Genomic DNA, 130,535 nt, shown 5'->3' on the forward strand with positions numbered 1-130,535 from the left:
GCAGGTGTAAAGGTGATGACCTTGGTATATATTGCGATTAATGGCGACAGTAAATTGGTTTTAGATGAATGTTATAAGGTAAACTTTATTTATTTCAGTGTGCTAGTTCCTACTCTACTAGGTTAAAAAAAAAAAACAACAACATAAAAACATTTTAAAATTAAGTTCATTAAAGCTTTTTATTGCTTAGTGGCAATGGAAACAATGGAGGCAAAACTTCAAATAAAAACAGGGCCTGTGGGTATTGTCGTATCACTAAAAGAAATAACCAAACTCTCTGCCCAAACTGGAATATAAAGACATCACCTCTGCTCCTGGTGTATTTAATAAAGTAATGAAAGTGTGCAGGTGTGAAATTAGCTAAGCCTAACATACTTTTCAGGCAGTGGAATGAATAACTCAGTTAAACAAATCAAAGATAGTAACCACTAGTAAGTGATTACAGAGACTGGCAATACGGAGGCAAGCTACTCACATTAAATCATAGCTGCCGAGACTCACCAGTTAGGTACACATTTGTATTCAGATGCAGTGATTACTGCAGTTTGACTGGAGCAGGAAGTGGAAGAGAAACGAGGATTAAAGCCCAGGAGTATAGCTCAAGGCCAGTCAGCCAGGAAGATGGGTAGAACAATGTGCAAGTACCAGTCCTGGTCAGAAGGCCGGACAAACCAATTCCCCACACACGAAACCAGGCCAAAAATGGTTCAACATGAGGAATGAATCACCAGGGGCTGTTGAATGAGCACTCTGGTATCCATGTGTGGGGCACTGAGTCCTAGATTTTGCTGTTGTCAGTCCAGACAATGCTCAGGTTAATCTAGCTAGTCTTAGAGTCTTGTGTCATTGCTCTGTCGACTACTAGCTGGTGCTTTGATGCTCTGACCTTGTTTCTCAGTTTGATTATAATGTCTGAGAGGCTTGTAATTAGAAAATGTTGAAGTCTTTTTGAAAAACTAATAAAATTCAAGTCATAAAAAAAGAAAATGTTGAAGTCTTGTGGGTATCCATAATGATCAGGATTGTCCTTGCCTGTGTTAGCCACTCTGGGTGGGTGCCAGGTGCTAGCAGCACATTTATTTGTGCCACCTTATGTTGTGCTGTTAGCTGCTTCAGCCACTACGAGTGCATCATGTCACATCCTGGTGCTATCCAGCTTTACATGCTCCCAACTTGTTGTTGGATGTCTGCCTTTGAGTATGTTCATCAACAGCTTGGTCGTAGTGGTGTGTGTTGCCTCTTTTCTTGTCCATTGGATCTTCTAGTATTGCTCAGCCTCAGCCCTGGGCGGATCCGTTGTCATGCAGCTGTTCCCCTGCTGCTGGGAGTACACACTGGATGGGTCTTTGGAGAACAGCTACACTGGTATATCTCCTCAGGCAAGCCCAGAGCTGAATCAGTCAGGCAGTCTCTGGAGCCTCACATATGGATAGCTTGTTGTACTTATTATCATCCAAAACTATCTCTTATGAGACCCATGTGCACCTTTATTAGCAAACTAACGTCCTTCTGGGAACTGTTGATCTTGGCTATCAACACTCTTCCCCATGACAGGTGCTCTCTACATGATGTAATATCCTGCTGCATGTTGTCATATCCTGTTGCAGTGGTGTTTTCCACTTACACTTACAAAATAAAGCCCGCTGTAGCACAGGCAACATTTTCAGTACTTACACTGTGTATTTTAGGAAATAAAGTTGCACAGAATGAAAAATAGAAATGAACTGCTTGTTTTGGTCTATTACCACCTTTATGACAAATTCTTGTGTAGGTTATACACATAAGCATTAGATTGAGAACCAAAAAGCTAAAATCAAATTCAAACTGGGGTTCCTTTTCCGTAATAAGGCCTCCTTTACTTACTCTGCCAAAAACACTCTTGCGAAGATGACCATCCTCCCCATGGTTGACTACGGCGATGTCATCTATAAAATGGCCCTTAAATGTGCCCTTAACAGGCTTGATGTTCATCACTCAGCCGACTGTCTTGCTGCTAGTACACCTTTTTCCACCCACCATTGTGACCTTTACAAACTGGTGGGTTGGCCTGCCCTTTACACCAGGTGACTCCAGCACTGGCTTCTACTCATCCACAAGACCCTATCAAGGAAGACATCTCAATACCTCTCCAACTTCCTACACCCCTCTCATAACAACTACCACCTGAGGTCCAGTGATCTCATAACACTCTGTCCCCAAGGTTCGCACTGTCTTTGGCCAGTATTCCTTTCGCTTTTCTGCAGGAATTGCTTGGAATTCCCTTGTCATCTCTTTCATCACTTTACATGTTTAAGCAGAAAATGTAGCAGACCCTAGCTGACCACTGCACATGCTGCCTGTTTTCACTGAATTGCCAGCATTAATCTAGGCTATTATTAACCTTTGTTGAAATAGTTGTGTGTGTTTTTTTGTATACGTATTGTTTATCCCAAGAGCAAGCCCTACAGCGACAGTGGCAAAAAATAAACTCCCTTTAAACTTGAAGAAACCTTGAGCAGAACCCAGCACATATGGGGGGGGGGGGGACCCATCTGCTGCTGGCCAACTGAGTTGAGAGGGACAGAACACTGGGAGGGGGTGATGGAGGGGGAAGGAGAGGGACAGGAGAAGAGGAGGGTAGGGGGCAAGGAAACATGTAACACACATGGGCATACATGCATGATCTGAGTAACATAGATGATACATACAGTAGTACAAGCCAATATTGAAACTGATTCATACATTTACTGTTATGGTGTAAGGCTTTATCATTAAAAAATACTACATATATAGCTGGTAGTAAGATTCAAACAGTGTGTACAGGAGCATATCAAGTATTGTAAGGGCGATGCAGAGTAGACTGGTGAAAATTGGCAGCTGGAAGCAGTGGACTGGAGGAAAGACAGCAGCAGCATCCCACAGTGGACATGATGGAGACTAAGCCACAGATCGAAGCATTCAGCTCTGGGCCCAGGGACACTTGGAGAAAGGACACAGGGGGAAACAGAGTGAATGCAATGCAATAATGGAATATATAGTAAATACACAAGTAAAAAGAGAAAGGTTCAGTGCAACTTTAAGAGAGATCCCCTAGCAGCCTAGCCTATAGCAGCATAACTAGGGGCCAGCAGCTGGTGCTGAGTGGTCCAAAGAGATAACCCAGCTCTGCCCCAGTAGGATCTTCTCCCTGGACGTTTAGCTACTACTCAGTTTTTGGCTGCTGTTATTGATGATGCTTTGTCTTTTAGGTTGATAAACTTTTGGCGGATTGTATTAGTAGAGTTAATTAGCAGTGCTTGTAATTGTGTCATGTGAGAAGTTTTCAGACAGATGTTCCTCCACTGCAGCAGTGCCTGGAGCGCTGACAGCTGAACCTCAGCCAGCAGAGCACCGCCAGCTGACACGTGGGGTGATTTAAATGTTCCTCCTCTTTTTTCATTCGGACTTTCATTGCTGCATGTGCCGACTTTATGAACGAGTTCCTATTTAACCTAGTTATACTTTACAGGTTGCTGTGCATGCCCATCAACTCCCAGCTGACCGAGCGGTGCAGATAGTCTGGGTGTGACCGGAGCCTGAGCCAGGCTCCGAGGCGGCGCTCGGGCAGTGCGACGGTGACATTAACACGGACGGACGACGGACAGGCGGACAGACGTGCTGCTCTGCGTCCTCACCGAGGCAAGTACACACTTTAGTGCAACGATGACAGCTTTGATGTGTAGCTACGTGTCCTGAGTAGTTTTCAGTAAGATGACGGAGTTCTCTCCGGAGTTCAGCTCCCAGCCTTTCCTCGGTATAAATCTGTGATGCTGTGTCAGTGTGGGCCGTCACGATACACCATCAGGGTTCCTTGTTCACTTTCCTTATCAGCATGGAGGCTTCTCTGAATGTCAGACCGTCTTTTAAAGCTGAAAATTCCCCTTACAAGTAATTCCTGCTAAACTGCATGTAACACTAGTGAGTCATCACGTTAAGTCATTCTTAAGCAGGCAGGAGACAATGTCAAGTCATTTCTGATGGATATCCTGAATGACATGATGTTTAAAATGTTTCTTTCAAGTATGCTGAGTAAAATGAGGTAAAAAGGGACTTTTCTAAACAAATAGTCTTGGAGCTTAAAGAAGGTCTCCGAGTAGCTGAGTTAATCACAGTCACAAATATCATTATGATGTGTGAATGGGTGAATGTGATGTATCATGTAAAGCGCTTTGGATAAAAGCGCTATATAAATACAACCATTTACCAGTGGCGGCTGGTGGTGAAATTTGTTGGGTGGGCTAACAATGCATAATACCGATTAAATGGTTAACACAGCTGCAAAAGCAACATCACCTATAATACACACGGTTACATCAATTACAGGTACACTATACTTTTTTAGTGCTCTACATCAACGCTGTCTCTCACTCACTCACTCTCTCACTCTCTCTAACACACACACACCACTACAAAACGTGTTCCAACTGCAACGACTGCCCACAGATAGCCTGCTGCAACTGTCTTATTACAACTGTTTGGCGACATGTAGTGCAAAACATGCCTTCAGCACAACAGATGACCTCAGCAAAAACAAGGTGTCACAGTCCTTTAACAGGTCAACATGGGCCTACCTTATTTGAAAACAAGCACACATCGACGGCCGATGTGATCCCAGTCTCTTAACTTCCAGCTTTTCCTCCAAAGACATTGAGGAAAATGGACATGAAAGCAAATAATCCACCTCGTTCATGCTAACGCCCGCCATAGCTTAACCTTTTCTCGCTGCGTCAAAGGCCTGTGGGCTGACCGAAGTTAGCCCAAATGATCAGTAAATCACGGGGGTGGGACATGACACCTGTCAATCACTTACAAGAACGAAATGAATGAAAGCCGCCGCTGTGTTAACTCGCTGCTATTGGTCAAAAGTCAGTGGCCTGTGGGGTGCCTAAAGTTAGCCCAAATGATCAGTAAATCACGGAGGCGGGACATGACACCTGTCAATCACTTACAAGAACGAAATGAATGAAAGCGGACTGTATCTGCTGGGGCTGTAAAAAAAATAAGCCCATTTAGAGATATTCTGTTTTTCTTTTGACTGATTGGTGCTGTTGCTACCTTTTTTTCACCTAAACTTAAAACAATCTGTTGTAAGTTATTTGAAAAATAATTTTCTCGTCTTTTTTGTGTTTGCTTGGGAGGGCTTAGCCCTGTTAGCCCATTTATACCAGCCATCCCTGCCATTTACCATTTTATTTTATTTTATTATGTGCTTGCAGCTTTCATAAATGTTTCTGTAAGTTGGTGGCCTCTTAGAAAAAAGAACGGAAAATACCCCCCTTACTTCTCATATTTACAGTGTCCTCGACATGATTCAGAGTGGCTTGACTGCTACTCATGTGTTTCCTGTAATAGGCATCATTATGTTGTACAACTTAACACTGAATGTTGTGGAAAGTTTCACTGGCTGTGTGTCACCAGTACCCATTTCAATGCAAGCTTTCTTAAAAAGTTCAAACTGACTCCTAAGAAGACTTTAAAAGATGGTAGTCACCAACTGTGAGAGGTTCTTCAGTACAAATCAAATTAACTGCCTTTTCTCTGAGCTTCAGTTTGAAAATGTAGCGGATGTGCAGTCTGCTGAGCTTTTTGTGGACTATTACCGCTTTGCTGACCCATATGGCTTTTTGTTAGGGGCTTGGAATGAGAGGTTTTAGTGCTTTTTAGGCTGGGTGCTTTCTATGTTGCACTTGCATGTCTGATTTGAAACTGAAATTACACATCTGTCTACAGAATGAATGGCATTATCTTTCTGCAGTCCATCTGTGTTTCTGCTAGGGGAAGTTGGGAACCCTACATAGCATTTAGCAGGGAGAAAAGCCATCAGCTGTTTGTTGTGTGGACCAGGGCTGAGAGAATACAGAGGGAGGTGCTAGCAACAGCTCTGAGTCCTCTCACCGCTCCTGGCACCACACTGTGGCAAGCCTGTTTCTGAATTTATAGGGATGAAATCTGTTTCTGATGAAAAAATGAGGTGTACATGTATACAAAAAATGTAATCAATGTGTTGCATTGATTTAGCATGTTCTTATGGTGTGTAGAACAATTCTAGGTCCGTTCTTTCAGCTGTAGTCTGGCTGTGTCAAATTCTCTTGGGCGCAAGTAAAAACAAATATTAAAACATCACTTAAACTGAAGTAGACTCACAGCAATAATCTCAAGTAAAAATTACAGGCTTTATTGCTTTAATCAGTCTAGAATTATAAAGCAATGCAAAGGCTTGTCAAATTTCTTGTAGTTAACAGGAAAATAATGTTAAGCAAAGAAGACTGAAGTTCCCTCCTGAGAATTTTTATCCCTCATTTCTCTGCTTTTCAGAGAAGAGGAAAGGATTTAGATTGTCTCTAAAAACTCTCAGCCTAATTAAACTCTTTCACTATCTGCACTCTGACCTGCATAGGGTCTGCAAATGATGACTGAGTAAGTAGAGATTTTGTCCTTGTTGATCTGTTATCTGGATAAATAAATATAAATAAAGTTTAATGTTTCTCTTCTGATAAGATTAGTTTAGTTTAGTTTATTCAGTCAGTCATAACAACACCCCCCAAATATTATACACAGTATTGACATTCCTCTCAAGATTACAAAATCAGAATCATGTGTTGAATAATGACTGAAAAGGCATAGGCAGAAGCAGAATGCTTATGAGAGCCTATCCTATATTGTCAACTTTTTAGGCTACCAACGTCCAGAAAAACAAAGAAACAACAACAGATAATTAATTGCACCTATAGGCTTCAAAAATAGCTTTACAAATCATTTTCTTAAAAAAACAAAAAAGAATGAACAACAGATGATTAATCACACTTATAAGCTTCAAAAATAGCTTTACAAATCATTTTCTTAAAAACCAAAAAAGAATGACATGTTTTTAAATTAATGTTGGCATCATTCCAGAATTGAACTCCAATAATGGAGACACATCTCCTTTTCATACCTTTTGTAGCTTTTTGTACAGTAAATTTGCAAACACCTCTGAGATTATACGGACTCTCCTGAATTGAAAAGAAACTCTGTATTGAGTCAGGGAGCATTTTTAATTTTGCTCTGAACATAATTTGCATTATTTTATAATAAAACAAATCATGAAATTTCATAACATAAGAATTTTAAAAAAGTGGCTCCATGTGGGCATAATAATCAGCCTTATTAATAATACGTAAGAAAAAAAAAATAAATAAAAAAAAAATAAAAAATAATACGTATTGCTCGTTTTTGCAGTTTTATTATTGAATTTATGGTAGTTTTAAAGGTAGATCCCCACAATTCCACACAATAAGATATATAGGGAACAATCAATGAGTAGTAAATCAAATGCAAGGCCTTGGAATTCAATACATTTTTGGATTTATACAGGATTGCAAGTGATTTTGAAATTTTCCCTTTAATGTATTCAACATGTTGCTTCCATGTTAGCTTTTGATCAATGACAACCCCAAGGAATTTAGTCTCAGAAACTCTTTCAATGTCAACATTACAGTCACTTTCATTTTGATTCCCAAAAACCATAAATTTTGTTTTCTTAATGTTTATAGATAATTTATTGACATCAAACCAAGTCTTGAGATTTTCCAGCTCCATTTCTACACAACACAAAAGTTCCTCTAAATTCTTACCAGAGCAAAACAAATTGGTATCATCTGCAAATATTACATATCTAAAAAAAATCTGTTACATTGCAGATGTCGTTGATATAAAGAATGAACAGTAATGGACCAATAACTGATCCTTGTGGTACACCACATGTAATCTTTCCAAGTGCTGACACAGTATCATTAATTTGTACACACTGGTGTCTATTACCTAAATAACTTTCCAGCCAAGAATGAACAACCCCTCGCATTCCATACATCTCTAATTTTTTCAATAACTGTCTGTGATCTATGGTGTCAAAAGCCTTCTGCAGGTCAATATACAGACCAATAGAACACTCACCATTTTCATTTGCAGTTGATATTTCTTCTACCATTTGCATTACTGCAAAAGCGGTAGTTCTACTTTCTCTAAATCCGTATTGATTTTCACTTAATAATTTATTTTTATGAATGAACAAATTTAATTGTTTCACAAACAATTTCTCTAAAATTTTAGAAAATTGTGGCAAAAGTGATATTGGTCTGTAATTTTCCATACAGTGTTTATGTCCATTTTTATGAATTGGGATCACCATTGCTAACTTCATGTTGTTAGGAAAAATTCCTTTTTGAAAAGACAGATTACAAACATAAGTCAAGGGTCTGACAATATAATCAATAACATCTTTAATAATTACTGTATCGATGGAATGTATGTCAAGTGATCTCTTATTTTTTAATTTTCTTACAATTTCAATAATATCAGTTTCATGTACCCCACTTAGGAACATAGAACTAACATTAGTGTTGATCAAATTTTTAAACATATATTTATTGTCATCGGATACAGTAATCTGTTTTGCCAAAGAAGCTCCAATATCTACAAAGTAGTCATTGAAGTCCTCAACAATATTTTTTTAAATCATCCACATTGATAAAAAAAATCTGGAAGTTCTGAATTATTACTTCTATTCTGAATAATATAATTGATTACCTTCCAGGTTTTTTGTATGTTGTTTTTACTGTCCTCCAGCATTTTACTATAGTATTCCTTTTTTGAGTCCTAATAATAGTAATTAGTTTGTTCTCATAGTGCTTATATTTTTCCTCACTATCGCTAGTTCTCTGCTGTAAAAAGTTTTTGTACAGTTGATTTTTCTTATTACATGCCTTTTGCAGACCTCTTGTAATCCATGTTTTACCTTCATATTGATCTTTCACCCTACACATTTTTATAGGACAATGCTTATTATATAATTTTTAAAAAAACAGACAAAAATGCATTATATGCTAGATCTGGATCATCAACATAAACCTCGTCCCAGTTATAATTCCTAAGATCCATCTTTAAGGCTTCAATTCTTTCTGGTGTTTTCAATCTCCTTAATTTGCAGGGACGTTTATTTTTATCAACTGAACATTTAGTAATTAAATTATGCACAACTACAAAAACAGGAAGGTGATCACTGACATCACTTATAAGTAAACCACTTGTTACTTGTTGATTTGTATTCGTAAAAATATTGTCTATACACACGTGGACAAAATTGTTGGTACCCCTCAGTTAAAGAAGGAAAAACCCACAATTCTCACTGAAATCACTTGAAACTCACAAAAGTAACAATAAATAAAAATTTATTGAAAATTAAATAATCAAAAACAGCCATTACTTTTGAATTGTTGATTAACATAATTATTTAAAAAACAAACTAATGAAACAGGCCTGGACAAAAATGATGGTACCTCTATAAAAGATTGAAAACTATTTGACCAGAGTGACATGATTAACTCAGGTGTGTCATTTAATTGACATCACAGGTGTTTCCAAACTCATAATCAGTCAGTCTGCCTATTTAAAGGGAGACAAGTAGTCACCCTGCTGTTTGGTGAAAAGGTGTGTACCACACTGAACATGGACAACAGAAAGCAAAGGAGAGAATTGTCCCAGGACATCCGAAAAAAATTATAGACAAACATCTTAAAGGTAAAGGCTATAAGACCATCTCTAAACAGCTTGAAGTTCCTGTGACAACAGTGGCTCATATTATTCAGAAGTTCAAGACCCACGGGACAGTAGCCAACCTCCCTGGACGTGGCCGCAAGAGGAAAATTGATGACAAATTGAAGAGACGGATCGTTCGAATTGTATCCAAAGAGCCCAGAGCAACCTCCAAAGAAATTAAAGGTGAACTCCAAGGCCAAGGTACATCAGTGTCAGATCGCACCATTCGTCGTTGTTTGAGCCAAAGTGGACTTCATGGGAGACGACCAAGGAGGACACCACTGCTGAAAAAAACTCATAAAAAAGCCAGACTGGAATTTGCAAAAATGCATGTTGACAAGCCACAAAGCTTCTGGGAGAATGTCCTTTGGACAGATGAGACCAAACTGGAGCTTTTTGGTAAGGCACATCAACTCTATGTTCATAGACTCAAAAAGCAAGCATACGAAGAAAAGAACACTGTCCCTACGGTGAAACATGGAGGAGGCTCAGTAATGTTTTGGGGCTGCTTTGCTGCATCTGGCACAGGGTGTCTTGAAAGTGTGCAAGGTACGATGAAATCTGAAGACTATCAAGGCATTCTGGAGAGAAATGTGCTGCCTAGTGTCAGAAAGCTTGGTCTCAGTCGCAGGTCATGGGTCTTCCAACAGGACAACGATCCAAAACACACAGCCAAAAACACCCAAGAATGGCTGAGAGAAAAGCGTTGGACTATTCTAAAGTGGCCTTCTATGAGCCCAGATCTGAATCCCATTGAACATATGTGGAAGGAGCTGAAACATGCCATTTGGAGAAGACACCCATCAAACCTGAGACAACTGGAGCTGTTTGCTCATGAGGAGTGGGCCGAAATACCTGTTGACAGCTGCAGAACGCTCATTGACAAATACAGAAATCGTTTAATTGCAGTGATTGCCTCAAAAGGTTGTGCAACAAAATATTAAGTTATGGGTACCATCATTTTTGTCCAGCCCTATTTCATTAGTTTGTTTTTTTAAATAATTATGTTAATCAACAATTCAAAAGTGATGGCTGATTTTGATTATTTAATTTTCAATAAATTTACTTTTGTGAGTTTCAAGTGATTTCAGTGAGAATTGTGGGTTTTTCCTTCTTTAACTGAGGGGTACCAACAATTTTGTCCACGTGTGTAAGTGTTGCACTGTCTTTGGTTATTCGACTCGGTTTGTCAATTAGGGGCCAGATACCTAAACTGAACATTGTGTTGCAAAATTCTGTTGTCATTTTATGTTCATTCCATTTCATTAAATCAATATTAAAATCACCACAAACAAAAACTTGTTTCTTATCACATACCTTACCTAAAATGTCAACCATGAAATTAACAAAGGAATCAATACAAGAGCCAGGTGTCCTATATATGCAACTCACAATAATACTTTTCAGATTAGTGGAATGAATTTCAATTGTCAAACTCTCCATGATATCATCCACAACTGTACTGTCAACCACTCTACACTGAAAATCTTTCTGTACAAAAAAAGCCACTCCACCACCCCTTTTATTTTGCGGTTTACACTAAAATGATTATATCCCTGTAGTATGAAATTGGAGCCCTTTTCATTTGTCAGCCAGGTTTCACTGATAGCAATGACTTGAAAACTATGTTTTAATGATTGCACATTTTCTTTAATTTGATCAAAATTTGCATAAAGGCTTCGACTATTAAAGTGTATAATTGAAAATCCATTCAGACTGAGTTCATTAAACTGATTTTCCATATAATATTTGGACCCGAAGTTCCAATCTTTATAAAAATTTGCATCTGGATCAATACCATTTTCAAAGCTAAGTAATTTATATTCAGCTAACTGCAAAAAACTGTGTGACTCTTCATATATTCTATTGAAGCAGGGCTCAGCTAAATAGTTTTTCATTCTCATAAAAATTCTCATACTTCTGTTCTAAAGGAATAGATATATTTTTGTCTGTCATATCCATAACTTAAAAAAAAGTAAATGTCAACAAAACAACAAAACAAAGTCACAAGATTATACAATGAGCTTGTATAATACAATTGTTCTCTTACCATCATAGAGCACAGGATATAACTCAAAAATAAAAAAGCAGCAAATTCTATTTTCATACTGCAAACTTGGCGCTAACTCTTTATCTTCATTCCAATGAACCAAACAAACATTTCCTATCCTCATTGAGTGTGCCATTTGCTAACCAAGCTGTATACATTATCACTTGTATTGTTCAAGGTCTCTCAAATTCCTCACTGCAATCACCTTTGCCTGCTCTGGTGGTCCATTTAACTTGATAAATGTTTTCCCATTCCGCATCCATGTTGCTTGAATTTTATTTTGTTTTCTAAGCATACGGCTATGTCTAGCTATTTCAGCATTTTTCTTTGTCAAATGTTCATTTATGTACACCCCTGTGCCCTTTAATTTTTTTTGCCTGTCGTAGTAAATTAAACTTATACTTTCTGTTGGTAAGCTGAACAACAACGGCTGATTTGGCATTTTTATCCTTACGTGGAAGGCTGTGGCAGGCTGAAATGTTCTCACTATCTAGATCAATGTTCTTGCTGCTCAAAAAATTAACAACTTTTGTCTCTAATGTGAGTAGTTCTTCAGGTGGTGCATCCTCACGTCGCTGGCTATAGCCCTGGCATAGCTGCAATGCCTGGTATCCAGCCCAGTAATGGTCAGATCATTTCCCCTGGAGTACTGTTCCAAGTCATCAATCCTTTCTTCAAGCAGTTGGATCTTCTGGTCTTTAAGTTTGATTGTGGCCTTCAGCTCACGGACTTCTTCCACTAGGCCCATCAGACTGGCTTGCTGCTTAACCACTTATCTCATACATAACATGCTCCAGGGCAGATCACTAGTGCAAGTTACCATATTGATATTATCTATTATCTAATAAGAAGGGACTATCATCACAATCCTGAAAACCAAGAGTTAAACCTAAAATTACCTAGATTATTTCAAATCCTGCTTTGTAGTACAGGCAACAGGGAACTGTTACATGTAAACACTTCACTGAGATTTCTGATCATTCTTTGTTTCTACAAAACATAGTGGCTGAAATGGTGAGAAATCAAAGCACAACCGCACACAGATGATCATGAAATATTTCTCTAATCTCTTGGATATGATCAAAACAGGACTGCAAACATTAGTGCACACTTAAACACTCTGTGACTCTCTGCAAATTCATTTTAATAATACACCATATAATGAAATACATAACATTGTGTTAACTCAGAGGGTGCCAGATGATCCTTTTAAGTGGAAAAGACTGCTTTTGAGTCCGTTAGAGTTGGGCCGATGGATGATGTCGTTGTCTATCACCCCTGGCTGACAGTCACATCGCTGAGCACAGCATTGACAGGACATCATTAACCTGCTATGTATAACTTTGCTCAGGAAATCCTTAATAAACAAAAAAAAACAAACAAAAAAAACACCCTAGCAGTCCGGTTGTGATAGCTACACGTGTCATGGCCCTCCCTCTCCTGCTCTGTCCTCTGCTTGATTAGAAGCGGCTGTGCAGGAGCACGGCTGGCTTCAATCTACAATCAGCAGTGGATAAAAGCCTGGCTCTGCCAAATGCTCCTCGCTGGGTCATTGCCTGCGGTTCCCCGTCATGTGCATGCCTCTGCTGGAACTCTGTCTCTCTCCCCTGGCCCTTGGATTTCCTCACCTGCTCTGTCTCTCCCTGCTTCCCCCTGGAACCCCCCGTCTGCTCGTCTCCCCCCTCCGCTCCGCACTCCAGCCGTCTGCTCTGGTTCTGCCAGCCCCGCCGTCTCTGCCACAGCTCCGCCACCGGCTCTCCTCAGCCCCATCCCCGCCTCGTCTCCCGATTCCCCTGGACTATTACGTGAGTCACCTTTCCCATTAGTTTATTTACCCCCATCATGGCCATCTGGTCCGTCGCCCTTAGTTTAGTTTAGCCCCCGTTCTGTTTGTTTCTCGTGTCTCCCTTATGGAGTGTTTTCAGTTTCTTTAAAGACATTAAATCCGTTGTTCTGTACCTGCCTGTCTGTGTGTCTGCTTCATGGGTTCTGTCAAGTAAGATGCAGATGTTGAGGTCTCAGAGAGGACTCAGGCTCATTATGGCCCTAAGGTAACAAAGGTTTTGAAGCAGACAAATAAAGGAACATTATAAGTTAACCATATGATTATGCTTGCTGAAATATATATACATTTTTAAAGTGTTGATTTGATTAAAGTAATGATTCAGATGATTTATTATGTTCAGATTGAGAAGAATGATTTAAGAAGGGATTCTGTGTGAAGTAATCCTTGTTTAGGCTCTGTGTGTGTGTACAGGCCTCATAGGCTTTGTGTGTCCAGGCCTTAAGAAAGCAGAAGTGCAGAAAACAACAATCACCATGACTCGGCAGCCACAATGACATTGCAGCCTCCTCGGAAAAAAAGGGGAAGTTTGGGAAAAACCCAAGAGGGCTGGCTGAAATGTGTGGGTGTTAAAAAGAATGTGGACACTGTATTTGCTGTAAAACACATGATTCTATGCAACTGTTGTGTGTGTAACAGGAAAAAGGTTGTGTGTTAAACCTATGAGTCAAGGATATGGGCGTACCAAAAGGTAGAATTGTGTGTGGAACGGTGTATGTGTTAGTAGAAGTGGAGAGAGAGTATAAAAATAGGAGCACAGAGACATTATATGGGAGATGTTCGCCGGAGCTGCAAGAAGAGCTGCAAAGGGAACTTGGCCGGAGTTCTGAAGAATCTTCACCTTCCTCTATTGCCCTAGAGACGGGAAGACTACGCGGGACTTAGGCTCCAGAGATCACTGAGGACATCGTTGGAAGCAAAGTCTTTTTCTGACTTTGTTCAACAAGCAAAGACCACACTCTGCCAAACGGAGAGTCCTAAGAGGTTCTGCAGTTATCCAGAAGAAACCAATAGAGGGGAGAACTGACTACACCCGAAGAGGCAAAGGAGGCAACAGCACTGGGCTGTTCCCCCTCCCCGGGGCTGGGAGACCCAGTGACCCACTACAGCCTGAACAGACGAGGGTTTTCCATCACCACCATACCACAGAGAAGACAGCTGGGGCGTAAGCACTAACGTTCCAGCCGATTCCAGAGATAACTGCCAGACCACGATTGGCTTACAGGATTCCTCCGCTCCCCCCTGCCGAGGGATAAGATCCTTTTGTCCACAAAGAAGACATTGTAATGAGTCCTCTGGACAACTGAGGACTCCTCCCAGACGCAAGTCAAGACCGAGTGATATGGTAGTGGCCACGCTGTTCGCTCTCTCCTAAATTTAATAATTAGAGAAGATTGTCAGGTACGCTCAATTTAGTTACTTTAGTATCATTTTTAATCAGAAATAATTAATTGTTTTAATCATGAATTGATGCTGTGCCCTTGCTAAACTTGCTTAATAAAACGCTTTATTGCATTTAAAGAGAAGCCTAATGAAATTATTATAAACCACTAAAAATCTGCATAGTGGTAAAAAGTTAAGTTGATTGTGTGCATTCAATCCAATGGTTCTTAAAGGTTACTTAGTCCAAAGTGAGAGTGTTTAAACATTACCCCTGAGGTTAGTTATTTCCAAACCTCTAAAACAAACCCAGGAATAGCACCAAGTGCATGCAAGTCCTTAGAGAGAAGCTGACCGATAACGAATGTGAATGATAGATCAATTCTACTACTTAGAAAGGCTGCTTGGTGGGATAGCATTTATCAGATAAGAGGGGTGAGACATTCGGAAGCAAGGCAGTCAGAACCTGGGCGAGTGTCTCTCGACTCCAGCTTAATTTATTCTGCTGAAACCTCTTAGGTGGAATACTAATAGGCAGATAGAATCTAACCCTTTAAACGGAGAGCTGGACCAAATTTAACCTGAGGTAAAGGTTAAAAAAGGCTAGACTGGCGAACAGTTCTAACACTCCACGCCGTGACAGAATGAGCCAGCCACCCAAGAACCCAGCAGACACAGTTCAGCGCAGAACCCGTTTAGCTTTTTTTGCCACAGTAAGCTCCAACTCAGATTCCCTGAGGTCCCACCCCCAGTTACCATGTTTGTTAGTGGCTGGGACTCTCCTTTCAGGGGGACCTGACTAGCGATAAAAACACCTCCTAAGAGACGACGAGGTTCCCAGAATGGAAGAGGTCCCCAGTCATCCCCTGTTGGCATAAGGTCTAGTGAGCTGTGTTCTCTCTTACTGGACAAAGCCCTCGGATTGGGCAGTGACCTCACTAGTTGGCCCCTGTCTTCCGTTACCCCACAGGACTCTGTTCAGATTAGGGAATACAACGACCTTCTGAATTCCCTTGCCCGTCTTTATGGGTTATGGAAGGGGGCGACAAATCTCCCCCAAAAGAAGGACTATTATTCGCTGGCATACAGTGAAATTGCCCAGAAGCCTTGGCTCATCCGCTCTCTGCCTGACTTTGTTTTTGAGTTTGTAGATCCCTCTCTGACCCGTCTGACACTTCCTGAATTTTTTTACGCAGCCTGTTAGCCACCCTGTTGCTAGTCCACCAGTTGGTTCCCTGCTCGCTCCTGGGCTAGCTGGCTCATCGGTCTCTAGCGTTCCGGCCAGCAACCAACCTGAGTTGGTCCCCCAGCCTTCTGTAGAGCCACCCGCAAAGAAACCTGGTCACCAAAGGCACGGCGCCAGGAAGCGCCGTGGCTCCCCGGTTCCTGCCCTGGAGGAGCCCTGTGCCACCTCACCTGCAGTGCTGGAGGGGCCCTGTGTCACCTCGCCTGCAGTGTTGGAGGGGCCTTGTGTTGCCTCAGTTCCCGAGTGGGTCGATGCCGCCTCACTCCCTCCGGCTGAGGAGGGGCCCCGTGCCGCCTCACTCCCTCCGGCTGAGGAGGGGCCCCATGCCGCCTCACTCCCTCCGGCTGAGGAGAGGTCCTGTGCTGCCGCCCCGTCTTCTGTTCCTGTGGGGCCCATCGCCCCGTCTTCTGTTCCTGTGGGGCCCATCGCCCCGTCTTCTGTTCCTGTGGGCCCTGCAGCGTTGAGGCTCCCAGCCTCCCCTGCAGCTTCAAGGATGCAAAAGCCTTTCCCTGCAGCTTTTTTTTAAGAACATATATTTATTAGTTTTTCTGTTTAACATTCGCATGCAAATACATATTATAACTACACCCATTTTCACCAGCCGTAGAACAACTTCCCCTCGACACAAAACATATCAGGAAAAAAAAAACATATAACAATAATAAACAAGAGGAATGGTACAGCTAGATTGTATGTGATAGGGAATCAGATGGGCCTGGGCCCCATCATCTGCAATATAGTCCAGAAAGGGGTCCCAGATATGGAAGAACTCAAAAGGTTTGTCCTTGAGCCAAAAGCTTATAGCTTCTAAAGGGATGAGCTCCATAACACTCCGAGTCCATTGCATCACTGTAGGGGCTGCATCTGAAATCCACTGAAGGAGGACACATCTCCTAGCACTGAATAAAAGCACCTTGAGCAGTTTCAGCGAAGCAGGGCTGAGGTTAAGAGCTGCAGATTGTATGCCAAGAATGCATAGAGCAGGATCAATGTCTAAACTTTGCTCAAAAACATTATTGATTTCATTACATATCTTAACCCAGAAATCATTGATTACAGGGCCATCAAAAATACAGTGAAAATATGTACCATCAGCAGTCTTACATTTAACACAGTATTTTGAGAGTGAGGGGTTAAACCTGTGCCGCTTTGCTGGAGTCATTTGAAGTCTGTGTATAATCCTAAATTGCTGTTCCCTAGCTTTGTTAGTGAATAAACAACCTGTAGAACACAACCACACCTTCTTCGAATCATCATCCATGATAGGTTTCCCAAAATCAGCTTCCCACAGAGATTGGACCCTGGCTGTACAGTCATTGTCAGAGAGTGATAAGGCACAGTAGAACCTCGTGATAAGTCTCCTGGGGACGGGATTCTCAATAACCCTTTCCACAGCCGAAAGAGAGAACCCCCCGGGATACAACCTAGTAATGGAGGTAATGAAACTACGCATTTGCAAGTACCTGAAAAAGTTATTTTGAGGGAGATTATGAGCAGTTCAAAAGACATGATATTGCCATCCAGTATTAAATCGCCCACAGTCCGTATCCCTCCTTCATTCCATAGAAAGAAGGTATAGTCTGTAAACCCAGGTGGAAAATCAGGATTTAAGTAGAGAGGTGTGAGAAGTGAGACCTGGCCTTCCTGGTTTTCTAATTTCCTAGTCAGTCTCCATACTTTCAAGGTGTTTTGCAATATGAGATTACCCTTTACCTTATTACTGACCCAATTTTTAGAGGCATATAAAATGTTACGAAGAGGAATAGGGGACACCGAGTTGGCCTCCAGGCTAAGCCAGGTAGATTCTGGGTCCTCCCTAAACCAATGCCACAGGTAACTAGACAGACAGGCAATTTGATAACGTTTGATGTCAGGCACAGCCATCCCCCCTTCCTCGAGTGGGCGTTGCAGTACAGTAAGCTTCAGCCTAGCCCGCTTATTTCTCCATAGAAAAGAAGATAAGAAGCTATTTATCATTGTAATTGACTTTCTGGTTAACCCGTTGCGGTTCAGCGGCCCACGGGCAGGCCGTTTTGATATCTGCATAAGCATTTTTCAAAATAGAACGACACTGCCAACTCGATGATAGAAACATTATACACCGATGGAAAGCTTAGATTCTCATGAATCCGCTAGTATAAACCACTTTCAGATGTGATTACCACAGCGGGTAATATAAACACATTTGTCCGACAAATAACGAATATCCATCCATCCGTTCTCTATACACGGCTTTAACGTACACAGCATGACTCACATTTGCGGGTTCATTATTACACACAGATGAAAATATTCTACAAAAAACGGCCATAATCCAACCTTGGACATCCAGACGAAACAAGCCAGTAAAATATTTTGTCCAAAACATGTCTTGAAGTCGGTATATAATCCACGAATAGGTCGTTTTAGAGGAAATGCACCTCGCGATGCGTGTCCAATATTCCCTGTATTTCTCATCATATTTTTATTTACAAATAAAATGTTAGCGATTTTTTGGTACTGAAAATGGCTGGAATTGACTGTACCTTATATGGCTACAAGAAACGGGATCATTTGGAAGGGGTATAGGAGCCGTGGTAGTATATTCATCTTAAAAAGATTCACCCTTCCCAGGAGAGACAGTGGAAGAGCTGTCCAGCGAGCTAGGTCTTCTTTAATCTTGCGAATTAGGGGTATAAAATTAGCTTTGTACAGGCCATCAAGGGAGGGGGTAATATGTAAACCTAGATACACAAAACCTGATGGGGACCATTGAAAAGGGGCAGAGCAGGTTGGGGATAAAGACGCACTAAGGGTCAGAGGCATTGTCACGATTTCAGGAATCTGGACCCGAGCAGAGAGCCACACGACCAGAGCTGGGTGAATGAAACAGTTTTTATTGTAGGATGAATGATTTATGGAGATGGGTGAGTTACAGACAGCGGGCGGCAGATGAAGGAGGGAAGCCAGTGGGGAGACAGGAGGGGGAAAGAAGTTGGGGGGGAAAGAAGTGGGCTGAATGGGTTCCGGTGGTGTCCCAGGGTGACAGAGCAGGTGAGAGCCCGGACAGCTGGAGTCTGGGCAGGAGAGAGATAAAAAGACGTTAAAACCTCCAGATTTGCAACGTACCTTTTTGGTGGCTAGAAAGTACTGACTGGTAAGTCAAGTTCGACGATCTGGCAGGGAGTGGATGGTTCAGCCGGTCTTTATTGAGGCAGGTGTAATTCTGGCAATCAGTTTCAGCTGTCCGGGTCTCATGATGAAGCTAATCACCTGAGTGGTAGCAGCTGAGAGGCCACACTCACTCAGGTGAAGTGCTGAGGAGGGAGAGCAGAGGGAGAGGGAGAGGAGAACACGAGAGGGAGAGAAAAAGGAGGGAGACGCAAAGGAGAGAAAAAGAAGGAGAAAAACAGGAGGGAGACCGATAGGATATTTGGGATGTCAGGTGAGGGTGAGGAGAAGATCCTGAGAGGCATGGCCTCAGACTTCGTGTAATTAATCTTGTATCCTGAAAATTGGCCAAAGGAGCTAATTATATTGACCACTCTCACAATGGAGGCCACAGGATTACTGAGATAAAGCAAAACATCATCCACGTAAAGCGAAATCTTGTGCTGCACAGGACCCACCACTATTCCCGTCACCAATGGGTCTTTTCTAATGACCTCTGCCAAGGGCTCTATGGCTAGAGCGAAAAGAAGGGGTGAGGCCGGACAGCCCTGCCTAGTCCCTTGCCCCACTGTGAATGCAGGAGACTTTATGCCATTAGTAATAACCGATGCACGGGGGGCAGCATATAAGAGAGATATCCATTTGATAAAATTATTGCCGAGATTGAATTTAGGTAGGACCCCCAGCAGGTATGGCCATTCGACCCTATCAAAGGTCTTATCTGCATCGAGGGAGACCACCAGTGATTCGGACTTTGAATTACGGCCACATTGAACAAGATTCAGGAGCCTCCTAACATTATTACATGAGTTGCGACCCAGTATGAACCCGGTCTGGTATACTGAGATAAGGTCAGGGAGAATGACTTCCAGCCTTTTAGCCAATATTTTTGCAATTAATTTCCAGTCTACATCTAGCAGGGCAATTGGTCTGTAGGAGGTGCAATCATCAGCCGGTTTGCCTTTTTTCAAAATCAGTGAGATGTTTGCCTCCATCATAGTGCCGGGCAGAGTCCCTGATTCAAAAGAATGGGATAACATATTAAATAGGGGATCAACCAGCAGGTCTTGAAATGTCTTATAAAATTCAGGGGTCAGACCGTCTGGCCCAGGAGCTTTATTATTCTGTAGGTCCCTAATAGCATCTGTGATTTTCTTGCGAGTAATTGGTCTGTTCAACAGCTTTGTCTGAGCATCTGAGGCCTGAGGTAGATTAATAGATGAGAAAAACTGATGCATCAGAGTCCCAGAGTTACTGTCTGTCTCTGAAGTGTACAGCTGCTCATAAAATTTAAGAAATGAATTGCTAATGTCTTTGATGTTATGAACTCTGTTACCCGACCCGTCTTTTATGACAGGAATGGCCTGAGAGGCACTTCTTGCCTTAACCAGGTTTACCAAATATTTACTTGGCTTATTTCCAAATTCATACATCCTGTTTTTAGCAAACAGAATAGTTTTTTGGGCCTTGGTGGATAGGAGAGTATCCAGGGCTGCAGTAATTGCATCAATTCTATGTCCCAGGACCTCTGAGGGGTTAATGTTAAATTCCCCTTGAAGCCTCTTTAATTGCTCTTAGAGTACCTGTTGTTCAGCCCTCTGTTTTTTCTTCAAATTTGCTGAAAAGGATATGGTAAAACCTCGGATTACAGCCTTAGCTGTCTCCCAAAGCAAACTAGGACACACATCTGGGGTACTATTTTCCATGATAAAATACTTGAACTGTTCTGTAAGATACACTCTGAAATCAGGGTTTTTAAGAAGATGGTTTGCAAATCTCCACTGCCCTTTTGGTTGTTGAACATTGCTGTACAAGACCAAAAATATAGGTGCGTGATCACTAATTATAATATTACCTATCGAGCAAGAGAGCACCCTTTGCAAAGCATGTTCAGGTGTAAAAAAAATAATCAGTTCTAGTAGATGAGTTGTGGACCCTGGAATAAAATGTATATTGCTTATCAGAGTGGTGGAGTGATCTCCATGTGTCAATAAAATGTATATCTTTGCAACAGCCAAGTAGGGTCTGGCTATGACCCAGGTTGAATTGTGCTGTTCTATGTGATTTATCCAGACGTGAATTAAGGCAACAGTTGAAATCACCAGCTATCACCGAGGAATCTACAATCCAATCTGAGAACAAGGAAAACACATCAGTGTAGAAATCAGTTGAGCGAATGGGAGGGGCATACACATTTAAATAGGAGACCATTTCCCCGAAAAGTGTCCCTTTAATCATAATATACCTACCTGATTTGTCTGCCCTAACTTCCACTCTTGTCAGTGGTAATGATTTGTGCACTACGATGGCCACGCCTCTACTTCTAGTAGTAAAAGAGGAGTAGTAGACCTGTCCCACCCAATCTCTTTTTAATTTTAGGTGCTCATTGTCATCTAAGTGAATTTCTTGGATCAGTGCTATTTGGACCCTTTCTTTTTTCAAATAATTAATAATTATCTTTCGTTTTATAGGACCCTGAATCCCGTGGACATTCCAAGAGCATAGTTTAATATTTGCTTTATCAGCCATATTCTAAAAAGGTATTTATGATAGTCTTACCCGAATACCCATTCACAGTATGCATGCTCAATGCATTAACCTCTTGACAAAAACGTAAGAGACATAAACAGACAGTGAGGGGGGCAAAAGCAACAACAAAAATATATATATATATAAAAAAAGGAAAAAAACATAAACTCCAAGCTTCCAAAACACCTCCCTGAACCTGGCGTCTAATGCTTACTACCCTGTGCATCCTAAACCTGCACTAAACCAGTACTCCATAAGTAACAATATATTCAGAAACATCTGAATTTCAACTAAACAACACAAAATGAGTGATATCCGAACTCACCGAACTCAAGTCCTATGAAATAGTGACGGACAAGGAGGGATAAGTTCACATATGAGCTCCTTATGTTTGTATCCTCAGGTCCATTTCAAAGTGTGTCCGGCAGTCATTCAAAGGAGACCACAAGCTGAAAAGCTTCTGCTGTCTATTCCGGGGCAATGGTTTCTGCGTTTCCGTGCCTCTTGTTGTCGAATGATACCTGCAGCCTAGCAGGGAACAGCAGGCCATATCTGACGTTGGCAGCCCGGAGCTTCAGTTTGATGTTATTGAAGGAGGCTCTCTTTTTGCCGACTTCAGCCGTGAAATCCGGGAAGATGTGCTCCCTATTTCCGCGGAAGGTAAGCGGACCTTTCTCTTTTGACAGTCGTAGGATGCGCTGTATATTTCTGTAGTGGTGGACCCTCATGATCATGGGTCTAGGGGGCCCGGTCGTACCGCCAGGGTTTGAAGCAATACGATGTGCCCTGTCCTGCAGCTCTGGTCCATCCGATGCATCAATGCCCAGCGTCTCCACGAAAAACTCAGTCATGAAGGTCATGATTTGGGACCCCTCCATCCTTTCTGGGATGCCGAGCACTCAGAGATTCTGGCATCTCCTCCTCGACTCTATGTCTTCTGTTTTAGACACTAGCCGCTTGTTGCTAGCTTCTAATGCTACGCATTTAGCTTCAAGTGCAGTGATCCTATCGTCGTAGTTTTGCAGTGATGTTTCTACTTCGGTTAGACGCGTCCCAAAAGAGTCCACAGTAGTCTGCAGAGTATCCATTAATGTGCGTGACTCACTGCGAAACGTTTCTATGAGTTTGGCTATGGAGGGTTGTTGTGCCCCATTCTGATGCAAGTGATTCCTGATGACCTGGCCCTGGAGTTTACTCGTAAAAATGATGCAGGGCAAGAGTGGAAAGTTTCGGAGCTTGTTACCATGTAGCAATAAGGGATCAGGAAAAACATGGAACAGTGCTACTGCAAACTGTGAGAGCATGGATTGAAGGACCTGGAGGGAGGAAAATGGTGCGGTGCTTGATTGATGGTGGAAGTCAACGGAGTTTCATCCATGAGGGACATGTGAAGGCTCTGAAATTGCCAACACTGGAAAAAGAGAGATTAAAACTACACACATTTGGAAATCAGACACCAGTGATCAAGGAGTGCAATGTCATAAAAGTTGCTCTGGAAAATATCTGCAACAAACAGATTATCGAGATCAATGCTGTTCGGATACCACAAATATGCTCTGCTGTCATAAAGGTCCCTGGAAAAAGCATATAACAACAAACGGAAAAAAAGAGGTTGACATTAGCAGATGTCTCTGAGGGCAACAAAGATAACCCAGAACTGTCAATATTGATTGGAGCCGACTACTATTGGAAGATGGTGACTGGCAAAATCGAGAGACTTTCAGAAGCGCTGGTTGCTGTTGAAACTGTGCTCGGCTGGGCAGTTCAAGGACCAGTCTCAATGTCCAGCATGAACGAGGCTGCCTGCATGCACATTGGCATGAGTGAAGATACTGACATGCTGACAAAACAGCTGCGTGCGTTTTGGGAAGTAGAATCACTGGGCATCACTGGTAAAAGTGAGGAGACACCTTGTGACACAGAGGCCAAACAAAGCTTTGACAGGTCAGTCAAATACATTGATGGACTATACGAAGTGGAGTTGCCATGGTGACGAAATGCTCCAGAACTCCCAGACAACAAGAGAATCGCCCAGAAAAGGCTTGAATCCCTAAAAAGGAGACTGAACTCTGATGTAACGTTGTTCAAAAGATACGACGACGTAATAGAGGGCTATGTTCAGCAAGGCATATGTGAAGATGTTCAAGAGAGCAATGAGCCATCAGAAAACGAGAACAAGGTAACATATTATTTACCCCACCATGCTGTGATAAGAGAGGACAAGGTGATGACCAAGCTGAGAGTGGTGTTCGATGCCTCGTCACATGAAGATGGTTGCCCATCACTGAACAACTGCCTGCTTACTGGGCCAAATCTGAACCCTGACCTTCTGGACGTCCTGATCAGATTCAGACAGCATTCAATCACCTTTATGGGAGATATCGAAAAGGCTTTCCTGCAGATATCCTTGGCAGAAAGGGATAGAGATGTTGTAAGATTCATATGGCTTACAGGACCACCTGATGCAGAGAGCACAAGGCCACGCATAATGAGAATGACACGTGTAGTGTCATCAAGCCCATTTTTGCTTGCAGCCACAATCAGAAACCATCTCAAGAAATATGAAGTGACTCAACCACAGGCTGTGAACATTCTGAAGGACTCACTTTATGTGGATGACCTGATCGCCAGTGCAAGTAATGTGGAAGAGGCCTATGCACTGACAGCAGGTGCAAAGGAGATTCTGGCAGGAGCCAGCATGAACTTGTGTAAGTGGACCACAAACTCTTCAGAACTGAAAGCCAAATGGTCAAACAGTGACCTTGACTTCTCACAAGAAGCCAAAGCACACGGCTGTGTGCTCAAGGTACTTGGTCTGATCTGGAGACCAGAAACGGATGATTTCACCTTTGACCTTAAACACCTGATGGATATCCTAAAGGGAAAGGGAAAGGGAAACACCAAAAGAAGTGTTTTAAGATCCTCAGCAAGAATATTCAACCCAATAGGGTTCTTGACACCATTCACCATCAGAGTGAAATGTCTCTTTCAAGAAATGTGGTGCAGGGGGATCAGCTGGGACGAGGAGCTACCCAATGAACTCTCAGAAGCATGGCAGCAGTGGTGTAGGGAGCTACCTCAAATCCACCAAATCGTCATTCCAAGGTGGTATGGCACAGACATGCCTTTGGAGGAGCAGAGTCAAATTCTGCATGTCTTCACTGACGCAAGTGAGAAGGCCTACCCAGCAGTGGCCTATCTGCAAGGACAGACTGTGGATGGAGTGACTGTGACCAGGCTAGTAGCATCTAAATCAAGGGTGGCACCTATAAAGACTATAACTCTGCCACGCCTCGAGTTGATGGGGGCTGTAGTTGGAGCAAGAATGGGAAACACTCTGCTAAATGCTCTTCACCTGCAGCCAGGCCAGCTTCACATGTGGTCAGACTCTATGATAGTGATCCATTGGATTCACAGCTCAGCCCAAAAATGGAAGCAGTTTGTTGCCAATCGAGTCATGGAAATACAGGCACTGACAGAACCAGAATCAGGGTCACACTGCTGCGGAAAAATGAACCCAGCTGACCTCACTACCAGAGGTCAACCAGCTGTAGTGCTATTGCCTTATTAAACATTAATTTAATAAGTATGCACTCGTTATGAAATGGGGCACCACTCTACAAAGTAGAGAAATAAAATAACTGATAATGAATTAATTCAGTTGAACAGTCTAATATCTGAATGTCGAGAATCCTCGAAAAACATTGACCCCAGTCAACACATATAAACGCAAAAGAGACTGTAATTTTGGTTTAAATGAAAGATATTTATTGACTAAAACTAATAACAAAACAGTGATTAATACAGTAATAAGTATAATGGTGTTTGTGTGTGGGATAATAAGTGTGTGTGGGTGATAATAGGTGGGTGTGTGTGGGTGTAGGTGATAATAGGTGTGCGTGTGTGTATGTGTGTGTGTGTGTTAATTATTCAGATTTGCATTTCTAACTAGGATTATGGACTGAGTAATCAGACCGCTGAAGGTATGACGAGATAATTAATTATTTGGAAAATGAACGACTGATAAGTGACTAAACTGAGTTATTAAAAGGAAGATTTTGGAAGCTATTTAAGGAAGATTTCAAGCTATTTTGAGATGTCAACCCAATAATTCAGATCACACCAATGCGTTTGCTGGCTTACTTTGTTGGAGAATGGTTGCTCAGAGTTGCGGCTGGGACAGCGTGCCTTGAACGGACTTTAACTTCAACTTCTTGGTGGATCCCCGAGTCGTGAAGTCTGTCGCTATAGCAACGTCTTAGCATCCTGCCGTCTTGGAGCTGTTGAGCACCGTTAGGCTTCATTCGGGCCAGCTGGGTGGATCTCAGCAGATGGTGGAGAGAACGCAGGAACCGTTTGTCCTTCTCTGGGGTTGACTTGACCGAAAAATAGCTTGATAAACAAAAACAAAACCGCAGGCTCTTGGTCTGTCTCGGTTGATCGGCGGGTTTGGCTGGAGAACAGATGAATAAAGAGCCGCTAAAAAAAAACTGTCAGAGCCGTGAAACAGGATCGAATTAGTTCTTGATTAAAAATCGTCGTAAAATGTAAAAATGTGGCTCTATTTGTTCAGGTAGTGAGCGAAGATATCTATTCTTTGATTAAACGAAAAAAATTGATTAAAAAATCGCAGCTATAAGAGGCCTGCTCTGATGCTGGTGTAGACTTAGAATAAAGAAAAGAAGAAAGAAGGTGCCAAGAAAACAAAAGAATCGCTCGACGTAGTTTCTGGAAGCGAGTTAGGAAGAGGAGGTAAGAGCGTAAGAGGCGTAAGAGAGCATAGTAAGAGGGAGAGAAACGTAAAATGGCTGGTTTTAAGGATTTTCTCTGAGAAGGGGCGTGGAAGTGTCGGCTGAGGCGCGCATTCCTTTGAATCTGAGGGAACCTCCTTTGGACTCAGAGGGGAGAGATGAAACCGGATCAGATAAGGATTAAAAATATTAAAACGCGCAAAAAGAACGATCTGTTTACTCCTCCATGATCCTTACAATATATTTTAAACAATCAAAGATAAAATAAAACTGAATATACAAGCTAATCTAAGAATATGTGAGTTCTCGTTCCTATTTATATGTTCGTGTGCATTCTAATGGTTATTATATGTATCACAGTGAAGACATGGTAACATACGTTCATACAAGGCGGAATAAAACAGTTTTCCACATCTTTGAAACCTGAATAAAGCAAAGTTTTATGGTTAATACAGTGAAAACCTCGATAATGTCATGGCATTCCGACGTCAAAAGGTGGCAATGTTGAGCTGTGGAAGCAAAATGAATTAGAAAGACAATGACCCATGAGTTCCCTAACTTTTGATTTAAACCAGCTAGATAAACGGGAGTTGGTTCAAAATGCATGTTGACATCTCACTATCTTTTGTAAACACAGAATAACAAAATACATTTCTGAGACATGAGTTTTAGAAGTTCTGTGACTGGACAAAGGAGAAAGTCTCTGCTAGCCTCTCAGAGGTGAGAGCAGATCATTGGAATATTTATGACCCTGCTTATCTTGATGGCAGACAGGGAGAGGAGCAGAGATCCAGCTGAGAGGACACTTAGTTCATCAAAGCACTTTTCAGAGTTGCAAACAACAGTTCAGTTCCTTAAGAAGGTGTGAAAGTTCTGTCTCCAATTCCCAGTTCTCTGAAAAGTCTGCATGTGAGTTTAGAGATACACGAAAGCATATATGTCCCAATTTAATATAGAAATAGTGATAGTCTGCAAAAAGGGGTCTTCTTAAGCCATGTCAGAGGTCGTCATAAACATGAATCTAGGGTGTGCTGGTGGAAGGTACGGATCGCATTTGGGATAATACAGGGCTCTCTCTGGCCATAAAAAAGCACTTTGCGTGTTTTATTAGGTCTTTGAGAGAGAGAGTTTGTGGTTATCTGAGGAGGGGATCTCCTGTGGAATGTTTTGGCCACTTAAACCTGGAGGTCTCCCTACACACCCTTAAAACTGAGAGAGGAAGAGCTATGGTGGTCTGGACCTCCCTTCCTGAAATCAGGAGGACAGCCTACAGAACAGTCAGAGCCAACTGATGAAGAACTCTCGGATGAAAATGTCAGGACTGAGCTCAAGCTAAGTCATGTTCAGCTCAGTAACACTGAAGGCATGGCAAGAGAGCCATTACTGCAACTGGAGAAATACAGTAAATTACAAACTGTGCTGAGAGTTACAGCTTGGATCAAAAGGTTCAGCTACAACTGCCACACAAGGGAGAAGAAAAGAGGAGAGTTGACAGCAGAGGAGCTGTCAGAAGCCGAAAGATACTGGGTACGTGAAGTCCAAATCGATAGTTTTGGAAGAGAAGTAACAGAGTTAAACGCTGGAGGAGATGTGCACAAAGACTCAAAAATCATGGAATTTAAACCGTTCCTCGATGAGCATGGGCTAGTCTGTGTGGGAGGAAGGCTGCATCAGTCAGACCTGAGTTTCAGGGAGCAGCACCCATGGTTGTTGTCCTCAAATCACAGATTTGCAGAAATGATGATTAAATACAGCCATGAAAAGGTCATGCATTCAGGCATGAGAGACACTCTTGTACATCTGAGGGAAAAGTATTGGATTCCCCGTGCTAGACAGCTGGTGAAGAAATGCATTGGAGTCTGCATCGTTTGCAAGAGATTCAGGATTAAGGCTGCCCAACAAGTAACCGCGCCCCTGCCCAGAGACAGGATCACAGAGTCACCCCCCTTTGAAATCACAGGAGTTGATTTTGCAGGCCCTCTTTATGTGAAAGTGAGAAAGACTGTAGAGAAGGTCTATGTGGCATTATTCACATGTGCTGTGACTCGTGCTGCGCACCTCGAGCTGGTGGTTGGGAAAGGCTTGTTAGATCAGTCAAGACGTGTCTATAAAGGGTTATGGGGAGAGCCTCACTTGGTTTCGAGGAGTTAGCAACTCTTTTGTCAGAGGTGGAGGCAACCATCAATTCCAGACCAATCACCTTTGTGTATAATGACTCAAAAAACCTCAGCCTCTTACACCGGCTCATTTCCTGATAGGGAAAAGACTTTCTTCTTTGCCATCAAAGCCCTTTACTGCTGCAGGTCCCACAACCAATGCCAACAGGGAGGAGCTGACCCGAAGATGGAAGTACCGCCAACGACTTGTCGCCGAGTTTTGGAATCGGTGGAAGAAGGAATATTTGCTGGACTTAAAGTCTGCTCACACCCGTGCAACCCCGCGTCCTACCCCACTGAAGGAAGGAGACCTGGTTCTCATCGGAGAGGACAGGATGCCATGTTTGACATGGAGAACTGGACTCATAACAGAGCTGTTCCAAAGAAGAGATGGACTAGTAAGGTCCTGTGCTATGCGCACGCCAAACGGGACAACATTAAGAAGACCAGTTCAGTTACTGTATCCTTTTTAAGTTCACACGTGAACATTCTTCTTGGGGGGAGGATGTTGTATCTTTATTTCATCACTGATGTGAAGTTCCTGATATGTGGACAATGTGTCTTTATTAGTTAGAAGACAGGACAATGTATTGTAGGATGTTATTTGATTTACACCTGTACTTTGTACTTCATGGCGCTAGGGTGTGCTGTTTGCATGTTGAACATTGTTTTTACACAGACACCACTGAAGAAAAAAGGTGCCGGAAGTGCAAGTTTTCAATGCACGTTATGTTATGTTGTGGTTCAGACGAATGTGTTAGCCGAAAAAGTACGCCAGAAGAGGCTGTGATGAGTGGAATGATGTAATGCACCGTTCTTTAGTAAATAAGAAAGACTGAACGACCGTCTCCGCACATTTTATCCAAAGAGAAGCAGTTAAACATATCAGCCCCCATCAAAGCACAAAAACTGAAAACCTTCAGTGACCAGGCAAAGACAAAAAAGAAATCTGCCGCTGGCAAAGATGTGATTCTGCGTGCAGACAAAAAACTGTTCTCAAGACTACTCATTATTGGTCAGAGCAGAAAGATAGACCTGAGGGAAATTCTGTCCTACTCTTTGGGAACGGTTTCATATCCTTTATCCAATACTGATGGGTCCCAAGCTAAAACAGACAAATCAGCTCTGATGAATCTATTGGATAACAAAGGTGGAGACTGCTTAGTTCGAGAAGTTCCGTCGGATGGAGCTATTCTCATTGATGGCATGGCAGTCATTCAAGCCATTAGGTCCAGACCAGCTACCTTCGGAGAGTTAGCTGACAACGTACTACAGTACATGGTCAAGCTATGTCTGCAGCACAAGTGTACACGGATAGACTTTGTCGTTGACCAGTATCCAGCGATTAGTATTAAAAACCTTGAGCGTATGCAGAGCTGGGGGCGGTACACAGCAGATCCAAATCTATGGAAGAGATCAGAAAGCACCAACACAATGGAAAAAGTTTCTATCGGATGGAGCAAACAAAACAGCACTGGCAGAATTCCTCTATGTTGCATGGCGAGATGCTGACCTAACCATTTTGGGCAGGGACTTCAGCTTGTACATAGCACATGGAGAACTGTGTCACTGTGTGACTGTAAAGGAGGGTTCACAAACTGTCAGAGCTGTTCAAGAATTGACCTGTGATCATGAAGAATGCAACACTAGGGTGTTTTTACATGCACAGCATGCTGCACAAGAACATCAAACTGCAGTCATCAAAAGCCCTGATACTGACGTGGCAGTGATTGCTGTAAGTCTGCAGAAAGATTTACAGTGTAGATTGTATTTCTTCACTGGAGTAGGGAACAGAACAAGGATCGTTGGTGTCTCTAAAGTCTCAGCAGCTCTTGGCACCAGTGTGTGTTCAGCACTCATTGGCATCCATACATTTACAGGTTGTGACTCGACCAGTGCCTTTCATGGCAAAGGCAAAAAAAAAAAAAAAACATTTTCTGTTGCATGTCAAAAAGAAGAATACCTGACTGGGTTTGCAAAGCTGGGCAGCAGTTTTAAACTTGACCAACCTATCTTTAACACGCTGAGTAAATAAGTGTGCCACCTGTATGGCCAGTCATCGGCCAAAAATGTAAATGATGCAAGATACAAATCTTTCTGTATGGCCTCGTCAGCCTTGCCAGAATTCTCCATTCCCCCAACAAGTGATGCCCTGTACCAACAGGAGAGCAAACTACCAAGCAGCGATTATAAAACATTTTCTGACTGGTAAAATGTGTGCCCCTTCACCCATTGGCAATGGGTGGCACATTGAGGATGGGGAGTTGGCAGTGACATGGATGACTACAAATCCTCCCCCTGCAGCCCGATCTCACGAGGATTCGTGAAACTGTCACGTAAGTTTTAGTTTCGGTTTCGTGCGCACCAACACGATTTCCTCATGTTTTTCGTGCCGCTCACCACGAAATGCGCACCAATGTATTTTAAACGGCGGACTTTTCGTGCCACTCAGAACGTATTTCAAAAGAATGTGTATATTATATTTTTAATGTAAAACCGTGGCGAATCCAACGCTATATTTTGCATGACATCGTTCCTAAACATAACCCTAACCATAACCATAACCATAACCTAACCATAAGCCGGTGGTACACTTACCAATTTGCATAGGAATTTCAAGAATGTCCGGCGGCCGGCGGCCGCAAACGCAATCACACAAGCAGTATACGCCGATGGACAGCTTAGATCGTCATGAATCCGCCGGTATAAACCACTTTCAGATGTGATTACCACAGCGAAAAACATTTCGTGGTGAGCGGCACGAAAAACATGACGAAATCGTGTTGGTGCGCACGAAACCGAAACTAAAACTTACGTGACAGTTTCACGAATCCCCGTGAGACCGGGTTGCCCCCTGATAGTGTTTTGCAGGTAGTCCACTGTAGTTGCAAGACAACCAAATGTGAAACTGAAAGATGTTCTTGTATGTCTGCAAGACTGTCTTGTACAGATTTACGTCGGTGCCAAGCATGCGAGAATGTTTCAAAAGAAACAGAGGACAGAGCTGTATGGAATGAAGACTTTGATGAAAGTGATATTGATGAGTAATATACGCACCATGTCACCATGTACAGTTTTTCTTTTTCTTTCTTTCTTTCTTTTTTTTCTATACTTAAGTATGTGTATTAATCTATATTTTCATATTCAGAGACACTGTCGTATTTGAATAAATGTTTTATACCATACTTGTGAATGACTCTGACCTTTTTGTGCATTTATTTTTTTTGTCTTATTCCATTTTTTGCCATTATTCCGATTTAGGAGGGCGTGGTAGCAATTCGGTTGATTTTCAGCCATTTATGGCCATGGTGTGCATTTTTTATTTTATATCTTTCATTACACAGTAGGTTGTGATATTTTTAATGTATGACACATAAGCTTTTAGTTAAATTTACTATATATTTCATTGTGCTGGGTGCAAATCACTTAAGTTGAAGCATTTCCTTCAAGAAATTAGCTACATTTCTCATTCTGAATTCACCTATGTGTACACTAAGGCATCAATACTTGTTTCAAATGTTTGGTGGATGTGTTTATGACATTTGATAAATATTTGTGTTGCCAGAATTAACATAGCACTTAAAACAAGCTAAAACAGCAGCACCAGATTTTTGTTTTTTGGGTATTCTCATAAAGATACATTTCCGGCTGGTGACAAAGTTCGGACAAATATCCTGAGTAGAACTTTTAACCCAGAGTCTAGAAGGGTATTGTCTATGAAAAAATGCATTGAACACGTAGATCCAGCGTAGTGGAGCGAAATTCACTTTCTAGGCATTATCTGCTTCTCTAACATATATTAGTGTGTCTGTGTTTACAGTGTTTGCAAAATACCTGTCTACAGTCGAGCTTAATATCAGAATATTCTATTACTGTTAATCCCGCTATGAATATTAAAATACGCCGAACCATTTGTCCTGTATCATAGCTACATGTATGACGTTTGCAGCAAAAACAATAAAAATAAAAACACGTGAAAATCAGTTTAATATTCAGAGTTAAGATGGATTAAATGCGCTGTCAAACAGCGCTGAGTGGAGCGGGTGACCGGACCAAGAGGACGGCAGTATTTCTTGCTGTGCAGCACCCCGAGCGGCGTCTACTCTGTTGCGCGAGCAAAGCACATTGGGAAATGGGTACCAATAATAGCTAAATTAGAGTTAATATTCTAACCCTGTTATCCATTTTGTCCATTTTCCAATTGTGCACAAAATCGGAAATCGGAAAAAAGATTCGTTATCCGTTTTTTCATTTTGGGTCTGGAAACAAATATTGAAAAAAAAACGAGTCGCTATTTCGTTTTTTTGGTTTTGGTTTTATTTTGAAAAACGAATGAACGAATGATACACGGATTCAGTGTGCCCTGTCCTCTGGTCCTGTCACAGGTTGCTTGGTTACAGACGCTGCTGTGCACTGCTCCGCACATTTAAAAATGTCTACACCCGAAACTCCACCACGTCCAAAGAAGCAAAAACGTTTGTTAATTCCTCAGCCCCCCCACAGTCACAATGAAATCTGTTTTCTTAAAATGCCGACTACAAACCCATGTGTTTTTGGTCGGGTTTAAGTGATCTCGCCGGATCTTCTGCATCCACTCAGCTCGCACTGCAGCATCAACAGGGAATGTATGGAAACTTACTTCCTTGTTATGACATCACGAAACGGTACATGAAGGCACACAACAATGAAGTGCTGAAGATCCCACTCTCTGAAAGGCTAATCGTCTCCCTTGAATGCTAAAAACACTCATTGTAAAAATATATCTCTCTCTGATCGCTGTCTGCTCACTATCTCCCGCTCTCCTTCTCAAATAACCGGACGTTTTGACCGGAAGTATCCACGCACACCCTTCAGTTCGAACACCATTGTTGTGCAAGGAGCCTATTGCAGATATTTCCTGTCCAGCGAGATTATTTGGAACACTTTGTCATCCAGGGACGGCTGGTAAATATGGGCTAACAGGGCTAAGCCCTCCCAGGCCAACACAAAAAAGATGAGAAAATTATTTTTCAAATAACTTACAACAGATTATTTTAAGTTTAGGTGAAAACAAAGGTAGCAACAGCACCAATCAGTCAAAAGAAAAAACAGAATATCTCTAAATGGGCTTGTTTTTTACAGCCCCAGCAGATACAGTCCGCTTTCATTCATTTCGTTCTTGTAAGTGATTGACAGATGTCATGTCCCGCCCCCGTGATTTACTGATCATTTGGGCTAACTTCACTCAGCCCACAGGCCACTGACTTTTGACCAATAGCAGCGAGTTAACACAGCGGTGGCTTTCATTCATTTCGTTCTTGTAAGTGATTGACAGGTGTCATGTCCCGCCCCCGTGATTTACTGATCATTTGGGCTAACTTAGGCCTTTGAAGCAGCGAGAAAAGGTTAAGGTGGTATGGCGGGCATTAGCATGAACGAGGTGGATTATTTGCTTTCATGTCCATTTTCCTCAATGTCTTTGGAGGAAAAGCTGGAAGTTAAGAGACTGGGATCACATCGGCCGTCGATGTGAGCTTCTTTTCAAATAAGATAGGCCCATGTTGACCTGTTAAAGGACTGTGACACCTTGTTTTTGCTGAGGTCATCTGTTGTACTGAAGGTGTGTTTTGCACTACATGTCGCCAAACAGTTGTAATAAGACAGTTGCAGCAGGCTATCTGTGGGCAGTCGTTGCAGTTAGAACACATTTTGTAGTGGTGTGTGTGTGTGTGTGTGTGTGTGTGTGTGTGTGTGTGTGTGTGTGTGTGTGTGTGTGTGTGTGTATGTGTGTGTGTGTGTGAGTGAGAGAGTGAGTGAGTGAGAGAGAGTGTTGATGTAGAGCACTAAAAAAGTATAGTGTACCTGTAATTGATGTAACTGTGTGTGTCATAGGTGATGTTGCTTTTGCAGCTGTGTTAACCATTTAATCGGTATTATGCATTGTTAGCCCACCCAACAAATTTCACCACCAGCCGCCACTGTTCATTACCGTTACAAAATATAAATCTCTTTGAAAGGCAGGTCTGTTTATAATTCCACATCCTTGAGCCAAGGTTATAATCGTTAACGAAAACTAACGAAATAACGAAAACTAGAAATGAAAAAACATTTTCGTTAACTGAAATAAAATAAAAACTAAGCTTTTTTAGTAAATGATAACTAACTGAAACTGTAACAGAGTCCTTACAAAACTAACTAAAAGTAACTAAAATTATAAAGAAATTGTCTTTAGTTTTCGTATTTGTGAACTGACAGCAGGAGACAACAGCACGTCACGTGACGTGTCTGTGTCTCCGTGTTGCCGTCCGTCCATCCGGCCGCAGCCAGGCGGGTCTACGCCTACAATGACCTGTAGCATGGTAGCGAGAGTCGGGAGAAAGCGCCAAAGTCCTAAATTGGGATTATATTGAGTATGACTGTGTGTCAGATAAGAGCAAGTGTCTTGAGGTGGAACGTGGTGAAATATGCGGTGCATTTCTGAAAGGTAAATAAACCCAACTACTTAAAGTGCATTTAAAAAGTTCGCATAAGGAGGCTAACCTAGCTTACATTGAAGTGATGAGGGAGACACAGTCCAACTCCAGGCCAGGCAACGTCGTGCAGCCGGAGACCACATCTCAGAAAACACTTGTCCAGTGCTTCCAGCGGCGACCTGATAGCTGCTGGCCAGTAAACTCACAAGAACACCACAAGCGAGAGGACGCACTAGTGAATCTGTTCATTGAGACACGTATGTCTACGCAACTGTGTGAGCAGCCTGCCTTTAGAAAGTTCAGCAGCTCGCTCAAACTGAAATTTAAGACACCCCAAGCTGCAAGAGTAAATGGTCTTATTGGGGCTAAAATGGATATGGCTAAGAAGACATTTAAAGAGATCATAAAGGAAGCAAGAAAGCTAACATTTTGTGTAGATGGCTGGAGCAAGCGAGGACTGACAGCATCTTTCATGGGTGTGTCAGCTTGTTTCTACCATCCAGCCGAAGGCAAAGTTCACCATGCACTGCTAAACCTGCACAGAATGGAGCACCCTCATACCGGGGAGGCCATTGCCCGCTGCATCGATCAGACTTTAGATGCATGGAATATAGGGGAAGACAAAGTGCTGCTTGTTGTGACAGATAACGGTGCCAACATAGTGAAGGCTGTGCGGATGCTTTGCAATAAAAGGCGACATGAAGACCATGGTGGTCCTCAGGCCCAACCAGGAGGTCCAGGAGATGAACAGGATGAACAGTGGATGGAGTCAGACTCAGAGGAAGAGTCAGATGAAGAGAATAGAGGCTTTGGTGAGTGCGCTTATATTGACATATATTTTATCAGTCTTAGTAATTTGCTTCTGTTATTTTGTAATTCAAATATATATTAAGCAGTGTTGTTGGCTTTATTTTGATATTTGCATGTTACCCTCTTCAATAGAAAAACAATGGAGAATGGAGAATGTATAGCCACTGTGTGTTCAGCTTGCACAGAGACAAATGCTTTTTACTCATTCAGCTTACATCAGTAGCCAATTTACTCAAAATTTTCATGCTGAGGTCACTGGAAACACCTGTTAAAATTAGGAATTATAGATTATATCAGTCTAGGTTCAAAAGTTTGCTTTTGACACCAATAGTCTGCATTTTCATGCCATGGTAATAACAATCATTATTAATAAGAATAATTAATTGTTATTATTGTAAAAACTTCATATCCAGTGTAATAATTGTATGGCGCACACAGTGAACAAATAAAATACAGTAAATTAAATATAGTAAAACAAGTAAACTTACAAAAATATAATCCCTTCTGTTGAACTAAGAGTGAGTACAGCCAAAGTCCTAACTCATGATTCAGTTTTTATTAAATCATATACACATCTCGAGTGCTTTGTAAAGACTGTTTGTTTTGTTGTTGTTTTTTTTATAAACTTCTTTTGTGAAGTATACTTTTAATGCTAAATCATCTGATTGCTGTTCTGTTTTATTCTTTGTTCTCTGTGTAAGACCTGGACCTGCCAAAAGATGGAGAGAACAAGTTCCAGAGTATGCCATGTTTGACCCACACCCTTCAACTCACAATGAAAGATGCCATGAAGCACCCAAGCGCTGATTCACTTATCGTGAAAGCAAGAAAGCTGGTATATGCAATAAGGAAGTCATCAGTGGCAAATGAAGAGTTGATCAAAAGATGTGACAAAACGCTGGTCCGGGACTGTAGCACACGCTGGAACAGCACCTATGACATGCTTAAAAGACTACTAGATGTCAGAGCTGAACTAAACCAACTACTTGAGGAGTTGGGCATGGACACACTTCTCGCAAGTGATTGGGCTAAGCTGGAGAACCTTATCAAGCCCTTTGAGCCGTTTGCCATTCACACGGACCAGCTTCAGAGTGACAGTCAGTCTCTCTCACAAGTATTGCCATGCCTGCTCAACCTTGAGGCACATCTACAGACTAGTCTGAGGAATCAGTTAGCCCAAGTGCTACTGAAGTCTTTGCGAGAACGTTTTGCTAGCATGCTTAGCCCTGACTCCACACAGTTTTATGCTACACCAGCAGGAGCCTGCTTAATGGATCCAGGGGTTTCACTGGTTCTTCAAACAGCAGATGCTGCACCACTGAAGAGGTCTGCACAGTCCTTTGTGCAGTATAACCCAGCTCCTTCTGCTGTGCATCATGTTGCCACTGCAGGGGCCAGTCAGATGGTACCAGGACCTTCTCCCACTGTTCTTCTTTAATACCGTTTCCTTGCTTACAGTATGGAGAGCAACATGTCACCTACAAATCGGCCTAATCTGACTGATAGAGTGCTAAATGAAATAGAGAAGTATCTCACTGACATCAAACAGGGTGTGTTTAATGAGACGCCATTGGAGTTCTGGAGATCCAGAGTGGCTGTCTATCCAAAACTTGCCGCTGTGGCATTGGCTCTCATTAGTGCTCCTGCATCACAAGCCTTTGTGGAGCGCATCTTCTCGGTGTGCGGATTGCTGTCATCTGGCCTAAGAAACAGAACAACTACATCTCTGGAGCAACGTGTTTTCCTCAAGATCAACAAGAAGTTGTTGCTTGACTGAATTACACTTGTCTCTCTGCTTCTTCCCCACCAACGTGCACAAAGAATGGTTCACTCTTTCACAACGCGAGGACTCCTTTGTTTATATTGGACACAAGGCTATGGAAGTTAGCACAAAAAAATAAAGCGCATTAGCTTCCAGTGAATGTGCACTTTAGGGGTCGTATTTAATTGTTGTATACTTAATTTTTTTGTTGTTGTATTGTTGCTCAAGTCTGTAACCTGTGTAGATAGTTTAAATGTGTGCCCATATCTGAATTTTAGGTACTGTTGGTGTTGGTGTATTCAAGTCAACACATTTTCTTACATAGTATTTGTTCTTGAGTTCTCATTAACCAGTACTTTTTTCTATCTTTTTTTTATGTCACCCCTGAAGAATAGTCCATTTTACAAAAAAATAAAATGAATACTAATACTAATAAAAACTAAACTGAAACTAAGCAGTATGTAAGAAATAAATACTAAATGAAACGAGCAAACATGGATAAAAAACTAATTAAAACTAAACTGAAATTGGAGACGTGAAGTCAAAACGAAATAAAAATAAAAACTAATGAAAAATTAAAAACTGTTATAACCTTGCCTTGAGCTCATGTCTGTGACAGACTGAAAATTTTCACAAACAAGTTTCAGCATGACATGCCAGTGTTAATCTTGAAATGCATGAAGGCTGTCTGTGCTGTCTGTTATCAGTCAGGGCAACCGCGAGTTTTAAGTGACGTCATGGTTCAAAATAACAACGATGACGCATAGTTTAGTTCACATTTTACTTGGGAGACATCCAACGTCTGCATCGAGGTGCAACTAGGCATGTGTATGGGACTGACCATCAAGGTGGATCTTTCTTCAGGAATTTCCCTGACAGTCTACAATGTCACAGAAAATACTACAGAGAAGCTTTTATATAGAGTCTCTTTGTGATAGCTATGTGGTACAGAGACTTTTGGCTCATTTTCAGCTCTGTGAGTCATCCTGGTTTCTCATTTTGGAAAATCAAGTCTGTCAGTTTAACTGTGAGAGACTATCATTACAAAATCCTGGTGTACATTTCCATTCCTGAATCTGATTATGAGATGGGGTTGTTTTTATTACAGGATAGTCTTCAGTATACTGATGGGACCTACCGGAGAATCTTCAGATGTTTTCAACAGCATCGGGATTTACTGATAGTTGTTGATGCATCCACTGGCACAAATTTTAAAAAATGTAATAGTTAACATGGCATGCTTCATTTACAGTGTTTGATATGTGTCTGGGGCAAGGTTGTAACAGTTATGAATTTTTCATTAGTTATTATTTTTATTTCGTTTTGACTTCACGTCTCCAATTTCAGTTTAGTTTTAATTAGTGTTTTATCCATTGTTTGCTGGTTTCGTTTAATTTTTATTTCTTACATACTGCTTAGTTTCAGTTTAGTTTTAGTTTAGTATTAGTAAGCTGACTCGGGCGAAGGCAGGGGGACACCCTGGACAGGTCGCCAGTCTGTCACAGGGCCACATATACAGACAAACAATCACACTCACATTCACACATATGGGCAATTTAGAGTTATCAATTAACCTCAGCATATTTTTGGACTGTGGGAGGAAGCCGGAGTACCCGGAGAAAACCCACGCATGCACAGGGAGAACATGCAAACTCCATGCAGAAAGATCCCAGGCCCACCCCGGGATTTGAACTGGGGATTTTCTTGCTGCAAGGTGAAAGTGCTAACCACTATGGCACTGTACAGCCCCACCATCAAACAGCATTGCAAAAGGTTGTGATCACACAGGAGGCTTTTGTTTCCCTGTCAAATGCAAAGTGAAGCAGCGAGCGTCGCTGGAGAAGAACAGCGAGAAATGCTCAAAAGTGCAAGGAGCGTTGCATCATGCTTGTTGCTATGGAGCTGCCCAATAGCATTGCTGGGTAACTTACAAAATGACTTAATGTTGTGATGTGGTTGCAGATGCTGCAAAGGAAGATGACATAGGGAGCACAGGCAGCAGGCTCAGCTTTGACTCAGCATCAGCTCTGGTTTATAAGAAATAATTACCAAAAATTATGATTAAAACAAAGTATAAAAGTAGCATGAATATCACTAGTTAAAGAGGAACGGAATTAAATTTGACATGTTAACTTGGACTTTCTGGTGTGTTTAAATGTCACATATACAGTTTGTAAAATCTTGACATCAAATTAAGACTTAATTAATCTTATAATTGTTTAAATCATAATGAGAACTTAAACAATTTAAGACAAAAATCCAGTATAGTCACTTTTTCAGGTTCTCAATTAGTTGCTTTACTTGGTCTGGTATTTCTTCAATCTGATTAAGTATTGTGCAGTTCAGGATTTTGTTTGGACAAAAAGATGTCACTCTGGACTCCATTCATGACAAAATAATTAGGTCGTCATGAAAACATTCCATAGATTGATCTTTCAATTCAATTGACAGCCAGAATACTAAAAAACAGTAATTTAAGGCATAAAATATGTCGTTTGACATTTTTAAAAAGGCTCAGCAATTTCCCACACCAGCTGCCCACTGTAGTTTTTGAGATAATGCATTTGCAGAAACTATTTCCAGCTGCTAGTTGGTCCACATTTGATGCTCTCATGAGTTGTTCAGGCGAGTCAAAATAAACAGTGTGTGTTCATGGTTATAAAAGGACACATGACCCAGTGCAGCAGTGTGATTCATTGATTTGTTTTAAATTGTTTTTGACATCAATGGAGCTCTGTGGTCCAGAGGAAGGATTCTCTGTCAGGCTTTGATACAGTCATGTTAGTGGAAGCTTTCAGTGCTGGTTTTTTTGTTAAGAATGAAAAATATTTAGCATATTACCTTAATGAGCTGAGTAGAATTCTTGTTCATACAGCATTTTTCAGCAAACAAAGCAACTTCCATGTGAGAGGGTTTTGAGTGAAGAGTGTTTGCATTTTACATTTGTCCCAATGTTGTCCATTTGTGTCTTTCTGTTTCTGTCTAATATACTTGTTAATATAGCATTGTTTTGCATTTTCTGTTTGTTTCTCCATTTACTGTAGTAAATACAGAGATGGCTGCACGTCTAAAATGTGTTTTATTGACGAGATGTGGTAGTCGGAGCATGAGCATTATGCCATTAACCAGAGTACAGCCCATGAAGCTTTTATCCCTTTGTGTTGGTCTCCATAGTTACCCTGTTAAAGACTCAACTGACAGTCAGCTGTCTTTTGTGTTTGTCACTGGCCTCTCTGGCCTCCACTCACTCTTTGATTTCTTTTTGCCAGAGCTTTGTAAACCTCCTCTGCGTTGACAGTGTAGCATCAGGTGACTGCAGCAGTCACATGTTTGGGATCTGTCTGTCTTTCTGTATCCCAGATGGAGATGTCAGTGACTGCAGGTGGCCCGGGGATGTCTGCTCACCACCAGCGCTCAGTAAAGAGGAGGAGGTGGGGAGGCCTGAGGCAGCAGTGGAAACTTCTGGGCTTGTTTGAGATCGATCAGGAGCATGAATTCTACAGCCTGACCTGTATGATGAAGGAGGGCTTGGCTGCAGCCATCCAAAGCACCATTGACAACGCACCAACAGTGAGTGGGCTTCAGCAGAGGCAACATTTCAGTCACCTTCATCTGTGCACGTACACAACATTTACAAAACCGTTCAAAAGTTTGGGTTCACTCAGACAGTTTCATGTTTTCCTTGAAAACTCGCTCTTATTTTTGTGCTAACATAATTGCACAATAGTTTTCTAGTCATAAATTAACCTTTCAACACCATTAGCTAATACAATGTAGCATTAGAATACAGGAGTGATGGTTGCTGAAAATGGGCCTCTGTACCCCTATGTAGATGCTTCATTAAAAATCAGCCATTTCCTGCTAGAATAGTCATTTACCACATAAAAAATGTTTAGACTGTATTCCTGATTCATTCATCTTCATTGAAAACAATGCTTTTCTTTCAAAAATAAGTACATTTCTAAATTACCTCAAACTTTGGAACGGTAGTGTAACAACCTACTCTGTATTCTTATGGATGTATTTGAGTTTAAAAGCATATAGGCTGTAAGGTGTGGTTCATTAATATTAGGGAGGCTCTCCATAGGCGTTGTTACAACACATAACAGTGTAACTGCCCAAGAGCTGATGCGATGACATGTGTTAACTGTCACGCCCCCTCCTGTGCCAGCGCTCCAGCTCGTCTGATTAGGAACAGCTGGGGAGAAGCACAGCTGAGCGCAATGACCAATCAGCTCGGTATAAAGCCTGGCGCTTCCCTCATTTCCCTGCTGCATCATTGCCACATGCCTCCTGCATCATGTCCATGCCTGATACATGCTGCACCCCGCCGCGAGCACACTGGTCTCTGGATTAATGGATCACCTCGTCTGCCACCCCCGCTACATGCTGCATCCCGTCATGCGCACTCCGTTGTCTGGACTCTGTTCTCTGTGAATTACCTTGCCGGCTCCGTCCTCCCTCTTCACCTCGGAATCCCTCGCCCACTCTGCACCCCTCCTCCGTCTACTCCCAGTCTGCCTGCTGCTCGGTCCTCACTACGTCTCCGCCGCCATCTTCCTCAGCTCTGCTCTCCACCTGGTCTACCGATTCCCCTCCCGGACACATTGTGAGTTTCTCCTCTCCCTGTTAATTTAGCGTAGCCTTCATCACAGCCCTAGGCCGTCACCTTTAGTTTAGTTTAGTTCTGCCCCCCTTCCTGATTTTATCCCCTGTTCCTCCCTTATGGAGTGATTTTAAGTTAATATTCAAATTATTGTTTAATTCACCCTGCCTGTCTGTTTCGCCTGCTGCTTGGGTTCACACCGACCTCACATGACAGAATGATGCAGCCACCCCAGAACCCAGCAGGCACCCCGACCAGCACCCTGAGCTCTCCCCTGGAGATTTTTTTCTCCAGCGTGGAAAACAGCATCTATTTTAATACCGTTAGCGACTTATGGTGGAAATGGAAGGAAGACCCAAAAAATATTACTGTCACCTTGGGTCGCAGAGTAGCAGCCCAGCGACCCTGGTTAATTGGCCACCTGCCGGTTGAAATTAAGCAGTTTTTGGAGACTCCTCTACCATACCTGACCGTCCCTAGCTCTATATTTCACCATCCCTGTTCTGTGACCACCAGTCCGCCTGCCTCTGGGCGAGCCGGCCCTTCGGGCGCTAGCATACCACCCAGCTGCCAACCAGATATTGGTTCCCCGCTAGCCACAGCACCACCTGCAGAGGAGCCTGGTTGCCGAAGGTGAAACGCCAGGAGGCGCCGTGGCTCTCCGGTTCCAGGTCTGGAGGGGCCCTGCGCCTCCTCAACTCCTGAGCAGGGCGAGACCACTGCTGCCCCCGTGTTAGGAGGACCTAGTGTCGTCCCCTCACTTCCTGAGGCACTGAGAGCAGCCTCTGCAGTCACAGAGAGGCTGGCGGCCGCTTTATCCCGGCTTGGGGAGTCCGAGGCCGTCTCACCTGCCCATGAGGCGCATAACGCCGCCATCTCGGGTTTGGAGGGGCTCAAGGCTGCCTATGCAACCCACGGGGAGTCTATAGCCACCTTTGTAGATCTCAGGGCGTTCACTTCATTCCTGGAGGCTCTAAACAATTCTTCTGCTGTCCTGGAGGGGCTCGACACCGCCTCACCCCCACGAGCTGAGGAGAGGCCCCGTGCCGCCTCACTCCCACCGGCTGAGGAGAGGCCCCGTGCCGCCTCACTCCCACCGGTTCCTGTGGGGCCCATTGCCCCGTCTTTGGTTCTTGTGGGGCCCATCGCCCCGTCTTCTGTCCCTGTGGGGCCCATCGCCCCGTCTTCTGTCCCTGTGGGGCCCATCGCCCCGTCTCCGGCCCTTGCGGGCCCTTGCGGGCCCTGCAGCCTTGAAGAGGCGTAAAGCCTCCCCGGGGCCCTCTGAGAGGCGTAAGCCCCCCCCCCGGCACCCTCCGAAAGGCGTAAAGTCTCCCCGGCGCCCTTAAAGGAGCTAAAAGCTCCCACTGCTGCCTTAAAGGAGCAAGAGGCTCCCCCTGTCCCCCTGCAGTGTCTAAGGAGCAAAAAGCTTCCCCTGCAGTGTCTAAGGAGCAAAAAGCTTCCCCTGCAGCGTCTAAGGAGCCAAAGGCTCCCAATCTCGGCCTTAAAGGAGCTAGAAGCTCCCACCTCGGCCTTAAAGGAGCAAGAGGCTCCGCCTGTCACCCTGCAGTGTCTAAGGAGCAAAAAGCTTCCCCTGCAGCGTCTAAGGAGCAAAAAGCTTTCCCCGAGACCTGGAGGGAGCTAAAAGCTCCATCTGCAGTCTTAAGAAGGCGTTCCCCCTCCTCTGCAGCCTTAAGGAGGCCTCCTCTACTGTCTTAAGGTGGCGTCCCCTCTGCAGCCTTAAGGAGGCGACCCGCCTCCTCTGCAGGCTTAAAAGGTTTCCCGCCTCATCTGCAGCCTTAAGGAGGCGTCCCGCCTTCCCTGCAGGCTTAAAGAGGTTTCCCGCCTCCTCCGTGTCCTTGTTGAGGTGTCCCGCCTCCTCCGAGTCTTTGTCAAGGTGTCCCGCCTCCCCCGAGTCCTTGCCGAGGCGTCCCGCCTCCCCTGCAGCTTTGAGGCAAACTGCCTCCCCCGCACCCTTGAAGAGGCGTAGCCCCTCCTCGGCAGCCTTGAGGAGGCGTAGCGTCTCCTCCCAAGCCCTGAAGAGGCATAACGCCTCCCCTGAGACCTTGAAGAGGCGTAGCAACTCCTCGGCAGCCTTAAGGGGGCATAGCTCCTTTTCGGCAGCCTTGAGGGGGCATAGCTCCTCCTCGGCCGCCTTGAGGGGGCATAGCACCTCCTCCCAATGCCTGAAGAGACTCAGTTCCACCCCAACACCAAGTGGTCCCCCTGCTGTGGCCACTCTAACACCCTGTGGTTCCCCTGCAGCAGTAGTCTCCCCTGTCCTGTCCCCAGTCCCAAATCCAGTCCCGCGCCCCGAACGGTCCCCAGCCCTCGGTTTATTTCAGTCCTCAGTTTTTTGTTTTGTTCAGTCCCCAGTCTCTTCCCCCGAAGAATCCCCAGTTCCAGTCCCGTCCCCCAAGGGGTTCTTCGTCCCTTATCCAGTTCTGCCTCCTGCCCTGTCCCCTGAGGGGTCCCCAATCCCAAGTCCAGTTCTGTCTCCGCCGCCATCTCCCTCAGCTCTGCTCTCCACCTGGTCTACCGATTCCCCTCCCGGACACATTGTGAGTTTCCCCTCTCCCTGTTAATTTAGCGTAGCCTTCATCGCGGCCCAAGGCCGTCACCTTTAGTTTAGTTTAGTTTAGTTCTGCCCCCCTTCCTGATTTTATCCCCTGTTCCTCCCTTATGGATTTTATGTTAATATTCAAATTATTGTTTAATTCACCCTGCCAGTCTGTTTCGCCTGCTGCTTGGGTTCACACCACCCTCACATGACATTAACTTGCAACTGATGTGTGACTTCATAGAATACAATAGCAGTGGGTGTTTTGACATGAGCCCCTATGGGTCTGGGGGCCCCAGAGCAGCTATTGGGTTTGGACATTGTTCAGAGATAGTAAGTAAGGTGAAAGGGACAGGTAGACACTGGTGTTGTTAATCTGGCTTCTTGTCAGCAGCTGAAGTAGCAGCAGAACTGCACACCTCATATAGATGATTAACACCTTAATATACCACATGCTCCTTCCCCTTTGATTTTCCCTTACATAGCATTAGGATTTTTAAAATTATCTCATCCCTCACTGTGTGACAGTATCAGTGTCACGGCTCCTCCCTCTCCTGCTCGGCTCTCAGCAAGATTAGAGACAGCTGTGGTGGAGCGCAGCTGGCCGTAATCAGTAATCAGCCACAGCATAAAGCTCCGACGCTGGATCATTGCCTGCGATCTCTTGCCAAAGTCACACCCATCTGCTCGAGCTCTGCTCTCCACAGACCCCCGGAATCCCTCGACTGCTTCACCGCCCCCCTCAACGCTGGAATCCCTTGTCTGCTTCATCTCCCCCTTTGACCCCGGAACCTTTCCTCTGTTTCACCTTCACCTCTGCTCTGGATTACCCCTGCCTTCTCTGGTTCACTCAACCCCGTTCCCCCGGCTACATCGCCACCACCGGCTTCATCAGTTCAGCCTCTGCTTCGCCTCCCGATTCTCCCCCCGGACACTGTGAGTTATTCTTCCCCGTTAGTTTCAGTTTAGTTCCCACCTCGGCCGTCAGGTCCGCCCTCAGTTCTGTTTAATTTCTCGTTGCCTTCCACATGGGGTGTTTTGAGTTCTGTTATCTGAATACACATTAAAGTCCCATTTAATTCCACCTGCCTGTCTGTTCGCCTGCTGCATGGGTTCTCCTGCCTAGTTCCTTAACAATCAGCTTGTTCCAAACCTTTGTTAAATCTCCAGTATGTGATGATTACACTGAAAGGAACACTGCAACAACAGCTTTTCATAGAATGCAACCATTTTATTCTCTGATAACTGTTTTACATTTTTGCACCTTTCTTGTGTGTTTTTGAGAATGAACCATCACGTATTTTTGTAGAAATGTCCCAGACCTCTTTAGAACTACTTTAAATACATTTCACCATTCAATCTGACACATTTGGCATATTTGGAAACTTTGGACTCTTCGCTGGAATTTTGAATCGTATTTTTTTCTTTTGTTTTGTGGGTTTGAACAAAGTTCGGAAGAACAATTTTTCACAATGTGTCACAATACAGAGACATGATGCAGAAGTTATTGCATCATGTGGCTTTCACTCTTCAAAGATATCAGTAACATTCAATAAACATCCATAAATCTGCTTTGACAAAGACAATAGAAAATAATGCTTCTTAAACCTGTAGAAATTATAAGACAGAGCCTGAGAATCGCCTGATTTTTAAACATTCTGTGGTACAAAAAGAGTCCAGCAACAGTTTGTACCTCCATGGGTGCAAGCTGCACCGCAGTTGCTCATGGCTGTTTTGGCATTCTTTTATTGGTGCAGATTTGCCAAAAATCCAGTATAGGCATTAAACTTGGTACATGTAGTGACAACGGTAACAGCCGATAACAAGAAAGACATTTAGAGAGTGCAGTACTCTGCAAGGCTGCTCAGTCGTTGCATGATTTCCAACGAATAAGTTCCGACAAGTCCGCAACTTAGTTATAGTTACAGTGACGGCGTCCTCGTATCTCACAATGATAAAGAAATCTTTAACAAATTCATGGATCCAGACTATAAGGTGCATCACTACCAAAATGTAATCATTTGGTCATTGTGTCATCTCTGACCTTCAGACAAAGAGACGGACAGACAGACAAACAGACAGACGGGCAGACCGACAGACAGACAAACACACACTAATCGTCACATAACTCCACTGAGGCTCCGCTTCCTTGGTGGAGTTATAAGCTGTTCTTCAACACAGGAGCTTCTGGGCCTTTTTAGGGCAGCTGGAACCTTTGTGTGTGTGTTCTGACCACTGGAACTGCCCTTGTAGAACTTCTTTCAGGGTCATTTTTGGGGAGAAAAAAGTACCTACTCCAAGGAAGGTATATTGGAATTCAGAGAGGATACCAAGCTTAATTTTTCTGCTCTCTATGCCTCTCTATGTGTGGCCTTAACATCGCTATGAACTGCGGAAAATTCACCATATTGGCTCACTAACCTCTATTCTACCTTTGTTCTGTTTTCTACATGATTTTGAAACAAGAGTTTCATCCAGTATCTACTGTTTGTGGTTGTTTTAGTGGTCCCTCTCAACCCGCCCGGCCAGCAGGCTGATGGGTCCCCCCTATATATATAGAGCCGGGTTCTGCTCGAGGTTTCTTCCCTGTTAAAAGGGTGTTTTCCTTGCCACTGTCGCCTTTGGGCTTGCTCTGGGGGTCAGGCATATGGGTTCTGTAAAGCGTCTTGAGACGATTTGACTGTAATTGACGCTATATAAATAAAATTGAATTGAATTGAATTGAATTGAATTGAATCCTGGTTGAAACTGTTGGATCTTAAACTGCAATGGAAACAGAAAGGCTGGAAGGGCAGATTATGAGGCTGTTTCCGTAAATATTTGCACCACCTCACACAGAGCTCTTATAGTGAAAATCTGCCAAATGAATATGGCGAGATTATGGTTTTTGCTTACACTACCATTCAAAAGTTTGGGATCACTTAGAAATGTCCTCATTTTTGAAAGAAAAGCAGTTTTTTCAATGAAGATGACATTAAATGAATCAGAAATACAGACTAGACATTGTTAATGTGGTAAAGAGTTTCTCATAGGACCAGTTCTAGCTGGAAACAGCTGATTTTTAATGAAATATCTACATCGAGATACAGAGGAACATTTCCAGCAACCATCACTCTTGTGCTCTGATGCTACATTGTGTTAGCTAATGGTGTTGAAAGGCTAATTGATGATGAGAAAACCCTTGTGCAATTATGTTAGCACATTAATAAAAATGTGAGTTTTCATGGGAAACATGTAATTGGCTGGGTGACCCCAAACTTTTGAACCGTTGTGTACCTTCCCCAAATTGCAAGAAGGTGAATATGCCCAAGTGAAGGTTGGTTTTTTTATGTTGCATTAGTACGGCTCAGGGTGACACCCTCCTCTGTCCTTTGATAGGTATTTGTCCTGTGTTCAAAATTTGTGGACAGAAAACCAGAAAAAGACCTTTCTCATCTCAAGTGTCCATTTTGTCTCTCTGGTTGTGTTAGACCAGTTTGACAATGTTGCATAATAGTAAGTAGCATCATTGAGATAAAGTGCCTTCTTTGTCAGGTGTATATCCTCACTGGATGATCGAAAAACTGACAGGCAGTCATTTCCATCTTATTTTTTTGTAAACAGTTTCTACCAGTAAATGTGCTGCATCATGCTCAATGATAGGAGAGTTTACCAAGCATAGTCATCTTTATCTCCTCTGTGGTGCCATCCAGCACTCACGCATGCATATTCAATATGCACAGATATCTTTAGTTTGTGTTGTGAATGTTGTCAAAAACAAATTATTGTCATGATATTAAATATTGCGCGACAGCTGACATTTGAATTAAATGTCATGCTCTTTACTCAGGTGTCGAGTTGCAATACTAGAACTTTTTTTTTCGTTTTCAGAGCACCAACAAGTTGAGACACATTATAAAGAACAATCACGTATTGTTTCTACATCACTAGCTAAAATGTGTCAGATACAGTCATCAAATAGCAAAAGTCACTCTACAGTGGAGAATACAAGCTGAGGTGAATGGTGGCACAGAGCCTGCTGCTAACAACCTACAAATTACTGCACAGAGTTCAACAGGGCTCACAAGCTTACAACTGGTAGCTTCATAATCAGTTATATTGCAAGACACAATAAATACAAATATAGAAAGAAATTGCTCATAAAACTATGAAAATCTTAACTTGATGAACAATTTTTAACCCCTTAGTAATGATAGTAGTACTATCAAGTATCTACTAGTTGGCAGTATAGCCTTAAGTGTGTTATGAGTTGTTAACAGATGAACAAGAATGCATTGTTTTGAGCTGAGATTACGATGTTATCTGTTAAATAAAATAGCTTGCAGCTCATAGAAGTTGGCAGCACAAATGTTCATGCATTACGTCTTGAATAACAGAAGGCAGAACATTACATGGTACCAGGTCGCAGGTCGAGAAAGAAAAGAATCTGAAGCAGGATGGAGGCCATAAAGCCACCAACTCCACTGAAAATGACGGGTAATGTGGACGCTAACTGGCAGACCTTCAAGCAACAATTCCAGCTCTACCTAGCTGCCATAGGAGTGGATAGTCAAGCGGAAACAAGAAAAATAGCCCTTTTGCTAACCATCGCCGGAGCAGAGGCTATTGAAGTTTTCAACACGTTTGTATATGGTGCACCCGAGGATAAAGACAAGTTTGAGAAGGTCCTACAGAAATTTGACAAACACTGTCTTGCTAAGAAAAATGAAGCGTATGACAGATACGTGTTTCGTTCAAGGCTCCAACAGCCTGGTGAGTCATTTGATAATTTTCTCACCGATCTCAAAATAAAAGCTCAGTTCTGTAACTTTGGTGATCTCAAAAACCCAATGATAAGGGATCAGATTGTATTTGTGACTAATGAAAAGAACCTTAGAGAAAAGCTGTTGAGAGAAGCGGATCTCACATTGGAAAGTGCCAAGCTAATGAGATAGCAAAGCAACACGCGCTTACATTTAAAGCAGCACCATGTGAAGAAGAAAACGAGTCCGTGAAAGCAGTGGCAATGAAAGGAAAACCACGGTTCAGGTTCAAGCAAAAAGACAAAAGCGGAGACAATGATCAAACACAGTTGCAAAAAGTGTGGTGAAATGCACATGCCAAAACAATGCCCTGCATTTGGGAGAACATGTGCAAAGTGTAAAAAACAAAATCACTATGGGTCATTCCAGGTGAAATGACCAGATATTCCTTGGGGGTGTTGCTGCGCCATTTGCCCATTTGACACCCATTTGCAATGCATACATGTAATTATAACATACACATACAAATTACATGTACTAACTTGAATTCAGGGAGCTCTGTAGTAGTTCATGGTTGATTAATTTAAAAATACAACAATAATGTTGAATTTTACAGTATCAGTGCAGTGGGATTAAACATGTTAAATTTAATTGTACAATGTCATGTTACAAGCAAAAGAACCTATACCTAAGTTATAACTTGGGTATACCTAAGTTATACCATTACACTTTTTGGAAGGCAGTCACCTTTAACAACTAACATTTCAAAAAGAACAAAACATACATAATACTACCATTGAAATGACTACTAACACTTGTATCCCAATTTAAAGTAGTGAAAAGCAAAAAACGATTTTGACATTACCCATGCCATTTCGAGTAAGAATATCTCAGTAACTACAAATATAACCATGCTGCTTTTTTGTACAGTGATAGAAGACAGATGGAACTGTCTTGTAGAAAAATTTGGGGTCTCTGGTACCTGTCCCACACTGAGATTTTTGCCCCCCAAAATAGCCAATTTAAAATCTTGTCCAACTTTGGGAGCTCATATTTTCCAAACTGAGGTACCTAGAAAGCTCCAGTTTGCTAGGTTATCACACAAGTTTGTGTAGAATGGAACCCAGGGGTGTTATAACACTTCTGTGCAGTATTTCTAGTACTTTTAAGGTCCCAAACTCCACTCGTGAGTAGGTGTCTCTTAATTTTTTAGCATTTTTAGCAAGCCCCCATGGCCTGCAGAGTGTAGGGAAACACCTGGGGATGTTTGTGGGGCACTAGCTACATGCAGAGGCCTTGTTTACCAACTCACAGCTCTCTGGTATGTCTAGAGGCTGAGAAATAACCACTTAAAGATGCAAAAAACGCTGACGAGGCTTTTTACAGCCCAAATTCTGAAAATTTCAGACCCCCATAACTCAGAAACTATTTGAGCTACAGGCCTACAATTTTGCATAGAAAGTACTTTTGTGACTATCTAATGGCATACAAATTTAGGCCTAATTTGAAGATGGTGCGGCAACCACCATCTGGTGAAACCACATGGAATGACCCCTATGCAAAAATATGCCACACTAGGAAAAAAGTGCACACTGTGCAGGAAGGCATAGGTGACAGTGATGATTTAAGTGAGACATTTTTCATCAAAATGGTGTCTGGTGAGGAAAACTATAAGCAGCCCCAAAACACAAGAGACACAGAACAAGTTATAAGGACAGTAAAAGAAGACAAATGGACGGCACCTTTGATAGTTCCGACAACAATAACCTTGAAAATTGACACCGGAGCCTTAAGAACTGTGGGAAACAAAGTTCCTGGCACATTTGTGTCTGCTGGACCTGAAAGTCACCATCCTGGGTGCAGCCCCCGCTGCAGATGCAGATGGTGCTGAAGAAGACGCCAGGAAAAATGAAGAGGCGTACGCAGTTCTTATTCAGCTGTTTGATGGCAAAAGTTTATTTCTTGTAATGAGAGACGCCGACGATGATGGCAGGAAAGTGCTGCAGATCCTGCGCGATCATTCCGCAGGGAAGGGGAAGCCGCGCGTAATCAGTTTGTACATGGAGCTGGCTTCTCTCCAAAAAAGTGTGAATGAGAGCGTCACAGACTATATAATCCGTGCAGAGACTGCCATCACAGCGCTGCGTAATGCAGGAGAGACACTGAGTGACAGTTTGTTGACCGCAATGATTTTAAAAGGCCTGCCTGATGTGTTTAAACCATTCTCTGTTCACGTTACACAGAGTGATGAAACATTGACATTTGCTGAGTTTAACACTAAACTCAGGAGCTATGAATGTACAGAGATGTTTGGTGCTTCTAGCTCAGGAGAAGCCAGTGTGATGAAGGTGAAAGGAAGAGACTTTTGTAGCGCGAAACTCACCTGTTTCACCTGCAGGCTGAGGGGGCACAAAGCCTCTGAGTGCGCGTCAACTGGAGAGCCCAGGGAGCAGAGAATGTGGTGTAGCCTCTGTAAAAGCGCCATGCACAAGGACGCAAACAGTCGGCGGAGAAAGCGGGACAAGGTGAAGCAAGCGGTGGACCACACGTTCGCATTCAAGGTGCAGTTGGATGCCGCCGCCCCGGCCAGCGCAGTAAGGTTGAAGGGCCTCATGGTCGACTCTGGAGCGACGAAGCACATTATCACGGACATGGATAGGTTCGAGGAGTTTGACCCAAGCTTCCAGCCGCAAAGCCATATTCCTTAGTTGGCTGACGGAGAACGGGCAAGCGGGATTGCGCTGAAGAAGGGCACTGCCAAAGTGCACATGAGAGACAGTAAAGGCCGCGACGTGGTTCTGATGCTGAAGGAGGCGCTCTCCGTCCCATCATTTTCTCAAGATATCTTTTCCGTCAAAGCGGCAACAGCGCAAGGAGCGACTGTCATCTTCAAAGAGGGACAAAACCGACTCATCCATAAAAACAGTACAACTTTTGATATTAACACACAAGACAGACTGTTTTACTTAAGTACTCTGGAAAGTGAGACTGATCAATGTAGTCTGTGTTATGACGTTCAGACGTGGCATGAAATATTGGGTCACTGTAATTATGTGATGTGTTAAAGCTCTAAAGTGTCAAAGAAGGTATGAAAATCAAAGGGAAAGATGAGAAGTCCAATCTGAAATGTGAAGTGTGTATCAAAGGTAAATTTGCACAGAACAGAAATACAGAACCGGATGAAAAAGCTAAAGATGTTCTAGAGCTTGTTCATACAGACCTGGCTGGGCCGATAGAGTCAGCCGGTAAAGATGGTTTCAGATTTGCTTTTGCATTTTCAGATGATTATTCTGGAGCTATTTTCACATATTTCCTAAAAGCTAAGAGTGATACCGTTAAAGCCACAGAGAGATTCATTGCTGATGTTGCACCTTATGGAAAAATCAAATGCATAAGGTCGGATAATGGAACAGAGTTCACATCATCAGCATTTCAGTCACTACTCTGTCAAAATCCCTTCAGACATGAAACCTCAGCTCCTTGGTCGCCACATCAAAATGGAACAGCTGAAAGAGCATGGAGGACCTTGTTTGAAATGGCAAGATGTACGTATGTTGATAGAGAGCAAATTACCAAAACAGCTGTGGCCATATGCAGTACAGACTGCTGCTGTCAGAGCCTCCTCCTCCTCAGCCCCCACTTGACACCCCTCCTCCTGCTCCCCCTCTCTCTTTCTTCCCCTCGCTCTCCCTCTCCCTCTGCTGCTGGGCGGAGCAGTTCTCCACGGCTGACTCCGCTTAGCAATCAATCATCCACCGAATCCTGGGCAGCTGCGACTCGACACACCTGAACAATCACCACTGCAATAAAGACCGGTCTCACCTTCCATCCCCTGCCAGATCGTAAACTCTGCTCCTGCAGTCAGTTTAATATCTAGCTCCTCTGCACTTCTCTTTACCGTTTTGTGCTAATATACTAACCCTGTTTTCCTGCTTCTAGTTTGTCGATCCTGCTGCCCGGATTCCCCCCCAGTCCTGCCGGTTCCCCCCACCCTTCTCGGAATCCCCTCCTGGTACCGTGTTCCTGAAGACATCCTGCTGATCCCTCCTGACCTCCCGAAACACTCTGCTTCTCGCCCTCCCTGGAGCCGCTTCCTCCTGCCCGCTCTCCGCCGTCAACTCTCTCCCTCCCGGAAGTCCACCCAGCCGCTGATCCCTGGCACCGTCGCTCCTTCCCCGTCCCTGTCATTCACCCTCCCCTGGTTATTCCCTCAACCCCTCATCACTCCCTAGCACCCCTCACTCCTAGCTTTGTGTTCTCCTTAACACAATAAACCCGTTTTGTTCCAGTTCTGCCTCCTCTGCATGCTCTCTGCTCGGGTTCTCTCCCTCACACCCTAACAGTACGATCTGGCCTTCGAAAATGAACCCGGAGAGCACTCAGTGGGGGTCTGAACTATAACTGAAACAACTAATCGATTTAATCGATTAAAATTGATTATTAAAATAGTTGTCAACTATTTTGGTCATCGATTATTTAGTTAATAAGTCTATTTTTACCATAAGCGGCATGTTTCACGCATATTTTAAGCCAGCCTGTAATCACAGTGACCAGGTATGGCAGTAATGAGCCACTGTAGGCTTTACGCAACCAGAACTGCAGGAGAAGAAGCAAACAACTAATAGGTTGCCTTGCTTTAGGTCACGTGATGTTCACTCAGCATCATAGACTCATGCTTAGCGACTGTGTACTTACTGGGAAAGTCTGACAGGAGGTCAGACTTTCCCACATACTTCGGTGAGAAGCCAGTTTCCAAGGGAGAAAATGTGTTACAGTGGTGGAAGTCAAATGAGGTGAAATACCCCTTTTTGTCAACGTTAGCAAAGTCCTACCTCTGTATACCAAGCACTACTACTAGGGTTACCACCCGTCCCTTAAAATACGGAATCGTCCTTTATTTGACAATTAATTGTAGCGTCCCTTATTGATTCAATACGGGATGCAAATTGTTCCGTATTTTCATAAATGTCCCATACACGTCTGTCACACACGCATCAAAACTGCATAATAAACAAAATAAAACACAGGAAATATTAAGGGCAGCCAGTTTCATCTTCCTTAGACCTATGTAGTGAGGACCTGATGCGAGGTCCAGCGGATACACTTCTCTGTTTACCGGTCCTGTCACGGGTTTCCTGGTTACAGACACTGCTGCTCCCGCGTGTTTAAAAACATCTACACCCGAAATTCCACCACATCCAAAGAAGCAAAAACGTTTTCAAAAGCACAGACTGGAAGACTGGAGTCCCTGGCAATAGATACAGGGCAAACTGTGTTTTCTGTTGCTCATAGACTAGCTGAAGTAAGGCAGCATATCCGGAGACTAACATGTAAGAAACATGAGAACAGAGAGAACCCAACCAGCAGGTCACAGTTTATCATCATCTAATCATCTCCTGAAGTCCCTTTGGTAACAGACATCAGTACATGGTTGTGAATTTACCAGAGGATGATTATAGTCAGACTAATGTGGCCGTAGACTCTACAGTATTTTAGTGACTCAATAAATGCCTAAGTTGTTTAATAGTATTTTAAATGCTTTTTTAAAAAGAATATTGTTTATTTAATAGCCTATATGTGATCAATAAATGGCCTTTGCCTATCTAAAGAAAAACTCCCTTCACAGATTCAAACTTCCAGCATCAATAGCACATTAGATGTAGGTTGTCAAAACATAAACGATGCCTCTTTCCCATCGTTGTAAGGCAGATGATGTGCTACAAGCCCTGTTTTATCAAAAGAAGATGTCTTTCAAATTGCGGAAATAACGGTGTCTATGGAGGGAACAGGTACGGTCTGCAAATTGCAAAACCGCTGCAACAGCGAAGAGAGACACAAATATTCAGTAATCTCACTCTGATACACTGTACTGTTACCAGAATCACTGCAGCCTTCAACTGGCTCCAGTTGACACCAATGTTATTCCTGCAGCTTGAAAGACAGCTACTTTTGATAAAACTGGGCTTGTAGCACATTGTCTGCCTTACAACGATGGGAAAGAGGCATCGTTTATGTTTTAACAATGTATATCTACAGTAATTGAGACATACTAAAATCCAACTCTGTATAGGTTTTTGAAGAATTTAGGACATTGTAACATGGTTAAAAGCTCTTAAAATGTACGTTGAATGACATGGGCCCTTTATTAATATTTTACATTGGAAAATAAAGGCAAAACTAAAATGTAAGTGCATAAACCAATTTATCCAAAAAATAATCGACCAATTAATTGATTATCAAAATAATCGTTAGTTGCAGCCCTAGTCTGAACGTCCCTCCAAGCTGTAGCCAGCCAGGGGACACTACTAGAGCAGCATAGCCAAACCTTAAAAGAACTAACCGCATCAAATCAGAATATGATCAACCAACTAAATGCACTCACCGACCAGATGAATCAGGTCTCCGCAGCTCTTGCCCAACTCAACACTGCTCCTGCTCCCCTGGCCCCTCCACAACCAAATCCAGCTCCAGACACCAGAGTTATTAGTTCCGTGCCCCCCATTGCCCGAGAACCACATGTACCCACTCCTGAGCGTTATGGGGGGACCAGGGCACCTGCCGGGCCTTCTTAATGCAGGCATCCCTAGTTTTTGAGTTACAGCCACTCACCTACAGCACTGACAAAGCCCGCGTAGCGTTTATTTTAAGTCTCCTCACAGGAGCGACGTGTGACTGGGGATCGGCGGTCTGGATGGCCCAAAACCCCATCTGCAACTCTAACGTCGTTTTTGTGGAGGCGATGAAGAGGGTTTTCGACCACCCAGTCCGTAGACGTGAAGCCGGAAAGCGGCTCGGCTCCCTACACCAGGGAGGTCGGAGCGCTGCGGAGTACGCAGTAGAATTCCGGACCCTCGCGGCAGAGAGTGGCTGGAATGACGCCACCCTACAGGAGGCCTTCCAGCAGGGGTTAAATGAGAGGCTAAAGGATGAGTTGGCACCGTGAGACGAGCCTTCAGACCTGAGCGCCCCCATCAGGCTCGACAATCGCATCCGGGAACGCCACCGGGAAAAGGTGTTCCAAGTTCTCCAGTCCTCTCAGCCACATTCCCTGGTCCAGCCACACCCCTGCTTGCGCAGCCTCAGCCCAGGACCCAGTCCACTGGCTCAGCCACTTCCACCCCCCCGTCCTGTGCCCTCTGCTGTTTCTCCAGCTCTGCCAGAGGAGGAGCCGATGCAGCTTGGCCGGGCCCACCTTTCCGAGGAAGAAAAAGCACAACACCGCAAAAGGAACACCTGCCTCTACTAGAGGTGGGTCATTACGCGGCAGACTGGGAAAAGCCGCGGCTCACCAGTGACCGGGGGGGGGGTGTCCTTGTGAGCCAGACCACCATTTCCTCTCCCCTACTACAACTTCGGGTGGCGCCCACCTTAATGTGGGGAGACCAGCAGTACACTGTCTCTGCCCTTGTGGACTCGGGGGCAGAGGGGAGCTTTATTGACGAGTCCCTTGTTCGCCAGCTGAGGATCCCCACCGAGCCACTCCATCACCCGCTGTATGCCCACGCCCTAAACGGTCGACGGCTGGCTCAGGTCCGCCTCCAGACCGTACCCATCACCATCCATCTGTCAGGTAACCATTTGGAATCATTCCTTCTGCCTCCTCCAGAACCTGCATACACCACTAGTCCTAGACTATCCCTGGCTCCAGCTCCACAATCCCCATATAAACTGGAGCCAGGGAAAGATTCTGACATGGAGTACCAACTGCCATAAAACCTGCCTCCTTTCTGCCCCAGCCCCCGGTAATCCTGCTCCTGTTGCCTGGCCCGAGCCCCCTAACCTGTCTAACGTCTCCTCTGAGTACCATGACCTAGCGCAGGCCAGATGGGCCCTATTTTTCGACCGATTCAACTTATCCCTGTTATAGCGCCCTGGATCCAGAAACATAAAGCCAGACACCCTGTCACGCATCCATTCCAAAGAGGAAACCAACGAAACGCCGGAACCCATCCTGTCCTCCCGCTACCTGGCTAGCCTGACTTGGGGAATTGAATCCACCGTCCACCAGGCTTAGGAGACACGACCGGACCCAGGAGGTGGTCCCCAAGGCACTCTATTCATCCCAGATGCAGCACGATTGGACGTCCTCCAGTGGGCCCACTCCAGCCAGCTCTCCTGCCACCCAGGGGTCTCCAGGACGCTAGCGGTTCTGCGCCGGAGGTTTTGGTGGCCTTCCATGGACTGGGACACACGAAGGTTTATTGCAGCTTGCTCTGTCTGTGCCCAGAACAAGACCTCCACCCAATCCGGGCTGCTGAATCCCCTGCCTATCCCAAGATGACCCTGGTCCCACATCGTGTTGGAGTTTGTCACTGGGTTACCCTCGTGACAAGGAAACATGGTAATACTGACGGTAGTTAACCGCTTTTCTAAGGCAGCACATTTCATTCCCCTACCCAAGCTCCCTACCGCCAGAGAAACGGCAGACCTTCTGGTGGCCCATGTTTTTCAAACCCACGGCATCCCAGTGGACATTGTGTCAGACTGCGGTCCCCAGTTTACATCACAGGTATGGCGGGCATTCTGTTCCGCACTCGAGGCCAGGGTCAGTCTCTCATCGGGATTCCACCCCCAGAGCAACGGCCAGACAGAGTGGCTGAACCAAGAAATGGAGGCTGCTCTCCGGTGCATAACATCCAAGAATCCTTGCTCCTGGAGCTCCCAACTCCCCTGGGTGGAATATGCCCACAACACACTCCCCAAAGCCGATCAGGGAGTTCCATCAGGAACATCCAGGCCGTCTCCGTCGTGCACCAGGAGGCACCCGAATCCTAGGCAGCTGGGACTCGACACACCTGAACAATCACCACTGCAATAAAGACCGGTCTCACCTTCCATCCCCTGCCAGATCATAAACTCTGCTCCTGCAGTCAGTTTAATGCTCCTCTGCACTTCTCTTTACCATTTTGTGCTAATATACTAACCCTGTTTTCTTGCTTCAAGTTCGTAGATCCTGCTGCCCGGATTCCCCCCAGTCCTGCCGGTTCCCCCCACCCTTCTCGGAATCCCCTCCTGGTACCGTGTTCCTGAAGACATCCTGCTGATCCCTCCTGACCTCCCAAAACACTCTGCTTCTCGCCCCCCCTGGAGCCGCTTCCTCCTGCCCGCTCTCCGCCGCCAACTCTCTCCCTCCCGGAAGCCAACCCAGCCGCTGGTCCCTGGCACCGTCGCTCCTTCCCTGTCCCTGTCACTCACCCTCCCCTGGTTATTCCCTCAACCCCTCATCACTCCCTAGCACCCCTCACTCCTAGCTTTGTGTTCTCCTTAACACAATAAACCCGTTTTGTTCCAGTTCTGCCTCCTCTGCGTGCTCTCTGCTCGGGTTCTCTCCCTAACAGCTGCTATAGTCAGAAATAGGTGTTACAACTGAAGGCTTGAACAAACCCTCTATTACTTGTTAACTGGGAAGAAACCTGACATGTCCAAAATGAGAGCATTTGGCTCAGAATGTTTTGCATACAAATATGACAATAAAAAATTGGACACGTTGTGAAAAAGGAATCTTTGTTGGTTATGACAAAAACAGTCCTACATTTTTAGTGTTTTATCCAAACACTGGTAAAGCAATGAAAAACAGGCTTGTGAAGTTCGTGACAAAGAGAACAAATGAATGTGACACTCAGACAGATGAAGACATGTATGATATTTTTGAACACAGGAAAAGAGCTGAGATCCAGCCATCTAAACCAGATGTGACTAATGTGATCCCTCAAGAAGTGAAACTAGAGGTGTGTCAATCTAATACCAACTTACAAAGTAACGAGAGTAACCGTAGTGCTCCTTATCCAAAAAGAGAGAGGAAACCCCAACAGTATTATACTGATTGTGATTATGAAGTGAAATTTGAGGAAGACCAATCATTGACCAATATTGACTATTGCTATTGTTTGACTTGTGATGTTCCCCTGACACTGCAGGACGCTTTGAGCTCTTCCAAATCAGAGCAGTGGGCTAAAGCTATGGAGGAAGAGATTGACTCTCTGAAGGAGAATGATACCTGCATATTAACACCGTTACCTGAGGGCAAGCATGCAGTGGGGAGCAGATGGGTCTACGCAGTCAAAGAAAATCCAGTTGAGACAATTTACAAAGCAAAATATGTGGCAAAAGGTTATAGTCAAGTGGCTGGTATTGATTATAATGAAACTTTCTCACCTACGGCTGATATGACTTCTGTACGTGTACTAATGCAGCTTGCAGCTCAGTACGATTTAGAGCTACATCAGATGGATGTTAAAACATATTTAAATTTATATGGAGCAGCCTGAAGGGTTTGAGATGAAGTCGAAAACGGGAGAGAAATTGGTGTGTAAACTCAACAAGTCACTATATTGTCTGAAGCAGTCAGGACGAAACTGAAATAAGATGCTCCATGATTTCCTAATTGAAAATGGTTTTGTCCAGAATACAGCAGACTATTTTGTTTACAGTAAGCATTCAGAAGGTGAAAGCATCATATTGATCATTTGGGTTGATGACCTCGTTCTTGCAGCGAGTCATGGTCAAATACAAGTGTGAATGAAATGTTGAGTGCAAAATTCAAAATTAAAGATCTTGGGAAACTAAGGCATTTCCTTGGCATTGATTTTGCCCAGACATAAGGGGAATTAAAAATGAATCGAAAGAGATACATAACCAGAATTTTGTAAGATTTGAAATGACTCATTGCAAACCAAGAGTGACATAATGTGAAATGAAAATGAAATTTGACAGCGAGGGCGAATCTACTGATTCAAAGAAGTATCATGAAGTGATGTACCCTAGTCAATTGAGGAACAAGTGGGGGTGTTGTGATGTTGATCTATTTGTCCTCAATTGACCTACTTTTGGGTGTGGGCTCAATTTACATTAAATGGCTGCAACTCATTCACAAAAATTGTAGGATGCCGGCCAAGAGTAATATCGGCTGAGTGTGGTGTTTTTCCTCCATTTTACCGGCTACTCCAGCTCTTACACAAGGCATGGCTGCGTCAACAGTAATAGATAAATGAACAATCTCCAGTTATTTTAGCATTGGCTGGAAAGCAAAAACACATAAAAAAAATGTTTTTATTTAATTGTAAATAAAATCAGGCATCAAGGGGGTAAATATAAGGAATAGAATTAAACCTAGATCACTTTGTGATGGTGAAGAGTCCTTGACAAGAAGTCAAAACATGGCCATGCCTTGATTACAGGGAGCAGCCATCTTATGTTGTTGGAAATAGTAAGGTACCCTCATTAGGTAGCAACAACCTCAGTGTTTCATGTAACTGTGGATCTAATCAGATCTGCACCATTCTGGAGGAGTTCTGGAATGTTCTTCCACTTAGAGATGCTTCATTTCAGCGAGATTCTTAGGAGGTCTGGTGTGAATGTCTCTCTGAGGACTGCATCACTGCTGGGTGAAGGTCTGAGCTCTGACTCCAAAAAGTTCATTTCCTTAGTTTCATTTTGTTTTTGGAAAGCATTACAGTAGTGTAATTTTTCAGATTGTGTAAAGTACATTTTTGACGTGAGTCCTACAGTTTAAGCCAGAGTTGAAGATCACATTGGGACTAGGAAATATATACTGAATATTTTCATTTTGTTGTCAGTTTTTCAGAGCCATAAAACTTATAACTAAAATCTCTCTTTAGTCCTGTTTGGGCTGTAAACCTCAAATATATCTCAAGAGAATATTATCTAAACCAAGCACCAGCAAATGTACAAATAGCACAGTTGACCCCCTTCTGAACAAGGCCTTATGCGGCAGGGTGGCATACAGTGTCAACTGTGCTGCTGCTGACTGAACAGTCACAGTTGAACACAGCCATACACTGCTGCTTCACCCTAATCCCAGTCCAGCACACTCTGCTGCCTCAGCAGGTTGATGTATATCACCCCTCTGTCGTGTTTTTGGAACTAAATACAACACATGTATATACCTTTTGTATAGAACACTGTATTTTTGCATAGGACACGGACTTTAGAATTTAGTGTTTATATTGTATACATCACACTAACTGCCGGATGAAAAGGGTACAGTTGTTAATTGCCATTGAACATATGTTTTTAATTTTTTGTGTCAGTACAAGGATGTGCAAAAAGCAGTTGATACTGGTATTTTTTTCCCATTGCATCTACTATATTCTGCAAATCTAAATGACAAGAATATATGTAACTCAATACTAAACTTTGTTAGGAAATTATCCACCCCTCTTCACAAACGTTTATTCTTTTCCTGTTCTAGAATGAACTGTCAGATGATGATTTCACATTAGAGGTCACACAGATTCATAAGGTAGGTGCAAGAAAAAGCAGCACCCAAATGAACTTTTATGTCAAATGCTTCACCTTCTTATTTTGTTGCATATATGTGTGTGTGTGTGTCTTTGTGTAGGACTTTACAATGGAAACATTTGCTGGCCCAGTGTTTGCCAGCCTGCGTGGCTCTTTAGGAATGACAGAGCAGGAGTATCAGCAGTCGCTCTGCTCTGAAAACTGCTATCTCCAGTTCATCAGCAACTCCAAGAGCAAGGCTGACTTCTTCCTGACGTGAGTCAGGACACATCAGCAGTTGACTCACTCACTCACACTCACTGTTCCATTGTTTTTGTTAGAAATGAACCCCTTGACGCCTACTGTCGCAAAATCACATGTATCTATGTATCTATATTCTATGTGTAATAGATAAATGAACAATCTCCACTTATTTTACCATCAGCTGGAAAGCAAAAACACAGAAAAAAAAGTTTTTTTTATTTAATTGTAAATAAATTCAGGTGTCAAGGGGCTAAATTTCATAGGATTTACTGTTTGCCAAAGCTAAAGTGTTAAAATGTATTTCAATCCCTAACTGTCCCCTAATCCTGAAACGTCTCACCCAGGTTAAATGAAAAGTCACCTTATACATGCAGGACCACAGAGATGTAAGAAACCAGGACGATGCCATGCTATATATTAGACACTATTTATAGAATAGAAATAACAGCTTTTCATTGTAAAAAGGTCAAAGTCTGCATTACTTACGGTGTGTTTTTTAATTTCTAGAAATGACAAACGCTTCTTTTTGAAGACCCAAAACAAAAGGGAAATTAAATTCCTTCTGGCCAACCTGAAGATCTACATGGAGCATCTGAGGAAATACCCGCATTCACTGCTTGTCAAGTTCTTAGGTACTAAAAAAATGCACCATCCTCAAGGCATCAGTAGAAAGCTTCAGTAGAGGGTAGACTAACTGAAATGTCCACCTGTAATAATACTGACTAGTGCATCTTTATAGACAGGGTGTGTTAGTGTCATTTCTCATACTTTTGATTAAACACTGAGAGCTTGTTTAACATTATAGAAAAATGTTGCTGCAGGCTTAAATTATTTCTACTACATGTGAATCATAAACGTGATGATCACTTCTGTGCATTAGTTACATGTTTAAATATAACAGCAACCAGTGACTAACTAGAAAGAAGAAAATCAATCCTATTTATATGGCGACTTTCAAATCAAGGTTGCAAAATGCTTTCTACTTTTAAGTAGCAGCTAAAGTAATTGATGTTTTCTCTGAACCAAACCAGTGATAAGACAGTGAATATTTACTTATGTTCATCAAGTGGAACATGACTATGAATTAATGCTAATTTTACTGACTCGACTGAGTGATTTCACTCTTTTTTTAAGGTGTTCACAGGATCCAAATCCCACGCAGGCGTAAGGTACCAAACATATTTTATCACTGTTCTTCACTAGTCAGAGGATATCACAATGCAATGTAAAACTCATTTCTTATTTCATGTCCTTTGCAGAAATACTTTATTGTTATGCAAAGTGTGTTTTATCCAGATGATCGAATCCATGCCAGGTAAGTTGGATTGTCTAGTCACAGACATACAAAGCATGAACAGAACAAGGTGCAATCAAAAATTTCAACATTGGGCCTATAATAAGCAAAAACCATTTATCAGTCAATCATAATATTTCTCTCTTGGATTGTACCTTTTTGTGTGTCACAGCAGTTTTATATTTCACAGCATGCATGTATGTTAAATAAAAAAAACAAATCTGACATTCAGTCATTCTTATCATATGGTGCCCCGCTGAGCATGTAAGTAAATCTATATTGTAAATTATCATGAGCAAAGTTCTGCTGATCTTTCAGGAATAATAAAATACAGCAGTAGGCTGCAACAAAACAATGGGTGGATGATGCAGCATCATGCATCATACATCATATTTTTTACATAGCTTTGAAATGATGGTCTCCTTTTGTTTGACACCTGTTTCCTCAGCCTCTCTCTATATATATCTCTTCCTCCCCTGCTTCACTTGCATCTCTGGTAGGGTAGGAGGATTTAAGACAAGAGGGGAGGAGTTGAGGAAAAGAACTGAGCATGTACAAATTGAGAAATGAGAAGAGAGGTATAAGTGTGGCAGGCACCAGAGTGTTTTGGATGTTTCTGACCAAGTGTCAAAACGGTGACCATTTAACTTGAATTTTGTTTTGGGAAAATGAACATGCAACAGTCTGGTGGATATAGAGCTATGATTGCATTGGTGGAGCTAAAGGACTTGTGTGTTTTCAACATGCTATGACCAAATTAAGAAATTAGGTTAATGAATAATTGTTAATTGCAGTTAATCTTTTTTAAAAAAATTGTATCAACTGAAGTACCTGGTTACAAGACCAGATGGTGCCTCTCCTTGCTTAATTAATCGGAAGCCTGAAGTTCGTATGTTGTTTTAATACTTTAGCAACCTGAGGAGGCGGACTGTTGCACTAAAGGTAGATCTATATTGGCAAGCACAAATTGCAGTTGTGATTGTTTTTTCAGTTGTGTCATGTTTGAATTATGACTGTTGTGATGGGTGAGGTGGTATTCAGTGTTTGTAAGGCTGAAAACATGGTGGGAGTTTAGCTCGGCCATCATGACAGACTTCAGTAGCACAACCAATAGAAGGTGTTTTCAGATGTTATTATTATTATTATTATTATTATTATAAGTTTATTTAAAAGGGGACTGTGTACAATATTGAACATAAATGTTTCCATTTGATGTATCACACCAGAGTTAGCTTTAAGCTAATTTCCATCAGCAGTCCCTTGGCAGGTCACAATAAAAAGATCATAACATTAAAATGTTACAAAAATGTACATGACACAGTAAAATAAAACATTACACACACACACACACACACACACACACACACACACACACACACACACACACACACACACACACACACACACACACACTCTATGTTTTTCTATCATTGTGGGGACCTACCATTGACTCCCATTCATATCTAACCCCTAACCCTTACCCCTTACCTAACCTTAACCCAGATCAAAACAATGCCTAACCCTAAAGAAACGTTTTTGGACTTTTATTTTTTTCAGTAACAACAACATGGCCAAGAAAACACTGTGTTCATTTGTGGGGACCCAAATGAGGTCCCCACAAATGACATTTCTTTTGGTTTTCCTACAGTTGTGGGGACATTTGGTCCCCACAACAATAGCCAGCACCTGGGCACACACACACACACGTACACACACTCACACAAAAATACCAATAAAAAGGACATTGCTGGACTAAAATACATATCTGTGAAAAAAACATTATACACACACATACTCTTAAAAGTACATGTGCACACAGTTACACACAAATACCAATGAAAAAGACATTAATGGTTGCAGTTCTGAGTGTTCTTAAGCACGTTTTTCAATTTGTTTCTATTTTAGATGTGATTCCACTTAATGAACATTTTGATCACACATTGTATTAATAACAGTGTGGCCTCTTAGTGTGATTTGATGTGTGTTCATTGTTTCCAGGTACGACATTAAGGGCTGTGAGGTGAGTCGCTGGACAGAGCCTGCACCAGAGGGAAGCCAGATCATTGTGGTTCTCAAAGACCTCAACTTTGAAGGCCAGTTCATTACTCTGGGTAATAAACTGTTTTTTCTTAAACCTTGTTTTTCATTATGTATTAGTAGTAATGGTAGCATTACTGCTTCCCTTTCAGGCCAGTCACTGTGTTTTTTTTAACATCTATCCCAAGTGCATTCCTCAATTGTCTGTGTCATAAAAATTCAGTTGCAGTAATGTGCCAGCAATAATATCTAGACATATATGGAAGGAAACTGTAGTGCATGTATTTCTGTATAGTATTATTTAGTATTGTAATGATATGTGTTGTGTGTATGTGTGCAGACCAGCAGCGTCCCTGGCTTCTGCGGCAGGTAGAGATTGACACCCACTTCCTTCGCAGGCTCAATGTATTGGACTACAGTCTTCTGCTCGCCCACCAGCCCTTACACCATGATGAGCGCCACCAGGGTCTCTCTTTTGCTACACTCATCATGAGAACTAAAAAGTAGGTGTCTTTCCTGAGCTGTATGGCAGTAATTCTTGAAATGTTTTAGTCAGTGAACCCGGTTTTAGTACCTTGATTTTTCATATGTAGTGCAATCAGAGCAGTAGTTTAGTGACCGTCAGAGCAGTCATACAGGCAGTATAGATGTAGCCCCAGTTTCAACCCTAATCTTTTTACCAGGATTTCTATGTGAGATTTAAAAGAAAGCCGATCATCAATTAAAATACCAAGATAAGTGTAACAGGTCACAAGTTCAATCTCACAACCTTGTAATCATAAAATGCTGAGAGGGCCTCAAGTACTTTCGTGCCATTGGTGAAAATGATCAATTTAGTTTTGGCATCATTTAAAACAAGTTTTAGCTCAGTGAGCTGAGATTTCGCGAGGTTAAAAGCGATCTGTAACTTGTCAAACACCTCAACAAGGGTGGAGGCACAGCAGTATATGACTTTATCATCAGCATAAAAATGAAGTTTCACATTAGGGTCATGTCTGCCCATAGTGTCCAAATAAATAACAAACAGAAGTGGGCCCAGAACTGAGCCCTGGGGCATGCCAGTAGAAACATTTAGCAATGTGGATGAGTTGCCTTCAAAATAAAAACATTGTTTTCTGTCAAAGATAATTATCAATCCTGCTAGCAACCTGCTCAGACAAACCAATATCAAGCAACTATTGCTTCAAAGTGGAGTGGTCCACTGTGTCAAAGGCCTGAGAAAGGTCAGTGAAGATGGCTGTACAGTTTTTTTGTGTGATCAAGCGAGTATTGTATCATTGGTGAATTTGAGGGAGGCTGTGATAGTGCTGTGTTGTGTCCTGAAGCCAGATTGATATGGGGAGAGAATATTGTTAGTATAGTGAAAAATCTTCAACTGATTATTAACTAGAGTGTTGAGACCTTAAACAAAATGGACATCTTAGATTTGGGTCAATAATTATTAGAGCAGGTAGGGTCCTCCCTTTTAAAAAGGGGTAGAACATACGCAACCTTCCAAATTTCAGGAATACAATTTGTCATAATAGTGAGATTAAAAAGACATTGGAGTGGGTTAGCAATAAATCAGTAGCTAACTTTAAAAAATTAGGTTCTAAACGATCCAGACCTGCAGATTTAATTATGTCCAGAGAGACCGCTTCCACTAAAGGAAGGTTGACCAGCAGACATGGGGCCAATGGATATGCGACCAGCATATGGAACAGAAGGCACTGGATTATAGGCAGAAGCGGCTATCAGGGCAGAAGACTTGGAGAATAAGGAGCCAGAGGCAATAAAATGCTTATTAAAACAATCAAGCATGGAAACCCTATCAGCATTTTTCCCCCATGTGGAACCATGATGCAGACATGCAGATAGACACAGCCATTAAGTCCAAAACTGACAAAGTTGTGTTGTTCATAGGTTGTTTTCTTTCTATGTTAATGCAATTAGGCTAACCGGAAATCACAGCTGTACTCAGTTTTGTTTCAATGATCATAGGCTTTCTGACTTGTGTGACAGCTATTACCTCCGCCAAGAGGTTATGTAATCATCGGAGTTTGTTTGTCTGTTTGTCTGTTAACAGCATAACTCAAAAAGTTATGGATGGATTTTCACCAAATTTTTTACAGAATGTCTGGAAGAGCAAAAGTAACAATCGATTAGATTTTGGAGGTGATCTGGATCACTGTCTGGATCCAGGATTTTTTGAAGGACTCTGTACAATTGAGAGATGGCCGCCTCTCATGGCAGCCGTCTTGTTTTTTTCTCGGGCCATCAGGATTTTTTTGAAGGACAGAGTCCTGGATAATATAATATAATATAATATAATATAATATAATATAATATAATTATAAAAAATCCTGGATCCAGACGGTGATCCAGATCACCTCCAAAATCTGATCGATTGTTACTTTTGCTCTTCCAGACATTCTGTAAAAATTTGGTGAAAATCCGTCCATGACTTTTTGAGTTATGCTGTTAACAGACAAACAGACAGACAGACAAACAGATGGCCTGGCGGAGGTCTGCGCTCTCCGAGTGCTTTTCTAGTTACAAATGTATTCACTTTGGCTGCAGTGACATTTCTACTTTAGGGCCTGTAATATCAGTATAGTCTTTCTAAAGTATGCTTTTGATTGTTTATCAAAGCAAATACTCTACTTTGCCAGTGAGAAATAATGCAGTTATTGAGAGGCGTTACAATTTGGAATTGCATGACATTAAAGCTGCTGTCTGGAGTTTGAATCGCAGCGTCTCCCAAAACACTGGTGGTCCCACCCTGCCTCCCTCTGATTTCGCCCCTTTATTTGTGCAAGTGCGGAGTACATGAGAGGACTGCCCGGAGTGCTGCAGCATCTTGCCTGTTTTGCTGTTTTCCCCTCTTCTACATTAAGTACATTTAGTAAATAATAAAGGAATTACGTTAGAATGCTGTAATTGAGTCTAACTTGTCCTAATACCAAAATAACATGAATCTGCGAGGACGAACGAGTAAAGTTTCAATATGTGATTACACTCGTGTATCCCTCTCGATGACGTTGTTTATCAAACTTAGTGCATTTACGCGTGTATATGTGTTACATTGTTTATTTATTTCTATCTAGAGTTCAGAATTGCATGACTCCTCTGATGAAGAGTATGTCCCAGACGCCCCAACATCTTCCTCCAGAGGTCGGGCATCTAAACGAAGCCGTCAGGTGGGCTATGGAAGCCGTGGTCGGGGAGCGACGCGAGCACCCCGACCACGGCATCTAAACAAAGCCGTCAGGCGGGCTATGGAGGCCGTGGTCGGGGAGCAACACGAGCATCCCGAGCCAAAAAACGTCCTGCAGTCTCTTGGCCCAACCCGGTCTCACGGGGATTCGTGAAACTGTCACGTAAATTTTTGTTTCCATTTCGTGCGCACCAACACGATTTCGTCATGTTTTTCGTGCCGCTCACCACGAAATGTTTTTCGTGTTGCACACAACGAAACCCGCTGTGGTAATCACATCTAAAAGTGGTTTATACCGGCGGATTCATGACGATCTAAGCTGTCCATCGGCGTATACTGCTTGTGTGATCGCGTTTGCGGCCGTCGGACATTCTTTAAATTCCTATGCAAATTGGTAAGTGTACCACCGGGTAATGGTGAGGGTTATGGTTAGGTTATGGTTAGCTTATGGTTAGGTTATGGTTAGGGTTATGGTTAGGGACGATGTCATGCAAAATATAGCGTTGGATTCGCCACGGTTTTACATTAAAAATATAATATACCCATTCGTTTGAAATACGTTCTGAGTGGCACGAAAAGTCCGCCGTTTAAAATACATTGGTGCGCATTTCGTGGTGAGCGGCACGAAAAACATGATGAAATCGTGTTGGTGCGCACGAAACCGAAACAAAAATTTACGTGACAGTTTCACGAATCCTCGTGAGATCGGGCTGCTTGGCCTGACAAGCCGTGGGATTGGTAACTTTTCTGGAAGTTGCTGAGCCCTGATGCTCTCTCCTCCACAAGCAAAACAAATGTGCGCGCGGTTGCGTAGTGCGTAGCTCGCCCACCTCTGCATGGGCTTGCTTGCTGTGCGCGTAACCATTGATTGACAGCATGACAAAGCTGAAGCTCGAACTTGATTGGTCGGCAGCAACCAGTGCTTTTTGGAATAACACGGGGGTCTATGAGAGGAAGGCGGAGCTCAGGAATAAATTTTCATATCGCGTTATACTAACTTCATATTATAGTATCGAACTAGACTAACACATTTAAGCTTTGTTAAAAAATGATACATAAATTGAAAACAAACGGAAACTCCGGACAGCAGCTTTAAGTGATATTGTACAGGGATGTACCCACTTCAGTTGTCTACTGTGGGTCACAAATCAAAGAAGGAAAAACAGTATGCAGTAAACACAAAGATACATAACAATTCAGACCCTTCACTTAGTACTTTAACAAAACACCTTTGGCAGCATTGACAACCTCAGGTCTTCTTAGAAATTATCATGCAAGTTAGGCGCACCTTCTTTTAGGAAGTGTCTGACAGAATTATTCAAGTTCAAACAGGTTGGATGGAAATCAGCCATGTTTGGCTGTCTTCAGAGATACTCTGTTAAGTTCAGGTCCTGACACATCTGTCAGAATCTGTCAGACCGGCCACTCCCCCCGCCGTCCAATGGTTTCTGGAGGATAGAGTCCCAGGTGTGCGAGAGGATGTAAGCCCCCTCGTCATGGAAATGTTTGCCCGCTTTCTGATTTCTGTGGACTCTTTTATCCACCTCTTGTGCTTGTTGGCCTCCAATATTAAAATCCTCCCCTTGTCCCAGTCCATAATGTGGTTATATATCTTGCTGTGGTTCATGATAGCTGATTTTTTTTTCCTTGATCGTTTTTTTCTTTTTGTGTTCTTGTGTCCTGCATTCTCTTTTTCACATTCTGTCACGTTCATGCATTTTCTTGGCATGCGGTTCTGTTTGTTGCCTATTTGGAATATGGGTGCATCTCATATAAGTTCAATATTTTTCGTCAGACATTGCTCAAAGTGAAAATGATGTATATTTTAGACTCATTACACATAAACTGTAATATTTTAAGCCATTGTTTGTTTTAACCTTGATGGTTGCAACTTACAGCTCATGAACCAGCAGAGTGCTGTATCAAAGATTATGAACGGAAAGTGTTGTAGGAAAAGGTGCACAAGCAAAAGGGATGGCAGCACACTTGTCATTGTAGAGTATAGTGTGTAGATTGGTCAGAAAAAGGAAACAAAGAATTTAATCCATTTTGAGTCTTAAACATAACAAAATACGGCATATTACAAAAGATCTGGAAACTTTCTATATGGCGTCTATAGTCAGGCTTGACTTGTTATGTTGCTAAGCTGTTACAGCATTGTGGAACAGGTTACAGAATTTCTTTGACTCATTCTCTTTCTCATGACTTTATTATTTTAGATCTGTGAATCCAGGCTCCAGCCCTATCCAAGCAAGCATAGTTGCTGTTCCTGGAGCAGTCCTAGAAGATGACTCCATGCTACCTTTATCTGAAACAGACAGCGGTTTAAAGCTGCCACATGCACAGGGTGCATCAAGTTGTGGCTCTCTCCAAACATGCCGAGAGCATACTAGGCCAGGCAGTGACATGGCTGAGCTACCAGACTTCAAGACCCAAAACCGACGTTTACTGCCCAACTTAAAGAATCCTCTACATGTCATTGATGGCCCCGAGCAGCGCTACTTCATTGGCATCATTGACATTTTCACAGTTTACAGTTTTAAGAAGAGATTGGAGCATTTGTGGAAGAGGCTGAGACATCCCAGCCGATCCTTCTCCACCGTCAGTCCACAGACTTACTGTCTCAGACTATGTCAGTGGGTACAGGACCACACTAAGTAGACCCTGAACGAGAGGTGGACACTTACCACCAACTCTCAGAAAGTCCAGACAATGAAAGTTCGTGCACATGCACATATTTATCTGCATCTGATGCATGGTTCCAATCCTTTCATTGTTACACAAGCTTAAAACACAAACCTGTAGCTGGCATTAGGTGTTGTCATTTCTGAGCCTACAGTACATACTTTGATTTACAGAAAAGTACTTAAATTATAGAGATGGTGTTGTAGATGGTACATAAACAGTGATTTCATTCAAGCTCACTAAATTTATTTTCACATTTTCTTGTAAAAGACATGAACAAAAATAGAAACAAAAGATACAATGGCGTTTTAAACCCATTTTGTGTCCAAATTTAAGAATTCTGTTCCATCCAGTTACCATTTTCCACTGGTGCCTCTGTGACTGTTCTACATCCTACATCAAAATGACATACTCAAATTCTCCATTTGGTTGAACTTGTGACACATTGTACCACTTTTACAGGTTCAAACTGGTAAATGTGACAGAGCATATAGTGTGACAGGAATGCTGAGGGTGCAAAAAATATTCTGTACAATTATAGGAAAATACTGGGAGCTGTGGTGACTATATTTTACAATGTTACTATCATAATTTATATTAACAGTTAATTACTGAAAAATTCCCTGCTGCATTGTACTGTAGAATGTAAAGTTTATTGTCTAATACTGTGACTAGACTTTCCAATAATGCTGTATTTATAGTGCCACCACTGTAATCAACAGTGACTATACCAGTAGGTGCCTAAAATACAACATTTTTTTCTCTTAAAATGTATAAGCATTGCTGTCAATTGCAGATATACGTATACCATACATAACAGTGTCTTCATCTTTGTGGTGCAGATTGAAGATCTACCAACTCTGTATAGCATAAAAAATGCATATAGCACTACAAGCACCTAAAACAATAAAGGATATAACTCAAGTCACCAACTAAAAATTTCTAAACAGTGTATCATGAACTGTTGTGCCAACATTTTTTTTTTATTAATTTCATGGTCAGTTCTTAACCTTAGTTTGCTGTTAAAGGTCATTGTCACTTTTGACTCCAAAACAGCATCTGATTTTGCTTTTTTTTTTCAAATAGTTTTTAGTTAAACCAATACATTACTGTTCGAATATGGCTTTTGTTATTTTTTATCTATTACACTCAAGTGAAAACATGCAACTGAATTTATTGAGCACGCAACAAATTTGTTTGCTGAAAATAAATCACTATTTTAATACTCGTACTTTTTCTATGGTACTTAATTTTGCAAGAAAACAGTTTAAATGCCTTATTGTGCACTTAGAAATTTAACATATATATTCCATAAAAGTGCAATAAACATTTTTTCATTAGTTACCAGAAGAATAGCTTCATAAAAAGGAGAGACAGCTCTGTTCTTTAAAAAGAAAAAAAAACATTCTCCTGATGTACTTCCATGTAAAGCTAACATCACATATGCTTCAGAGGCTTTACATAAAGATGTCTGCCTGTATGTACACCTGCTTCAAATAAGAAGGCCATTGAGCATAAACATATTTTCAGAAATTTCTGCATTTTGATAAGAAAGTCAAAAACTGGAATTTCTCATCTGCAAAAGTATGCTTTTTAAAATGACGTTTTCATTTTTCAAGATTTGTGTTAATCAAAGGATTTGTGAGGTTGCCTGTAGTTTAATGTCATTTAATTCAGCTGAAGGTAGCTTAGATTAATAAGCTACAAATAACAGTATAGAAACTGTGAAACCTCAGTAAATTCTGTAAATGAGATTCTCATGCAAGCATTTTGCATATATCAGCAAAACTCACTTCCGTCATCAAATATTAGCGCCAGCAGCAGCGAATTCCCACTACCGTTCTTTTTTGATACAATGCACAGTTTTGCCAGCGGGAGCAAGCCAAAACACCACCTCTCGAATTCTTCTACTCTCAACCCACAGAGCCTATGAAAACTCCTGCACTGTCTACTCTAAGTGACACTGAAACCCAAATGCCAGTTGGAATGTGTTGTACTAAGACTTAACTGAAAGGTAGCTCACAGAGCATTAACATGACCAAGTGATCTGCATGCAGTGCTGTGCAGAAGTTTAAGGCGATAACAGTACAGTGAGAATGCTTTCAAAAACAGTGCCACAAATAGTTTTTATTTATCAATTAACTTCAGACAAAGTGCAAATTGATATTTTATGTGACCACTTTTGCCTTTTGAACCATACCTACCTAGAGGCTAGGCCATTGTTCTTCTTGTCGCTGAAGATGGTTTGATATGACTCTGACTGTAGATTTGGGCTTGCTGTTCCACTGCAGAATGAATCTGGGATAGTAAATCGCTTCCCTCATATATATAGTTGAGAATCTCAACATCTCACAAATTCACAAAGGCTTTCTCTTTAGCAAATCACTCATTTTAGGACCTTGTAGGGGTCACTGAGCCTGAAAGATCTGGATATACTATAAAACCGATGTCAGCATGGGCAGCAGAAATTCTCATCACAGACTGGCATATGCCCCCCAAAAATCAGAAGACTTCACCTGACCAGAGCTGGGCTTTTTCATGTGTGGGCTTTTTATTTCCAAACTGTGTTTGATTTCTACTACTGTTTGTCAGGGGTTAAAAAAGAGTAGACGTCTTATGTGTGCATCATATAGTGCTTCTTTATCCAGTCAGTTACACAGTCAACATGACTAGAGTCTAATCATTCAATTTTCCTCTTGCCAAAGGCTTTGGCTGCTAATTTTTTTCCTTAAGGTGGCCAACCCCAGTGAATGTTGCGACAGACGTTTTCGTGCTTTCTTTTTGTCCATTGCTACCAAAGGAACACTCTACACTCTGGTAATGCTAAAATGGAAGGAATGCAACAGATGTCAGTTTTTGTTTTTGTTTGTTTGTTTACCCTGAAGTTGACCTGAGAGTTTCCCCAATACACTATAAACAATTTGTCTCTGTTCCAGTGTTGTCTATTACATTAATGTTGAAAAAGTATTTTCTGGGAAGAAATCTCCAGTTTAGCCACTACTCATTGCAGAGTTATATCTTGATTTTAACCTTGTGCATGTGAATGATGCAATATAATTAAAAGTAGCTGTAAAGACTTGTGCTTTGTCTTCATCTTGAATAATATGCATATTCTGAATTGCAGAGTGTATAATCATTTATAATTTGAAAGAACACAAGATCATTAAAAACGTGTTGTTTGCGTCACTGACCAGTAAGACTTTGGTCCTCATGTACCCTACCAGTCAAAAGTTAGGACACACCTTCTCATTTAATGGTTGTTCTTTATTTTCGTGACTATTTACATTGTAGATTCTCACTAAAGGCATCAAAATTATGAATGAACACATATAGAATTATGTAGTAAATGAAAGATTGTGAAATAAGTCAAAACATGTTTTATGTTTTAGATTTTTCAAAATAGCCACCCTTGGCTTTGATTACTGATTTGCACACTCTTTGCATTCTCTCCATCATCTTCATGAGGTAGTCACCTGAAATGGTTTTCACCTCACAGGTGTGCCTTGTCAAGGTTCGTTTGTGGAGTTTCTTGCCTTCTTAATGGGATTGGGACCATCAGTTGTGTTGTACGGAAGTCAGGTTGGTACACAGTTGACTGCCTTTTTTAACTGCTGTTAGAATCCATATTATGGCAAGAACCAATCAGCTAAGTAAAGAGAAATGACATTTCATCACTACTTGCAGAACTGAAGGTCAGTCAGTCCAGAAAATTGCATGTATGTAAGTGCCATCTCAAAAACCATCAAGGGCTAGAAAGAAACTGGCTCACATGATAGATAGACAGACAGACAGACAGACAGATGGGGAGACAGATAGATAGATAGATAGATACTTTATGAGGACATGAGGACCGCTCCAGCAAAGGAAGACCAAGAGTGACCTCTGCTGCTGATGATAAGTTCATCCAAGTCACCAGTGAGCCTCAGAAATGGCAAGTAAACAGCACCTCAGATTAGAGCCCAGATAAGCTCCAGTAGCAGCCACATCTCTACATCAACTACTCAGAGGAGACTGTGCCAATCAGGCCTTTATGGTCAAATAGCTGCTAAGAAACAACTACTAAGGAAAGCAACAAGCAGAAGAGATGTGTTTGGGCCAAGAAACACAAGGAATGGACATTAGACCAGTGGAAACTGTGGCTTTGTGAGATGCAGAAAGGTGAACAGATGGTCTCTACATGGATGCTTCCCACCGTGAAGCATGGATAAGGATGTGTGATGATGTGGGGGTGCGTTGCTGGTGACACTGCTGGGGATTTATTTATAATTGAAGACACACTGAACCAACATGGCTATCACAGCATCCTGCAGCGACATGCCATCCCATCTGCTTTACATTTAGTTGGACCATCATTTCATTTTTAACAGGGCAACGACCACAAACACACCTCCAGGCTGTGTAAGGGCTATTTGACCAAGAAGAGAGTGATGGAGTGCTGCATCAGATGACCTGGCCTCTACAGTCACCTGAGCTAAACCCAATCCTGGTGGTTTGGGATGAGATGGACCACAGAGTGAAGACATGGCCAACAAGTTCTCAGCATCTCTAGGAACTCCTTCAAGACTGTTGGAAAACCATTTCAAGTGACTAACTCATGAAGCTCATGGAGAGAATGCGAAGAGTGTGCAAAGCAGTAATCAAAACAAATGGTGGCTATTCTAAAGAATCTAAACGATAAAACATGTTTTGACTTATTCAGACTTTTTTGTTTGCTACATCTATTCCATATGTGTTCATTCATAGTTCTGATGTTTTCACTGAGAATCTACAATGTAAATAGTTGTGAAAACAAAGAACAACCATTAAATGAGAAGGTGTGTCCAAACTGGTAAACTGGTAGTCTACACACCTTTGAGATTGAAAAGAAACGGAAACGGTGATGGTTCCCTGAAACCATGTTTCATTTGATGATGCCACCTTATGCATATCTGCCACAATCAGAATACTTCCTTCTCTGTTTACACAGTATATGCTTGTCATTGATCTGGTGTCTGCTGTCTACACATGTCAGGTAATGTATCTGTGTTAAAAAAAATTCCACTTTGATAAAGGACATGAAGTCCTTTAGGAGTTTCACAACTTCAGACACTGACGAGACAGCACGGTTAATATTATGTTCACCCCAAGGCTTATTCACTGTGTGCAATTATTACTGTAAAGGGAGGTATCTTTTTACAATGATTAAAGTGTTTGATATGATAAGGCACCAGTACACCAGCAGATCATACTGTATTCCCTACAGGCAGGGGTGTCGAACTCCGTTCCTGGAGGGCCACTATCCTGCATGTTTTAGATGTTTCCCTCTTCCAACACACCTGATTCAAATGATCAGGCTCGCTATCAGCCTTCTGTTGAGCTTGATGATAAGCTGATCATTTGAATCAGGTGTGTTGGAAGAGGGAAACATCTAAAAGATGCAGGATAGTGGCCCTCCAGGAACTGAGTTTGACACCCCTGCCCTACAGTGATTCTATAACCAATTTAAAATCTGCCAATGAAGTCACGTAAGTCACTGTTAATTACTCCAGTGTACAAGAAATAGCTAAGCAATACAAGCTTTTCATACTCTGTATATTTTTAGGTAATTACATTGATTGAAAATATGGCCTAAAATGTAATTACAATCAGAAAAACTATCAATAATAACATGATATAATGTTTGATTAGGACATGTTAACATAAAAAGAAAATGAAATGTCACCATGACTTGACATATAGAGGGTTTGAGAGTGAAATTAGTCTGCTGTTTCCTCTTTTGTAGATTTCTGTGGTTGTGGTTAGATGCAGCTGGTTTAGTGTAGATGTATAAGCATAGCTTCAAATAAATGCTGGTATTCCATGTCTGCTGGTGGTATTGTGGAAATCCTCTGTCCTCAACTGGACAGAAAAACAGCTTCTCAACTCATAAACAACATTATAATACATTAACGGAGCAAATAAATATTTCTAAATTTAAAAAAAACATCAAATGTTCTGTTATTAACTTTAACACACATTATAAGGATAATGAATACACTCAGTGTTTACAGCAGTTGTAGTGCGTACACAAATGTATTTTTATCACAAGGCTTCAACGAACTAATGGAAAATATGATCTAAAAATTGACAGTGTAATGTCAAGATAATAATATGACTTGTTGTGAACGCAAAAACAAACAAACAAATGTATTGTCATCATGAGTTGACAGTTTTTACATGATGGGAAGGGAAGTTTGGGATTTTGCACTTTTGTCTGTGGTGATCAATTACCAGAGAAACAAGTTGGACATGAAAACACTGTATGGTAGCTGCTCATCAGCAAAGAGACACAGCAAACTAGATGCAGAAAAAAGTCAAACTGCGATGTAAGATAGAGAACAAAATAGAGAGCGAACTCCAGACATTGGACAAAAGAAAACCATGTAAGCTCATAAACCTATTATATTAGTACCATTCATATCTTGCATGCACATTATAAGGATAAAGGATACACTATGTGTGTACAGCAGTTGAAAAGTGTACATACATATATTTTAAAACTAATTTCACATTATCTCTAAAGTAATGGACAGTTAAGATTCCTGGTTTTCGTACTTGCCATTTGATGAACACTGTGTCAGCTCTGTACAATGGCCTGGCTGTGCCTTATTATCATTCTGCTATAGGGGGAAAGAAACTTAATTAAAAAAAAAAATTATGAAAACTACAACCTCCAGACACAGCAGTGTTAGTTACAGTGAATGTTCTGAGTGCATCCTTAATTTCAGTCTAAGGTATGTTGAAGAAATTTCACTCTTGGTTCTGCAAAGTTTGCTGTAGTGGGGTGTTTATTGGTATTCCGGCATGGGAGACGCCAGTGTTTACAAACAGTGATGTCACAAAGTCACGTGATTACCGCGCTGATTGGCAAGAGGAACCAGAGGAACAATGGCTGATGATAACAATACGAACTATCCTTCCGTGAAATTGTCCGATTATGCTCAATCCTTATCACCTGAGGCCCGACAAATATACGTGAGTAAGCTGAGATATCAGGGAAACGGTAAAACCTTGCCAGATCCCTACAATTTGAAGACTGAGTGGGTTGACGATCCTTCATTGTGGCCGGACATTTCCTTCACCGACATTTATTTTTAATTGACTGACACCGCTGTTCAGCCACCCAAAATATATAATTATGAATTAAAATAATATATCTTCTGTTAATCTTCAACAAGATGTCAAAGAAACGTCAAGAAGTTGCTGTATTTTTTGTCTGCCGTATGGCTTCTATGTAACAGTAACAGACCCACAGCATTGGTGATCGAAAATAGGACAATTCTAAAAAACGATCGCTAGACGCATACAGAAACAAATATGGTTACAAATAGGAGGCTGCTGGCTTAAGGAGATGTTATTGAATATACTTCATTCGACTTTAGTACACTTTCATCGCCTAAAAAGCGATCGGTAACACATGACAACACTGAACCAAACCGAAAATGTAGAGATCGCTTCACGCGAAGGATGCGACACTAAATCAATATCTTTTGGTAAATAAGCTCAAAGTTGGACATACTAAACATGCTAAACTGTTGAATAGTTCACCTGAAGAAAAGTGGGAGCCACAAACACAATCTCTGCTGCTTACTGGGTACAATTTTTCCTGTTGATGGCCTATGAATTCCCAATCTTCTCTGTTCCAATTGTTCCAATTTCCTCCTGGCCCCCGGTCCTTCTCTCCTCTGTCATGGTGCCGTAATGCTGCGGTCGCTCGGCCAATCATGTCGCTCGCTTGTTCCGAATTCTTCTGTCGAGTTTTTGGCAACCAATGGGAGAGCCCCGATTGTTCCAATTTGGTCACATGATTTGGGATTTCCCTAACACCACCGCGGCAGTTCAAATCGGCCCGCTGACGCTACTTTACCCGTTTAAACTCATTTATTTCTCTCTTTTAAAGGAAATAACCGCGCAGAATCAAAGTTTATGACAGACAACAGTCAGAATGACTTTCCTGCTGTGTGTTTTTAACCCGCTGTGGTGAATTAATGGAGTAAAGATGCAAAATAATGTTAAAAATCGCAGTGGAGTTCATAAATTAATATTAATTGCAGTTTTATGAATGTGCCAATGTACAATAATATACATAGACACTGTATGTTTAAACCAGATGCATTAAAGCTGTTAAACACTTGAATTCAGCATCTGATTACATCTTAATGCACCACATGACATTAATATTATTGTTAATATTAATACTTACATCCTTTCTGATCAGGATCAGTTCATGTGCAGCTAAAAACCTGATCACTGATCAATATATCAGTCTTCTTCTGCTTTAATTAAATTGCTGGTGTCAAAAATATGCTGTGCTTTATAATTAGAACTGATTTTATGTGTATTATTATGAAGCACTTCAAGCAGATGTTCTGCTGGGTCCATCGGAACCAGCAGAACATCCAGAAATCACTGATCCATCCAGTAGTTGAATTCTTGTTGATACCACTGCATTCCTTCTGGTTGTGTCCCAGTATAAAGATCTCCATGAAGCTGCTGAACCTTCTGGATTAAAACCACCCTGTTGGCCTTTCAGTTCAGATGTTGAAGGCTGAAGACAGATTCTGATTTATGACAGTTTGTTGTTTGGTTCCTCTGTCTGACATGATCATGAATGAAAGAAAAACTCTGCATCTTTTAGCAGCTCAGTAAAACATGTTAACACAAAGGTCAGAGGTCAACCTGATCGTCAGGATCTATCAGTTGGATCCTGAGGTCTGAAGGCCAGCGTAGAACATGTTGGACAGGTCCCAGTTCTGGTTCCAGCAGGAATAAATTAAAAACACAGCATGAAATAGAAGAAAGAAGAAATAGAATAATAGAAGAAAGAAATGAATGAAATCAGAATCAACTCTACAGGCCCAGTTTCACACAAAAATGACAAATGTGACTCTGGTGAGTCTCAGCTCTGAGTGCAGTAATCAGAGAAATAAACTCAGAACTGCAAATAAAGGAGAAAAGAAAGAAAGTACAACAATATAAACACATAAACAGCAGCATTTACGGTGTCTGTGTAAAGCGGGTTACTGAGAGAGGAGTGGTACATTTAAAGTAGTATTATTGTACTGGTAGCAGTAGCAGTAAAAGTTAAAAATAAGTATTATAACTGAGGAGAAGGTGAGGACATCAGACTGTATAAATGTAAAAGTTAAATTCCTGACATGGAATAAGAGTTCTAGTAAAAGCTGATGTTCAATGAGAGGCAGATGGAGTCTAGAGGTTCTGGTTCTGGTTCTGCACAGTCTCCTGGAGGGAAACAGTCAGTTAATAGAGTAATAAATCAGAGTACATTTACATTGCTGCAGACACACAGAGGACATGTGCATTGCTGCACACACACAGAGGACATGTACATTGCTGCACACACACAGAGGACATGTGCATTACTGCACACACACAGAGGACATGTATGTTACTGCACACACACAGAGGACATGTACATTACTGCACACACACAGAGTACATGTGCATTGCTGCACAGTACATGTATATCAGTATATACAGAGTACATGTATGATTTTAATTTAGTTATAACAGTTTGTGCACAAAGCATCATGTACAGTGTAACAGCAAAGTGTTTTGAACGCGGCGCCGCCGCACGCACGTAACGGTACCGTTGCGCGCGTGTGATGGTACCTTACGCGTCGCCGCTTCGTTTCGTCGGTCCCGACTCGCCCGGGCCGGCCGAACCGGCCGCGCGGGATTCGGCCGTCGCCTGGGATCGCCGGAAAAGCGGTCCCCCCCGCCACGGCGCGCCGCTTTTCCCCCTTCCTCCCACCGAGAAGATTGCCCGCCATCCTGATGGCCTATGAATTCCCAATCTTCTCTGTTCCAATTGTTCCAATTTCCCTCCTGGCCCCCGGTCCTTCTCTCCTCTGTCATGGTGCCGTAATGCTGCGGTCGCTCGGCCAATCATGTCGCTCGCTTGTTCCGAATTCTTCTGTCGAGTTTTTGGCAACCAATGGGAGAGCCCCGATTGTTCCAATTTGGTCACATGATTTGGGATTTCCCTAACACCACCGCGGCAGTTCAAATCGGCCCGCTGACGCTACTTTACCCGTTTAAACTCATTTATTTCTCTCTTTTAAAGGAAATAACCGCGCAGAATCAAAGTTTATGACAGACAACAGTCAGAATGACTTTCCTGCTGTGTGTTTTTAACCCGCTGTGGTGAATTAATGGAGTAAAGATGCAAAAATAATGTTAAAAATCGCAGTGGAGTTCATAAATTAATATTAATTGCAGTTTTATGAATGTGCCAATGTACAATAATATACATAGACACTGTATTGTTTAAACCAGATGCATTAAAGCTGTTAAACACTTGAATTCAGCATCTGATTACATCTTAATGCACCACATGACATTAATATTATTGTTAATATTAATACTTACATCCTTTCTGATCAGGATCAGTTCATGTGCAGCTAAAAACCTGATCACTGATCAATATATCAGTCTTCTTCTGCTTTAATTAAATTGCTGGTGTCAAAAATATGCTGTGCTTTATAATTAGAACTGATTTTATGTGTATTTATTATGAAGCACTTCAAGCAGATGTTCTGCTGGGTCCATCGGAACCAGCAGAACATCCAGAAATCACTGATCCATCCAGTAGTTGAATTCTTGTTGATACCACTGCATTCCTTCTGGTTGTGTCCCAGTATAAAGATCTCCATGAAGCTGCTGGAACCTTCTGGATTAAAACCACCCTGTTGGCCTTTCAGTTCAGATGTTGAAGGCTGAAGACAGATTCTGATTTATGACAGTTGTTGTTTGGTTCCTCTGTCTGACATGATCATGAATGAAAGAAAACTCTGCATCTTTTAGCAGCTCAGTAAAACATGTTAACACAAAGGTCAGAGGTCAACCTGATCGTCAGGATCTATCAGTTGGATCCTGAGGTCTGAAGGCCAGCGTAGAACATGTTGGACAGGTCCCAGTTCTGGTTCCAGCAGGAATAAATTAAAAACACAGCATGAAATAGAAGAAAGAAGAAATAGAATAATAGAAGAAGAAATGAATGAAATCAGAATCAACTCTACAGGCCCAGTTTCACACAAAAATGACAAATGTGACTCTGGTGAGTCTCAGCTCTGAGTGCAGTAATCAGAGAAATAAACTCAGAACTGCAAATAAAGGAGAAAAGAAAGAAAGTACAACAATATAAACACATAAACAGCAGCATTTACGGTGTCTGTGTAAAGCGGGTTACTGAGAGAGGAGTGGTACATTTAAAGTAGTATTATTGTACTGGTAGCAGTAGCAGTAAAAGTTAAAAATAAGTATTATAACTGAGGAGAAGGTGAGGACATCAGACTGTATAAATGTAAAAGTTAAATTCCTGACATGGAATAAGAGTTCTAGTAAAAGCTGATGTTCAATGAGAGGCAGATGGAGTCTAGAGGTTCTGGTTCTGGTTCTGCACAGTCTCCTGGAGGGAAACAGTCAGTTAATAGAGTAATAAATCAGAGTACATTTACATTGCTGCAGACACACAGAGGACATGTGCATTGCTGCACACACACAGAGGACATGTACATTGCTGCACACACACAGAGGACATGTGCATTACTGCACACACACAGAGGACATGTATGTTACTGCACACACACAGAGGACATGTACATTACTGCACACACACAGAGTACATGTGCATTGCTGCACAGTACATGTATATCAGTATATACAGAGTACATGTATGATTTTAATTTAGTTATAACAGTTTGTGCACAAAGCATCATGTACAGTGTAACAGCAAAGTGTTTTGAACGCGGCGCCGCCGCACGCACGTAACGGTACCGTTGCGCGCGTGTGATGGTACCTTACGCGTCGCCGCTTCGTTTCGTCGGTCCCGACTCGCCCGGGCCGGCCGAACCGGCCGCGCGGGATTCGGCCGTCGCCTGGGATCGCCGGAAAAGCGGTCCCCCCCGCCACGGCGCGCCGCTTTTCCCCCTTCCTCCCACCGAGAAGATTGCCCGCCATCCTATGGCCTGAAGCCACCGCCATCTTCTCTCTCCTGACATCGATATTCGGTGAAATTTCAAGCCTGATCCCTTCTCGAAATGCTTCGTACAACCAACAACTACACACGCTATTACCATTGTGGTAAATACATGTGCAATTTCATTCATGAAAAACGATGACTTTACGTATTTGTTTCAAACCCGATACCGTTCTCGTAGCAAGCCGTTATGTAACTGCTGGTTCTTGCCAACCAGTAGCAGTCTTGTACCACGTGACCATAGCAAATGACGACACGCTGGCGTCTCCCATACGGTGGGCTTACCAACACAGAGCATGAGCCTGTGAAGGTAAGCCGACCCAGAGCATTTTCAGGGCACACATTTTATAGGAATGTCAGAAGATGGATCAAAGGGTAGGGAGGGGCTGTATGCAAATACAGAGGATAAGACAAAAGAGACATCTCAGAGAATGGATAAAAGGATTGGGAGGGGGTTGTAAATAAATGTAAAACAACGGAACAAAAGGGCAATTGGGTAACAGGAGGTAAGACGGAGGTATGGCAGAAAGGTGTGATAACAGGAGGTAAGAGGGGTATGGCAGACAGTATCAAAGAGTCTGGTGACATGTAACAGTAGTGACAATATGTGGGCTATTTCTCCATCAATCCACACTTTTTTTTTTTTTGCGAGTGTCTGTGTGTGTGTGTGTGTGTTTAATCAATTTCTATGTTATACAAATAATCAGGGTTCCCTTGTTGTACTGTTGAAATAGGCCGAATTTCTGTGGAGTACATAATGGTAGTGGTAGCTCTGGTGGTGAGTTATTTACAGAGACATTTAAAACAAAAAATCACAAGACTAATAGTGATAAAAATAATCAAACCAAGCAATATAAATTCAAAAACTGTGTAAGCCAGCAGTCCTATTTCCTTCTTAATCCGGTCAAATAATCCAGTAGAAACAGGTTGGTGTAATGTCCTTGTAATGTTGCTCAAGTGAAGACTTATTTCCTCTATGGTGACATTGTGATCAGGAATGAAAGTGCAACACTCGGCTCCAACGATGGCGCATGTTCCTCCTTGTGATGCCAATATGAAATCTAGTGCAGCCCGATTTTGTAATGTCATCATTCTCACAGCAGTCATTTCTTGTGACAACATGGCCATACCAGATGCGGTGGAGTTTGCAAGATCTTCTACAGCATGAGAAAGATCTCGGATTTGGTCAAGAGATGACATCACTCCATAGGTTGGAATGAGTGCACCAAAGAATCTTGTCCATTGTGTTTGTGTGTGTAGATAGATCTCTCTTAACAATGATGACCTCATCTGGCAATGTAAGGACTCTCATGGCTGGTATCACATGACCCAGACCACACATACCAGACCACGAATTTGGTAAAAATTCATAGGCCTTCATGCCACAAATCCAGTATAATCCTTTTGACAAAGGGAATGAGCAACTATTGGTTATTTTGGCAAGGTGTTTATATTGGTCAGTGGAATTAGTGTGGTCAATGGTATGTTGGTCTGATTGCACATCACCTTTGGATTTTACCATTGGTCTTTCTGACAATGGGTATACAGAGTCACACTTGGATGTGCCTACATGGATGGTCCCAGTGCCTTTGATGCACCACTGAAATGTCTTGGGAACCTTTGTAAGGGTGAGGGGCTCAAGAGAGCCGTCACAGGAATAACAAGTTGTGTCTTCTTGTTTGCAGAAAAGCTGTCTCGTTTGTGTTGCACTGGGACAGGTACAATGTCCATGTGCTGAGCTGAGGGATCGTAATAACTGGCACGTGTCACAAGGGGTTGCAGGCAAAGCCATCAGAGGAAGTCCTTCTTTTGTGCTGATGTCTGTAGTACATTCCTCTCAGTGTGTACTGCAGCCTCACGTTTGTGGTGTCTGTGATGTACTTCGTTTATGTGTGTGATATCTGAACCTGGAACTCCAGCATGCACATTGCTCCTGTGCTCTGGGTGTCCCATGTCTGCTTCTGGGACTCCGATGTCCTGCTCCCCTGTAGTTCTGTCTGCCGTAGGTGTCCTGCATCTACTTTTGGGACTCCGGTGTCCTGCGCTGCTCCACTGATGACAAAGCTCTATTGAAGGGTGAACTCAGCATTCTAGATCTCCACAGGTGACGAGGAAGAGGACCCCTGTGGTGATGAGCCCTCCTGCTGATCTCTGGTGGAGGTGGGGAAGCTGTCCTCTTGACGTCGTCTGTGGTCAGGTGTGTCCTTTCACACCATGACGCTGTGTTGGTGGTGACAAGGATGTTGTGTGGTTCAAACCAGCAGGAGTTCAGGATGTCTTCTGGTGGAACTCTCTGATGAGGTCCCACTCTTCTAGTTGTTTACTGTGCGGCAGTCTGTCACTGGAAAAAGACTGGACAACTTTTGCCTGGTTGGGATAGATCTTGGTGATATTGTCAGTGAGGCTGGATGCAACAGAGTTCTGTAAACAGTTTGTTATATTGTCTTTTTGGCTTGTCTTGTCATTTAAAAAAAAACAAAAACAAATAAAGAACAAATATATGACATGGTGAAAAATTCTTACAAAAATAAGAGTAAAATTAAAAACTACATTGTCTAAAATGTGGGGTCCACAATGCGGCCGACATTGCAGACACCAACTATTTACATATTTACATGGGGGACCGGGTGCAGTGCGCGGGGGTGTCCTGGCCTAGCCCATTCCGATTCAATGTTTGCCCTCCCGGCACCCTGGGTGGGCTCCGGAGATGGGGGGAGAGCGATCCTCGCCCTGACGCTCCGTCTGCCCGCCGGGGTGCCGGGGGTGTTTGGGGGGTGGGGGGTGGATGGGGGGGCGCTGGGGGACACGCACCTCCCTCCGCCTGGCAGGGTGGGGCCCCGTTGATCGCTCCTCTTAACTCACTTCACTAGCTTTGTACAATACACTTTGTAAATAGACACTTTGGGTGAGGGGTGGGGGGGTGGCTGGGTGAGGGGTGGTGGGGTTGCCTGGTGGGGGGTGGCTGGGTGGGGGGTGGGGAGTGGGGGGGTGGTTTGGTGGGGGGTGGTGGAGGGTGTTGGAGGTGGGCTGTGGGGGGACGGCATGGTGGGGGGTGGTATGGGTGGGTGGCGGGGGGTGGAGGGGGCGGGGGCTGGGGGCGGGGAGGGTCGGGTGGGGGGGGGGGGTGGGGGGTGGGGGGCAGGTGGTCGTGGAGGAGGTGGGGCTGTGGGCCGGTGGGGCGCCGTGGGGGTTTACTATGGCCTGTTCTGCTGCACGGGCCTTGGGGCTCTGGCTGTGTCGGGGGGGTTGCTCCGGGCTCCTGGGCTGGCTCTCCACTCGGTAGCTCCTGCGGGGGGGCGGTGTGGGCCTCCTTGGGCTGGGGGAGACAGTTCCGTCCTTTTGGTGGAGGTTTTCATGCATGCCCAACACGGTCTCACGGGGATTCGTGAAACTGTCACGTCAGTTTTTGTTTCGGTTTCGTGCGCACCAACACAATGTCGTCATGTTTTTCGTGTCGCTCACCACAAGCGAAACCCGCTGTGGTAATCACATCTGAAAGTGGTTTATACCGGCGGATTCATGACGATCTAAGCTGTCCATTGGCGTTTGCGGCCGCCGCCGCGGCCGCGGCCGCTGCTGCAGCCGGATGTCTGGCAGCTGCAATGGCGGCCGCGGCGGCGGCCGCAAACGCCGATGGACAGCTTAGATCGTCATGAATCCGCCGGTATAAACCACTTTCAGATGTGATTACCACAGCGGGTTTCGCTCGTGGTGAGCGGCACGAAAAACATGACGACATCGTGTTGGTGCGCATGAAACCGAAACAAAAACTGACGTGACAGTTTCACGAATCCCCGTGAGACCGGGCTGGCATGCCAGACCCACCACACCGGCATCTACCAAAACTCAATAGAGTTTGTTCCTCCGGTCGCTGAGTCAGTGGAGGCTGCTGGGCTAGTGTCTGTGGATCTCACCCTGCTTCATCTACCCTTCCTGTGGCCTCCTGACATCTTCATGATTGAGCCTGTTGGGATTCTGTTGTATCTGGTGTTTGTGAAGGGTCTTAGATTTGTAACTGGTTTCAAGGTGTGAATTAAAGAGCCCAAATAAATAGAATGCACCTTTTCTCTCAGAACACTGTCTATGCCTCACCTTTCTGTCTGTCCTGTGTTTGTTTTATGTTTCACTTGGGTGTGCACAGCCCTCAATGGCATAATGTAGGAAACAGCTTGAAATAAACATGATAGTTTAATTTGGCATGAGGGCAGGTGATGGTCACAGTCACAAATAAGAAAAAAAATTGCATGAAGCTTAAGCAATGACACCATGGGTGGTTGGTGTCATTTGTGAGCGGATATGCAGACAAAAAAAAAAAAAGGAAATGCCTCCAACCCCCACAGCTTCTAGTTTCCTTTGATGATCTCAGGTCAGTGAGATTTTCACTCTATAGAACAATGAAGTTCTTTATTTATCTTTGCCAATTGAAATAGTAGACCTTAAATCATAATTGTTTCAATTTGGTCGCAGTCCTAGCATCTTTAGAGATTGTGCTGTGGAGATTGTTGGTTTTCCTCTGACTGTTTAATGGAGGTGCCATAGGCAGGGTTTTGGTTCAGTTTTGGTAAATTTTCGTGGGCAGTTTCATACCCATTCATTTGGACTACCACAATAAGTGCAGTTCTCAAAGCCTTTGTTTAAGAAGGGTGAAGTGTGGCTTTGTCTGTGGTGTGAGATCTCAGCCTTGGCCTCACTTCCTCCTCTGAAGGCTCCTTTGCCACTTTGTCCTCAGCTTTGGTCTACCTGTGTAGTGAGAGACTCAGACAAACATTATCATCTTAATTCACATGTTACATGTTGTCTTCAATAACAGAACAGTGAAAATATTAAATGCCATCTAACATTAGGCAAGCACCAATATAATAAAAAACTTGCAAAACCATAAATAAGATTCATTTGATCATTTAAGTAAAAAAAAATTTTTAATTCAATCATTTCAGATTACCATAGCTCTTTCAGAAGACTTGTCATTGCTCTGCATTGTGTTGTGTAGTTGAAATTGTGATAGTTTTACTCTGTGTTTTGGTATTTGCTCTTTTGTGCACAAACAATTTTAATTCTTATTTTCTTTTATTCTATTTATTTAGCAGTAGAGATTTTTTTTTTTAGTTCTTTCATCCTTTAGCATTATGACAACTTTTCTGTCTTTTCTCCACCAATTTGTTTCATGTTGCTTGCTTCTTTTCTTTCTTTTATTTTCATTTTCATTTTTTTAAACATTCCTTTACATTTTTAATTTTTTTTTAAAAAAATAGTTTTTCTAATTTTCATGCATGTACTTATAGGACCAGTAAATCCATTCGCTGTCATTCTGCAAAAAATCTCTCATGTTCACTTTGTAAAATCCCTTCCTAAATTCTTTCAAACACACTTACTTTATCCACACAATTCACTTTCACAGTTCCTTCAGTCAACATCCTACTAAGAAATACAAGTCATTCCTTGGTGTGAGGAGAGCTAGTCAAATCCTAACAGGAACACACAAGTAATTTCTAGTACTGGGAGAGCTAGTCATCCCTGGGAGAGCAAATCAAATCCCTATTTCTCATCTGGTCCTACGCTGGCTTACTCTTTTAATTCACAGGCCCACTCTTATTTTCTCTTTGGCCATTCTCTGTTCCTTTAACTCTTTGGGCCATCTCTATATGTCTTCTTTTCTCTTTGGCCATTCTCTATTCCTTTAATTCTTTGGGCCACATTTCTACTTATCAATTCTACTTAAGTCAACAAAACCATAATTCTTGTCCATATTCATCACAGGACCAGTAAACACTTTCTCTATCCCTCTGCTAAACTCACTACCACGTTCCCTCTAAACACAAAATCCCTTCTAAGAAACCATAAACACGCACTTACTTTTTTTTCCTTCATCCACTTTCCTACTTCCTTCAATCAACATCCTACTTAGAATATACAAGCTATTCCCTTTGGTGTAAGGAGAGCGAGTCATATCCTTACAAGACTAACAGTAATTCTAAGTATTGGGAGAGCTAGTCATCCCTGGGAGAGCGAATCTTATCCCTACTTCTACCTGGTCCTGCACTGGCCTACTCTTATTCTTCTATTTAAGGCCTATTCTTCTCTTTTCCTTAAAAACAAATAACACAAACAAACAAAGAAACTAACAAATGTTTAACCTCCCCATTTTCACAACCACTTACACCAAACTTACTTCAAAATATGGATGGCGTCAACTTCTTTGGGACTACAGTTCCACAGACCTCCAACAACACACAGTGACAATAATTGGGTTTTCAAAAGGATCCCTTACCTCAATACAATTTGGAATGATGAGCCACTGGTGTGTCCTTGGTCTGGGCAAAGAGTCTCCTCTGAAGTATATTGCCATCCGGGTCACGGCACCATACTGTTGAAGAAATTTCACTCTTGGTTCTGCAAAGTTTGCTGTAGTGGGGTGTTTATTGGTATTTCGGCATACGGTGGGCTTACCAACACAGAGCATGAGCCTGTGAAGGTAAGTCGACCCAGAGCATTTTCAGGGCACACATTTTATAGGAATGTCAGAAGATGGATCAAAGGGTAGGGAGGGGCTGTATGCAAATACAGATTATAAGACAAAAGAGACATCTCAGAGAATGGATAAAAGGATTGGGAGGGGGTTGTAAATAAATGTAAAACAACAGAACAAAAGGGCAATTGGGTAACAGGAGGTAAGACGGGGGGTATGGCAGAAAGGTGTGATAACAGGAGGTAAGAGGGGTAAGAGGGGTATGGCAGACAGTATCAAAGAATGAGTCTGGTGACATGTAACAGTAGTGACAATATGTGGGCTATTTCTCCATCAGGTACACTGGGTCATATAGGTTGACTGATTTTTAATGGAATATCTACATAGAGGTACAGAGGCCCATTTCCATCAACCATTGCTCCTGTGTTTAATGCTACATTGTGTTACCTGATGATGTTGAGAGGCTAATTGATGTTTAGAAAACCCTTGTGCAATTATGGTAGCACATGATTACAAGTGTGAGGTTTCATGGAAAACATGAAATTGTCTGGGTGACTCCAAACCTTTGAATGGTAGTGTATATAGCCCATTTCAACCTGTGCGAAGTTCTACAAAATGCTTCACATAAACACACTCCCACAGACCAGTAGTGGTGACAGTGTAGGGTTTAGATCACCAGCCTTTCAATCACTCACTACAGCTGTAGTGTGATTCCTTACTCTTCCCACTACTGAGAAAGGCCAGCTGCACAGTATGACGCAAAGTTTAGAGTATTAGTTTATTAAAACTAAAACAGCAAACAAGTGTATCATCCCACTAAGCAAATGGTAAATATGTGACAAGTCTCTGACCTGCGCTCCTGAAACAGAAACAAGACAGCAAAAGGGCATCTCACTGTCAAACTGCCATAATGTACAATTAACACTATTGGGTCATTCCATGTGGTTTCACCAGATAGTGGTTGCCACACCATCTTCAAATTAGTCCTAAATTTGCATGCCATTAGATAGTCACAAAAGTACTTTCTATGCAAAATTGTAGGCCTGTAGCTCAAATAGTTTCTGAGTTGTGGGGGTCTAAAATTTTCAGAATTTGGGCTGTAAAAAGCCTCCCCAGCGTTTTTTGCATCTTTAAGTGGTTATTTCTCAGCCTCTAGACATACCAGAGAGCTGTAAGTTAGTAGACAAGGCCTCTGCATGTAGCTAGTGCCCCACAAAATCCTCAGGTGTTTCCCTACACTCTGCAGGCTGTGGGGGTTTACTAAAAATGCTAAAAATTAAGAGATACCTACTCACGAGTGGAGTTTGGGACCTTAAAAGTACTAGAAATACTGCACAGAAGTGTTATAACACCCCTGGGTTCCATTCTACACAAACTTGTGTGCTAACTTAGCAAACTGGAGCTTTCTGGGTACCTCAGTTTGGAAAATATGAACTTCCAAAGTTGGACGAGATTTTTAATTGGCTATTTTGGGTGGCAAAAATCTCAGTGTGGGACAGGTAACAATCTAATCGATTGTTACTTGCGCACTTCCGGACATCCTGTAAAAATTTGGTGAAAATCCGTCCATGACTTTTTGAGTTATGCTGTTAACAGACAAACAGACACACACACACACACACACACACACACACACACAGACAAACAAACTCCGGTGATTACATAACCTCCTGGCGGAGATAATAATGGAAAACAGGAAAAACAGGATTCCTACAAGCTTTGTACAACACCTCGGTAGTCAAAAATAAATGATCAAATACAATACCAGTCAAAAGTTTGGAAACACTTTCTCATTCCATGCTTTTTATTTATTTATGTTATTTTCATAGCTTTGTGCCATTAAAACTGAGTTGGACTTAATTGTTTCTGGCCTAAATGAACAGAAAAGTGGACTGTCCCTTCTGTCTGATGTTTTTATTAGGGTCCGAGCACCGACGGTGCCGAGGACAGGCAGTGCAAAGGCACGGACTGTCCAAGGCACCGCGGTACCTAGGACCCTATTGAAACCTTAGGGTTTTTAGGGTCCAAGCACTGAGGGTGCTGAGGACAGGCGGTGCAAGGGCACCGACTGTCCAAGGTACCAGCGGTGCCGAGGACTCTATTGAAACCCTAGGGTTTATTATTATTATTATTACCTCCGCCAGGAGGTTATGTGATCACCGGAGTTTGTTTGTCTGTCCGTCTGTGTGTGTGTGTGTGTGTGTGTGTGTGTGTGTCTGTCTGTCTGTCTGTCTGTCTGTCTGTTAACAGCATAACTCAAAAAGTCATGGATGGATTTTCACCAAATTTTTACAGGATGTCCGGAAGAGCACAAGTAACAATCAATTAGATTTTGGAGGTGATCCGGATCACTGTCTGGATCCAGGATTTTTTGAAGGTCGGAGGACAATTGAGAGATGGCCTGGCGGGCATCTCTCAATTGGACAGACAGAGGTCGCTGCAACGATCCCGGGCGACGGCCGAACCCCTCGCGGCAGGTTCGGGCTTCCCGGGCGAGTCGGGACCGACGAAACAAAGCGGCTGCGACGCGTACGGTACCCTCACACGCGCGCGCAACGGTACGTGCGTGCGGCGGCGCCGCGTGCAAAACATTGTGCTGTTACACTGTACATGCATGTTATGCTTTCTGCACAAACTGTTGAAACTCAATACAATCCGTCCATGACTTTTTGAGTTATGCTGTTAACAGACAGACAGACAGACAGATGGCCTGGCGGAGGTCTGCACTCTCAGAGTGCTTTTCTAGTTATTATTACTATTATTATTAAACTTTCTAGGTCTGCCGGGGAAATTGCATTTTTGGTGGCCTTATCATACCCCAACGAGCATCAAATTTGGCATGCACATTAGGACTGGTGAAAAATTTGATATCTTATGGGAGTTGCGCATGTGTGTGGAAAAATGGCTCCATAGCGCCCCCTGCAAAATTGAAAAAAGTGGTTATTAGGTCAACTGCCAGGTCATTTCATCTACAGCTACAATATTTGGCAGTCATGTGCACCACATGAGGACACACGAAAAAGTCAATCACGACCATGCTGTAAACCCAACAGGAAGTCGGCCATCTTAAATTACTTCCAAATATTTCCAGATTAATAACTCATCGGGGGTACGTCCGACAAACCTAAAATTTGGCCAGCATATGCAACAGACGTTCACGATGAAAAGTTATCAAAACATTCTGCAAAAATGAAAGGGCGTGGTCATGGCGACTCCGCAAAATATTGATCCTTTGCCATAAAACAGGAAGTGGTGTCTAACTCTGCTGAACATGCTTCAATCTACCTGAAATTTTACATGTATGATCAGAGTCCCACCCTGATGACATCTGTGTGGTTATATACATTGACAGTCATAGCGCCACCTTGTGGTATCACGAAATACACATTTTTTTACACTTTGATGTACTATTCACAGCTGGATGATCAGATTCACCTCAAATTTGGTGATATAAGCCTAAACACGTTCATGATGATTCCCAGAGAAGATGGTGACTCAAGGTCAAAAGGCATGTCTATGGCGGCGCGGTGAATTTCGATTTTTCGCCATGAAAATTGAATTCTTTATATCTCAGCTGAAAATAGTTCAATCTGGACCAAATTTTATGTGATGGACACCAGTCCAGGTCTGAACTTATCCACAATCATAAATGTCAACATTCTCATAGCGCCACCCATTGGCAATAAGAAGTATTTCTCATTACATTTGCACCTACCATTGCCCGATACTTTGTCAAATCATTCTGGAAACTGGACAGCTGAGTGTTCAGGCCTTGACGATGCCACAATGTGAAGATTTTGACAATTTATAAAATGCTGTTCCCGTGGCAGCGAATTGTTGACATAACAAACAAAGTACTTTTCACAGGTTAAAAATCAACAAGTTCTCCAATTCATACGGCTGCATCGGTCGTTTGCACCGTGCACCGGAATACGACCTATGCGGTCGTATGAACGTTTGCGCCCCTACGGGGAAAACGAACGCATTACAGCATTTAATTCGCGAAACGGCTTTTCCGTCGCAAAACGGCTTTTTTCTCACTTTCCCAACACGTCTTTAGGGTTATGGTTAAGGTTAGGGTTAGGGATAGGGACAGGGATAGTGTTAGATAAAAGTTTGTTCATGATGACGTTTCATCTGCGACTCCAGAGTGTCGATATTTACTCAACCGCTAGAGGTCGCATACGTCAAAACGTAACACTGAGTCGTAATACGGGCGTGTACAGACGACCTATGTGGTCGTTTTTGGTTTGAGGACAGGCTCTTAAAAATGCTCAAACGCTCACCAAAATTGGCACACATATCTAGACTCTCGGACCATTTGATGTTTTAGGGGTATTTCACCTGACTGTGGCAAAATGGCTCCATTGCGCCACCCGGAAAATTTCAAACATTTACTACGACCAGTACAAATAACCTACAGGCATGACATTTGGTAGGTATATGTAACTCATCAAGACACACAAAAATGTAATTCACATGCATTCTCAAAAACCAACAGGAAGTCGGCTATTTTGAACTATGTGTCATATTTTTGACGATTTTGGGTCATTTTTACACATTTTCAAAAGCTATATACTCAAACAAGGTAACACTGAGAGAGCTGAAATTTGGCGAGAATATACAGCAGGCATGGGTGATGAAAACTTATCAAAATGTTCCACAAAAGTCCAAGGGTGTGGAAATGGCGATCCCTGGATTTTGACAATTCGCCATGAAACAGGAAATGCTGTGTAACTGTCCTGAACGTGCTCCAATCTGCATCAAATTTTACATGTATGATCACAGTGACGCCCTGATCAGATCCAGATGCTGATATACAGACAGAGTCATAGCACCACCAGATGGATGGAAGGAAATGCTCTATAACTTGCCTGTATATGCTTCGATCTTCCTGAAACTTTACACGTGTGATCACTATGGGTGTAACGGTACACTAAAATGTAATTTCGGTTCAGTTCAGTTTCCTTGAGTATTCGGCTAGGTTAATTCTCGGTACAAAAAAGGCTGAAAAAGATAAATTGTTTTTATTTTAAAGAATGAAAACAATAGAACTTGAAAATAAATAAAAGCGACCCATCTGAGTGATTTTTCCATTAAATAAGAGTGTTTATAAGTAAAAATATTTATCAAAAACATTACTACAACAAATTAAAAGTCTTAAAACAATTATAAATAACTTAAAACTGTAAACTTTGAACTCTTAGCAGCAACAGCTTAGTTATGACAAAAGTAACTATTCAAGCTTCAAGTTTTTTCCCAGAAAGGTCAACTTATCCACATTTTCTGCAGAAAGCACAGATCTGGTTGCTGTGACAATATCTCCAGCAGTGGAGAAAACCCGCTTTGCTAGTTTTGCTATGTGTGGGTATGTGACCTCATTGTCTTTCCACCAAAGAAGAGGATCAGCTTCAAGAGAGAGAAATCTGACTCCTGAACCGGAGGAGGCGGTGAGCGGCGGGATGTTGGCGTCCTGAAGCTGCACTCCGAAGGGTCTGCAGGCCTGTAGAATGTGAACAAACATAACTGCTGAAACTGGCAAATGGAGGTGAGAACTGTGTGTCCCTGTGATGTGATCGTTTGACAATGGGAAGAGGAAGGCACAAAAGAACAATGGAAAGTCAAAGGAAGCAAGTGGCGTCAGATGCTACTCGTAGCCTAGCCTCGGCTACCACGCTGATGGCGGCTAACGCATCCTCGCTAACAACAGCGAACAACCATGGACAGGCAAGTGAGCCCGTACTTCATGATAATATGCATGGCTATATTGACCACTATGAGACTGTGCACCATAACTCCGGAGATTATCCTCCCTTACCACTTTCCTCGGAGGGTTCCTCCTCACCTGATGCTATTATGCCGGCTGCTAAGCTAACACGTATGGGGGAAGCCTGGGGTATTGAAGGTGCTACCACGACTATTTTAAAGGAGTTCTCTGCTTTCACGGACAATATTAATAAAAGGTTGGATACTTTGCAGGGCATGATGAAATGTAACTCAATTGAAATCGCAGACATTAAACGCGAAATGAAAGAAAATACTAAAGAAATCATAGCCATTAAAAATGAGTTCAAGGCTGTTCATGATGACGTGATGGCAGTGAGAAATCAAGTTAAAGAACAATCAGAACAAAGAGTAAAAGACAATGAAAAGCTCACGGCCATGGGTCTCAGAGTAACACGCCTGGAGGATTACTCACGACGTCAGAATCTGAAGGTGTACGGGATCGAGGAGAAGGAGCAGGAGAATTTGCGGGAGGTGACCACTCGTCTCTGCCAGGAGTTGCTGCCGGAGGCCAGGGACCAGTTCGCGGGGGCAATCGACGTGGCCCACCGCCTTGGCCCGAGGAAGTCCGGCAGCACACAATCTAGAGGAGTCATTATGCGATTCCTCTACCGTCACGACAGAGATCGAATTTGGGAGGCCTCCAAAAATTCTGTCCTGCTGAGGAACAGACACTTGAAGTTTGCTCAAGACTGGTCGCCAGAAGTTCGGGAGAGAAGACGTCAGCTCTACCCCATGGTGGCCAGGGCAAAGGACGAGGGCCGCACTGCCTATTTGGTTGCTGGACGGGCATTCGTCGATGGAAAAGAAATTTTCCCTTCTTGACAATCTCCTACACTTTTGTGGGTAACTATATGGTTAAAGATAATATGATATCGTTTTTGTTAGTTATAAATGTGCATGAGTTGGACTTTGATCATAGCTTTGCTGTTTAACTTTTGAAAATGTGTTTCATGTAGGGACTTCCTGATATTTAATTAAGCTGCCTTGGGTTATGAAATGTCTTTTCTTTTTTTTTCCTTTTGTTTGCTCTTTGAGATATTGGATAGGAAAAGGCTTGCAGCTCATAGTCTCTTATGCTCTTTAGTTTAGCGTATATAGAGACTTGTTTTTCACCAGTGTAACACCAGGTGGGGCTGGTGTAACACTTTCTTAGATTTAATTCTTTGTCCGTTTTTTTTTTTTTTTTTTTTTTTGTGTGGTTTGTTAAATGTCTTTGTCTATTATTTCTGTAAATGCGAGAGGGTTAAGAAATGCAATTAAACGCAAAGCTTTTTTTTAATATTGCAGACAGTACAACACAGATTTCTGTTTTATTCAGGAGTCTCACTCTGTGGAGCTTGATGGCAGCTTCTGGAGATCCCAATGGGGAGGTGACTTATGGTTCGCTCATGGTACAGAACGTTCAGGAGGGGTGGGCATTCTGAAAAATCGTTTCAATGGTAAGATTTTACATTCAGACCTAGATAAGGGCGGCCATTACATTACTTTAGTATTGGAAAAAGATCATATTATCTTTATTATTGTTAATGTGTATGGCTTTAACAATCTGAATGAGAACAAAAACTTGTTTACTACAATAGAGAAGCGTATGTCGTTCTGGTTGAATAAATACCCTACAAGCTTTATCATTCTGGGAGGAGATTTTAATGTGGTATTAAGTAATGAGCTGGATCGTATCCCCCCTAAAAAGCCAGATTCATCAAGTAACTTTGTTAAATTTCTTGCTCAAAAATTTGATTTAATTGACTCGTGGAGGGAGGGTCACCTATCTCTGAAGGCATTTACCTGGTCGAACAAAACGTTAACAAGACAGTCACGTATTGATTTTTGGTTGACCTCTAAAACTTTAAAAAATGTTACCTCAGATATTTTCCCTGCCCCATTGACGGACCACAAAACCATTAGTCTCCATATTTCAACTGGAGCAAACTCTCCTAAACCATCATACTGGAAGCTTAATAGCTCAATTTTAGAGGAGAATGAAGTGGCTAATACTATTTTGGAATTAATAAGCGAGTACTGGACAAAAGCAACGGAGCAAAAAAGATTTAATATTAACTGGGAACTTTTCAAATTTGCGTCAGCAAAATACTTACGGAAATTTAGTAGTGATGTAGCAAAGAAAAAAAGGAAAGCCGAAAATGATATAATTCTAAGAACTACAACCTTATTATCAAAATCTATCAGTGATATCACTGAATCTGAAAAAACTGAACTTAATGACCTTCAACAAAAATTGGATGAAATTTACAAGAACAGAGCTGAAGGAGCTTATGTAAGATCACGTAGACAGTGGCTTGAAGAAGGAGAGCAAAATTCTGCTTACTTTTTTAGGCTGGAAAGACAGCAGGGTAATAAAAATACTATAAATAAACTTAATATCAATGGATCTGTTATGGACAATCCAGCAAAGTTAGCGGAATATTGCTCCCAATTCTATAGTAGTCTTTACTCCTCAACATTCTGCCAGCAAACTGCCTACACTTTTTTTCAATCATTTCCAGCACCTGAGCAGCTTTCACAAGTGGATAAAGAACTCTGTGATAAAAATATTACTTTGAAAGAAGTTGAAGATGCTATTAATCTATTAAAACTAAATAAATCCCCAGGTAATGATGGGTTAACTTCTGAATTTTATAAGAGATTTTCAGCTAGTCTATGTCCCTTTCTTTTGAAAGTGTTCGAAGAGTCTATAGATAGAGAATCACTGCCTGCCACGCTCACTCAAGGCCTCATAACTTTAATACCAAAGGCTAAAAAAGACCCATTATTTCTGGATAATTGGCGTCCTATCTCTTTACTTAATAATGATTATAAAATTATGGCATCAATATTTGCGTCTCGAGTTAAAATAGTGTTACCAAAAATTATAGACGAATGTCAGTCGGGCTTCATGCGTGATAGGCATATTTCAAATAATATTAGGTTAGTTTTCGATATTCTTGATTACAGTGACTTAGTCCAGGATCAGAGTCTGATTCTCTTCCTTGACTTCTATAAAGCGTTTGATTCACTTGAACATGGATTTATGCTCTCTGCGATCGAAAAGTATGGTTTTGGCGGGTTCTTTCAGAGTGCGTTGCGCACCTTGTACTCGAATGCCAATAGCTCCATTAAATTGAGCCACGGCACCACACCAAGGTTCCCCTTAAATCGAGGTGTCCGTCAAGGGTGCCCTTTGTCCCCCTATATTTTCCTTATAGCTGTACAATTTCTTAACTTGCAGGTTAAAAACAGCTCTCTTAAGGGTGTGTCCATTGCAAAGAATGAAATAAAAATTAGCCAACTGGCAGATGACACGGTTTTGTTTTTGAAAGATGATTCGCAGGTCCCTGTTGCAATAAATGTGATACAGTCCTTCTCCAAGGCTTCAGGGCTCAAATTAAATGTTAATAAATGTGTGCTTTTGCCCGTGAAAAATTGCTTCAGAAACTTAATTTGTGATATCCCAGTTAAGGACTCTGTCGTTTACTTGGGCGTCACTATAACCAAAGATTTGTCTAAGCGAAATAATGAAAACTTTGCACCAATGATTGAAAAGACTCAAGTTGTTTTTAATCGTTGGTTGCAGAGGGACCTGTCTCTTGCGGGCAGAGTACTGCTGTCCAAAGCAGAGGGTCTATCGCGTTTGACGTATGCTGCTCAGGTTCTGGACGTGGAGCCCTCCGTGTGCAAGAAAGTAGATCAGGTTTTGACCAATTTTGTATGGAAAAATAAGACCCACTATGTTAAAAAGTCTGTGGTTCTGAATCCCCTTGATAAAGGGGGTCTGGGGCTAATTGATTTTGCTTCTCTTAATAATACTTTTAAAATTAATTGGATTAGGCAACATCTCGCAAACCCTACTTCTATTTGGAATTTTATTCCACATTTTGTTTTCTCTCAAATCGGTGGTTTGAAACTTATTCTGCTGTGCAGTTATAGTATTCAGAAAATTCCAATTAAACTCTCATCATTTCATAAACAAGTACTGCTCTCGTGGACGCTGATTTTCAAACATAACTTTTCTCCACACAAAAGTTACATATGGAATAATCAGCATATTGTGTTCAAAAACAAGTCGCTATACTTAGAAAACTGGTGTGGTAATGGTATTTTATTGATTAGCCAGCTCTTCAATGAAAGTGGTCTTCTCTATAGTTACAGTGAATTTTTGGAAAGGTATAAAGTACCAGTGCCACCCCGGGAATATGCTATTGTTTTTGATGCAATACTGTCTGGTCTACGGATGCTCTGCAAATGCTCTAACTTTAAACCTCCGGTTGTAGTGTCCCCCTGTGACCCAACTAAAACACATGTTGGAAAAATTTGTTTCTCCATGTTAAGTAGTGGTAGAAATGGCAGAATTCGAGCCCTGTTTCAGGAGAACATAACATCTGTTCCAGCTGCAATTGCACACTGGGCTAAATCCGTACCAGATGTTCAATGGAAATACACTTGGACCCTACCACAACGTTTTTTCTCTCACAAATAAAGTTAAAGAAATATCATATAGAATATTACATCGATTTTACTCAGTGAAACACTTCTTAGTGAGATTTAAAAAAGACATAGATACCATGTGCGCTTTCTGCAGAGGCTCACCTGAAACTCTGGCTCACCTTTTTTGGTCGTGTCCAGCTACCAAGCGGTTCTGGAATGATGTTAATATCTTGATTACATCAAAAGTCAGTGCCTCATTCTCCCTTTACTTTAAATATATTCTTTTTGGTTTCCAAACTGATAAAATGTCCCAGAGGGGGCCCTTTATCATTAATCTCCTCATTCTCCTTGCAAAATTTCATATTCACAAGATGAAATATGCCAACTCTACCCCTAGTTTTGTAGTATTTAAAAAGGAACTTGAACATTATTTGGCCATCATTAAATTATGTAATCATAAGAAGGCTGTGAAAACATTAACCATCTGTAACAGTCTGAAGCTGCTATGAAAAAAGTGGGGAACCCCACGCTTGACCCTGTACTGGCCACTCCCATCCGCTAGCGGCCGGGGTTGGCCAGTTGGGGGTCGAGGTGTTTGGCTCGCTTTACACAGGGTATATGTATATTGGTGTATACCATGTATATATATGAATGAAGACTGGAATATTGGCTGTCTTTGTGCATAGGTCGTTGCGTTACATCATGTGCTGTCTGTAATTGTTGTAGAGTTAGTGTGTATTGTCTTTTTCTTTTTTTTTTTTTTTTCCTTCTCTTTTTTTTTTCTCTTCTCTCTTTTTTTTCCTTTACTTAACCCCTCGCAATTTTAATCTAGCAATGCTGTATATCTGCTGTCAACTATCAGGCAGAAATTGTCTAGAAACTTTTTAGAAAGTCTTGATGAACCTGCTGTTAAATCATGTTTGAAGCTGTTAAGCATTGTAAATGTTCTCTGGAAAAAAAATAAATAAATAAATAAAATAAAAAAATCCCTCAGCGTGTAAAACACCAAGACAGAGATCCTGTACACAGACAGCTTTGGAAATAATCCTTAGAACATCTGTTGGTTTAGTTGCAGAGCCTGCACAGCAGGCCTTGAAGTTGAATTTCATCACTGTGGTTCTAAAAAAGAAAAACTTTATTTATATAGCACCTTAAGAACAGCAATCACAAGGTGCTTTGACAGTCACAACATGCAAATACAGACACAATCAAGCAGGACATAAAAGGACAAGACAGAGCAGTCAGTTAAAATAAATAGTAAAAATAGAGAAGAAAAGAAAAAAGAAAAGAAAAAAAAGAAAAAAAAAATCAGCTTCAAGAGAGAGGCACCCTGTTGCTCTGTATTTACTGACCTCTTCTTGGACCTGTTCCAAAAGAGTTGGTTTTCTACTTCCCACCTGTGTCTGGAAACGTTCACCAAAGAGTTCAGTCATTACAGACTTCTTAGCTGGAGGTGATCTGGTGGATGATGTCCCTGGAGATGATGAAGATGCAGCTGCTACCTCTGTGACATCAGCAGTCTGCAAAATAAAAGTCATGTTTAGGGCTAAATAAATAATATCATTTAAAAATAAAAAAGGTCATAGATCATAATACAATACCTCTTCTTCTGTGGCTGTCATCAATTCCGCCGTGAGGTTGCTGAATATCTCTTGTCTCTCCTCATCTTCAATATGAGGCAAGGCTTTAAATCTGGGGTATAGGGCTGTGCATTTGTGCAAAAAGTCATAGCACACAGAGTATCTTTCCTGCAGGTTTTTTGTGATGGCTTGCTTGACTTCCCTCACTGTAGGACTGTCCTCTTGTTTTGGTGCCATCGAATGCAGAACAGTAGTTTTCAGGGGGATGATCATGGACACAGAAGCTCTTCTTTCAGTGCTCATTAGGGTTGTGACTGTTTTTAGAGGTTTAAGTACTTCAATCACTGCCTCAGCCAAAACCACTTCTTCATCATTTAATGCGTAGACGTCTTTGCTTTTTAGAGCTTTTTCAGACAGTGATGAATATATTGGGACTTGCTGTTCAAGATATCGTTCAAGCATGTCATAGCTTGAGTTCCAGCGCGTTGGGACATCTTGAATGAGGGCATGCTTTGGAATATTGAGCATTTCTTGTTTACTCTCCAGGATGTGGGCAGCTGTGGTGCTTTTGTGAAAAAATGTCACAATCTTTCGAACTTTGCCCAGAAGTCTGGATATCTGGTTGATGCCTGTTGCTTTTTGAGAGGCTAAACTAATGGTGTGTGCAAAACAACCAATCTGAGGGCCCAGTCCTGCTTCTTTTACAGCATTGACAATGTTTTTGGCATTGTCTGTGGTTACAGGAATTGTGCTCCCAGGTCTCTCCAGCTTCCATTCATCCACAGCCTCCTTAAGGTGCTCTGCAAGATTTGTGCTAGTGTGCTGTTCATAAACGGGTCTTGTCTGCAAAACATGACTCCTCATCTCCCATTGTGGTGAAATGTAGTGCACAGTGACAGTTAAGTAACTTTCTATTGCTCGTGAAGTCCAACAATCTGTTGTAAGTGAAATGGCGGACACATGCTATAGCTTGTTAACAACCTCACTTTTAACCTTTTCATAAAGTCCTGGCACTACTTTCTGACTAAAGTAAGGATGTGACGGTATTTCGTAGCGAGGTTCAAGAACTTTCATCATATACTTAAAGCCAGCGTGCTCAACTATTGAATAAGGATGTAGTCCCGTGGCAATAAAAACTCCAATGCCATGTGTTATTGCTTTGGCCCCGTCAGAGTTGCGTGTTAGAGGTTGTTTAAAAGCACATGTTATCGGTGTTTGCACCGAGCTGGTTTTCTTTCTTGTTGATGTAACATTTACTGTCGGGTGATGCCGTTTTAAGTGCATTAACATATTAGACGTGTTTCCTGTAGCATACCCGATCTCCATGGAACAGTGCCGACACACAACTTTGGTTTTACCCACTTGTCTTTGTCCACTGGTAACTGTAAAAGGAAAACCAAAATGTTCCCAAACAGGAGAGCGTAGTGAGCTGGGAGGGTCTTCCAGCTCAGGTTTGTCGCTGGCATTGGCCATGATGCCATTTAACACGCCTGCTAGCAACGCCTCCACTTCTTAAAGAAGTGGAAGAAGTGGTGTCCGACCAAGAAGCGGTGTCCGACACTCTAAAGCGTCCGTGTGAAAACACGTTAAGGACTTTAGTTCCCGACGGAGCACTTAGATCACTCTAGTCATAAATTTGAAGAGAAAGTAATATAAAATATGAACCGAAATGGTGCGCAAGTGGACCAAACCGAACATGCCATACCGAAACGGTTGAATACAACCACGTGAACCGTTACACCACTAGTGATCACAGTCCAATTCTGATCACATCCATACACCGACATACACTCTCGGTTGCAGCTTCACCTGGTGGACCCACGTGGATTCGCCGACCAGCAAGGATGCGAGGACCCGTCCATCATTGCTTGCAGCTTTAATTAGGGTCCGAGCACCGAGGGTGCCGAGGACAGGCGGTGCAAGGGCACCGACTGTCCAAGGCACTGCGGTGCCTAGGACCCTATTGAAACCCTAGGGATTATTTATTATTCTTTCTTTGGCAAACTTTAGAATTGCACTTTTGGCGGCCTTTTCATACCCCAAAACGCGTCAAACTTGGCATGCACATCAGGACTGGCGAAAAATTTTATATTTTATGGGAGTTGCGCATGTGTGTGCCAAAATTGCTCCATAGCGCCCCCTACACTATTTCAAACTTTCTTATGAAATCAAATCACAAAAAGTTTTATCTACAGCTACAAAATTTTGGAGGCATATGCAGCATATGAGGATACGCAAAAAATCTATTACGGACATGCCCTAACCCCAACAGGAAGTCGGCCATCTTGAATTCGCTGTAAATGTTTTGACATTAATAACTCATCGGGGTTAAGTCCGACAGACCTCAAATTTGGCCAGTATATGCACCAGACCATCCTGATGAAAACTTATCAAAATGCTCTGCAAAAGTCAAAGGAAAATTCTCATAGCACCACCTATTGGCAATAACAATTATTTCTCCTTACATTTGCATGTGCCATTGCACGATACTGTATCACATCATTCTAAAAATTGGACAGATCAGTGTTCACACCTTGACGATGCCACAGTGTGAAGATTTTAACGATTCATAAAACGCTGTTGCCGTGGAAACACATTGTTGACATAAATAACAAAGTACTTGTTGACAGGTTAAAAATGCTCAGTAGCTCACCAAAATTTCCACACATATCTGAATTGGTAAACCATTTCAAGTTTTAGAGGAATTTCACCTGATTATGGCCAAATGGCTCCATAGCGCCACCTGGAAAATTTCAAACATTTACTACGGCCTGTACGTGTAACCTCCAGCTATGAAAATTGATAAGCACATGGAAGTCATCAAGATGCACAAAAATGTAATTGACAACCATGCCCAAGACACAACAGGAAGTCACCCATTTTTAATTATGTGTCATATTTTCAATGATCTTCGGTCATTTTTAGACATTTTCAAAAGCTATATACTCAAAGAGTGTAACTCTGACAGAGCTGAAATTTGGCCAGGATGTACAGCAGGCATGGGTGATCAAAAGTTATCAAAATGCTCTGCAAAAGTCTTATGACGTGGAAATGGCGACCCCTGGAAATTGACAATTCGCCATGACACCAGAAATACTGTGTAACTGTCCCGTACATGCTCCAATCTGCATCAAATTTTACATGTATGATCACAGTCCTGCCCTGATCACATCTATATGCCGATATGCAGCCATAGTCATAGCGCCACCTACTGGATGGAAGGAAATTCTATATATCTAGCCTACACATACTCCGATCTGACTGAAATTTTGCATGTGTGATCAGAGTCCACTCCTCATGGCATCCATGGGAGTGACTGACTGTCACTCTCGGTCAAAGCACCACCTGGTGGACATGCGTGGATACGCCGACCAGCAAGGATGCGAGGACCCGTCCAATGCTGCTTGCAGCTTTAATTTTTATTCTTTTTTTCCCTTTTTACAGCAATTGGAAACCCTGTACATTACTTACATTTCTATCTGTCTACTAATTTCCTGTATTCACGTTTACATACCACACAAATAAAAGGATATTTTCTTTGATAGGAACATCTTAAGAACAAGTGGTCCTGAGAAACAGCTGCCTTATGAGGGCCGTATATTTCAGGATTTAATTCTGCAGTAACAGTGCAACAGGTCATAAGGGCAGCTCCTACTCCATGAAAAGACTGATCTTTTCAGATGTTTATCATCTACTAAAGCTTGTGTTGTAACTACAGACTATACATAAAGGTGGATGAAACGTCTGCGGTTTCCAGATGAGCAGTTATGACGCTCGGTGCAGTGGTTCCAGCTGTTCTGTGCATCTTTACAGTGCCTCAGTCCTTCTAACTCCTGGTTTGTCCACAAATGAGGATTACTGGAGATGCGATGGACTGACTGTCACTCTAACCAGTCATGCTCTTAATTTTGCATAATGTTAACCTTAAGTGGCCGAATTATATCAAATTCACCTCCTGTAGAGTAACAACAACTTTATTTGTACCAGGCTGTCAACATGTTTATTGCTACTGTATGATCTATGTGCTCTACGCTGACTGACTCACTTTTGGACCCGCTTTCAAATATGTACTGAGGGAACTTTATGTGAACTGTGTTTGGCACTTCCTCTTTGGCTTTACTTCTCAATACTGGAAGTTGATATATGGTTGTAGCTTTTCCAATGAATAATATCTCCGAAGGAACTATTTGTAATTTAAGTAGAAAAGCTTTACTTTTTATTCACATTTATGGCCAGCTTAAAAAAGTGATAAGAAGAAAATGTTAACAGTTTATTGCCACCAAGTGGCCAAAACAGCAAAAAATTTTATAGATCCAAAAATATTTTCAGCACAAACTAAAACATTTGAACTTTTATTTTAATAATTGGAACTATGTTACACATATAAACATATATTGACATATATGTTTCCATTATTTACTTTCTCAAACACAATAACGCGATATATAGTGAAGAAAGTAAGAAGCTGAGTCACAACATTGTTAAACAGAAATGGGATAAACATTTGTCACACTGAGCAGCAGACAGAATATTTTGATCCAGACGTGCAAAGCAAGTTTTTCTCTGTCTGGATTGTGATGATAATCAGGCATAAGACAGCTGTTACAGTAACAGTGGATGTGGGTCTCTGTTTGGATTGTCCCTCCTCTCTGCTCACCCTTTCTTTCTGCATGAATGAGACAGAAAGTTTTGGTGTAGGCGTCTTGGATCCAGCCCAACTGTTGTGCTAATATAAGACTGTGCTTGTATCAGCAGGATACAGCTTTTTTCAGGACGCTTGGAGAGAGACGATGGGACAGAAACTGATGGGACACACTGGGGCTGTCTGCGGGGATGCTGTGGTAGATATGAGCCCAGACAAGTCAGTGCTCATCCTCCTAAAACACTGCCAGGACATGAAGCAACAGGAGACAAGACTCAGGTTCATCACTCTGTTCCTGTTGCTTGGCTGTACAGCACTTTTCATTTTTACCATCTGTGCTGATTTACGACAGCATGGAAGCTCTGGATTCAGTGGACAGGGGGTAAGTTCAAAAACTTTTTCCTTATATTCTGAGTTTTCATTTTTTTTCTTAGATAGTTTTAACTATGTCTGAATCAGTGATAAGGCAGCATGGGCATGTGAAACACACTGACACTGACAGATTCATCTTTTTATTTGTTGGTTTTATTTAAAGCTGGCACAGCGCACAATGAACTGTATTTAAACAGTGGGCACCAGATTTAGCTGTGATACTTGAATAGTTACATCTGTGTTTTTAAGAGTTTTTTAAAGAAAATGTATCACATTTATTTTATATAGGTGATTGTGTCCATATTTTTATGAGAGCTGCACTGCACACCAGAATCATCATGACAGAAAAGACCCTCCTAGTTCACTTTGAACAAAATATATCTCAGTGGACAGGTGAATAATAGCTGCCCAAATATACTTTCTTACTGACTGATGAAGAACCCCTTTCAGCTCCATTTACCTTACCTTTGCAGTTGGTGTAATGGTAAAGACAAGATCTTTTTTCAGATCTTAAGAAGCTCTCATAAAATCTACATAATGGACATAATTGAGTGTCGCAGATGAAACTATATCTGACTAAAGAATGTGAAAATATGGTCTTCCGTATTCACAGAACCCAGCTGAGCACAGTCTAGCCTACTCCAAGCAAGAGTGCAGTCACACAAGTATGTCAACTCATTCATCTTATTACTCCTGAATAAAATACAGCATTATATGTTGTCTTATTATTTGTGTCGTATTTTGTAACTCAGAGAATGCGTGTGTTGCGTGACGCAGATCAAGGCTTTCCATTCGGTAAAATATTATGAGCAAGCCTAAAGCGCTCTTTTGAACCTGTTTATCTTCTCTTTCTCTGTCTACAGAAGCTGCTCAAAATGAATTCCAAAGTGTGCGCAATGATCTTAGTAAGTGCTCCTCTTGAGATATGCGGAGATATATTTATGCTACTCTATACTTTTATTGTAATTTACATGCACTTAATTCATTTGTGGTATGTTTTATGTGTGGAGATGGGATTTAAATACTTTAACATACAGTCTTTAAGAAGCTTCAAAAAGAAATAACCAAAACTTTAAGAACTCTTTTTCAAAGACAGCTGTGAGTCACATCTGACAGGCTAGTATCTAAGTTGTTCAGAAATACATTCAAATATATATTTCAGAACTTGACAGCTAGGTTCACAACAGTACAGAGTGAATCCACATGTAAGCCTACGTGGATCTGTATTGGTGTAGTGACATGCTGCAGCACAAGTAGCTTGAGTGCACATTCTTGGCACATGGCCAACACAGGAAACTGTCCCACATTCTGATTTGTGTGTTTTGTTGGATCTTATTTACTTTAAGTAGACTATGTGTTTTAGGCTGTGGTTACCTTCACCTGTTGAGAATAGTAAAATTTCTGATCACATAACTGATTTAATGTTTGCTCCACATCCTACAGGGTCAGTGTTTGAAAACAATGTGGATAATAAAACGTACATGAAATGGCAGCCTGTGATTGGTGAAAACTACAGCGAGAAGGAACGGGCCATTGTGATTCCTGTGACGGGCTTCTACTTTGTCTATGCACACTTTGCTTTAAGATGCCACGATAAGGATGAAGGTTTCAAGAGGTTCTCTGTCCAGCTGCACAGACGGCCTTTTGGATACAATGACAATGTCTCCCTGACAGATTTCCGAGATGCTATCAAGTGTTCTTCAGAACCATACCGGAATATCTTTGTTGGACAGCTTTTTGAATTGGAGAGAGAAGATCAGGTGAAAGTGTGGCTCCGCGAAGGCTACAAACTGATTGCATCATCATCATTTGGTATTTTTCGCATATAGAAAAAAATACTTCTGTGTGATCATTGTTTTAGTCTCAGTTTTTAATGTTTTTTTTAATGAAAACATTATTTGGTGTTATTTAAGCTTTATATGTTTTAAAATGTTTTCTGTAATTTATTCTGTTAATTACACTATATATTATTTGCATAATATAAACAGAGGAGTGCCATGTTTGAGTCAGACATGTATTTCAGATATAGTCATATAGACTGTACTGGAGGAGTGGACAATATCTGTAAAAAGATACTCATTTGCTGTTTTGACGATGGCATTGGAGAGGCAACTGGCAAAAATACTCACCATGTGGCTTCTTTTATTTATCACTTATATGAATGTAAAGTATTTACTATATACAATGTAGATAACATTGTCTCGACTGCATTAAAGCATCTCTATTGCCTTTACAGCTTTGAGCTGGCATGATTGAGCTATAAATGTTCGATGAATCTTGGGTGAAGTGCCTAAAGTAAGCTCTAAGATTGAGGTTGTTTTTAATAATTTTACGCTCATCTTTAGATGACCAATGTCACCATTTAAGGTGGATCAAGTGTCTTAAACCTGCATTCTTTCTGACAGCCAGCAGGGGGCGACTCCCCTGTCTGCAAAAAGAAGCCTGTTTAAGATTGTATAGAAGTCTATGAGAAAACAACTTAATTTCTCAGTTTACTGGGTACCAAAGTTTACATTTCCTTTTCGAGTTTATGGTCTCAACAAGACTTTTTAAATACAGCATGGTGTTGACCTCATAAATTATGGTCCCATTTAGAGTAAAATAGAAAACGAAGTAGTGGTTAGCACTTTCGCCTTGCAGCAAGAAGATCCCTGGTTCAAATCCTGGCCTGGGCCTGGGATCTTTCTGCATGGAGTTTGCATGTTCTCCCTGTGCATGCGTGGGTTTTCTCCGGGCACTCTGGCTTCCTCCCACAGTCCAAAAATATGCTGACGTTAATTGATCACTCTACATTGCCCGTAGGTGTGAATGTGAGTATGATTGTCTGTCTGTATATGTAGCCCTGCGACAGACTGGTGACCTGTCCAGGGTGTCCCCTGCCTTCGCCCGAGTCAGCTGGGATAGGCTCCAGTGAGGCGACCCTAGTGAGGATAAAGCGGTGTATAGAGAATGGATGGATGGATGGATGGATAGTTAGTGATCAACAGGTTGCATCAGTATCGCTGTGAGTAGTGTCCATTACATTCAACTGCAAAAGACCAAGATGGTGATGGCAAAATTCCAAGCTCAAACCATCAAAACAGTAGTCCACTATCTAATGATGGTCTAACAAATTCAAGAATGTGAACTTCCTCAGTCACTTTATTGCTAAGATGCTTTAATATCCACTGCTCTGATTTTTACTCTCACCCCAATTCAGCAGAGGTGAAAAGAATTCACTGTCTCTGAAGCATGAAAACTGACATTGTAAAACACAATTATCCATAAACTTCTGTGAAGTGTTTTCAGTGGAATCTATTCCTTGTTACTGTCTGTGGGCTAAGAAAGTAACTGGCTTCAGGAAAACTACACTGTTAAATTTTTCAACAAATAATTTGTCCTTGCTTTGCACAGAAAATTCCATTTACATCCATTACGCTGATGTAAATTGTACTTTACAAAAACATCATGAAGTAATTTAGTCAAATCCACTTATCTTTTCTCGTTAACTTAATGTAAATGCTGCTTGTGAGCTTTTTTAATTTCTTAGATCTCTAATATTTATTTTCGGACCACTTAAGAACCCAAAAATATAAGTTCTTATAGTTTTTTAAATTAAAAACAATAGTGGAATGAATGGTTTATAATTCATTCAAACTACACTCAACAGAATTAGGTTTAGAAGCAAGAGAGCTTGCATCTATAAGCAGATTTCGCAGGATGCATTTTCAGAGTGTTCAGAATTCCTAGCAAAGTTAAATTCAGCTCGAACTAAGTTATGGTTAATGTAGGAGCCAAATTGTGATTTATATTGATTTTCACACATTCTTTCTTTTTATTAGTATATTTATGTGAATGGGAGAGAGAGTGTGTGTGCACACGTGTGCCCTCGGGAGAATCCATAGCCATAGGTGTGTTTAACGCACCTAGAGGAGACCAGAGAGCCACTCCACCTGGCTGAGGAAGCTGTAAGTGGAGCTAAGGGGAAGGCTTAAAGACCATCTGGGTGTGGCTGAGGAAGGAAAAAGTTTTTTGACCATTCGGCTTCATGAAGAAATTAGGCCTTCTTAAAAGACTCTTCAGTTTAAAGCTTTATTATTTTATTTTCAACTTAACTGTATATTCATTCAACAACAGTAAAGCAATAAATGGTCATTGGGACGAACTGGATCCACTTTTACTCATCTTTATCTGCACGTGTCAAGACAAAAATCCAACTCAGCCATCAGTAATAGTAAAGCAGCAGACTGAAGGGGTTGGCTGAAGTTGCTATTACAGTTAATGTATTTTGCTTTTTGTTCTATTGAGTTTGCATGGATGAATTATTATTTATTATTGTTATTGTTGTCATGGGGGCATTTGTGTTTTTCTGACATTTAAAAATATTTATTACAGGACATATTACTTTTGTGACTTTGAATTGTACTTAGTTGGATTGCACTCCCATTGCTGTATAATGTATATTCACATGGAGCTGTAAAGCAGTCACATTGGACTGTACAAATAAACTTGACCTATATTGAATATTGGCTTCAGGGTCACCCGCACTGACTTAACTATCAACTTTGTCAGTTTTAAGGCTAATCTTGAAAGTAGAGAGGGTGTCTGCCTCAAGAACCCAAAGTGGGAGTTCATTCCACACCTGAGGAGCTGATAACTGAAAGCTCTGCTTCCCATTCTACTTCTGAAAACTCTGGGAACCACAAGTAAACCTACAGTCTGAGAGGGAAATGTTCAGTTAGGATGATATGGTACAATTAGATGTTAAAGCTAAGATGAAGATGGTCATTCAGAGATTTATATGCGAGGAGAAGGATTTTAAATCCCTGTAACAGATATGCATCTTTTGTTAAAATTGTCATTGTCATGTGTAAATCCAAGCAAAAAAATAAGAGCTCAAAAATAAAGCAGAAGGTACAATACAATTGCTCATGAATACCATATCTGATTACCACATGTTTAGTCCATATCAGGGGTTGATTAACAACTTTCTCCTAAACCCAAATGAACTATTGACCTAACTGTGAGCCAAACCAAACATATTAGGTGTGAAAGCACTCATGCTGAAAGAACTTTAGGATTGCACTGTACCTGATTCCTTCTTTCCTTTTCTGCTAAGCTACATTAGCTGACTGCTGATGGTGACTACATATCCAGCGTACAAACATTAGTCAAGCTTCTTCTCCAATTGTTGGTAAGAAAAAATTAAAAAATTCCAAAAAAGCTAAATTCTTCCTTTCAGTTTGGTAACAAAGTTTGTCATGTGTATATGACGGATCCACACTCCAAACACAATATGACACATGAAGATAGGTTAATTTTTTGTAGATAATATTTATTTAGCCAGTTAAATCAGGGGGACACAGACTGTATTACAGATCAGCATACAGGGGAATTTCTGCTTCTGCATCTTTAATTTAGACTGTTTTTAGGAAGTCTGTCATAACCCTGCATTGCTTGAGCACCGCTTTATCAGTTGGGCAAGTTTGCTCATTAAAGAGGGCATCCAGCCCAGTCTTCTACATATGTTCAGCACCTGAAATAATAGCATTAGTAGACAGTTGTGATGAAACACAATAATTTGGAGCCAAATGTGTAATTGTTCTTTTTAATCGCTTAATTGGTATGTGCCTTCCGAAACCATCACAGATCAAAGCTGAGAAGTAAACAGGTTTAAATACATGACTATGTTTTGTGAAGGCTTGCTTGGATTAGAAACATCTGGTTAGGAGAGGAAAAGATTGCAGTTTGGGCGTCCAAAAGAGAAAAACAAAAATACCATGATGATGATGCCTGAAAGCAAAGGGTAATTTAATTTCCTGTCTTTCTTTCTTTTTTTTTTTTTTTTTTTTACAAAAATATGCTTTACATATGCAGATTGTAAAAAATACTTGTGCAAGTGCTACAAAGAGGATATTCTGAAAGCTGCTATAACATGAATTCCTTGTAAATGTTTACTCTCTTCATTGTGGGAATTCTGCCAGAATTAGGCTGATCTCTGTTATGATGCAATCATAAACATGATGAAACTTGACTACGTGAGTGAGAGGAAAAAGGGAATGGGGCAGAAGGGGATTTGTCATCAGATTAAACTTGGCAACACTTCAAGCTAATACATGTAGACGGTGTTAGTCACTGCTAAACAACTACTCTTGCATCATAACTTTCACATGTTTGACCTGAGTGATTTTGTGCTATACTATGAATGACCATGTCTCAGTATCTGTTAACTTATGAAAAGATTGATACGAGTGTTAATAGTCAATTGATTGTGAAATGTAGCGACCCATTGTGAATTGAGGGACTGGAATGGAAGGTAAGGCTTGTAAGGGGCCAGACAAAATCATCCAGTCTATCCCAGCTGACTTATGGTGAAAGCAGGGGACACCCTGGACAGGTCACCAGCCTATAACATTGCCACATACAGAGACAGACAACCAAGCACACTCACATTCACACCTATGGACAATTTAGAATTACCATTTAATGTCAGCATGCTTTTGGACTGTGGGAGGAAGCTAGAGAACCCATTGAGAATCCACACTGCATATGCAGAACATGCAAACTCCATACAGAAAGATCCCAGGCCCGGCTGGGACACAAACTCAGGACCTTTTGGGAGTGAGGTGACAGCGCAAACCATCTCACCACCATGTTGCCCAAGACCCAACCAGTATATTTTAATTTTCAAGTAGCCACTGTTTGCCTTGATGACAGCGTTGCGCATTATTGGTAACAGGTTAGCTTAATTAGGGTTGTCATCAGGAATGGTGGGAGTTAACAGGTTAGCCTTCTTACTTTGAAAGGATTAGTTGTGTTGTGCAGAAGTAGTTTTGATTTACAGCAAGTAGATGCTGTATAACACTACTGTGTAGTTGTTATGTGCAATATTTATTATGTGCAATATTTATTATCTTGTACTTGCACTTTCGTGACTTTTTGCACTCCTCTGTTTTTTTGTTCCTAAGAGCCCTGTAACAGTAAATTTCTCCTTTGTGAGATCAATAAAGTCTATCTTATCTTATCTTATCTTATCTTATCTTATTTTAACTTCTATTGTAATCCATATATAACCACTAAACTTGGAAAAGAGAAACAACAGTCCATCATCACTGTAACACATCAAGGTCAGTCAGTCTAGAAAATATAAGTATCTTATGAGTTTAGTTTTTGTTTTAAAAGTGCAAAACCCATTACACTTTGTGCAAATGTTTTAGGAGATTAATGGCATAGGGAACAGAAAATGACGGAGGCTGGAGAATAGTCAGTCATTGTAAAAATTAGGAAACTAGTGCCAGCGAAAATGCGTCCAGATCAACTCAGAGTTACACACCCCCAACATCGGTGAAAATCCAGGGCATGATAATAATAATAATAATAATAATAATAATAATAATAATAATCATTATTATTATTATTATTATATATGTATACACACACATATAATATATACACACACACACATATAGGCACACATTATATATGTGTGTGTGTGTATATATATATGTCAGGGTAGAGACTGCGATTTGGTAGAATTGGAGTTTCTACCAGTAGAGATTGCGATTGTAATCTCTACCGGTAGAAACTCCAGTCCTACCAGTAGAGCAGGGCCGGGTCTAGCCAGGCATGTATGAGGGGGCAGCCACAAATGTTGAGGGGGCATTGTGCTCCAGCACCTTTTACCATGTCTAACTGACAAATTCACTCACTAGGATGCGGGTACACTGAGCAAGTACCTTGTAAAGTAGTGTCGTCTCAAATGCTTGGCACTTGTTTTATTGTAGTTATTGTTAGACTAGGGCTGGGCGATATGGCCTCAAATCAATATCACGATATATTGAGCACCTCACCTCGATAACGATAAATGGACGATAATTCCGATAATTCCCTATATTATTAGTACTATATTATTCATATTATTAGTTTTCAACTTGTGAAAAGTAGGAAATAACTGACATCTCTTTAAAAAAAAGTTTGCATTGCAGTTTTAAAAAAACAGGCAAGTTGCATAAACATTCAGAAATAAATAACTTACATCTAACTCTCGCCCATTCGTCATCAATACAGTGCAGCGTAAGGGTCATTTCATAGTCAACGCAAAGGCATGCAAACACGAACGCACCACGTGTCAGCCTCCCTGTTTTTTGTGCTATGCGCTGTTCATATTCATAATTTAACATGTTAAATTATTTGTTTTAAAAATGTAAATTACTTATCAAAAAGACTTTAACGGGTTAACAATTCAACTACCAGTGAATGAGCACTAGAATGCATGTGATAATATAGATTGAAAAATCAGCCGAAGTGATACCTCTTCTCTGAATATACAAGCTAAGCCAGTGTGCTGCTGTTAGCCAGTGAAAATAGAGCGGAGTGACACCTCTTCACTTTGTTACACAATCTATGTCAGTGCGCTGCTGTGGCTGGAAATTTCCTTTGCCTTTTGGACTCTAACGGTGCCGGTGCAGTTGTTGTAATTTTTTTTCTTGGTGGTGGCGGTGCAGGTAAAACCCTACTTACCATGTGTAAACACCTTTTAAGACTTTTGAAAGATTGATTGAAGACATTTTAATGCCAATGAAGGCCTTGATTTTAGATCAATGAATTCAATTCCTTTTAAGACTTTTTTTGGGGGATGGGGTAACCGACCTGCCCAACTTGTGTGTCCCTATGAAGACTAGCTTCTGTTGGTATAGCTCTTAGGGTCACTGAGGCACTCAAACCTCCTGACCACGATAAGGTGGCAATCCCTCAGGAGGATGTTTTTGTATTTTTTTGTATTTTTTGTGTTTTGGTTTTTTTATAATACCCTTAGGAGGATGTTTTTGTTTAGTATTTATTTTTTTATTATTATGTTTATTTTTTTCAATAAAATTAAAGAAATCAAACAAAGGGTATTAGCCTAGACAAAACAAACAACTTAACAGTTACTTAGGTCTACTGGATGAGACCATTAGGCATGTCAAAAACATGTCCACAACAAAAGCAACTTACAAAAATACCCAGCAAATTGTCAACATCAACAAACAGAACAGATGTTGCCTAGGCTAGAATAGCTGGTGATGAACCAAAATGAACATTTTTGTAAAGGCTTTTTTATATTTTAAGTTTTTATTTTATTTTTATACGACAAAAATAATTAAAGAAAGGCCTATTATGCAGCAAAACTTGCACAATTACGAATTGCCTTTTTTTAAAGTTTGTCCTAGCGGTCTTGCCTTACTGTAGGCTGTTCTCTTCCCTTGTTGTGCTGATTAGCTGTGGCTTTGACCAGCTGTGACGCCTCAGATTCTATCAGAGATGTTGTGTTTGTTTCTTCTTGCTACTAAAATGGTAAGTACACTGTCTTTCAATTTCTAATCTGACTGAATAATTAATAAGTAATAAAAATAATTACACAGAGGCTATATAACAATTTTCATATAAACTTCACTGGGAAATTCACCAGTTAATGTTCGCTCGTGTAAAGGTTAACTTCAACATCTTTTAAAGCTGCTGTCCGGAGTTTCTGTTTGTTTTCAATTTCTGTATCATTTTTTAACAAAGCTTAAACGTGTTAGTCTAGTTCAATACTATAATATAAAGTTAGTATAACGCAATATGAAAATTTATTCCTGAGCTCCGCCTTCCTCTCATAGACCCCCATGTTATTCCAAAAAGCGCCGGTTGCTGCCGACCAATCAAGTTCGAGCTTCAGCTTTGTCATGCTGTCAATCAACGGTTACGCGCACAGCAAGCAAGCCCATGCAGAGGTGGGCGAGCTACGCACTACGCAACCGCGCGCACATTTGTTTTGCTTGTGGAGGAGAGAGCATCAGGGCTCAGCAACTTCCAGAAAAGTTACCAATCCCACGGCTTGTCAGGCCAAGAGACTGCAGGACGTTTTTTGGCTCGGGGTGCTCGCGTCGCTCCCCGACCACAGCCTCCATAGCCTGCCTGACGGCTTCGTTTAGATGCCCGACCTCTGGAGGAAGATGTTGGGGCGTCTGGGACATACTCTTCGTCAGAGGAGTCATGCAATTCTGAACTCTAGATAGAAATAAATAAACAATGTAACACATATACACGCGTAAATGCACTAAGTTTGATAAACAACGTCATCGAGAGGGATACACGAGTGTAATCACATATTGAAACTTTACTAGTTCGTCCTAGCAGATTCATGTTATTTTGGTATTAGGACAAGTTAGACTCAATACAGCATTCTAACGTAATTCCTTTATTATTTACTAAATGTAGAAGAGGGGAAAACAGCAAAACAGGCGAGATGCTGCAGCACTCCGGGCACTTCTCTCATGTACTGCGCGCGTGCACAAATAAAGGGGCGAAATCAGAGGGAGGGAGGGTGGGACCACCAGTGTTTTGGGAGACGCTGCGATTCAAACTCCGGACAGCAGCTTTAAGGTGACAGTTATTTTTGCTTTTGCGTTTTTGCTGGCCACTAATTTTAGTTATATTCTCCTAAGTCTCTAGGTCAATGGCAGCCTCCTGTTTCCCTTGGTAAACTCTCTCACAAATACGTCCATGTCCAGCCTGTTTGTAATGGACTTTTCATGGGCCAAGATAACAAAGTTCCTCTTTCTGCAATGCAGCATAGTTCTGCGAAAGGGGGTTAAGACACGGGACAGTGTAGAGAAAGAGCTCTCACATGCAGCTGAAGAAACCCCAATGACCAGTGCTGTAATGTACAACTTGTACAGCGAGGGAAATGCTGCCTTGTAGTGCTGTAGGGTTTTGCACACTGTAGATAGATCTGGTTCATTGGGGCATTCCTTAAGCAACATGGGCTTTGCCACCAGGATTTCATTTTTCAGACATCCTGCATCAGTGCCAGCCAGCTCAGCCAACGGATGCAACAGAGCTCCGTGAAGGAATGTGTCAGATGAAGGCACAAGGCTGGACGTGGCCTTCATCAGCTCCAAATTCTTCTGGCAGAATCTCGTCTCCATCTCAGTAATTACCCTATCCAGAATGTTTAGTAGAGGTCTTTTAAGTGACTTATGGGGGGGACACTGTCATCTGTGTCTGTGTGGCCCACAACAGTGGGCCACACAGACACAGATCTCCCTCTCCCCACTCATCACTGTGATCCCTCATGGCCCTCAAAGAATCCAGTGCTGTACCAACCATATTTGAGGCTCTGCACATATCCACAGACTGAGACTGTAGCATGGCATTTGCTGGTGTCAGTAGACCAAGCACTTGAACCAGAAACTTGCCAATTTCAAAGAAGTGCTGCCTCTTAATCTGACAGAGCAGGCCTGATGCTTCAGTGCACAGATCCACTGCAGCAGCATCATCCTTTGCCACCTCAGACAGAACAGTGATGATTTGATCTGCATTCTCAGTTATGCAATTTGTCACCTCATAGTGGCTTGTCCACCGGATTTGGAGTAGCCTCCTAAGATTAGGAGCATCATACTTCCTAGTGATGTAGTGGTGCTGAAAAAAGTTGTACAAGGAAGAAGACAGATCAAAAAATCTTTTAGTACATTGTTCGCTCTGCATGGCATGCACAACCACCAGGTGCAGTTGGTGGTTGTAGCAGTGAATGTAGGGTATATACTTTCCCAGCTTCTGTTGGAGCAGAGCTTGAACACCTCCTCTCACCCCACTCATCACTGAAGCTCCATCATAACACTGGCTAAGAATGTTGTCAGCACTGTAACCAGCATCAGAGAGGCACTTCAGGATCTCAGAGGTTATGTACTCTGCATCTAGTTGGTCGAGGTGAAGCAGCCCAATGAGATACTCCTCGGGTAGGGAAGCACTGACAAACCTAATCATAACTGACAGGTTTTCGACATTACACCTGTCCCTGGTCCCATCACTCTTCAGGCAAAACCCCACAGCATCAGCATTTTCATATTTTTTTTAATCTCTCCAAGCACCATGGTTGCCAGTGTGTCAATTATTTCATTTTGTATGTGATTTGATGTGTATGTTGCATTCTTTAGGATACCCTTGGCGATGCTAGCTAGTTTTTCATCTTTCTCAAGGGTATACTCCATTAACTTAAGAAAAAGCCCAGAAGCAATATCATCATCATGACCAGCAGCATCACGCCTGAGTTCCGTTGTTCCGCGTAAACCCAACTCATTGACACAGAGGAACTTCACAGCGTTGCCCACACTCTTGACATAGTACCGGTTTTTCTCTACCTGTGTCTTGCCAACCAGTAATGTGTCAACATTCCCCCCAGTAGCCTCTCTCTTCTGGTGCTCAGCCCAGAGAGTAGAAGCATGCACATGGTTGTGGGAAGACACATGCCTCTGCAGCCCTTTGTCACTTTCCAGTGCAACTTTCCAGTTGTTGAAACCAGTCAAAGTGAACACAACATCCCTCTCATTCACAGTGCTGTATTTGCGACAGGGAAAGCAGAAACATGCATCCCGTTCAGCAGAGTATTCAAGCCATGGTCGTGTGCGGTACCAGACAGGATTGAATGACCTCAGTTTTTTGCCAAATACACGTTTTGGATAGCTACTTAATAATAGCTGGGATGGTGCAATGGTGGTTAAATCACTGGGTAAAATGGGAAGTTTGGGGTTGACTGTGACAACACCTTGGAAAGGAGGAGGTAGAGTAGAAGTAGTGCTCGCTGGTGTTATGCTAGCTACTGTTGGAGTGATGCAGCAGCAGGATCACTGCTAATGTTAGCTGATGTGCTGCTAGCTACATCACTGGTAGGGGTAGGTGCAGCGCTAGCTGCTGAGGTGCTAGCTACAGCATCGCCACCATGATCTCCACTGGTAGGGGCAGGAGCAAGTTTTTTAAAAGCTCTGAAAAACGGATGCATTCTACGTATGTAGCCTCTGAATGACCAGCAGAATAGAATGCAAGCAATCTCTACACTAGTGTTCTATCGTATGTCACTTGAGGAGAATGAGATACACGAGGTTGACACAAGTCTTAAAACAAGCTGCTGAAAGTTTTGCAGGAGTGGAAAAGTGAAGATGCGATTGTAAGTTAGCAGCCAGATTGCAGAAGTTGGGCGGGGGCGGGGCTTTCTTTAGGGGTCTGCAGGCACAGATCATTTGTGCTCAGTCTGTGGCAGGGAGCGGACAGTGCTCTCTCCCCGTGCTGTGACACATGACAGGCCAGTGGGCCCACACACCCTGATCTAGGAGAATAGGCTACAGCTTAGCTACTAGAAGAATTGGGTTATATGGTTTTGGTTGTTGTTGTTGACTGAACAAATAAAGATTTTCAAGCAAAATATTAACTCTTGTTTTTATTATGTTATTAGCAATTAAGTATGTCACTACACAAAGCATTATGAACGAGTTTAACAGAGCTCCTTTGCTTCGCATTCAAACAACCGCTGCTGGTGCCTCGCTAGCAGCGTCCCTCCAGCAGATGAGGCTCTAGGCAACTGCCTATACCGAGGGATAGGCAGTTGGCGGCAGCAGGCGGCAGGCCGATGCACTGAGCAGAGCGAAAAGGGGAGATGGAGCGTAGGCGAGAAACATGACACGAGAAACAGCTTGATATATTTTATATTTGAGGGGGCAAGCAAGACATTAAGACATTAAGAAGTGGAGCAGAGGAGAGAGGCATGAGATAATAAAAATATATTAAATATAATATATTTTGGGGATTTAGTTTGAGGGGGCACAACGTTTATTTGAGGGGGCCAGGCCCCCTCTTGCCCCTGCGTAGACCCGGCCCTGCAGTAGAGATGGAACTTTAAATCTGACCCCTGCCCTGACCCCTGACCCTAACCTTAACTGACCCTGACCTTTAAATCTAACCCCTGCGCTGACCCCTGACCCTAACCTTAAAAGTCTAACCTTAGCCCTGACAAATCTCTACTGGTAGGATTGGAGTTTCTACTGGTAGAGATTCCAATCGCGATCTCTACTGGTAGAAACTCCAATTCTACTGGTAGAGATTACGATCGCAATCTCTACTGGTAGAGACTCCAATCGCAATCTCTACTGGTAGAATTGGAGATTCTACCAAATCGCAGTCTCTACCCTGACATATATATATATATATACCACACATACACATGTATATAATGTGTGTATATATTATACGTGTGTGTGTATACATCCATCCATCCATTCTCTATACACTGCTTATCCTCACTAGGGTCGCAGGGGGTGCTGGAGCCTATCCCAGTTGACTCGGGCGAAGGCAGGTGACACCCTGGACAGGTCGCCAGTCTGTCGCAGGGCTACATATACAGACGAACAATCACACTCACATTCACACCTACAGGCAATTTAGAGTAACAAATTAACTTCAGCATATTTTTGGACTGTGGGAGGAAGCCGGAGTGCCCGGAGAAAACCCATGCATGCACAGGGAGAACATGCAAACTCCATGCAGAAAGATCTCAGGCCCACCCCGGGATTTGAACTGGGGATCTTCTTGCTGCAAGGCAAAAGTGCTAACCACTCCCCCACTCTGCAGAATGTCAACGACATTCGTAGTTGAAAAATTTATGTATCCCGCTACACATCAGCAGAAAATACAGACAAATCACCAGTTATGAGTCGTTCGGTTTCACAATTGGCTGTTTTATTACACGTGACTTTTGCTACACTTCTGCCATGAGTGAGATTCGTATCTGAAAAATGTTGGGGTTTTAGCTCCCTGAGCTCAGGCTCACAAGCTCGTCCATGCTGGCTGCCTTTCGCTCTGCTGCCCTATACCTCGGCAGTTCCATAGACTGTATATAAAGATGGACGTAGCATCTGGCTCCAAAAATGAAGCCCACCTGGAAGTGTCAAAAACTTGCAATATCACGCCGCCGTCTTTTTGGAGGGTTGGCTCCAAAAAGCTTTTGCTCAAAAGACCCCAATTCATCACCGGAAAAAATAAAATTTGATAGACTGATTTTCTACAGCTCAGGATTTTTTCCTGTTAATTTTCATGGTCAAAATGAGAGGTCAGGTGGCCAATCCTAAAATAAATCAATACTGAATTTTAAATGAATCGTTAAAGTTGGCAGAGCCAGGGGGCGTGGCTATACTTGATAGACAGTCTTGTCTGGAATGATTGACAGATCCTTTAGGGCGAATGCAGCAACAGAAGCCTCTGCGGTAAAATGTGGGCGGGATAAGGAGGCGGGAGTCTTCAGCTCTCAGTCTGGCCCGCCCATAGACTGGTCCTCCCCTAGTTGCTCTCCGGTCCAGCCTGTTTGATGACTCTTTATAAGTCACTGGCTCCAAAAAATCCAAAATGGCGACCAGGAAGTAGCAAAATCTGGGCTTCATTTTCTTGGCGTTGAAACCAACGGGTGACGTCACGGTTAGTTCACACCTGGGCAGTTCCTGCCGTCTGCAAGCCATCAGGCGGCGCTATGCCTCAGAGTCTTTGAGCGTTTGCGACATTGTTTGGCAGGGTGTCTTCATGAAAGAGTTTGCTCAGCGACCTATAAACTCAGCAAATGTAAGTTGTTCACATGTACCTGCAATATTATATTTTTAGAAGGCTCAGCAATAGCCTGAATATACAAACTGCAAAAACATTAACATGTACTCACTGTGTGCGATCAGGGCTCCATCTTGTCCACACCCTGCCCCCCAGTGTGTGGGGGAGGAAAGGTGGGGACCAAGTCTCACAGACTGAGGTCTGTTGGTTATAAAGTCCTGAATAAAGGTGCATGTGAGAGAGGGGAGGCCCAGGGTGTCCAGTTTGATGATCAGGATGTCCAGTATGATTGTGTTGAATGCTGATCTGTAATTCACAAAGAGCATCATGGCATAGCTCTGCAGTTGCTCTAGGTGGCTCAGTACAGGGTGTAAAGCTATGGTGATGGTGTCCTCTGTGGATCTGTTCACTTGTTCACTCGGTATGGAGTCGAGTGGGGGGTGGGGCAGCCTTTGATGTGTCAGAAAACCAGTCTCTCAAAGCAGTTGATTATAACAGGTGTGAGGGCAACAGGGCAGTTGTCACTGAGGCTGGTTAAATAAAAAACACTGAATGAGAAGGTCTGTCCAAACTTTTGACTGGTAGTGTAGACTACATAGACTAGTATTCAGACACTGGCGGTACGCCAATGTCTACATCCACCGTTTTCAATCTTAATGGGGCCATGTGGTGGACAGGCAGCATGGTGGCTACTCTCCACACCATAGACTGTATAATAAAGATGGACACAGCTACTTTGATGTCATCCGTTGGTTTTTGCACTCATAAAATGAAGCCCGGATTTTGCTACTTCCTGGTTGACATTTTTGAAGCCAGAGACAAAATAAAAGATTCTCAGAGGGTGGAGCTGGACAGCAGTGATTGATCAGACTGACTGACAGCCGAGGAATCTCTGTCTTGCCCACATTTAGTGGCTTCTGCTGTTTACCGATGCTGCTGTTAACGTTAGCCTCCAAAAGTGGAGCTAAACTCTACAGGTAAGTGTGAAAGTCATCTTTGTAACTAGTTGTACTCTTCTTGACAACTGGAGAATATCACATATAAAGCAGTGACCCACGTTACTGTTGCTGAAGTTATTGTAAGTTAACATAAGACTGGAAGCTCTGACAATAAATGTGTTTCAAAGTTGTTCTGTAAATCTGAGGTTACATTTCCTAACTTTGTGTTCACACTGATGCTAAATCAGGTTTGTCAGTTTCACAAAGTAGTTAACTGTTAGCTGTAGCTAAGTGTCCTGCAGGTCACAACTGATTAATCACAATGGATCAATCATTACAGATCGATAACTGCTGTCTCGAGGTGCAGTTTGTTAATAATCAGCAGATAGAAATTAATCTGTGTCAATGTTCCTCCACAGAACTCTGTTACTGATGGATGTTGATCTCTCAGTTCATTAAATTAAGAACAGTTCAGATCTGATTTAATATCTCTGTTCTTTGGTTCATACTGTTTTAACAGCTTCTGTTCATACAGAGTGTATCATCAGAGAATTGTGTGGAGCTCAAGTTAATGCTAATGATACATCAGAATAAAAAGAATAAACTTTATTGTCCATCTGTGTCAGTAAAGTGGTCTTTGGCCTCAATCAAGAAAACAAACATTTCCACAATATTAAAAAATAGCACAAAACATATTTCCATAAGATTAAAAAACAGAACAAAACACAACACTCTATTGTATTCTATTCTGCTGTGTTCACTCTGATATTTAATATTCCATCAGTTGGAATTAAAGAACCTTGTAGATCGTTTCCTCACTATTAGTGTCTTTTCCTTCCAGCCTTTGTTCGGATCATTGGGAACATCTGGTCTGATGGACCTCCAGAGAACAATAATACAAGATGTTTTGTGACTGTTCAGTTTTGTAAAAACTGAAACACACTTATTTCATCCATTTATTATGTGTTTACACATCTTTACAGTTCAGAATTGGTAAATAATACAGTTTTTAAATGTGCACTAAAGGTAATAATGAACTTCTTGCCCTGAATGTGTTGATGTTTTAATTCTGCATATCTGCTATAAATATCATGAATAATGAATTAATTTAATACTGTATTTATGCTACAACATCAGAGATGTTGCCACTGTTCACAGAGTCGCCTACCAGCCCCACTATGGCTTGGCATGCAATGAATGTCCTCCGTCAAAAAATCAGCTACCGTAATCCAGGTCAGACAGCCATGCTCCAGAGATTTGTCCTGATGCTCTATGGTGTATCTGAGGATAACATCATAACTGTGGATGCTGTGCAACGCTCCCTGTTCTTTCACAAAAGGAAAGATTTTGACCACATGCCACCGAGCAGTGATGCACTCCATCAGCACCTCCTTCGAGTAACTTATCAGTTAAGACAAATTTGTGTAAGAGCACAATATAAATATGGCTAAGAATAATGGAGGGCCTTGGTATCACTAATCATGTTTGTCTTTAGAGTGGGCATGTATGGGGCAAGGCACTTGTCAAACACCATTCAACAATTTCGCCGTCTCTATGGGGATGGCAGCAAGATTCCCCAGACTCTCTACCCAGTCCTGTCTACACTACAACTGCCACTATTTGAAAGGACTTGCCAGCACTTGTCATTTGCAAATGTAAGACTGGTTGTAAGGCACTTTGCAAAAGCTGCATGCAGAGGCTGCCTTGCATGTCTCTCTGTGGATGTCATGGCTCAAGTTCTCACAGTGGTACAGACATCTAAATAGAAAATCATCTTTGTGATGTATTTACACGAAGCTATTAGTCTTCATCACTAGAAAACTGTAGGTATAAGCATTGCCTATTTCTAAAATGTGAACATACAGTCATGGAAAAAATGATTAGATCATCCTTGTTATTCTTCAATTTCTTGTTCATTTTCTAGGCTTGCGCTAGTCGATCGCCACAGCGCCATTGGCGCATTGTTTTGCTGGATGGGGCAGTCATTCAGAACCGTGTGATCCACAGTGGCGCTCTATTTTTCTTGTAAAAAGCAACAAAAAAGGGTTCGACTTATTTTTTCTTTGAAATGCCCGAGCGATAATATAAGAAAAACAAACTTTATCTCTCGGCAGGCGTCGGAAATGGTCGGAGTCACCCGAATCTTGATCACACGCTCGATGTTGTAGAATTTTCACACTCCCGGAAAAATCTGACTCCCCCTTCGCGTGAACGCGCGTGACTTATGTTTCACTCTGTGGCCACTTGACGGGTTTTCTGTTTCTGTTGTACGTTTACTGTTTTTGCTGTTGTTTTCTACAGGTTTTCGGGTTAAATGTGATTAAGTACCGAACTGCAGACATGTTTTCCTGTTAAATATGATTAGGTGACATGTTTCTCCTCCTCTTCTCATCCGTATGTGCGCACCCTAAATGGCATCGGGGGAGATCCTACGCTACTCTCAGCTTCACTCCTATGAGGACATCAGGACAGGACAGGGTGTAGTCGCCAAATATTGTTCATATTCCATCAGTGTCCTACACTTGTCAATAAAATAATTGTTCACTGAGAGTGGGGGAGATCCTACGCTACTCTCAGCTTCACTCCTATGAGGACATCAGGACAGGACAGGGTGTAGTCGCCAAATATTGTTCATATTCCATCAGTGTCCTACACTTGTCAATAAAATAATTGTTCACTGAGAAAACTTTATCTCCTTATTTAAAATCGGACTCCCCTAAGAATGCAAGATATGGCATCAAAATATGTCTGGTATTTATGTATAAAGTCTTTAGTATAAGTATAGTTCTTAAGTATAAAGTCATTTGTTATTGTTGTTATTTTTATTGGGCCAGTAAAAAATATAATAGAATTGAAATTCTTTATTTATCCCACACCTGGGAAATTATTTGCTACAACAGCTAAAACACCAAATCACAACATTTTTTTAAAAAAAACTAGTAAATTACAGTCTGTAAGAACAGAATAATAAAATAAGGGGCTAAATGATCACAGTATGGCAGATTAAGAACAGAGAGACTATTTCAAAATTAGGAATTTAACAGAAACATGCAGGTTGAGTTAACTGTGCAGATTGTATGATATGAAATAAAATCTGGAGTCAGATTTTGTAGGGTCACTTAACAAAATCTGACTCCCGTAGAAGAGGTTTTTGTTGAGTTTATGCTACAGTTGTGAGATATGGTACATAGTGAGGGTAGAAGAATTGGACATAGGAGGAAAAGAAGGTAAACTGGACATGAAATTAATATTTTTATGGGTCAAAAAGTTTTGATCATGAACATGTTTCAGGTACAGGTTTTTAAATGGCCAACTGCATATATACATGGAAATGTGTCTTCACCCGTGACTGCTTGTTTGTAATAAAAATAACAACATACATACATATAAGTAAAAATAAAATAGTTAAAATAGAACTGTTTAATTGAGCATTTTTTACCTCAAAATGCACCAGAGTGCAGGAAAATGACTCAATTTTTTCCGCTATCACTGACACAGAAATTCGTGGCTCATTGTGGCTCATTGTTATTCTTATGAGTGAGCCACAGTGGCTCTTCATTTCAAATTCCGAGTGCAAGCATAGATTTTAATGCCTGGTACCACTAAAGGTACATTCGTTTCAACAAATATAATGTCAAAAACAAAAATAGCTCATAAGAGTTTAATTTAAGAGCTGATATCAGACATTTTCCATGGTTTTCTTGATAATAGCCAAAATCACTTCAGTTCTTCCATCAATAGCTATGGTATTGTTCTGCCAAAAACAGCTTTGTTTTCTTTTCTGTTTTAGTCACATGACAAACACAGGAGTTAGTACTTGATTCCATAACCATTGTTTTGATGACTGCAGCCATGCATCTTGGCATGCTTTCCACCAGCTTCTGACATTGTTCTGCTGTCACAGCAGCCCATTCCTGTTGCACAAATTCGAACAAATTTGCTTTTTTTTTGGCCTTGTGGTTCTCCATTTAGCATTTGATGATTTTCCACAGGTTTTCTGTTGGATTTAGATCTGGTGATTGAGCAGATCAATGCATGTTTCCAATGTTCTGGTTCTCCATCCAGGCTCTACCTGACCTTGTCGTGTGGCAATGGCAACCTAATCTCACATCAAATTGTGACATAGTCACGTTGGTCCACAATGCAAAACATTACAATCTCACAATTTTGGCCTGAAAATTGTGAAATGCTCACGTTTTTCCCCCCAATTCTTTTCTATTGGTCTGACGAAGGGTCACGTGACTGCATGCTGAAGGCTTCTCACAATAAAAACATGGCGGCTATTCCTTTTATTTTCCGTGGAAAATGCATTATTTTAAGATAGTTTGAACAGAAAAAAACATTTTGATCACATTTTTAGCGAGAAACGTATATAAAACTTTCACATTATCCATTCAGTTATTGGAAATAATCTGTGGTTTGGTTTGTTTTTACGCTGAATTTCACGTCACGGATGCCGTTTAATGCCGTTATGCTGGTTGATTAGGACGCTGCCACAGACGAAACCAAGTGGTGTGTTTATTTTTGTATTGTTGCATTGTGTAATTTTTTGAGTTGTTAAATCATTTATGTAACTCTTGATGATTACTGCTAGTTACTGAGATGTCTTCCCCGGTCGTTCATTAGTTGACGCGCTTCGCTCCCTTGTTAACAAGTTGTATTTCAATGATCCACAAGTCGCTCGTTGTCAATGCAAACAACCGTATTTATTTCCATGAACGTGCTTTTACCGCAATCATTTGTTGAGCTCATCCATACACCAGTCAGCGCACAGCGATCTAAAACCTTTATTCCCTTCTGGGTTCGGAACAGCACAACAAAGATCCCCGTCTTTCTACCTGAGCCTCAGGCATTACAGCGACACCAAAAAAATATATACATTTTAATTTCACGATGAATCTTTCACGTCTCGGAATGGAACTGTGACATTGTTACGTTTTCTACCGTTGCTGTGGTCATTGCTATGGACGCTTAGGAAGCTGTCCGCTTCCTGACCGTGGTCGGGAAAACACAGGGGAGAACTGTGGGGGCGGCTGTGACTCAGGTGGTAGAGCGGGTCGTCCAATGATCGAAGGGTTGGTGGTTCGATTCCCGCTCTCGCCTAGTCATGCCAAAGTTTCCTTGGGCAAGATTCTGAACCCCAAATTGCCTACCAGTGACTGTTCCACTGGTGTGTGAATGTATACTGACTGATGTTGCAGGTTGATTAGCAACCTGCACATTAGTGTGTGAATGTGTATGTGTCTGGGTGAATGGAAGCAATTGTTGTAAAAGCGCTTTGAGTACTCTGATGAGTAGAAAAGCGCTATATAAGAGCAAGTCCATTTACCAACTGATACATTTAACTGCTTCTATTTAAATAAAATGTGCGGAGAAGGTCGTTCAGTCTTTCTTATTTACTGAAGAACGGTGCATTAAATTATTCACAGTTTCTTCTGGCGCGGTCTTTACCGGCTAACACATGAACAACAACATAACAATGTGCAGCACTTCCGGCACCTTTCTTCTTCGGTGGTGTCTGTGTAAAACAATGTCCAACATGCAAACAGCACACCTAGCGCCATGAAGCACAAAATGCAGGTGTAAATCAATGACATCTTACAATTACAATGTCCTGTCTTTTAACTACACTGACAGTCATTAAAAACTTTGAGACCATATTTTTCAACATAATTTTTATTTTGAAACCCGAAACTAGATTTTCTTCATATGAATCATTTGTTTAGCATATTGACATACAGAGACAAAAAATCTAAAGTTTCAAGAATGATTTCAAAATAAAGAATTTCACAAAAGAAAACGGCACCTGCCAAACACAAAGCCACAACAGTCAATACCGAGTATGGCCTCCATTTGCTTCGATGCAGGCAGCAATCCGTCGGTGCATGCTTTGGACCAGGCTTCTGATTGTGGGTTGGGAACCGCCCATACGCCTGGCTACATCACTGTAGCTCAAACCGGCCTCCACCATACCCAGTGCCCGGAGACGTTGTTCATGTGATAGACGCGGCATGATGATGTTCACTGGACTAACAATGGTGGCCTTTTTTGGGCCTTTATATAGGCCTTCAAAACCCATTGTCAAATTGTGCAGATACTCACTGAGTATTGCTTGGTGTGTATTTGGTTCACTTTTGCAAAGTGACCAACCCATGTGCAATGAATCATGACAAAATGACAACTCATCATTATCTCAACTACCAGGGCACTAGATCATCAGTAAATCCACAATGAATAATTACAACCCCCCTACAAGTAGAATTCTGCGTACATTTCTACCTCAAAGTTTCTATTGACTGTCAGTATAATAAAGACACATTGCCCACATACAGTGCCTTTTGAAAGTATTTGGCCCCCTTGAACTTTTCAACCTTTCACCACATTTCAGGCTTCAAACATAAAGATATAAAATTTTAATTTTTTGTCAAGAATCAACAACAAGTGGGGCACAATCGTGAAGTGGAACGAAATTTATAGGATATTTTAAACTTTTTTAACAAATAAAAAACAGTTTGCAAAGTACCCTGCATCCTGAGCCGAGGTGATCCTCTTCTTGGCTCGCTTTGCAGCGTTACTTGTAGGTGAGTTGGGAACAGTAGTGCTGGTCTGAGACCCAGGTGGTATAGCTTAGCCATGATGTCTTAATATTTTGAGCATTGCTCCATAGCCCCCGGTGTGTACTCTTTGAAGATCTGCACTCCTCACTTTTTGCAGGCCTTACAAGGTCTTTGGTTTGGTAGCGATGATACCATATAATCACAGACTATGGCCTCGAATCCGGCTGGGGTTTGGCAGCAAGTTATCTATGCACTCGGTCTAGCTCGAGGGGGTGGGACCGCAGGACTTGATTCCCTGGTAATTCAACCATGAGTTCTGACAACAATTTTGCAGGTCGGGGACTCTTGATGGATTCGGGGAGATCAACAATACGAATATTGTTCCTGTGGCTTTGACTCTCCAAGTCTGCCGTCTTAGCCGTTAGCTTGTTGTTGCTGTCGACTAGTGCCATACAGTGTTCCTCCACTGCTTGAATTCGCTGTTCCAACATATTGGCTGTCGACTCCAAAGAGTCAGTGCATTGGCTATGCTCTGTTGCCATGGACAGAGTTTTATTCATTTTCTCTTTGAGGACCATAAGAGTTGTTGCGAAGTCAGCCAAAATGCTAGCTCTGTGCTCCGCTAGCAAGTTAGCCATGTTCGTAGAACATGAGCTGTCACAGGTGCTTGGGGGCTCACTGTCAACTGTCTTAAATTTTGCTGTTTTCAACATTATGCTTGTTACAAGTATATCGATCAAATATCTGTGTAACTATAGTGGGATGTGCTCCAAAAGTTAAAGGGGGTTCTAGGAATTTGTTTTAAATGTAAAAACACGAAAGCGAGACTAACACATCTACATTGACTAATCAGGGTTGACTGTCAGTAGCTACATTAAACATTGATACAGTAGTGTCAATCACCCCCAGTGAGTATGTTTCAGATAGATTTTTGGCCGTTGCAACTAGTGCAACATAAACAGCCAAAGAAAGTTCTTTAATATGTTATTTTAAAAATCAGAGTTGAAGACGTCATTTCCTCCAATCAGTTTACCCACCCGTTAATAAG

General features: G+C 42.0%; 3 protein-coding genes across 4 annotated transcripts; all 3 read left to right on the forward strand.

Annotated features, from left to right (window-relative positions):
* Positions 1-3,107: 3,107 nt before the first annotated feature.
* Positions 3,108-74,417, forward strand: pip5kl1 (phosphatidylinositol-4-phosphate 5-kinase-like 1). 2 transcript variants are annotated; one of them, XM_051938258.1, is made up of 11 exons: positions 3,108-3,388; positions 3,488-3,657; positions 41,081-41,290; positions 61,837-61,887; positions 61,987-62,141; positions 62,637-62,761; positions 63,264-63,298; positions 63,389-63,444; positions 65,422-65,534; positions 65,801-65,963; positions 70,876-74,417. In XM_051938258.1, the coding sequence occupies exons 3-11, from the start codon at positions 41,081-41,083 to the stop codon at positions 71,315-71,317; spliced, it is 1,350 nt and encodes a 449-aa protein (XP_051794218.1). In that variant the 5' UTR covers positions 3,108-3,388; positions 3,488-3,657; the 3' UTR covers positions 71,318-74,417. The 2 variants fall into 2 exon arrangements, with proteins under 2 accessions (XP_051794218.1, XP_051794217.1); XM_051938257.1 differs by lacking the exon at positions 3,108-3,388 and having other exon boundaries at positions 3,423-3,657.
* A 20,864-nt stretch (positions 74,418-95,281) lies between these two features.
* Positions 95,282-97,984, forward strand: LOC127530790 (uncharacterized). The gene is made up of 2 exons (XM_051938271.1): positions 95,282-96,452; positions 96,932-97,984. The coding sequence occupies exon 1, from the start codon at positions 95,413-95,415 to the stop codon at positions 96,433-96,435; it is 1,023 nt and encodes a 340-aa protein (XP_051794231.1). The 5' UTR covers positions 95,282-95,412; the 3' UTR covers positions 96,436-96,452; positions 96,932-97,984.
* An 8,296-nt stretch (positions 97,985-106,280) lies between these two features.
* LOC110969854 (uncharacterized) lies at positions 106,281-108,862 on the forward strand. Its single transcript, XM_022220033.2, has 4 exons — positions 106,281-106,639; positions 107,243-107,294; positions 107,493-107,534; positions 108,073-108,862. Exons 1-4 carry the CDS (start codon positions 106,406-106,408, stop codon positions 108,456-108,458), a joined length of 714 nt encoding a protein of 237 aa, XP_022075725.1. The 5' UTR covers positions 106,281-106,405; the 3' UTR covers positions 108,459-108,862.
* Positions 108,863-130,535: the final 21,673 nt, after the last annotated feature.

The sequence above is a fragment of the Acanthochromis polyacanthus genome, chromosome 18 (assembly GCF_021347895.1).
Source record: "Acanthochromis polyacanthus isolate Apoly-LR-REF ecotype Palm Island chromosome 18, KAUST_Apoly_ChrSc, whole genome shotgun sequence".
NCBI lineage: Eukaryota > Metazoa > Chordata > Actinopteri > Pomacentridae > Acanthochromis > Acanthochromis polyacanthus.

Excerpts from the sequence above, each read along its gene's own strand:
- pip5kl1 (XM_051938258.1), top strand. The coding sequence starts at position 41,081 with ATGGAGATGTCAGTGACTGCAGGTGGCCCGGGGATGTCTGCTCACCAC. Across the intron at positions 41,291-61,836 it reads CCATTGACAACGCACCAACA|AATGAACTGTCAGATGATGA; the intron begins GTGAGTGGGCTT and ends TTCCTGTTCTAG. Across the intron at positions 63,445-65,421 it reads GATGATCGAATCCATGCCAG|GTACGACATTAAGGGCTGTG; the intron begins GTAAGTTGGATT and ends CATTGTTTCCAG.
- LOC127530790 (XM_051938271.1), top strand. The coding sequence starts at position 95,413 with ATGGGAAGAGGAAGGCACAAAAGAACAATGGAAAGTCAAAGGAAGCAA.
- LOC110969854 (XM_022220033.2), top strand. The coding sequence starts at position 106,406 with ATGGGACAGAAACTGATGGGACACACTGGGGCTGTCTGCGGGGATGCT. Across the intron at positions 106,640-107,242 it reads CTGGATTCAGTGGACAGGGG|AACCCAGCTGAGCACAGTCT; the intron begins GTAAGTTCAAAA and ends CCGTATTCACAG. Across the intron at positions 107,535-108,072 it reads AAGTGTGCGCAATGATCTTA|GGTCAGTGTTTGAAAACAAT; the intron begins GTAAGTGCTCCT and ends CACATCCTACAG.